This window comes from Bubalus kerabau, chromosome 3, assembly GCF_029407905.1.
Source record: "Bubalus kerabau isolate K-KA32 ecotype Philippines breed swamp buffalo chromosome 3, PCC_UOA_SB_1v2, whole genome shotgun sequence".
Classification (NCBI taxonomy): Eukaryota; Metazoa; Chordata; class Mammalia; order Artiodactyla; family Bovidae; genus Bubalus; species Bubalus kerabau.
This window is the reverse complement of record NC_073626.1, coordinates 173,467,115-173,591,298: the sequence shown is the minus strand read 5'-3', so window position 1 is coordinate 173,591,298 and position 124,184 is coordinate 173,467,115. Positions and strand designations below refer to the sequence as shown.

The 124,184-nt window shown below is 47.7% G+C and overlaps 3 protein-coding genes and 3 long non-coding RNA genes across 10 annotated transcripts; 2 read left to right on the top strand and 4 right to left on the bottom strand.

Moving 5' to 3' along the window:
- The first annotated feature begins 3,460 nt into the window (after positions 1–3,460).
- On the top strand, positions 3,461–62,836 carry PDE6D (phosphodiesterase 6D). The gene is made up of 5 exons (XM_055573736.1): positions 3,461–3,714; positions 58,260–58,348; positions 58,892–59,017; positions 59,960–60,065; positions 62,241–62,836. Exons 1-5 carry the CDS (start codon positions 3,665–3,667, stop codon positions 62,320–62,322), a joined length of 453 nt encoding a protein of 150 aa, XP_055429711.1. The 5' UTR covers positions 3,461–3,664; the 3' UTR covers positions 62,323–62,836.
- Positions 62,837–65,968: 3,132 nt separating this feature from the next.
- LOC129646873 (uncharacterized) lies at positions 65,969–66,752 on the bottom strand. The gene is made up of 3 exons (XR_008712206.1): positions 66,663–66,752; positions 66,480–66,564; positions 65,969–66,104 (listed from the first exon to the last, which is right to left on the bottom strand). It is a non-coding gene; the product is annotated as an uncharacterized LOC129646873 (long non-coding RNA).
- Positions 66,753–76,913: 10,161 nt separating this feature from the next.
- On the bottom strand, positions 76,914–82,029 carry PTMA (prothymosin alpha). Of its 5 annotated transcripts, none has more exons than XM_055573730.1 (5): positions 81,741–82,026; positions 78,840–78,911; positions 78,487–78,583; positions 78,012–78,190; positions 76,914–77,647 (listed from the first exon to the last, which is right to left on the bottom strand). In XM_055573730.1, the coding sequence occupies exons 1-4, from the start codon at positions 81,783–81,785 to the stop codon at positions 78,042–78,044; spliced, it is 363 nt and encodes a 120-aa protein (XP_055429705.1). In that variant the 5' UTR covers positions 81,786–82,026; the 3' UTR covers positions 76,914–77,647; positions 78,012–78,041. The 5 variants fall into 5 exon arrangements, with proteins under 5 accessions (XP_055429705.1, XP_055429706.1, XP_055429707.1 ...); XM_055573731.1 differs by having other exon boundaries at positions 78,487–78,580; positions 81,741–82,024; XM_055573732.1 differs by lacking the exon at positions 78,012–78,190 and adding an exon at positions 77,890–77,963 and having other exon boundaries at positions 81,741–82,020.
- Positions 82,030–86,578: 4,549 nt separating this feature from the next.
- LOC129646867 (uncharacterized) lies at positions 86,579–89,047 on the bottom strand. Its single transcript, XM_055573728.1, has 3 exons — positions 88,871–89,047; positions 88,310–88,478; positions 86,579–87,747 (listed from the first exon to the last, which is right to left on the bottom strand). Exons 1-3 carry the CDS (start codon positions 88,926–88,928, stop codon positions 87,321–87,323), a joined length of 654 nt encoding a protein of 217 aa, XP_055429703.1. The 5' UTR covers positions 88,929–89,047; the 3' UTR covers positions 86,579–87,320.
- A 5,694-nt stretch (positions 89,048–94,741) lies between these two features.
- Positions 94,742–97,860, bottom strand: LOC129646870 (uncharacterized). Its single transcript, XR_008712205.1, has 3 exons — positions 96,658–97,860; positions 96,426–96,582; positions 94,742–95,251 (listed from the first exon to the last, which is right to left on the bottom strand). It is a non-coding gene; the product is annotated as an uncharacterized LOC129646870 (long non-coding RNA).
- Positions 97,861–106,948: 9,088 nt separating this feature from the next.
- LOC129647884 (uncharacterized) lies at positions 106,949–108,538 on the top strand. Its single transcript, XR_008712560.1, has 3 exons — positions 106,949–107,256; positions 107,598–107,750; positions 108,382–108,538. It is a non-coding gene; the product is annotated as an uncharacterized LOC129647884 (long non-coding RNA).
- Positions 108,539–124,184: the final 15,646 nt, after the last annotated feature.

Here is a 124,184-nt window from a genome sequence, read left to right as displayed (position 1 = left end):
TGTCTCACTGCCCTCCCCCCATCAGAGCTCAAACTCCATGCCGTCCCAGCACAACAGGACTCAGATCTTGCCTCTGACATCAGGGTCTAGGCTCAGACTTGCTCTCTCTTCCTTTGTGCAGTGCTCTTCCCTCATATTTGTCTGCTAAAATTCCACCAACTATGTAGGCAAAGAGTTAAACAATTAAAAAAGTACTAATCGTGAAAAGGAAACACTGAACTATGACCCTTCATTAAAATTAAGAATTGCCCTTTCTCAAAAGACACCAGTACAAGACTAAAGGGACAAGACACAGACTTGGAAAAGATATATGTAAAGTGTGTATCAGACAAGGAACTCTGTATCTAGACCATATAAAGAACTACAAATCAACAAGAAGATAATCAGCCCAATTAAAAAAGTGGGCAAAAGACTTGAACAAACACTTCACAAAAGAGGATAGCAAACAGTCAACAAGCATATGACAAGGATTCAACACCAAAGACAGTGTAAACAAAAATATAATGGGATACCACTTTTAGTCAAAATGGCTAGGATTTTTAAAAACTGACACCACTCTCTATTGCCAAGAATAAGAGTCAGCCAGAACTCTCTTATGTTGCTGTTTAAGGTGAAAATTGGTAAAAATATTTTGGAAAACTGGCAATATCTACTATTGCTGATCACACACCCTCCAGACAAGCCAGAAACTTCTCTCCTAGAAATAAGTGCACGAGTCCACAAAAAGAACCGTTTAAGAATGTTCACTGCAGCTTTGTTAATAAAAGCCAAAAATTGGTAAATGAAAACCTAAATGTCCATGAACAGTAGAGAAGATAAACAGTGCTACATACCTACAATGGAATACTACTTAGCAACTAAAAAGTAAAAATAAAAAACTTAGCTACTGCTACATATAGCATAGATGAATCTCACAAAAATACTGAACAAAAAAAGCCAGACTTATACTGTACATAGTGTATGATTACATAGGAATTCAAGGGACTTCCCTGGTAGTCCAGTGGTTAAGAATCCACCCCCCAATGCAGAAGACATAAGTTCAGTCCTTGGTCTGGGAACTAAGATCCCACAAGCCGTGGAGAAATAGGGCCCGTGCACCACAACTACTGAGCCTGCCAGCCCTAGAACCCATGCTCTGCAACAAGAGAAACCACCACGATAAGAAGCCAGGGCTCTGCAACCAGCCAGTAGCCCCCACTCGCCTAAACTAGAGAAAGCCAGCGTGCAGCAACACAGAGCCAGATCAGCCAAAAATAAGGAAATAATAAATAAATGAAATTCAAGGACAGGCAAAACTGATCTATGGTAATAGAAGTCAGAAGAGTGATTATCAGGACGGAAGGATGACTGGGAAGGGGCAAAGGGGTGCTGCAAACATTCTCTATCTGGATTTAGGGGTTCATGACACAAGTGTATACATAGGCAAAAATTGTGCCCTTGCTGTATGTGTTATATTTCATTAACAAAAACAATTTACAGATAAAGATTTTAACGTAGAAAAAAATCCTACCCCTGCCACCTCCTCCATCAAGTTTTGCCAACTGAATGTATCTTTCCATGGGGGCCTCTGTAGCATTCTAATGTCCTTTCTTTTGTACCATGCCTACCATTTCATCTTCAATTTCAGTGGAATCTCTTTATTTCCCTAACTACATGGTTATCTTCCTGGTGGTAGTGACCATGTCTTTCACCTTCTACCAACAAAGTCTGGCAAATAACAGAAACTGAAAAAGGTGTTTGTTGAATCACATGGAAGGAAAAATCGGGTGGGTGCCCAGAGGGGCAAAAGCAGTAAAGGAAGAGGAAAGAAGGCCTAGAAAAAGAGTAGAAGATCACTAAAGAAACTTTAGCTTAAATTACAGTATTTATCTAGTTTCTGAAATCATATTAAAGCTTTACTGTCTGAGCTACCAGGGAAGCCCTTGAACACAGAACAAATCAAAACACCAAGTCTTACCTAGACTGAGAATAAACAAACACTGCACTCCTTCACTTGCAGGAAAGTCACCAAATAAATGTTCACCTAATACCCACTGAGGAAAAACGCACAACCTAAAACTTGCAAGTTATGTTTTATACAGGGACCTTACTGAGGACTATAGCCCAGGAGACAGCCTCATATAGCCCTGAGGAACTGCTCCAAAAATGTAAGGGAGGAGCCAGGATATATAGCAGTTTTTGCTTAAAGAGAGCTTGTAGTTGAACATCAAAAGATTACTGCCATTTAACAAGAAACAGACAACTCAAATGGATGATTTCTGTGGTTTTCTATGCATGGGAAGATGCAACTGTCTGGGCTCATTGACATCATTCCTTAGATATGCATCTTAATTATCTAGGGCAAGTTCCTATTTTTCTCCATCCTGAATCCTCCTCTGGGCCCATCTTCAGCGGTGGCTTCAGTGGCTGATGGCTTGACAGTGGGCAACATTTGTTGTTGTTTACTGAAATGTCAGGCAACTTTTTTTGTCCACAGTATCCTCTGGGTGTTTCAACCTTGATAGGAAAACTTCACCAAGGAGAGGAAGATCGCATAGCCATGTTGCTAAAAATAATCACTACTCTAGTGTAGTGCAAAAAGCCCAGACTGCAGGAGTCTTAGAGCTGAATTATAACTCTGCCCCAACTTTCTGTGACCCCGACAATCTCTCTGCCTCTCTGGGCCTCAGTTTCTTCATACGTAAAATAATAGAGGTTGGATTAGCAAATCCTCTGAATTCTGACTGTATTGACCGTCTGAGTACACAACCTTTACATCTCTTGGTCCACCGCAGGAGCACACCAGAAATCCCTGCGAAATACCTAACCGGCTCCCCAGGCCAACAAACAAGTACGACTTGAAGGAGTCATTCTGTTACATTCTCTTTCATGATTTAATCAGTGTTTGTGTTTGTTGTTTCAGCCTTACCATGATGTGCAGGAGATTTCTGGGTTCCGTGTAAATAGAAGTTACCTGTCTGTGGGCTGTCATCTTTTGAGGCTGAAGAGGATCTTCCCGCCTGGTTTCAACCCCTGGGATTCAGAAACCACCAAGCCTACAAGCAGATTTATGGATTTGCGCACACTTTGCGGCACACTGGAATCGAAGTTAGAGGAACTGAGTGCGGAGAATGTTGGGATTTGTAGTCCCTGGGCTTTCTGTTGCGTGCTGGGATCTGTGGTCTCCCCGGGCGCCCCCTGGAATGCTGGGAAGTGTAGTCTCCACCACATCGCACAGGGCAACCTGCTGTCATCTCAAAGCCCTGCTGTACTCAGCCGCAGGAGAGCCTCTGCAAATCTGAAGCAAACTCTCCTCTGGGACAAACTCTAGGCAACCACGCCGAATGAAAATTTTGTCCTACGGGACTTCCCCGTGAGGGCCCTTCCCATTGACGCTCTTCGTCCCTCTGCGAAGCCGCTGGGTGTTTCTATTGGCCGATCAAGGTGCCAATCGCCGAGGCGGGCTTTCTATTGGCTTCAGGGCGGGCGCTCAGAGGCTAGAGGGAAGGAGAAGGGATAAGGAGCGGGAGCTGAGGGGAGGGAGAGGCCGGTTTGGGTCTTGCCGCTGCCGCTGTTCGCCCGAGGTCTTCAGGCCGGGCTGCGGCTCCGTCCTCAGTTCCTGGGCACCGTCTGCGAGGCTCCGCCAGGCCAGTGTGAGAGAGCCGCAGGCGGCGGCCGCCGCATCATGTCAGCCAAGGACGAGCGTGCCATGGAGATCCTGAGGGGCTTCAAACTGTATCCGCCCGGGAGCGAGGCGGGGCCGGGAGGACTCGGGAGGCGGCCGCTCGCTGAGGAGACGGACCGGGGGCGGGGGCCGCGCCAGGTGGGCACCCGGGGAGAGGGTGGCGGGAAAGGAGGACAGGAACGGCGTCCGGGGGCCCCCGGCGGGACCCGGCGCGGGAGGCGGGGAAAGGGGCGTCCGGAGGAAAGGAGGGGACGTTGATGGGAGCCCTGTGGGTAGAGGCAGAGGAGCCGCCGAATGGGGCTGGGAGAGACTCCGGGCGTCGGAAACCGGAGTCGGGGAGGCGCGCTTGAGTCCGAGAAGGGAGGCAGGGAAGGGGCTGCGGCCCGTAGGGAAGGGTCGACGGGGCTCGGTGGGCTGGCCTCGAAGCCCAGCAGCCTCTGGCGGGAAGCCCACCGGGCAGCAGGGGTAAAGTGACTTGGAGCCAGTGACCTTGTGTGGGACAAATACAGATGCTGGTTTTGAACTCTCAATGCGAGTGGGGTTCTCTCATCCCACTCCACACCCCCCAACCCCACCCCACCCTCCACTCCCCTTCTTGTTTCCACAACTTCTCTTTCTCACTTGTGGCTCCTTCCAGGGCTGGAGCGGAGGAAGGTTAGGAGTGAGAAGTCCGAGATGGACCTCACCTTAACTCTTGTCTTGACCCTTGGAGGCGTTGGACGGTCGCTGCTTCTCCCTCAGCTCCTCAGTTGTCTTTCCAGCGAAATGAGGACCCTAGATGTGTGCGTGAGATGCCTTGAGGCGTTTTGGTTTTGCACTGGGACTCCTGGCGAAGGTGTGTCTGCTCGCACGAGTTTGTGTGGTTAAGGCGTAGACACGCTGGAACTGTCCAGCAATTATTTGATTACGTTGGGGACACGGTAGGGTTTAGTAGGGTGTAGAAATCATTGTCTCGGGCCTGTTGTGATGCTGCGGGTACTACCTTCTCTCCTTACCCTAGTGAAACTGTGTTTGAATGCAGTGTTCATCTGTGACCATTTGATGCAGATGGAAAAAGTGCAATCTTGTCCGTTCCAATCTCACATTTTCCTGCTGACCTTAATCTCTTCTTACATCCTATGTTTACAATATGGAACATTCTTCAGTTCGTCTCTTAATGAACTTTAAGAACAGTTCGTCTCTTAAGTCATCCCTGTAGGGCTCCTCCCCCGGAGATTTACTCAAGCACTGTTCTCTGAGCTGACTGTGTATTTCCACAGTGTCCATTTCACCCCTGCAAATTTTCATTGCCTTGTCATAATCAGAAACCAAGTTGGGAGTTTTAGAACCCAACAGCAAAAAAGTTTAACAGGAAGTTTTGAAGGTACAAATTAAGTTTTTCAAAGGGGAACTGACCTGCTATGCTTTTTTTTTTTAAGGGAAGACAGTATCACCTAAGCTTACTGCCATTTATGATAAACTTTCAGTACTTTTATGCAGTGAAGTTTCCTAACAGCCTCTTTTATATATTAATAGCTTCATGTACCTTCCCCTGTTTCTCTTCCTAATAGTGCCTATAGATAGGAATGGCTGAAGTGTTACAAAAGCTATGACATGGATTTTATTTTTCCCTTAAGTAATTTATATTGTTACTTTACATTTATGCTGTAAATGGTAAACTGAAGACTATGAAGAATTGAGAGATTTCAGAAGCCATGTTTTTATCTGATTGGAGTTAACATGTTGCTGAAAATAAGAAAGGGTCTTTTTAATGGCTTTGAACAAGCCAAAAAGGGAAAGTTTGAGCTTCTCACCTTCAGTCTTGGTTCTTGAATGTTGTTCAAGAGAAACTTTGGCTCTTGAGAAAGAGGCAAAGGACAAATATGGAAAAGAATATAAAGTAGAACGAAACAGGCTTTCAGGGAAAATTTGACCAGGGCTGATTAAATCACATGGGGAGCAGCCACTGAGAAAATTTAGCATGGAGACAACAGAATATCATCCTCTGGTAGCTTTTATTCATATCCGAGAATTAAGAGAGAAAAGGAAAGAGTTCTAGGATTTGTTACTACCTTCAGGGAAAAATAAAATTAATGTTTTAATAAGAAACTACCTTATCCACCTTTTATTGGATAAATTGTTCTGAGTATCTTTTTTTGTAAGAAGAGTCATTTCTACAAAAAGAAATCACCATTTTATTCTCCTGCCAACAATGTTGATAGTACTCATTTTCCACATTGACTGTGTTGGTCTTTTTCTTTTTGTCAGTTTGAACAGTAGATGACATCTTGTGTTAACTTTTGTTTCCCTGATACTGCTATCGCTGGAGAGGTAACAGCATAGTGGTTAAGAGATATACTGGCTTGAGAGCTTTACTGTCTGCAATGGAATTCCAGCTCAGGTTGTGTGTCCCTGAGGAGCTTCTTTTAACTGCTGCTACAATTTCCTCAGCAGTTAAAAAAGGATAAAAATAGTATCTTATCTCCTAGAGTTATTGTGAGCATTAAATGAGTTGATATCTAAAGCATTTAGCCAAGCACTTGATGCCTGTAAGCACATTGTATTAGCTATTATCGTTGTCATTGTTATTATTAGAAGAAGTCACAAAATCTTCTGTTTGGCCATTTCTTTTTCTTCTATGGATTGTTTGTTGATTTTGTTTTTGCCCATTTTACTATTGAATTGCGTATTTTTCTTATTGCTTTGTAGATGTTCTTTATTGTAATATCAATCCTTTGTGTACATTACATATTGCCAATGTTTTCTCTCGACATTTTACTTTTTTTTTGTTGAACAGAAGTTTAATACTATAACTTTAAATTCATCAATATTTTTCATGTGACTTTTGAATTTTGTGTCTTGTTTAAGAAGACCTTCCTTATCTTACTGTTAATAAATATCCTCCTATGTTTTTTCTCTTTTCAATGTTTAGCTCTTTAATCCACCTGAAATGTATTTATACATATGGTATGGAGTAGAAATCTAACCTCCTCTGCTATTTGGATAGACTGTTGTCCACTACCATTTACTAAGTAGTTAGGCCATCCTTTCCCCACTGTTTTGAAAGCTATCTTTGTCGTGTACTGCTGCTGCTGTCGTGTTCTAAGTCTCCATAAGACCTGGGTGTATTTTTTGAATATTTCTGTTTCACTGATCCATTTAGCTCTTCCGATTCCTTTCCTGTATGCATTGGTTTAATATAGTTTTATAGCGTGATTTAGTATAGTTTACAATAGGATTGATATGTCACAGAGGTATGTGTTTGTTTTAAGTCATATAAGTTCCTTATAAATATTCATGTACTGTTTATACAAACAGAACTTTGCCCATGTGCTCATAATAGGTATTCAATAAGTATGAATAACATACTTCATAAATCAGGCATAGTCTTTGTGTCTGAGAGAATCCAATATGAACTTTATATTTGTCATAAGTTTTTTCAAAAATGAAATATTAAAAAAATTTTTTTGGCTGCTCAGGCTTGCGGAATCTCAGTTCCCGAGCCAGGGATCAAACCCATATACCCTGCAGTAGAAGCTCAGAGCCCTTAACCAGTGGACCACCAGGGAATTCCAAGATTTCTTTTTCACATCACTTCCACACCACCTGCTTTTAGCTCATACACATTAGAAACTAAAGTTGTGAATGAAATATGACTTGGGGAACAAATGTGATTCTCCTGCAAGGTTTTGAATGTGAGTATTTAAGTAGCTAATATGGAGATTTTGTTTGTGAATTTTATTTTATTCATTCAATAAATGTCTGTTGGGCAATTTCTGAACAGGGCACTGTGCACTTAAAGGACATAAAAATGAATGAGTCACAGACCCTTCAGAAGTCTAACCATTTTTGTGTCTGTTTAGAAGGGATATCTTAAAAAGCAATGCATTTTTTAAAATAGTATTTAATTTTTCTTTTACAGACTCCAGCTACCTAGATATGACCTTTGTTAATATTTTAATATAGTCTTCTAGTGTAGCTAATGTTTATTGTATTTCCTCTTATTAAATGGAATCATAAGTATTATTTTGAAACTTTTTAAACTGAATAAATTTATCGTGTTCATAATTTTTGAAGATAGGTATTAATACTTTGAATTGCAGCCAGTGACATAGATTTGTCACAGAAAGCCTTATACTAGTTTTGTAGTGTAGGCTGTAATGCACTGTTCTGCCTATCAGATTATTTTTTCCTCAACATAAATCTATACTTTTATTAAGTTAATATCAAGAAACTGACACACTGCCAGAAGAAAGAATTATGCTTTTATGATCTCATTATTTTTAATCTGTCTGGAATTTGTTTTGGTATAAGGTATGAAGCAGTGATTTAATTTTTTATAAAGATTGCTGCTGCTGCTAAGTCGCTTCATTCATGTCCGACTCTGTGCGACCCCATAGACGGCAGCCCACCAGGCTCCCCCGTCCCTGGGATTCTCCAGGCAAGAACACTGGAGTGGGTTGCCATTTCCTTCCCCAATGCATGAAAGTGAAAAGTGAAAGTGAAGTCTCTCAGTCGTGTCCAACTCCTAGCGACCCCATGGACTGTAGCCCACCAGGCTCCTCCATCCATGGGATTTTCCAGGCAAGAGTACTGGAATGGGGTGCCATTGCCTTCTCCGTATAAAAATTGCTAATTGTCTTTATTTCTTCATTTCCTTATACTCCAAATATTAATATAATATCCAGAATATAAGTGACTGCCTACAAATCAATAAGATAAATACTTAATTCAAAGTGGGCAAAAACAACAAGAGACTTGCCTGGTGTTCCAGTGGCTGAGACTTCTGTTTCCAGTATAGGGAGTGTTCCTCGATCTCTGGTTGAGGAACTAAGATCCCACATGCCTCGTGGTGTGACCAAAAAAAAAAAAAAATTTTCCCAATTAGTTTACAAAAACTTAAAAGATTGATAATAGTCAGTGTTGGCAACTACTGGGGGAAAAGGGGTGCTTTGTTTGCTCTGTGTGCGTGTGTGTCTGTGTAAGACCTTATGGAAAGTGATTGGTATCTATCAAAAGTGTATATGTAGCTGCAGCAAAGCACAGAGCAGTCTTTGGAGCATGGACTATAGATTTTATTGGATGGATTCAGATTTTATTGCCTCTACCAGTGTGACCGTAGGCAGAGTCCTCAACTCTGAACTTCAGTATCCATTTCATTTCTTTAGAGGGTTGTTAAGAGGATTAGATGAGACTGCATATAAAGTGATTAGTACAGTGCCTGGCTCATAGTAAGTAATAAATGTTAAGTGCTATATTATTTGCTTTATTAATACTTATTATTATTAACAGTAATAGTAATGTTAATATTACTGTAAGTGAAAAAAGTGAAAGTGTTAGTCGCTCAATCATGTTCAACTCTTTGTGACCCCAGGAACCGTAGATCCTCTGTCCGTGGAATTCTCCAGGCAAGAATACTGGAGTGGATAGGCATTCCCTTCTCCAGGGGATCTTTCCAACCCAGGAATCAAACCCAGGTCTCCTCCATTGCAGGCGGATTCTTTGCCGTCTGAGCCACCAGGGAAAGCCACTTATTTTTCTGAGGTATAACCAATGACTTCATGCTATCATTCTTTCTCACTGAACAGCTATAATATCTGTTTTGCTTCTTTGAAGAAATGGTTCAGTTAAGTAGCATCGATGTATACCTAGTATTTATCTTGTTTTCTAGCAACTAATCACATTCCAATTTATGGCAGTAAGCAAAAAAAAGAACTAGTTTGACTCAGAGGTTTCTGAAAGCAACTTTCACTTATGTTGTTGCATTTCCTTTCTATACTTTGCTCCTGGGTCCCCCACCTTCTCTTTCTCAGAGCACTTTGATCTTTGACTTTACTTCCAGTCAAAAATAATTGGTTTTGCATCATCTATTCACTTAGATTTCCTTGTTAAGAGTAGTAGACTGTTGAACTTTTCTTGAATGTCCATATTGCCTAAGAGATACCTTGACCAAGTGTTAAAAGTGAGTCCGGAGTTTATAATTCCTAAAATATACCAAGGGAACATTTCATGCAAAGGTGGGCTCGATAAAGGACAGAAATGGTATGGACCTAACAGAAGCAGAAGATATTAAGAAGAGGTGGCAAGAATACACAGAAGAACTGTACAAAAAAGATCTTCACGACCCAGATAATCACGATGGTGTGGTCACTCATCTAGAGCCAGATATCCTGGAATGTGAAGTCAAGTGGGCCTTAGAAAGCATCACTACGAACAAAGCTAGTGGAGGTGATGGAATTCCAGTGGCGCTATTTCAAATCCTGAAAGATGATGCTGTGAAAGTGCTGCACTCAATATGCCAACATTTGGAAAACTCAGCAGTGGCCACAGGACTGGAAAAGGTCAGTTTTTATTCCAATCCAAAGAAAGGCAATGCCAAAGAATGCCCAAACTACTGCACAATTGCACTCATCTCACATGCTAGTAAAGTAATGCTCAAAATTCTCCAAGCCAGGCTTCAGCAATATGTGAACCGTGAACTTCCTGATGTTCAAGCTGGTTTTAGAAAAGGCAGAGGAACCAGAGATCAAATTGCCAACATCCGCTGGATCATGGAAAAAGCAAGAGAGTTCCAGAAAAACATCTATTTCTGCTTTATTGACTATGCCAAAGCCTTTGACTGTGTGGATCACAATAAACTGTGGAAAATTCTGAAAGAGATGGGAATACCAGACCTCCTGACCTGCCTCTTGAGAAATCTGTATGCAGGCCAGGAAGCAACAGTTAGAACTGGACATGGAACAACAGACTGGTTCCAAATAGGAAAAGGAGTTCGTCAAGGCTGTATATTGTCACCCTGCTTATTTAACTTATACGCAGAGTACATCATGAGAAATGCTGGGCTGGAAGAAACAGAAGCTGGAATCAAGATTGCCAGGAGAAATATCAATAACCTCAGATATGCAGGTGACACCACCCTTATGGCAGAAAGTGAAGAGGAACTCAAAAGCCTCTTGATGAAAGTGAAAGTGGAGAGTGAAAAAGTTGGCTTAAAGCTCAACATTCAGAAAACGAAGATCACGGCATCCAGTCCCATCACTTCATGGGAAATAGATGGGGAAACAGTGGAAACAGTGGCAGACTTTATTTTTTTGGGCTCCAAAATCACTGCAGATGGTGACTGCAGCCATGAAATTAAAAGACGCTTACTCCTTGGAAGGAAAGTTATGACCAACCTAGATAGCATATTCAAAAGCAGAGACATTACTTTGCCAAGAAAGGTTCATCTAGTCAAGGTTATGGTTTTTCCTGTGGTCATGTATGGATGTGAGAGTTGTACTGTGAAGAAGGCTGAGCCCCGAAGAGTTGATGCTTTGGAACTGTGGTGTTGGAGAAGACTCTTGAGAGTCCCCTGGACTACAAGGAGATCCAACCAGTCCATTCTGAAGGAGATCAGCCCTGGGATTTCTTTGGAAGGAATGATGGTAAAGCTGAAACTCCAGTACTTTGGCCACCTCATGCGAAGAGTTGACTCATTGGAAAATACTCTGATGCTGGGAGGGATTGGGGGCAGGAGGAGGAGGGGACGACAGAGGATGAGATGGCTGGATGGCATCACTGACGCAATGGACATGAGTCTGAGTGAACTCCGGGAGTTGGTGATGGACAGGGAAGCCTGGCGTGCTGCGATTCATGGGGTCGCAAAGAGTCCGACACGACTGAGCGACTGAACTGAACTGAACTGAAAATATAGTTTTAATCTTATAAACCCCAAATTTGGGGAAAGTAAAACACAGCACCCATACAGCCTGTGAACACACAGACTTTTTAAAAATATTGATTGATTTTATGTATCTGGCTGCTCAAAGTCACAGTTGCAGCTTGCAGAATCTTTTTTATTTGGCATGTGGAATCTATTTTCCTGACCAGGGATCGAACCTGGGCCCTGTCTTGGGAGCACAGAGTCTTAGCCACTGGACCACCAGGGAAGTCCCTAAACAGATTGTTTTGATCATAGATCATAGACTTCATGGAGATTGTGATTGGTAGTTTGTTCTCCAGAACCTTCTTGCATGGGCTTGGAGAAATTATTGCTATCCTGAATTGATTAAATGACGATAACATCCTATTGTTTTTGTTATTTAGGATTTTTAAACAGGAATTGCTGCTTTTGCATTTGGGGGAGGAATTTAGAACTTAAATTCTTCAGACCTTCTAAATTTCTTTCCAGGATTATATTTATAGTGAAATATAGTATTGACTCAGAGAAGGCAATGGCACCCCACTCCAGTACTCTTGCCTGGAAAATCCCATGGATGGAGGAGCCTGGAAGGCTGCAGTCCATGGGGTCGCTGAGGGTCGGACACGACTGAGCAACTTCACTTTCACTTTTCACTTTCATGCATTGGAGAAGGAAATGGCAACCCACTCCAGTGTTATTGCCTGGAGAATCCCAGAGAAGGGGGAGCCTGGTGGGCTGCCTTCTATGGGGTGGCACAGAGTCGGACACGACTGAAGTGATTTAGCAGCAGCAGCATAGTATTGACTTCTGGAAAAATGGAACAGAATATGGTAAAACTATCATGGAAAATTCCAGTTGTATCATCATTGTATTTGATAGAAGACTAGCAGTGGTGCTGAGGTTTGCCAGCTCTAGGTTCTTATTAGGCTTGACCTCACTTTTGCCTCACAGGCATCACTTGTCAGGACTCTACGTCCACAAATCACCATGTTAGAGGAGGACTTGACTTCTAAAAGTATGGACCTGTCCCTATTCCTGAGCTTTGGCATCAGAGGGAGATGCTATAAAAGGCAAGGCCATCTTGTCTAATAAAATCTGACTGTTCCAACCATTGCTTGTATGCATAAAACTCAAATTATCAAGATTTTAGGAGCAACATTCTTCTTTTGCTTTTCACCTGCTGATAATTTTGAAGTTGAGAGGAAAAGCAAATATATTTTCTTAAGTCCAATATCCATAAAGATCTCAATGGATTGAACTAAAGAAGCACACTGTTTATAGAGGAATTTGCTTATACTGCAGTGAGGATGTGGGGACACAGCGAAGTGGAGCTGGTCCAGAGGAGAGGCACTTGAAAAATGTCAGCACAATAATTGGAGAACTGAGGAGGATTAACCTGAAGATTAATTGGGCAAAGGATATGAGTGTTGTAAAGTTTTAAAAAACTGTTCTAAAGAGTTAAAATTGAATGTATTCTTTGTGGCTCTCAGAGGACACAAGGTTAGCAGTTATAAGGGACAGAGGTTAGCCCAGTTGTTTTTTGTCTTGGAGGGTTTTGCGGGGTGGGCCTCTGTGCAGCAGGCAGGATCTAGTTCCTTGACCAGGGATCAAACCTGTACCCCCTGCAGTAGAACCAAAGTCTTAACCACAGGACCACCAGGGAAGTTCCAGCTCAGTTTTAATAATTAGAGTTACCTGAAGAGAAAAATTTTTTCCAGAAAATATTTTAAGCAGCAGATGGATGCCTATCCATCAAGAGTATTGCAGAAGGGAATTATATATGCATCAGACAAGATATTAGATGGTTTCCAAAAGGTCTCAAATCCTTTCAACACTGCAGTTCTTTGATTTGGTGACAAACTTTCTTAGTTAACAAGGACTCTTCAGCAGCTTATTTCTATTGAGATATGTACTATACCTAAAATAAGCAAAACACTTTTTTGTGATTTGACATAATGAAAGCATGATGTCGTTTCCTTTTTGTTTTTCAGACAACTCTTTAGGAACTCAGAATTGTTAATGTGTTTTGTTTAGTGTATTGTGGATCCACTGATTCAAAGTTATGGAGAGCAATTTTTGCCTCTGAATTTGGACTAAACATAAGTAGCTCTAATATAAAAAACACTTTATATATAGCCACAAGAAGAAACAGGATAGTCTAATAATATCTCACATTCTTGTAGTCTTTTTCAGTTTTTCAAAGCCCTTTGATGTATTATTACATTATTATTATATACAACTCTATACAATATTAACCTCACTTTATTGACAAGAAAAGTAGGGATTGACAAGGTTGTCACTAAGATAAAAGCAGAATCTTAACTTAAACCTTGGCTTGTCTTTCTACAAACTACTATTTTCTATAGCATATCATGATGCCTCTCTGGAGAATTTATTTTTGTTGCTATATTATCAGATGGCATCACTGACTCGATGGACGTGAGTCGGAGTGAACTCCGGGAGTTGGTGAGGGACAGGGAGCCTGGCGTGCTGCGATTCATGGGGTTGCAAAGAGTCGGACACGACTGAGCGACTGATCTGATCTGATCGGTTTTGAGTTTGAAATTTTTCCTCAAAAAAAAAAAAAAGAAAATTTTCCTCAGTGGTCAAGTCACAGATTTATTTTTCAGTTGGAAATTATTCTCTTCTGTTGTGATCCTACCCCCTATATTCTTTGTTTTTCCTCAATTCTCAGATACAGAGGGCAGGATTTAGCTTGGGAAAAGGGAGAATTTCCTAACAGTTAGAGTTAGCTGGGGGGAAGAAAAGATGTTTTCCAGAAAATGACATTTCCCCCACAGACTGGGGGCCTTAAACAACAGAAGTTTATTTCTCACAGTTCTAGAGGCTTGGAAGTCCAAGATCAAGATACTGACTGATTTGTTCCCTGGCTTCCAGCTGGCCACCTTCTCCCTGAGTCCTCACGTGGTGGAGAGAGAGGAGATGGGCAAATCGTAGGAGAGTCATGACTCTACCATGTGTGGCACCGCTGCCTGGCTGACAGTTCTACTTGGAAAGGATGATTCGTAGACAGGTCACTGCCAAATAAACTTTTTTAAGTGACTAAATCTGAGACTCTAGCCTGATCACTTAACTTCACAGAATAGAAATTAAGAGATTTAAATTAAATGTCTTTTGCTTTTGAGCCACTTTCTGTGAGAAGGATAAAGGCAGAGGAACTCTGGCCTTAGGGCTGCTGCTTACTGGTGGTTCATTTAGACATTTGTTGGCAGGGTCTGTAAGTGCCAGGTAATTTACTAAACCCAAAAGATGTAGAATAATAAGCCAGTTTGTGTATTCAAAGAGCTTTTATGAGGGAGGGAGAGACCGAGACGGAGATGATAACAAGCAGAATACAATGCAATAAGTGCCTAGTAGTGTGAAGTACTGAGGAACCTCAGAATACTGTGGAACCTGAGGCTGGAGGCATTCTAGAAGACTTCAGAATTGTCATTTGAATCAGGTCTTGGATGATGAGTAGGTGTTGAGCAGTTTAATTTTAAAGATACAAGACAGTAACATAGAGGAAGGAAAGTGATGGCATGGAAAATGAGGAAAGAGAGGATTTCAGAGGGGAGTTGGGGTCAAAAATGAGAAAGAGGGCTTCCCTGGTGGCGCAGTGATCCCCGGTCTGAGAAGATTCCACATGCCACGGACCAACTGAACCAGTGCAACACAACTACTGAGTCCATGCTCTAGAGTCCATGCTCTAGAGCCCACAAGCCACAAGTACTGAAGCCCATGAGCTCTAGAGCCCACATGCCACAGCTACTGAGCCCAAGTGCTGCAGCTACTGAGCCCTCCTGCCTAGAGCCCAAACCCCCACAGTGCCCTGAACAGATTAAACAGGGTGGCATAACTACTTCTTTAAACCTCATTCTCTTGTGGAACCTGCAAAATTTGCAAGCTGCAGTAAAATCCTTTATTAAAATGCTGAATTAAAAAAGAAAGAGAAGCCACCACAATAAGCTTTCACACTGCTACGAAAAGTAGCTCCTGCTCGCTGCAACTATAGAAAGCCCACTCACAACAACAAAGACCCTGCACAGCCATAAATAAATAAATTTAAAAAGAATGAGAAAGGATGAGGATCAAAAACAAGTCCTTGAGATTGCTGGAAATTTCATTCACTCATTGAATATTTGAGACTCTACTGAAAGTTCCATGATCCTTTCTTGGTGATCTTTTTGAGAATAGTAGCTATTTGGGGAAACAAATTAACTACCAAGATTTAAAAAGTGGATAATAGGTGAGGAAATAAATTCAGCAAGAATAGATTACTTTTCCAAGAAATCTGGTGACCTGAGAAAGCAAAGATTAGGCAAGTAGCTTGAGTAGGCAGAGAGATTTTATTCAAGAGTGGAAGTCACTTATTAAAGCTTATCCAACTTTATGCAAGTTGCTTAACACTTATAAGACAAGGATAATGCTTGTTCCATCTGCCTCATAGAGATACTATGAAATTTGAGTGGAATAATATTTGTCACCTCACTTTAAAAACGGTAGCTCTATAGATGCATTGTGCTTACTATTACACTGTTAAATTATTTATCTTCACTTTGAATTTCAGGATTGCTTTCTATTTTTCAAATTTTAGGTTCCATGTTTCAGGGTGTTGATAAAACCAGAGCCTTAGTGATCCTTTTTTTTACTCCAGATTAGACATCTGAAGCCTTTTTCACAATTCTGGAGGATAATTATGGCTGCTGGAGTGATGAAATAAGCCCCCTCCTTGGCACATATGTCCCATTTGAAAGCCAAAATCAGCTTTGGTTTTCTTTTTTTTTTTTAAGGGTTATAACTTGAGGAAGTTGATTTTTCAATATGGTAGCATTTTTAAAGCTAGGTAAAATTTGGGATCTCTAAATGTGGATTTCAGTAGGGTTTAAGGTAATATTCCTGTTCCTCTGAATAATGTATAAGAAACAGCTGCTGATCCTTTTGGGAAAGTACCCTGTGTTGTCTCTTCCTCCATCAGGAGGTTTTGGGAAGCAAGTAAAAATGTGAAGTGAGTCTCTATGAATCTCTTTGGTTGTGTCTCTTCTAGCTTGTTTCTGAGTAGTTTCAGGCACATAACCACACATATATCAGTAGAAGAATACACCTACTAGAAAAAGAAAGGTTTGTTTCATTGTTGTCTTTGCTAGTGAGAAGGCTGTGTTATGTTTCAAATACATAATGAGATCTTTTTCTCATTATAAATTACTTGCCTCCACTCTTTTCCCAGGCCAGTTTGAATTTTGATTACGCACTTTCCAAGCATAGTACCTCTGCCAGGCCAGAGTATTATTTCACTGGGATATCACCACTGATCACAGTGTGCATATTATGTTTCAAGGATACTGATAGCAAGTTTCTCAGGGATCCATTTATATTTTCTCACCTTGTCCCCATGCATAAGAGAAATACAACACGGAAAAATCACTGGGAACTTATTGGGCAAAGAAAAATGTTGTTGTTCAGTCGCCAAGTCATGTCCAACTCTTTGCAACTCCATGGACTGCAGGAAACCAGGCTTCCCTGTCCCTCACCATCTCTTGGAGTTTAAATGTCCATCAATTAGAACTGGTTCTTTAAACATACTAAAAAATAGGATGCTCTCTATAACCAATGCTAGGGTAGAAGGAGCCTAGAAGTAGGGTTTTGGTATTTAAAATTAATGAAAGGCAGGGGGAGTTCTCTGGTGGTTCAGTGGCTAAGACTCCATGCTCCCAAAGCAGGGGGCCCGGTTTCCATTCCTGGTCAGGGAATTAGATCCCATATGCTACAACTAAAAGAGCCCACATGCCACAACTAAGACCCAGTGCAGCCAAATAAATAATTTTTTAAAGGATTGCTGAATGAATACCTTATTTAAAAAAAAAAAAAAGAATGATAATGGGAATAAGAGAAGGAAGTGAATTCATAAAGTGAACTAGGAAGAGAGGGTTCTAGAGGGGAGAGATCATAAAGGCAGAGTGTTAAAGTACAGAGAACGAGAACAAAAAGAAAAAGCTACAACCAAAAACGAGGAAAGCAGAGCAAAGAAAGGCACTCCTATGATGAAAATGCTCAGAATACCACTAAATAGAAACTCCCTTTGTTTACTGCTGGTCATTGCAGCTGCTTCCACCCCAGAGGAATGAGAAGGGGGAGGTTTTTCCTCATGCCTGTGACCTTGGTGTTGAAGCTTTGCCTCCTATTGCTCAGGTCAGCCATAGTAGACTTTAGCATATGTCATTTGTGCTTAGTCAGCCGTTTTGCCTGACAATTCTACTTACCTTGAAATTCCTCCAGACTATGGGTAATGAGCCGCATTCCCATGTATAATTTACTCTGTCAAGTGATGAATTCAACTTAACACAGAATGGGCTTTTCATCCTCATGTGTTTTCATGTACAGTTTGGCTTAGTGAAGAAACTGTTCTCCCTAAGGAGAATGGGGTTTTGGGGTCTGTCTGTTGCCTTTTGTTTTTTGCTGAGCTCCATCTCTAAGCTGGCCTTTCCATAGCCTATTGAACCCTGAATGAGCAGCTCTACTTGTTTGGCTTCTAGGCACTTTTCAGTGAGCCTTGCTTTCTGGTTGCTCAGCCTGAACAAGAATCTAATCAACCCCTCTAACTTGCTCTCTGATGCTGAGTGTGGTTCAACACGTATTTGAAAGGCAATTATGTGCTGAGCACAGAGAAGAGAAGGGTAAATAATACAGTGCCAATGGAATTTGACTCACAGACTTATATTCATGGTACATTCTGATAAGTAATGTGATCCAAGTTTAAACAAGTGTCCAAGTGCGCTGAAGAGGGATAAAAGCTTTCCCTCAGGGTGTGTCAGGGACCATGGTCAGAGAGGTTGACAGCAACACTTGAGTCCTTAGGAAGAGTACTGGATGGGGGATACATATTCTAGGTGGAGTGGAGCAGTAGTCTGCTAAACACTCAAGCAGAAGAAAATAATGTCTTTGGGAAGTATAGCAATTAGGGGTAGCTGGAGAGTAGGCTGTGCCTAGGAACTAAGGTAGGAGGTGACTGGAGAGTGGAAAGGATGGCTGAGACTAGACTCAGTGTCTCCCTCCCTCCAATAAGCCTTGACTGACCCTCTTAGCTTCACTCCAGGCTTTCAGCAGTTCATCATACCTGCTACCCTCCTGGCTGCCTGTTGGTTTCCTGTTCTGTGTTAAATTGTCCTTTCTACTTGACCTGCCTTCTTATCTCACCCTTCTCCATTGTTCTTTTAACCTATTATTAACTTATAACCTTTTAAAAAAGGGTCAGTATTCCCCAAACCTATTTACAAAGGTTGAACTTTATATAAAGTTCCTTAGAAATGTGTGTGTCTGAGGATGGAAAGATTTTTTTTTTTTAACACTCACATGGGATTAATTGTGCCCATGTCAAGCAAGAGCCAAGGTCTTATCTTTCTATCCTCTCGAATAGGGGTCCCCAACCTCTGGATCTAACGCCCGATGATCTGGGGTGGAGATGATGTAATAATAATAGAAATCAAATGCACAGTAAATGTAATGCGCTGAAATCATCCTGAAATCATCCCTTACCCCAGTCCAGGGAAAAATTATCTTCCACAAATCCAGTCCCTGGTGCCAGAAAGGTTAGGGACTGCAGCTTTAGATCAATGCTACTTAAACTATTACTGGTAACAAGCCAGATTTTTATTTCTAATCCTTTATAGACTAGTGTTTTCATAAAATAAATAAAAATGAGTTATTAGAAAGATGATATACAAAATGTCAAAAATTTTATTATTAGAATCAACATTCAAATTACCCTGCTAAATTCCTGTTAAACTTTTTAGACCCTTGTCGTAGACAGGTAACCAATGCATTCACAAACCAGCACCAGTCTGTGGACCACTTTTTGAGTAACTTGGCTGTAGAATCCCCAGTACAATTTGTGCCTGATACACAGTCGAACTTCAGTGCATGTTTAAAGAGTAAGTATGTGAATGAGATGGTTAGCATGATTATAGTAGTAGAAAAGGGAAAATGAACAATGGCAGCTCTCTTTGGAGAGTTGAAGGGAAATAATTCAGTGAGAAAGAGTACCGTAGCAGTGTTACCCTCCATGTAAAACAAGTTTTCTGTCATCACTTTCTGAACATTGTTCCTTTGGCTCTCTAGGCAAATACTAGTAAATCACCTGTGTGAATTTATGAGAAATACTAGTTTTGATCTTGACAAAAATATAAAAGTTACTGTGAATGTCTATAGAAAACTGTCAACCTGCTTATCTGAACTAATTTTCAGGAGCAAAGCTACAGTTGGCAAGGATTGATTCAGATAGTAACCCTGCTCTTTCAGTCACAGTATCCTCCATGTCATAATATGGACCATACTGCCAAATGCTTTCCCTGCCTGAGATTTTCTTGTTTCCTTTTGCATCTTTTCAAAGATTAGCTGAGTAAGGTAAGAAGTCTTTATATTAAAAACTTTATAATAAACAAGCTTTCTGTGTCAGGTAAGATAACTTCAGATCGCTTATTACACTACAGATTTTCAGTTCCTTAAAGCAAGTTGTAAGGTCTTGAATTCCTTTCAATAAGAAATTCATGCTATTGTTCAGAGGATAAAAAAGCAGGAGGTGTACTCTGATATTTGAACGCACGGCTGCATTTCAAGGAGATCATTAATCTAAGATATTTAATTAACTGAATGCAGCTTATAACAGGGGACTTCTGCTGTCATAAGTAGATTCTTGTTTCCATTGTGGATCAGTAAAACCAGCCCTCCGTATTCATGGTTCCACATCCAGGGATTCAACCAACTGCATTATCAGAAATATTTAGGGGACTTCCCTGGTGGCGCAGTGGTTAGGACTCCACCCTTCCAGTGAGGGGGCATGGGTATGATCCCTGGTTGGGGAACTAGAATCCTACATGCCCAGTGGTGTAGTTAAATTTTTAAAAATATATATATTCAAGAAAAAAAATTCCAGAAAGTTTCCAAAAAGCAAAACTTGAATTTGCCGTGCCAGCAACTATTTACATAGCATTTACATTGTATTATATATTATAAATATTCTAGAGATTATTTAAAGTATAGGGAGAATGTACCTAAGTTGTATGCAAATCCTATACCATTTTATAAAGAAAGGACTTGGGCATCCACAGATTATGATGTGAGGGGGTCCTACAACCAGTCCCCCACAGATACCTGAGGGTACAGCTGTACAGCATCAATAGCTCAATCCATAGTCCTTATTCTCTACTAACCATATCCCAAGAGAACATTGTTAGGTGGAGCAAAAGGACCATTTTTGTGAAATGTTTGAGGTCTGCCTACCTTTATCATCCTCTCATCAGTTTCCTCAGCTCTTCTAGCGCTAGAAGACTATCCTCATAAAGATACCCAGGATCTTGCAGCTGCCTGAAGTCACTTTTTTTCAAGAACACGTAGTACGGACAGGCCTCACCTGAATGCGAGCTGTGTTGACTACCTGAGTACCTTTCTCATGAGTTCCTAAGAAAGGTGTTTAACTTCTGAGATCAGTACTGTTTCCTGTGAGTGTCATTATCAAGTGAGATAAGACTGAAAAATAGAAAAGAGAGGGGCTCTTAGGACAGTGCTTAACTGGTATATTGAATGTAGGTACTCAGATAGTAGTTCTTTCCCCTGCCTCTTTCTTTGAAAGACCAGCTTTAAGCGATTAATGTAGCCAAACGTCAAATAAGGCTGGAAATACTATTTGCCTTTTCCCTGGTAAGTTTGCAGTTATCAAGTTGAATAAGACTGCTAGGAAACTGGCTTCTCAGGTGGCTTAGTGGTAAAGAATTCACCTGCTAAGACAGGAGACATGGGTTCCATCCCTGGGTGGGGAAGATCCTCTGGGGAAGGAAATGGCAACCCACTCCAGTATTCTTGCCTGGGAAATTTCCACGGACAGAGGAGCCAGGCAGGCTACAGCCCACAGGTCCCAAAGAGTTGAACGTGACTGAACACGAATGCATGCTAGGAAGCTAGCTCTGAGAAATGCAAAAAAGTTAGGACTTCTTTATCTGTCTGCTAATGAATCATTGATTAAGAATTATTGATCTTCATCACCACTGTTCGGCTAATACCTTCAGTGGGGTTTCCCTTAGCCTTTGGAGATTTTTACAGAAACTCAGTAGAAAGTCAAGAACCTCAATCTGAGACAGATTTCTTTTTTCCTAGTCCTAACTGGACTAGATTATCCAGCAACCCCCCTTACCATTTGAATGTGGAGGAGACCAACCCCTCAACTACTACTAGATCTCTTATCTGGACATTGTTGTGGCTTTCTTGATTTTATAGAGTTAGAGTGGTTCAGTAATTTCTGGAAAGCTTGCCTAAGCTAAAAGAAATTATGTCTATAGTCACATAGTATGTCCTCTTTGTAAATATGTGTTTTGCTCATCAAGAATATATAAAAGATCAAGAATCAGGGATCCCAAAGGTAAATGAGTTCTGACACATGGAATACACCAGCAGCGTAATCTGAGCTGACATGCCACAACACCATACGGCATCCTGTATTCTACAGTGTTTAAAGTATCTTTCCAGCCTCGTGTCCCAGGAGAACTGCTTATCCTGTACCACAAGCTTAGACATCATAACTTACCTTCTGTCCCCCAGCCTTGAGTATAGTTTCTCCCTGGTACAGACTTAGCACACAGGAGGGCTGTTTATGTCATATAAATGTTAAGAGAATAGGTATTGAAATCAGGCACTCAAAAACCAGCGTTATGACATACTGGCTTCATGACCTTTGAGCATGGTACTTGCCATCCCTAAACCAGATTTCTTATCCATACAAGGACTGTAATAATCATGCCTATTTCATAGGGTTGTGCAGATTAACTTAGATGTGGATAAAGCACTTAGCCAACATCTGGCACTCAACACATGTTAACCATCACCATTACATAGTAAGTAAGTGCTGAATATACAGATCAGTGGAACCGTTATGGTTGGGTATGATTCTGCCAAAGATTCTTACATCCAAGAGATGTGTAACATGAATCATATGACATCAGAATTCTTTTCATTACTTGGTAAAGTCTTCCCCTTTAGTTTCTTCCTCTTTAGTTTATTTGAACAGAACTTTACTCAGACATGGCCGAGCTGATAAGCAATATCTGATAAAGTGTACCAGCTGATTCAAATAATTTTCCAGATAATTTTATGCAAAAGTTTTCCTATTTTATAGTTTTTAGAAGTTATTTTGAAGGACAGTCTGGTGATTTATGAAAACTTATGTTTTCTATTTATGAATACTTACATTGTTTGTCATTCTACAAAATAGGCTAAACTTTTCTAATTTTCAGGAGGAAAAAAAACCTTTTTTGTTCCATCTCCATTGAAATTTAGAAATCTGAAGTAGAGTGTTGCTAAGAAGCTTCATGCATGCTGAGTCACTTCATTCGTGTCCAACTCTTTGCAACCCCATGGACTGTAGCCCACCAGGCTCCTCTGTCCATGGGATTCACCAGGCAAGAATACTGGGGTGGGTTGCCATTTCCTACTCCAGAGGATCTTCCCAACCTAAGGATCAAACCCCCTTCTCTTATATCTCCTGCATTGGCAGGCAGATTCTTTACCACTAGGGCCACCTGGGAAGCCCCAAGAAGCTTCATAAGACCCCATGTTCGAGCATCTCAGTGTTCTTTCTGCACACAGTGAGAAGCATTTGGGCAAATAGTCCACTGTTTGTTGTTGGTTCCTTAAGTGCTGCCAGGAGAGACTTATACTCCTGGGGTCTCTTCTTAGGTCCCAGAAGTGGGTTGATGGAGGATGGTTAGTAATCTGCACCAACTTCAGTTTATTAGCTGTACTGCTTCCCAAACATGTTTTTGGCAGTGAAATATTCTACAGATCTCCTTGTAGTGTTTCTCCATCCATTTCCAGCACAGCAGCCAAAGATTTTATTTTTCCCATAACAATTCTTTAGACAGTTGATTTTTTTTTTTCTTCCACTGCCCACCTTTCTTTGTCTTCATTATCTCTTGTCCTTCTTTGTGCACACGAACTATATAAGCTCTAGTGACTGTTTCCCCCTGAAAGATGTAGTTATTCCAAACTTTCACTTCCCTAAAATCTTATTTTTTAGAAACATCTTTTAACTCCCCGTATCAGTTCTTTGTCCATCGTGGTAGACTGCCCTCTCTGCCTGGTGGCATAGAGCATGAGCTTCAGTGGCTGTAAGTGTTTCTTTCCATTTAAGAATTTTCCTTCCCAGAACCCTGGGACCTCAGGGTTTGAGGTCAGCCACTCAGACCACAGCCTTTGAGCCAATGCTGAATCTCAAGTCCTACCCCAGACCTACTGAGCCAGAATTTAGATTTTGACAAGATTTCCACATGATCTATATATATGCACATGAAAGTTTAAGAAAGCACTGCTGTAAGTCATGTTTTGCTCAAAGCAGGAAAAGCTGTCAAGTGGTGGTTCTCAACCCTGGTGTTCAGTGGAATCACCTGGGGAACTCTGAAAAATACTAATGCCTAGGTCCCATCTCCTGAGATTCTGATTTAATTGGTCTGTGGGAGTGGTCCAGACATTGGGAATTTTCAGTATTCCCCTAGGCGATTCTAATATGCAACCAAGGTTGAAAACCACTCATGTGCATGAATCTTATAATTTACCCTGCTGCTACTGCTGCTAAGTCGCATCAGTCGTGTCCGACTCTGTGCGACCCCAGAGATGGCAGCCCACCAGGCTCTCCCGTCCCTGGGATTCTCCAGGCAAGAACACTGGAGTGGGTTGCCATTTCCTTCTCCAATGCATGAAAGTGAAAAGTGAAAGTGAAGTCGCTCAGTCGTGTCCGACTCTTAACGACCCCATGGACTGCAGCCTACCAGGCTCCTACATTCATAGGAGTTTCCAGGCGAGACTACTGGAGTGGAGTGCCATTGCCTTCTCCGAATTTACCCTAGTTTCCTAGAATATCATTATATGTTAATCTGTGCAAGACTAATGACTAAGAAAAAGATTAAGTTTTTCACAATTACATTTATTGGGAGGACATATATATATAGACAGAAAAAATTGGAAATACTGACACAAATATTAAATGGTAATCTTTGGTTTATAGGAATACAACTATTGTTTTTTGTCCTCTATTTTCCAAATTTTCTATAATAGCCATGAATCCTTTTGGTAAAAAATCCTCACATATATATATACTTTTTAATAAATGTGATCACATTATATGTGTTTTATAAACTTCTTCATTTTAAAATTTTATCTTTTTTCACACACCAATAAATAACAAACATTTCCTCATACCATTAAATATCATTTAAATAGGCATAATTGTTTAAAGTGAATCTTGACCCAGGATGACTGTATTTTTACTTAAAAGATATGTTTATATACTGACTAGAATCTTTGAGAGACTAACTCCTGGAGAAACCTATAGTGTTTGGAAGCTTTCCTTGTCCACAGAAGGAACTGTGTTTAAATGGAGACGTCAGAACTGCAGTGAGGTCAGGTCAGACCTTCCCAGAGGCTTTTGCAGCTGTCATCAGTTGAGTGCCAGCATTTTTTGAGCACTTAAACTTAACACAGAAAACTTGACTTTACCATCCCAGAAGATGCTGCCCCCTAGGGAATCCTTAATGCTATTTGGATTGCAGCCTACATGTCCTGTTGAAGGACATTATATTTCTGAATTTTCTCTGCAAATCCTTTTTGGTTTAGTTGGAATTGTGCTTCAATACAACAAATGCCTCTCACAGTTTGAGTCTCCTCTGCATTACTGTGTACATTATGGTATGTAAAGCTAGAATATCCTTTGAGCAAAACCTTGAAAACATCAACGGTGTATTATAGTGGGCCAGGCTGTGTTGTAATTAAAGAAATACAAGTACCTCCTTTTTCCCAAACTTGGGAATAAATACCAGTCCTCCCCCAACTTCAAAAGAAAAAATAAGTGATTTGCCTATTCTTCTTGACTGTTCTATTCTTGACCCAGTCCAGTTGCACTATATGGGAAAGGAATAATTTTGCTGATAGTGTCTTGACAGTTGGAAGAAAGGAGATACATTCTATAGTTGGGGAACCTTTTAAAAGATGTACAGTAGCTTACTTTGTGGGAGAAAAATTCTTATTTTTTTACTCCATTTAACCTTTTCTCTACCAGAATCTATATATAAAAGTTTCAAAAATGTACAGTCTTTAATTTCAGAGAAATAGGCTTAATGTTTTATTTGCATATTTGTGGTTCTAACTGAGCTTTTAAACTTAGCTTTTCTTCTGAAGAGAAAAATTTCACAACAGTTCACAAGCTAAAGACTTCAGGAGTTACACCTACTAAGATCATGGGGGAATTTATGTTCCTTTGAGTAGTATTTGATCTGAGTTTGTGCCTTAACCTGAGACAGTAGTGCTATCAACCTGGGCTATCTTGCCTAGTTATGCAAATCAGGAAGAGAGGAGACACCTGGGTATGGCACAGTATCGAAAGATGATACAGGTTAGTGAGTGGCTATTCAGCTTTAGAGGCATGTTTTAGTCACTGATACTTATCTTATCTCACAAGACCTGATCATAAGCAAGCCAAAGATGGTACTTTGTACAGGTCTTCATTATAGATAGTCATTCTCACATTGCATTGTAATTATTCTTTTACCTAATAGTTTACCCTACCTGGAGGAGCACTCCAGAGAACATGCACACAGTCATGTCTTTTAGTCACGGTGTGTGCTAGCCTAACACTCATAAATGTTCAGTAAAGTTAGACAAATGAAATGTCCAATTCAGCCATGTTGTAATACAGAACCCTTTGGCCATATTCAAATGTAGATTCAATTGATTTCTTTCTTTTTTCCCAACAATTATAGGTTGATCATTACTTAACACCAGTGTTTAACAACTGTACAGTAGGTGATCGTTCTGGAGTTCTGGACATTCTGGAAGGAAAATAAAGGGAAAATGATTTAGGAAAACTTCTATCTAAAATTATATCAAAATTTGGGGATTAGCTTTTCAGACCATATTTATGTTCAGACTGGTATTGTGTTTTGGAGGACATGCATGTACTATACTATCTGTCATTGCTGCTGCCGCTGCTAAATCGCTTCAGTCGTGTCCGACTCTGTGCAACCCCATAGACAGCAGCCCACCAGGCTCCCACGTCCCTGAGATTCTCCAGGCAAGAACAGTGCAGTGGGTTGCCATTTCCTCCTCCAATGCATGAAAGTGAAAAGTGAAAGTGAAGTTGCTCAGTCGTGTCCGACTCATAGCGACCCTATGGACTGCAGCCTTCCAGGCTCCTCCATCCATGGGATTTTCCAGGCAAGAGTACTGGAGTAGGGTGCCATTGCCTTCTCCGTATCTGTCATTATAGTGCCTTAATTCTTAAATAAGATATGAAAATACAAGGAAAGATTATTTCCTGATATTAGTATATTAAGTAAATTAAATGGTTGAGACACACATTTGACTTTTGGATGCATCGCAAAGTTATTGCCCAAAAGCATTACTTTGACTTCTTAACCATTAGTCAAAAGCATTATTTTGACTTCTTAAGCCATTAGTCAAACTCTGTAGTAGTCAGCTTGGAATTTGTACATTTCTGAGTAATTGTTTTTGAGGGGTTTTTTTGGCTGCACTACACAGCCTATGGGATCTTAGCTTCCCAACCAGGGATTGAACCTAGGGCCACAACAGTAAAAGTGCCGAGTCCTGACCACTGGACCACGAGGGAACTCCCCGTGTAATTGTTTTTTTGATTTTTAAAAAATGAAATATAGGATTTAAATTAGTATAGAATATATATTATACTGTATATTAAACTATGTTTCAATATGGACCAAACTGCTATTTAAAATTAGTTCCGAACACTTTTCGTAAGAGAAAATTCAACAAGAAAAAATTGTATTTACTAAAAGAATATTGTATACAAAAGAGCAGTTTCTTTATAAACTTAGAAAGTGGCCTGGGTTCTAATCTGTCTATACCTTTCACTAGGTATGAGGCTTTAAATGTCTGTTACTGTTTCTGAGGCTATTTCTTCATCTTTAAAATGGGGGTGATACTTGCTTTGAGAGGATCAGCTGAGATAAAATGTGTAAAAGTGATTTATAAATTTTAAGGTTCTATGCAAATGAATGATGGATTTCATTGATTGCCTTAGTAAATCTGATAGCCTAATTCTGTATCTTTTTTTTATTAGAACAATGATTTAGAAAATATTAGGGTGGAAGGTGTGTTTGGCATGAGAAATAACTACTACTAAGCTCTTCCTATATCTAAAGAGTCCATGTGCAGACCAGACCTTTTTTGTCATTTATTAATATCAAATAAAACTGCAACCAAAAAAAGGAAGGGGAACAGTTTGTGTTAGACTCTCCCTCTTGTGTTTTCTAAATTTTTTCTAGTTTTATTGAGATAGAATTGACATATGTTTTTTAAATTGAATATAGTTGATTTGCAAAGTTGTGTTAATTTCAGGTGTATAGCAAAGTTGTTCAGAGATCAGTTCAGTTCAGTCGCTCAGTCGTGTCCGACTCTTTGCGAGAGATATTCAGAGATAGATATTCTTTTTCAGATTCTTCTTCATTATAGGTTATTACCAGATATTGAATATAGTTCCCTGTACTATACAGTAGGTCTTTGTTTATCTTTTTTATATATGAAATAAAGTGTTAGTCGCTCAGTTGTGTCCGACTCTTTTCGACTCCATGGACTTTAGGCTGCCAGGCTCCTCTGTCCATATGATTTCCCAAGCAAGAATACTGGAGTGGGTTGCCGTACCTTCCTCCAGGGTATCTTCCCGCCAGGGATCAAACCGGAGTCTCCTGCATTGCAGGCAGATTCTTTACCATCTGAGCCACCAGGGAAGCCCAGGGATTAACATATACACACTACTATATAATGTGGCTCAGACAGCTGCAGTCCCTGGGGTCTCAAAAGAGTCAGACTCAACTGAGCCGCTAACACTTTCACTTTTCATATGTTATCCCAAACTTCCAGTTTATCCCTCCCCACCACAGTGTGTTTTTTAAAAATTTGTTTTTCAGAATAGATCCAGACCAAGGATGTTTTTACTTTCCAGTCCTACAGCTTTCCTTTTCACATACTTACCAAGTGTTTTTCTGATTCTTTTGTGGATTTTTGTTTTTGAAACATTTCCTGACCTTTTCATTAATGTTGAAGCCTTTTTCTTGATATCCCTGTAATTCTTTTTATTTATTTTTTTTAGTGTGGTGATTTTTTTAAATATAAATTTATTTACCTGTAATTCTTTTTAAAATACACATTTAACAGCTTCATTGAGATACAGTTCACCCTTTTATAATGTACAGTTCAGTGGGTTTTATTCTATTCACAATGTTATGCAGCCATCAACAGTCACTTTGGGAACATTTCATCACCTTTTTAAAAGAAACCCTGTTTCCTCTAGCAGTCATTCTTCATTTCCTCTACCCTCCCATCCCAGCTGTAGGAAACCACTAATCTACTTTCTGCCTCTATAGATTTCACTATTCTGGATATTTCATATAAATGGAATCAAGGAATTTGGGGGCTTTTGTGACTGATTTCTTTCACTTAATGTTTTCAAGGTTCATCCATGCTATAGCGTATATTAGTGTCTAATTCCGTTTCAATTCCAGATAATAGTTCATAGTGTGGATGTACCACATTTTATTTATCCATTCATCGGTTGATGAACATTTGGGTTGTCTTCACTTTTTTTTTTTTTTAGTTATTAAGACTAATATTGCTATCAACATTCATGTACAAGTTTTTGTGTGAACATGTGTTTTCATTTCTCTTGGACATATACCTAGGAGCAGAATAGCTGGGCTATAAGGTAACTCTGTTTAACCTTCTGAGGAACTGCCAGACTCTTTGAAAAGTTGCTCCATTTTACATTTCCACCAGCAGTGTATGAGGGTTCTAGTTTCTCTACATGGTTTTGAACACATGTCTTCTACTAATACTCATCCTAGAGGGTGTAAAGTAATATCTCAGCGTGGTTTTAATCTGCATTTCCCTGGTGACTAATGATGTTGAGTATCTCTTCGTATGCTTTTGACCATTTCTGTATCTTCTTTGGAGAAATATCTATTCAGATTCTTGACCATTTTTTAATTGGGTTATTTGTCTTATTGAGTTGTAAGAGTTCTTTATATATTCTGGATACAGTTTGCTCCTCAGATCCGTGATCTGCAAATATTTTCTCCCACTATGTGGGTTGTTTTTCCATTTTCTTAATGGTGTCCTTTGGAGCATAAGAGTTTTTAACTTTGATGAAATCCAGTTTATTTCTTTTTTTTCTTTTTTCATCGTGTTTTTCTAGTCTATCATATCTAAGAAGGGTTTTAACTAACCCAAGGTCACAAAGAGTTATTCCTGTATTGCTCCTAAGAGTTTTGTAATTTTAGCTCTTACATGTGGAGCTGTGATCCACTTTAAGTTAATTTTTATGTATGATGTGAATGTTGGGGGTCCAGCTTTATCTTTTTGCATGTAGACAGCTCATTGTCCCTGTACCATCTGTTGAAAAAACTATTCTTTCTCCCATTGAATTGTCTTGGCAGCCTTGTCAGACATCAAGTGACCATAAATGTGAGGGTTATTTATGGACTCTCAGTTCTTCCATTGATCTATATGTCTGTCCTTATGCCAGTACCACACTATCTGATTACTGTAGCTTTATAGCAAGTTTTGAAATCAGGAAGTATAATTTGGCCAACTTTGTTTCTCTCTCAAGGTTGTTTGAATTCTCTGAGTCTCTTGATTTCCATATGAATTTTAGGATCATTTTGTCAATTTCAGCCCAAAAAAAGCCAGCTGGGATTTTATTAAGTTGAATTTGTAAAGCAGTTTGGGAAATATCACCATCTTAATCCCTCCGGTCCTCATAATTCTCTTCTGACATGTAGGAGAGAAGCATTATAAAGAAAAAAGTTCTTTGCCCTCTTTCCACAAGTAAAGACCCTCTGAGCAGAATTTGATAGGTGGGTGAATGAAGGGAGAAACTTTAAAACTCCTGTTGGTCATCCACCAATCTCAATCTCCCAACTCAGGAAGTTACCCACACTGAGCCTTAGAGAATCCATGCCCAGGGTGTCTGTCCAGAGGCTGGCAGTGGGCAGCTCCCCTACTGATAGGAATGTATATCTATTCCTTCTGACCTCTAAAGTACCCTTGGTAGTTAAGAGACAGTAGAGCGGGGGAGACATGTTTATTTCTTAAGTAGATGAACTTGTTTTGTTTTATGGCTGTTGGTTTCTTTTTTTTGCTTGTTTTAAAGAAGTTCTTTCACCTTTATCAGGCAAAACAGTTTGAGAGTTAGCAAGATAAAATTTGCAGGTTTCACTCAGAGGCAGTGCTTTCTCATGGTCTGGAAACTGTAGGCTCCTGAAGAGGCCTAATGTGTGATGATTCTACTGGCAATCAGTTTGTAAACATAATTACCATGTCAGTTAATACAGTGGTTCATTTTTATGTTTGTTCAGTTCTTACCAAACAAATCTAGCTGTATGTACTGGCACTCTCATGTAATAGATCAGAATAAATAATACACAGTTGTGGGGTCTGTCCTTCTTTTGTCCTTTAGGGTTTTGTCTTTCTGACTCTTTAAGACTTACTTACACTCTTTTATGTTGCCTTTGGGAATGGTTGGCCTCTTCTGTACTCAGAAGGCTTGGTTCTTTGTATTAAGAGCCTCTCTTTCTCCTCAGAAAGACAGGGAAGACAGGGTGCTTCTCGTTGATGGAAACCTGGTTTTTGTTCTGATGACTTATGGCATGATTTCTCATGCCAGAAATGATCTTCCTCTCTTCTTATAACAAAACATGGGGCTTCTCGTGTGCTTTCTTTCTTAAAGGGTCAGAGCAGTCGCTGGAGGAAAGCGCAGGCTCTGGCTGTTTGGGGAGCGAAGCTGAAGCCAGATCTGGTGACGGTGCTCAGTTCTCCCTGGGAGGAATCTCCCGGTGAGGGAAGATCAGACCTGACTCATTAGGACTGTCCAGCGATCATTCATGGAAATCGTAGACAGTTTTCAGCCTTAAAAATAGATCAATCAAAAGAAAATCACCTGCTTCTTCCTTCCAGCTGTTTAATATTAGGTTCGGTTTTTAATATCTCCAAACTTTTTCCCATCCAGAAAGTGAAGTGATGGAAGTAACAGTACCTAACATGTCATTTTGTGTACATAAAGCATCTAACACAGGGCTTTATGTCCAGTGTTAATGAGTATAAAAATCTAAATGTAAGAGAGAAAATAGCAGTGCACATAAGCACCAAATCGTAAGAAAAACTTTATACTCAGAGAAAAGAAATGTATTTTGGACAGTAATAATGAGTACTATCTAGTGAGCTTCCGGGCATTGCTACTGATCTACTGTGCTCCAGGCACTGTGTTAGTTTTACATACATAGTTCTCATTGAATCTTCACAAAAATCGTACAAATATTTATTACATTTTGGAGTTGAGGCAAACTAAGCCTTAAGGAAACCGCTTCCCTGGTGGCTCTGACGGTAAAGAATCTGTCTGCAATAAGGGAGACCTGGGTTCAATCCCTGGGTCAGGAAGATCCCCTGGAGAAGGAAATGGCAGCCCACTCCAGTATTCTTGCCTGGAAAATCACATGGACAGAAAACACTGGTGGGCTACAGTCCATGGGGCCACAAAGAGTTGGACATGACTGAAGCAACTTAGCATGCAAACCTAAAGAAAGTGACCCCAAGGTCACAAAACTATTAAATAATAGTGCCATGATTATCACCGGGGCTGTGAGACTCCACTCGTGTGCTTTAAGCACATTGTATACTCGTGGGAGAAGAGGGGATGAAACTGAATGTGAAAGAATGCTAGACCATGGAGAAGTAAAAAGGAAAGGGTCTTTCGAGTGTGAAATCAGACTTAGGAAAAACATAAAAAAGGCTTTGGGGGGATGGTGGCACATACGAGGACAGGTCTATGATGGAACCAGTTTGGCTGGAGCAGGTGTTTTTGAAGGGAACCAGAGACTGCTCGTCGTGTGTCTATGCTTGACCCAGTGACAGCAGAAGGCACTGAGAGGTTTATGAACAGGGTGGAGACAAGATCCAAGTGATATTTTAGAAACAATAGTCTGGCAGTAGTGTGCAGATTGGATAGAGGGGAAAAAAGGTGAAACTGCATTTTAATGGAAGAAAATAACAGAACTTGGTGACTGACTGGAAAGGAAGGTCAAGAGAGGTCAGGAAGGTCAATGCCCCAAAAAACAAAGCCCTTTGGGCAAGTTTATTACCAAAATAATTTTGTCAAAAGTTGGAAACCTTAAGAACAGGCTATAAGCGACTCCATAAACTTCCTGTACCCTCCCAAAGCGTAGGCTCCTCCAGGCACCAGTCCATTCTGGTGGTCTCACCCTCTTGCCTTTTACTCCACCCAATTCTCCCCAACACCACCCCATCAGAAAACCCTTTTCTGCTCTAAACACGGTCTCCTCCCTCCAGGAGCACTTCCTGGAGCCCTCCCCTTCCCTGAAACCTGGTCCTCCCTGGAGGAGGCACCTCTCCCTCGGGGTCCCAGGGAGGCAGCTCTTTCTCTCTCTCCTCCTGTGAGGGCCAGGCTGGGCTGGGGGAGTGTGACAGGTGAAAACTTGCATTTCCTGCATGTTTTTGCCTACTGTTCTTTTGAGCCATTTTGTCTTTTTCTCATATAAGTGCTCCTTCTGTAGTAAAGACATTGTCCCTTTGCCTGTCATATTTTTCTAGTTTTTCATTTGACTTAACTTTGTTTATGATGATTTTGAGGTATAAAGTGTTCTATGGTTTGACTTTTGAGATACTTCTTAAATTAAGTAATAGAGATACATTCTTCTTGTAAAAACTTAAAACAGTTTGAAAAACCTAGTCTGTTTCAATCTCTGTCCCCAGAACACTCTGTCTAGTGCTCTCCCCCTCCTGCTGAAACCACTTGGGTTTTAAACTGTTTTTCTGGAATTTGTACACACTTTATTCTTTCATGTTTTTTTTTCTTTTGCATTTCTTTTTAGAGAGGCATTCTTTATCCTTAGGTTACATATTCATCTATATTTTCTTTATATGTAATTATTGAGGTCAATTGCAGTGTATTATTGTAAACAATATGAGATAATTAACCATTTTTCTTCAATAATTTGCAATTTAGCATATGGTATAGAATGAAGCAGGGCTTCCCTGGTGGCTCAGACAGTAAATTTGCCTGCAATACAGGAGACCCGGATTCAATCCTTGGGTTGAGAAGGTCTGCTGGAGAAGGAAATGGCAACCCACTCCAGTATTCTTGCCTGGGAAATCCCATGGACAGAGGAACCTGGTGGACTACAGTCCATGGGGTTGCAAAGAGTCAGACACAACTGAGCATGCTCATAGAGTCTTAAATGTCTTAGAAACTAATACTAGTGTAATATACATATGGGTGTCTATTTTTTTATTTTCAAATTCCATTTTGGAATAATTTTAGGCCACAAGAAGTTGTGAAAATAGAAAGTGAATCCTCATGTACCTTTCATCCAATGTCCCTCAATGATAACATCTTACATAGCTATACTACATTATCAAAACCGGGAAAGGGACATTGGTACAGTACCATTAACCACTGTTTTTCCTGGGTCACATACCTTCTAGGATTACCCTGAGAGTCCACTTGGTGAATAACCATGCAAAACAGTCATGGAAGTAGCTGCTTTTCAGCTATCTTATTTACAGTCAGACTCCACAGTGTGTATTAAAAGAAATAAGAAGTGGAGTAAAGAAACCGAGGATATCAAGGAAGCTAGCGGACATTCTGGTCAAAGCCAGCTCTACACAAGTTCCTTTTTTTCCTTCCTCTGACAGACTTTTCCATGTTCCCCAAGTAGCCAACCAAACATTTCATAGAATAGCAGATTTCTTGTCCTGTTTGGTAACAATACATCTTCCTCCAGCTTTACCCTGTTTCCAGGCGAGGAGCTAGGAGTCAGGTTTGTCAGGGCAGCAGAGGGAATCCATAACCTCTGCTGTTGTTACAAGTTAGAAGCAAACCCTGTTGCCCTCCCCTGTGGCTGAGATAAAGGAAAATAATGTGACAAGGGCGAATTGACAGCGGCCACCTCTGCCAGCAAACGCTAATACAGCCGAGAATTTCAGGTTACCTTGGTTGAGTAAACTTAGGGCTGCCCCGGACATTGTTTCTCATGTAGATAATTTGGTCTTGGCACTTGCTTGAGGTCATATTGAAAGAAAATGAAAGTATTAGTCACTTAGTCATGCAACCCCATGAACTGTAGCCCACCAGGCTCCTCTGTCCCTGGGATTCTCCAAGCCAGAATACTGGAGTGGGTTGCCATTCCCTTCTCCAGGAGATCTTCCCAACCCAGGGACAGAACCCAGGTCTCCCACACTGCAGGCAGAGTCTTTACCATCTGAGCCACCAGGGAAGCCAAGCATAAGCTTATTATAAGGTGCCATTGATGTGATAATGATGCACTTCAGGTTCTTAGGCTTAGGGGAAAAAAAGGAAAAAAAAAATGTCACTTTATGAAGACATCAAAGATATCTTTTTCTAAGAGAGAGGCCTTGTGTGGTAGGGAAAGATATATTACAGTGATGTGACAAATTAAGTTCTGGCTTTTTAGGGGGTTCAGATCTGAAATATGATTGTATCTAACTGGGGTATAATCTTCAGAAGCTGTTAACTAACATGACTGGCATTTTTTCCTATCACAGTAAAGACTTACCATAGATGTGCCCTGCCTGAAGAAATCACAGTAAACAGAAATTCGCTTTTAGAGATTTGCTAGTTAATCTCAAATTAGGGCTTTAAACATTAATTTACAGAAAATTTTCTCCATTTATGAGATAACTTATTTGGTACTTTTAAAACAATAAATTCCTGCAGAGCAATTTAAACCATGTAATTTACCAAAAAAACAAAACCAAAACCCAAACAAAAATCACACTTCATGTTTACACAACTGTTCTAAACTGCTAACATTAAATTCACCTGCATAAAAAAGCAGGGGCACTCTCCCCCTCTCACTCCCTCTCTCCCATTTTTCTCTCCTCCTTCTCCCCACTCCTTCCCTCCCTCCCCCTCTTCATATCTATCTATATCTCTGTCTCTCTTCTCTCCCTCTTTTCTCTCTCAATCTCTCTCTCCTGTTATATGAAGGAATATCACAGGATCTTAAATATGGTACCTCATTCTAGTTAAATGTGTGCATTCAAATGACCAACAGGCAGACATTTATTTTTACAAACTAGCAAATCTCTAAAAATAGTATGAAAATAGAAAGAATACTCTTCTATTTATAATAATAATAGTCCATTTAAAAATGATCCCTTTGTCTTCCATCAAATTTCAAGCTAATAAAGCTAGTGATTTTTGTTTTCTCTGGCATAGTTTAGGAATGTGCCCCTGTTTTAATTTTGGTAGCATCTGTAAGAGACTACATTTTCGAAAGTTTATAATTCTAAACTATAATTAAAATGGAAGAAAAGGATTATGTCTAGAAATTGATTACTTTTAAGAAGACTGGAAATGAGAACCAAGTCCGAAGTAAACAAGAACTGTACAATAACTTTAAGATACCTGTTAATAGTGAAGTGAAAGTCACTCAGATGGAATTCTCCAGGCCAGAATACTGGAGTGGGTAGCCTTTCCCTTCTCCAGGGTATGTTCCCAACCTAGGGATCGAACCCAGGTCTCCTGCATTGCAGGTGGATTCTTCACCAGCTGAGCCACCAGAGAAGAATATGTGTCATGAAAAAAAGTACAAAGTAGAATAAGAATAAAATACTAATTAAGAAATTAGTCCCTTTTTTGCCTTAATTCAGGCATTATCCTAAAAGAAAAATCCTTTCTAAGAAAACATACTCTATGAAAACTAATGTTGACTGTCCTTATACAGAGTACCCTAGACTTAATAATTTGGAAGCAAATTCTTGTTCATTCTACTTAGCCCTATTACCCCACCCCACCCCCCAATTTTTTTTTTTGCTAATTACTTTTGGCACACTGGAAAGTTACTGATTGATGTGATGCAAAAGCCACGATAGCCAAAGATTTCCCTATTTTTTGCTATCAACTCAATGAGTGGGAATACCTGTGCCCTCAGTAAGTCCATAAACCAAATTAGGGAAAACTTGTAACTAGTACACAAAACAGCTGCTAAAAGCCTGTTGAGTGTTCAGAATAAAAGGAATAATGAGGAGCAAGTACTAGAAAATCAGACAGAGGAAGACAAAAATAGGCATTCAGGAGAGCCATTTGGCAAGCAGAGGCTCATTTTTAAATCTTGATTCGTTCAGAGATGTTGGATTATAGTGTCTGTCTTAGCCAGGAGATACACACATGTAACACGATTATTCTGCCCCTCTTTTTAAAGAAGCCTGCACACCACTGCCATTATGAAGCCAGTGACTCCAGAACTGACCGGGGCAGAAGCTGCTGCAAAGGTTAATCTGATCAAATTCAATAGATCCTCCTGGAATCCTCTCCATCCGAAGAAGTTACCATATATTAGAGCAGTGAGGGAGCCGGGGCCAAGTCTTCACTACTGAGAAAAGCTTCCAGAGAAAGAAATTCAGGTGACCTAGGGTATGAAAAATTAGGCCTCTTCTTTGGTGAAGAATTAGGAAGTGATTCTTATTGAAGTTATTTGTGTTTTTTAAGTAATATACAGTTTTTTAAGTAATATACAGATTAAAATGTTTTCAAATAGTATAAAAGGTTATACAGTGAAAACTAAAACTTTTGCAGTTTAAAAGCTGAACTATGTTTTCTTTAAAAAAATCAGATGGAGGAATACATTATGTATTAAAAGAAATAGCCTCTAGAAGATCTAAATGGGAGGAATAAGACAATGACAGAAGAAATGAGGATTTCTGGCAGTTTGCAGTTTTGGTCAGAGAAGGAAGAGACTTCTGTAAAGGCTTCTGGATTTTTCATCATATCACACCTTTCCCAATCCTACATTATAAAAAAGATCCCCATATTTCCCTTTGTATTTTTCTCCTTCCTTCCTTTCTTTCTTTTTTAACTTTGATCTGTCTGAAGTACATTTTAATAGAAGGAGTGAAGTAGAGATTTAATTTTTCTATATGACCACCCTTTTGTCCTAACACTATTTATTCAATATTTTGCCACTGATTTTAAATGTTTCTATTAATATGTTCAGTTCAGTTCAGTCGCTCAGTCATGTCCGACTCTTTGTGACCCCATGGACTGCAGCACTCCAGGCTTCCCTGTCCATCACCAACTCTTGGAGTTTGCACAAACTCATGTCCATCAAGTCAGTGATGCCATCCAACCATCTCATCCTTTGTTGTCCCCTTCTCCTCCTGCCTTCAGTCTTTCCCAGCATCAGGGTCTTTTCAAATGAGTCAGCTCTTCGTATCAGGTGGCCAAAGTATTGGAGTTTCAGCTTCAACATCAGTCCTTCCAATGAATATTCTGAACTGATTTCCTTTAGGATGGCCTGGTTGGATCTCCTTGCAGTCCAAGGGACTCTCAAGAGTCTTCTCCAACACCACAGTTTAAAAGCATCAATTCTTTGGCGCTCAGCTGTCTTTATAGTCCAACTCTCACATCCATACATGACTAGTGGAAAAACCATAGCTTTGACTAAACGAACCTTTGTTGGCAAAGTAACGTCTCTGCTTTTTAATATGCTGTCTAGGTTTGTCATAGCTTTTCTTCCAAGGAGCAAGAATCTTTTAATATCATGGCTGCAGTCACCATCTGCAGTGATTTTGGAGCCCCCCAAAATAAAGTCTGTCACTGTTTCCATTGTTTCCCCATCTATTTGCCATGAAGTGATGGGACCAGATGCCATGATCTTCGTTTTCTGAATGTTGAGTTTTAAGCCAACTTTTTCACTCTCTTTCACTTTTATCAAGAGGTTCTTTAGTTCTTCTTCACTTTCTGCCCTAAGTGTGGTGTCATCTGCATATCTGGGGTTATTGATATTTCTCCTGGCAATCTTGATTCCAGCTTGTGCTTCATCCAGCCCAGCGTTTCTCATGATGTACTCAGCATACAAGTTAAATAAACAGGGTGACAATATATAGCCTTGACATACTCCTTTCCCAATTTGGAACCAGTCTGTTCCATGTCCAGTTCTAACTGTTGCTTCTTGACCTGCATACAGATTTCTCAGGAGGCAGGTCAAGTGGTCTGGTATTCCCATCTCTTTAAAAATTCTCTTTAAGAATTTTAATATGTACTGAATTCCATGTGATTTTTTTCTCTTCCATTGATCTGTCTAGTCATATTCAACACTATTTTAGTTGTTATAACTTTATAAGTTTTAATATCTGTAAGGATATATTTCTTATTACTTTTTTCTTGTTATTCTTCTGGATTTTCCTGATGATTCTCGTACTTTCCATATGAATTTTAAGATCAGTTTTCAGGTTTTTAAAAAATCCTATAGTTTACATTTATTTGAATTGCATTAAATTTATGGATGAATCTATGGGATTAATTTTTTCCATCCAAAATTAGGGTATGCTTTTCCATTTATTTAATATTTCTTTTGTGTCCCTCAGTAGCATTTAGAGTTTTTTTCTGATAGAGCTTGAGCCAAGCAGCCTTATTTTTATTGTTTGTTATTTACAGTAACTTTTCTTTTGATTCTTTTCAGTTTTCCATATAAATAACCATATCACTGGCACATAATGATTATTTTATTTTCTCTTTTCCAATTTTTATATTTCCTATTTCTTTCTCTTATAATTGTGTTGTCTAGTACCTCCAGAATACAGTAAATAATAGTGGTGCTAGAAGATGTCTCTGCCCTACTTATGACTTTAAAGGGAATGTTTCTAGTGTTTACCCAGTAAGTGTGAATCATGGCTTGTTTTACATAAACATCTTTATTTCTCCTTACTCAACTTTTTTTTGGGGAATGAGGTAAAGTAGAAAAGGGTAGCTTTATTGCTTTGCCAAGCAAGGGGAGCCACAGTGGGCTGATAGCCTCAAAATAAATGTCCCTTACTTAACGTTTCTTTCTTTTTTTTTTTTAAAGGGGAAATAATCTTTAATTTGTAAATCTCTTACGTGAGTCGAGAATAAAAAAGAACCAACGGTTTCTAAAAGTGAAATAGATAATATTGGAATATTTAAAGTTTACTGAGTGGAACTTTTTTTTTTTAATTGGAGTATAGTTGATTTGCTTACTGAGTGGAACTTCTTTTTTTTTTTTTTTTTAAGTGGAGTATAGTTGATTTGCAATGTTGTATTCGTTTCTGCTGTACAGCAAAGTGAATCAGTTACACATAGTCATATATCCACTCCTTTTTATTTTTTTATTTTAGTTGTGTTTTTTTTTTTTTGCCACATCTCACAGCTTTTGGGATCTCGGTTCCCCAATCAGGAATTGAACCTGGGCCACAGCTGTGCAAGCCTGGAATCCTAACCACTAGGCAATGAGGGAACTCCCTCTCCACTCTTTTTTAGATTCTCTTCTCATGTAGGCCATTACAGAGTACTGAGTATAGAGTTCCCTGTGCTATACAATAGGTCCTTACTAGTTGTGTATTTTATATATAGCAGTGTGTGTGTGTCAATCTGGGTCTCCCGATTTATCCCTCCACCCCACCTCTTTTCCCCCTTGTTAACCATAAGTTTGTTTTCTGCCCTTGTGACTCTCTGTTTTGTAAATAAGTACATTTATACTCCACATTTCTTGACTCATTCTCTCCCCTAAATACAAAATATTTCTTTTCATCCATTGTTAAAAACTTGTATTTGTTCTTCCATTGCCTAATAGTCATCCTTAATTGCATCATCCAAAGACAGTAAAACTCAGGATGTGGATGAATAAGCTAAAAATAAGGGAGACCTGAATTAATGGTTGAAAGAATTAAAAGCTCTGTTCTACCTGTGAATCAGTTTCTTGAGCAATCAGCTTCACCTAGAGTAGAAGCCAGTGACTGAAACTGGAATTGCCATTGGCTTGAGCAGTTTGGTGTGTCTAGAAGTGCTGAAGACTTAAGAGTTTTTCTGGGTCTTTTTAAAAATAAGTTTTTTGGAACTCCCATTAAGAAAAAAAACATGGTAGTTTTAAAAATTGTAATAGAAGAGTGGATTTTAATCTTTGAAGGAAAGGAAAAGAAATTTACTCCCTATCATGGAGAGGCAGTGAGAATAGTGGAAGAATTTTAAGCTTCAGAGTCTGACCATCATTCCAAATCCTGGGCTGCTGCCTCTTGGCTGTGCAACTTTGGTTAGGATACTGAGCAGCTCTGCTTTATGGCCTTTTTCTTAGTCTCATCACATGATGAGAAACTGCCATTCTTTGGTACAAGTTTTGCTCTATAGCATTTATGGCATTATATGAAAATGGCATAAATGAGTGTTTAAGCCACAAAGAGTGTTTCCTTCTCTCAGTAATGGAAATAAAGACTTGATATATTTTAGGGAGTCACACTTGATATATTTTAGGGAGATTTTCTTGGGATGATTGGGGGCCTTTGCTCTGCATTTGGTACATCTGGGACAATTATAGCCAGCCTCTGCCAATGATAATTACTGTGTCTTTGTTACTCTGCTTCTCTGTCATGATTGCCTCCACAAGGGTCCTCTGAGCTAAAGACTGGTTTCTTCCCATCTCCTTTTGTCAGCTTGTCTGGTGTGGCCTTGTGGTGATCATAATGCTTGATTGTTCCCAAAAAGCAGCTCAACTCTCTTTATCTTTCTGGCTCCTCTCATGAGAGACTTCAGACAAGTACCCAAGCTGACCAGAGAGCACAGAGGTGCATGTGCATGCAGGCTAGATTGCTTCATTTGTGTCTGACTCTTTGCAACCCTATGGACCATAGCCTGGCAGGCTTCTTTGTCCATAGGGTTCTCTAGGTAAGAATACTGAAGTGGGTTGCCATGCCCTCCTCCAGAGGATCTTCCAGACCCAGGGATCGAACCTGCATCTCTTATGTCCCTTGTATTGGCAAGCAGGTTCTTTACCACTAGTGCCATCTGGGAAGCCCCTGGAGGTGTATGGGCCATAGTATATTCACTGTGCCTAGATAAGAATGGGGTACAGGAAGGGATCAGAAGGGATATGAAGCAGAAAGGAGACTGAGCAGAAAGAGAGATGCTGCGGCACAATGTAAAGAACTTTAAATACCAAGCTAAAAAATTAGGACCAGTGAAAATCTTTTGAAAATTTTTTGAAGAAGAAGTAATGATATGATCCACCTTGTACTTTAGAAGTATAACTCTAGTCATAGATTGTAAAGGCTACACAAATGGTACTTCAACTTTATTGCACATAAGAATTGCTTTTTAAAATGAGCATCGCTAGGCCTCACCTGAAGAGATTCTGATTAAGACTGAGATGAGGCCTTGGCAACAGTTTTTTAACAAGATCATCAAACCACACGTTAAGAACACAATGGACGGCAGATTGAAGGAGAGAAATTAGTTGGCAGACTATTGTATCAATAATATACAGGAGAAAAAATACCTCAAGAGAACTAGCTTTAACAAGTACAGTAGAAGAAAAAAGTCATTTTCTAGTGACTTTTCTCAAAAAAATCACCTAATTTTTAATTTTAGTTAATACATATCAGTGTAAAGTGAAAAATGAAAGTGTTAGTTGCTCAGGTGTGTTCGACTCTTTGAGATCCGATAGACTGTAGCCTACCAGGCTCCTCTGTCCATGAAATTTTCCAGGCAAGAACACTGCAGTGGGTTGCCATTCCCTTCTCCAGGGGATCTTCCCGACCCAGGAATCAAACCCAGGTCTCCTGCATTGCAGGCAGATTTTTTACTGTCTGAGCCACTAGGGAAGCCCTCTCAGTGTAAAATGTGAGTCAAACAGAAAACCAGAAGGAGTTATTAATAGAAGTTAGGTTTCATTTCAAATGGAAAAACTAAGAGAGCCATCCCTGCCTTTATTTTATTTTTTTTCAGGTTAAAGTATTAAAACCCCTAAATACAATTTCTACTTTCTATCTACCTAATATTTAGGATTTATGTATTTACAAGTGTAAAGTAGGTTTGCTGCTGCTGCTAAAAGTCACTTTAGTCGTGTCAGACTCTGTGCGACCCTATGGACAGCAGCTAACCAGGCTTCTCTGTCCCTGGGATTCTCCAGGCAAGAATACTGGAGTGGGTTGCCATTTCCTTCTCCAACGCATGCATGCATGCTAAGTCGCATCAGTCGTGTCCAACTCTATGCAACCCTATGGACAGTAGTAGCCCACCAGGCTCCTCTGGCCACGGGATTCTCTAGACAAGAATACTGGAGTGGGTTGCCATTTCCTTTTTCAATAAAGTAGGTTTAGGTCTCACCTATACTCTTAAACGAGGAGATACCCCTCGTCTAAGGTAAGGAGCAGCGGCTGTGCGTTGCTGGAGCAGCCGTGAAGAGATACCCCACGTCCAAGGTAAAAGAAACCCAAGAAAGACGGTAGGTGTTGCAAGAGGGCATCAGAGGGCAGACACACTGAAACCATACTCACAGAAAACTAGTCAATCTAATCACACCAGGACCACAGCCTTGTCTAACTCAATGAAACTAAGCCATGCCCGTGGGGCAACCCAAGACGGGCAGGTCATGGTGGAGAAGTCTGACAGATTGTGGTCCACTGGAGAAGGGAATGGCAAACCACTTCAGTATTCTTGCCTTAAGAACCCCATGAACAGTATAAAAAGGCAAAATGATAGTATACTGAAAGAGGAACTCCCCAGGTCAGTAGGTGCCCAATATGCTACTGGAGATCAGTGAAGAAATAACTCCAGAAAGAATGAAGGGATGGAGCCAAAGCAAAAACAATACCCAGCTGTGGATGTGACTGGTGATAGAAGCAAGGTCCGATGCTGTAAAGAGCAATATTGCATAGGAACCTGGAATGTCAGGTCCATGAATCAAGGCAAATTGGAAGTGGTCAAACAAGAGATGGCAAGAGTGAATGTCGACGTTCTAGGAATCAGCGAACTAAAATGGACTGGAATGGGTGAATTTAACTCAGATGACCATTATATCTACTACTGTGGGCAGGAATCCCTCAGAAGAAATGGAGTAGCCATCATGGTCAACAAAGAGTTTAAAATGCAGTACTTGGATGCAATCTAAAAAACAACAGAATGATCTCTGTTCATTTCCAAGGCAAACCATTCAGTATCACAGTAATCCAAGTCTATGCCCCAACCAGTAATGCTGAAGAAGCTGAAGTTGAACGGTTCTATGAAGACCTACAAGACCTTTAAGAACTAACACCCAAAAAAGATGTCCTTTTCATTATAGGGGACTGGAACACAAAAGTAGGAAGTCAAGAAACACCTGGAGTAACAGGCAAATTTGTACTTGGAGTACAGAATGAAGCAGGGCAAGTAGAGTTTTGCCAAGAAAATGCACTGGTCATAGCAAACACCCTCTTCCAACAACACAAGAGAAGACTCTACACATGGGCATCACCAGATGGTCAACACCGAAATCAGATTGATTATATTCTTTGCAGCCAAAGATGGAGAAGCTCTGTACAGTCAACAAAAACAAGACCAGGAGCTGACTGTGGCTCAATTCATGAACTCCTTATTGCCAAATTCAGACTGAAATTGAAGAAAGTAGGGAAAACCACTAGACCATTCAGGTATGACCTAAATCAAATCCCTTAATGATTATACAGTGGAAGTGAGAAATAGATTTAAGGAACTAGATCTGATAGAGTGCCTGATGAACTATGGACGGAGGTTCATGACATTGTACAGGAGACAGGGATCAAGACCATCCCCATAGAAAAGAAATGCAAAAAAGCAAAATGGCTGTCTGGGGAGGCCTTACAAATAGCTGTGAAAAGAAGAGAAGCGAAAAGCAAAGAAGAAAAGGAAAGATATAAGCATCTGAATGCAGAGTTCCAAAGAATAGCAAGAAGAGATAAGAAAGCCTTCTTCAGCGATCAATGCAAAGAAATAGAGGAAAACAACAGAATGGGAAAGACTAGAGATCTCTTCAAGAAAATTAGAGATACCAAGGGAACGTTTCATGCAAAAATGGGCTTGATAAAGGACAGAAATGGTATGGACCTAACAGAAGCAGAAGATGTTAAGAAGAGGTGGCAAGAATACACAGAAGAACTGTACAAAAAAGATCTTCATGACCCAGATAATCATGATGGTGTGATCACTGATCTAGAGCCAGACATCCTGGAATGTGAAGTCAAGTAGGCCTTAGAAAGCATCACTATGAACAAAGCTAGTGGAGGTGATGGAATTCCAGTGGAGCTATTTCAAATCCTGAAAGATGATGCTGTGAAGTGCTGCACTCAATGTGCCAGCACATTTGGAAAACTCAGCAGTGGCCACAGGACTGGAAAAGGTCAGTTTTCATTCCAATCCCAAAGAAAGGCAATGCCAAAGAATGCTCAAACTACCGCACAATTGCACTCATCTCACACGCTAGTAAAGTAATGCTCAAAATTCTCCAAGCCAGGCTTCAGCAATATGTGAACCGTGAACCTCCAGTTGTTCAAGCTGGTTTTAGAAAAGGCAGAGGAACCAGAGACCAAATTGCCAACATCTGCTGGATCATGGAAAAAGCAAGAGAGTTCCAGAAAAACATCTATTTCTGCTAATAAATAGTCAATAAGACTATACCAGAGCCTTTGACTGTGTGGATCACAATAAACTGTGGAAAATTCTGAAAGAGATGGGAATACCAGACCTCCTGACCTGCCTCTTGAGAAATTTGTATGCAGGTTAGGAAGCAACAGTTGGAACTGGACATGGAACAACAGACTGGTTCCAAATAGGAAAAGGAGTACGTCAAGGCTGTATATTGTCACCCTGCTTATTTAACTTATATGCAGAGTACATCATGAGAAACGCTGGGCTGGAAGAAGCACAAGCTGGAATCAAGATTGCCAGGAGAAATATCAATAACCTCAGATATGCAGATGACACCACCCTTATGGCAGAAAGTGAAGAGGAACTAAAAAGCCTCTTGATGAAGGTGAAAGAGGAGAGTGAAAAAGTTGGCTTAAAACTCAACATTCAGAAAATGAAGATCATGGCATCCGGTCCCATCACTTCATGGGAAATAGATGGGGAAACAGTGGAAACAGTGGCAGACTTTATTTTTTTGGGCTCCAAAATCACTGCAGATGGTGACTGCAGCCATGAAATTAAAAGACGCTTATTCCTTGGAAGGAAAGTTATGACCAACCTAGATAGCATATTCAAAAGCAGAGATATTACTTTGCCAAGAAAGGTCCATCTAGTCAAGGCTATGGTTTTTCCAGTAGTCAAGTATGGATGTGAGAGTTGGACTGTGAAGAAAGCAGAGCACCAAAGAATAGATGCTTTTGAACTGTGGTGTTGGAGGAGACTCTTGAGAGTCCCTTGGACTGCAAGGCGATCCAACCAGTCCATTCTGAAGGAGATCAGCCCTGGGATTTCTTTGGAAGGAATGATGGTAAAGCTGAAACTCCAGTACTTTGGCCACCTCATGCGAAGAGTTGACTCATTGGAAAATACTCTGATGCTGGGAGGGATTGGGGGCAGGAGGAGGAGGGGACGACAGAGGATGAGGTGGCTGGATGGCATCACTGACTCGATGGACGTGAGTCTGAGTGAACTCCTGGAGTTGGTGATGGACAGGGAGGCCTGGCGTGCTGCGATTCATGGGGTCGCAAAGAGTCGGACATGACTGAGCGACTGAACTGAACTGAACTGATACTCTTAAACAGGCTTCCCAGGTAGCACAGTGGTAAAGAATCCGCCTGCCAATGCTGGAGACCCAAGAGATGGTCCCTGGGATCGATCCCTGGGTCAGGAGGATACCCTGGAGTAGGAAATGGCAACCTGCTCCAGTATTCTTGCCTGGAAAATTCCATGGACAGAGGAGTCTGGTGGGCTATAGTCCTTGGGGTCACAAAGAGACACAACTGAGCAACTTAGCACACATATGTATATTTAAACAGATGAAGGTGGGAAAAGAAATGCTGATTAATATATGAGCAACAAAAAAGACAGCAAGAGATTTTCTAGGAATTATAAGGTTTTGAGTAGATAAACCAAAATCAAACATTAATTCATATAACTAACTTGTAATTTTTCCCTTGTTGAAGATTATACAGCATTTTAAGATAATGTGCTTTTATTAGAGAATGTGAAATAGCTCAGAAGCAGTTTCTTCCTTTTTTTTTCTTTTTCCAATCCTGAATAATTATGATTTAATAATGTTATACTTTTGTATCAAGTTTGTGTGTGTGCTCAGTCTTGTCTGACTCTTTGTGACCCCCATGGACTGTGGCCCCCCAGGCTCCTCTGTCCATGCAGTTTTCCAGGCAAGAATACTGGAGCAGGTTATCATTTCCTACTCCAGGGGTTCTTCCCGACCCAGAGACTGAACCCACATCTCTTGTGTCTCCTGCATTGGCACGTGGATTCTTTATCATGGTGCCTTCTGGGAAGCCCTGTATCAAGTTTATCAGTTTATAAACCATTTTTATAGGTATTTCATATAATCCTGCAGTAACCTTAAGGCTTAAAGTATTATCAGTAGCTGACAAACTAAAACTTGGGCATTATAAATGACTTAATCTAAGATCACACAAATATTATATGGTAGAAATTGGACTCTCATCCAGGTGTTCTGCTCCAAACCAATTTTGTTTTCCTCTGTCTCAGCTTTTCCTTGTTACTGTATACTAATACACCCTGTGGTGTCTGTCTTCCCCTCTACAATCCAAATGAATCCCTGAGACTTAACAGGTGAACATCTTAAATATTTTTTAAAAATATTTACTTACTTTTATTATTTATTTGGCTCAACCAAGTCTTAGTTGAGGCATGCAAACTCTTAGTTGCAGCATGTGGGATCTAGTCCTTGACCAGGGACGGAACACAGGCCCTCTTCATTGAGACAGCTGAGTCTTAGCCACTGGACCACCAAGGAAATCCCATCTTAAATATTTTTAAACAAATTGCTTAGTGTTGAAATATTTTCATGTAGATAGATAATTTAGGTATCAGAGCACAGTTATTTGATAATAAAACCAACTGAACTGATATAAATAAATAATTTTATTTTAAAATAAATAGGGAAAAAGACAAATCTCCATTGTAGAGTTCCAGATAATTCATCTAGTTATTCTTCCCACTGGGACATGGAGTATAACTCCCCACCCCTTAATTCATGCTGCATACAGTGACTTCCTTCTAAGAGTACAATATGGAAAGAAGGAAATGATTGTGTACAATGGAGAAGGCTGACAAATACTACCTCAGCCAGGCAATTGAGGTCAGCATCAACAGTGATAAGTCATGTTGACATTATGTACCCTTGACATGATATGATGGAAATGGCCCTTTACTTCAGTGGTCTTCCTCCTCAAAACCCACAACTCCAGTCTAATCATAAGAAAAAACATCACACAAACCCCAGTTGATGGACATCCAGGAAATACCTGACCAGTTCTCAACACTGTCAAGGTCACCAAAGACAAGGAAGGTCTGAGAAATTCTCAAAGCCGAGAAGAGCTTCAGGGGACTTCCCTGGTGGTCCAGTGGTTAAGACTCGGTGTTCCCAATGCAGGGGACACCAGTTCAATCCCTGGATGGGGAACTAAGATCCTGCATGCTACATAGTGGCACAACCAAAATAAATAAATAAAAATTATTGTTTAAAAAAAAAGAACTTAAGGAGACACGACAACTAAATGTAATGTGTATTCCTGAATGGGATCCTGGGACAGAAAAAGGACATTGCATAAAAACTAAGGAAATCTGAAGAAACTATGAAGTGAAGTGAAAGTCGCTCAGTCGTGTCTGACTCTGCGACCCCATGGACTATACGGTCTGTGGAATTCTCCAGGCCAGAATACTGGAGTGGGTAGCCTTTCCCTTCTCCAGTGAATCTTCCCAACCCAGGGATTGAACCCAGGACTTTAATTAATGTTAATGTATCAGTGTTGGTTCATAAGTTGCAGCAAACATAAGATGTTTATATAAAGGGAAACTGGTGTTGGGTATATGAGAACTCTACTATCTTACAGCTTTTCTGTAAATCTAAAACTAAAATTTAAAGTTTATTTTTTTAAAAAAAAAGGCTAGAATAGAATAACACTTGATAAGCCAATTCCCTTCTTGGTGAATTGCTGTGAATTGAAATCTTATGTATCTTCCATCCTTAGATTGATAATCAGGGTTGCAGTTAATATCATTAGAGAATTATCTCAGTATCATTGCAGATTATCCAGCTTGAGTATGAATTATCTTTAAGGAAGTGAGTAAATTTTTTGGTTTTAAGTAAAGAAAACCCACAAAATTATCAGAATAATGCCTAAATATATGATGACCCTGAGTATAAGGCAATTTCTTATCTTTCCAATGAAAAAATATTTTAAAAAGGGATGTGGATGAAATATTTTTGCATACATATTTAAGATCATAATTTTAATAAAATAATATGAATTTAGAACTATTATTTCCCTCCACCTGTCACTTTTTTTTTTTAGTTCTACCAGTTTATTGCTGCCAACACATCTCCCTCCACCCTGATGCACGCATGGTCAATCATGTAACCCCATGGACTGCAGCCCACCAGGCTCCTCTGTCCATGGACTTTTCCAGGCAAGAATACTGGAGTGGGTCACCTGTCACTTTTTATGAAACAACATTGCCTAGATTTTTTTCACATGTGACTTTGATGTCAGTCTTCGGCACACAGTAGGTTGTCAGTAAGCGTTTATTGAATGAATGATAGTTTGAAATCAGATATATGGGGAGCCCTGCATCAGTCTGGGAGGATCCATTGAAGGTTTTTGACCAAGAGAGCAACACACAAAGGTGGAGGGGTATTTAGCCTTTTTTTTCAGGGGAGATGAAGGTACCACAAATCCTCTGCTTCTGGGAAGCCAGCTGTGGCCAGGTGTTGACCTTGGGGCAAGAAGAAACCCTGACCCAGGAGTCAGGCAGATCTGATTTTAGAAACTGCTGGAAACTGAGTGGTCCCAGGTGTCTTTGAGGAGGTGGCTCTGAAGCCAGGACCTGAGGGTGTGAAGAGTCAGGACAAAAGCAGGGAGAAGAGACTGTGTCAGAGACATAGAAGGAGCCCACTGTGAGCAGAACGTAGCAACTGGGGGACCCTGGAAACTACACAAAGGACTTTTTTTTTTTGCTAAGTGCAAAGGAAAAAAATGGGGATTGACATCTGATTTACAGTTCTAAAAAATCACTTCCATCTGTGAGAATGAGTTTGGGGAGGAGGCAAGAATGGAAACAGAACTTCCCTGGTGGTCCAGTGGTTAAGAATCTGCCTGCCAGTGCAGGGGACACGGGTTCAATCCCTGATCTGGGAAGATTCCACATGTTCTGGGGCAACTAAGCCCATGTGCCACAGCTGCTGAAGCCCTTGCACTTAGAGCCTGTGCTGTGCAACAAGAGAAACCACTACAATGAAAAGCCTGAGCACCACAATGAAGAGTAGTTCCCATTCACCACAAGTAAAGAAAGCCCGCACAAAGCAATGAAGACTCTGTATGGCAAAAAATAAATAAATTTATAAAAAGGAGACTGGAAGCAAGGAGGCCAAGTTGGAAATGATAAGCAATAATAGTGATAATAATAATAGCTAACACATGGCTAACTAAATGCCCAGGCACTCTTTAAGCACTTGTATGAACCAACTCACTTAAGTGTACCTCCCAGTAAGCAACTCTTTCATTCTTGAAAATACCACAGTTTTTTGTTTTTTTTTTAATATAGTTGCTGGACAATATTAGATAAGTTGCAGATGTATAATATATTGTAATTCACAATTTTTAAAGGTTATACTCCATTTATGAAAGTGTTAGTTGCTGACTCGTGTCCAGCTCTTTGCAACCAACCCCATGGATGGTAGCCCACCAGGCTCCTCTGTCCATGGGATTCTCCAGGCAAGAATACTGGAGTGGTAGCCATTCCCATCTCCAGGGGACCTTCTTGACCCAGGTCTCCTGCATTGCAGGCAGATTCTTTACCATCTGAGCCACCAGGGAAGCTATACTCCATTTATAGTTACTATAATATATGGCTGTATTCCCCATGTTGTTCAATATATCCTTGTAGCTTATTTTATAGCAAATAGTTTGTACTTCCTCTTCATGTACTCCTTCCTATATTGCCCCTCAACATACCCTCTCGCCACTGGTAACCACAGTTTGGATAATAAATTCCAGAAAACTATGAATCAGCCAATTAACACTGTCAGAGGGGCTTAATGGTTAGATTGCTGTTTCCTTCTCCACCCATCAGTTTCAAACCATTCTGTGGAAGTCATTAACCAAAACGCTCTATGGTGCAATATTAAAGTAGAAAAAACTAGAATCTGACCTCTCAACTTGACAAACCTCTTCCTCTCTGTTCCCTTCTGTCCTCACCCTGTCTCTTCATTCTGAGTTTATATGGGTTTTTTTTTTCCTTCTTTAGCTCTCTCCCTCGAGTCCCTTTTCCTGTTCTTGTGTGTTCTGTGTTTCTTTCCTCTTTCCCTCTTTGCCTTCCTCATTCCCTGTCTATTACCTTGCCTTGCCTTAATGTCCCTCATTTTTCCCTCCCTTAACTGGCCAGTGAGATACTAGCATGTCCAGTGAGTCTGTTCTGTTCAGCATATTAATGTTGTTAATACAGTGTATATTATATATACAGTATAATAATGAATGTTCATCTTATTCAGTAATTAATCAAAAATTAATGTTTACTCTTTCCATTTAAAATGAATTAAGACCCACAAGACTCAATGTACTCTTCCAAAATGCTTCTATAGATGATTGTTATGAAGTATTTTAAGTCTTTGTATCCCAGTTCCTGAACTGACATCTCTAGGAGAAATTTACCTAGTACCCTGTTCATCTCCAGTATTCTTGCCTGGAGAATCCCATGGACAGAGGAGCCTGGCAGGCTACAGTCCACGGGATCGCAGGAGTTGGACACGACTTAGCAACTAAACCACCACCACAACCACTCATCTAACTGGTTTCTTCCAACCCCCACACGCTCCCTTCCCACTCCACTACCACTTCTGCACCTCCACTGCCTTCTGTACCTCAGGACTGTCCCCAGCTCCTACTTTGGACTGCATCTAATTCATACCAGACCACGTCTGTTCTTTAAAACATCAGAGGACTTATGCAACTGTCCACGTTGAACCAAACGTCTCATTCTTCCATAGTTTCTCTTAGTTTATTTCCTCTGTTAACTTTCGTAAAGCCTGATACATTACAAACTATTGCTTTTGTTCTGAAGCTTCTTTTTAAGATGCTTTTATTTTACATGTGAGAGTGCATCTCCTTTTGGGTGCCTGGTTCCAAATATAGAGGTACCAGGGACAACCCCTCTTCCCCAGCAGAGGCTTCCCTTAGTAAAGGAGCGTTCCTCTGTGCTCATCTCATATATAAATCACCAGGGAGCTTTTAAATGAGAAAAGACCTGGCTGACCCAGAAGGTGGTATTTATAAATAGTCCTCCAGCCCCCGCTCCTTAAAGCTTGTCCACCTAATCCTCTTCTCTCAAGATAGGAAGTGACTTGAACTTTGAGCCTTAAAACTCACGTTCTTTTTTCTTTTAAAAATCTGGTTGGCAAAAAGCTGTTAAAAAATGTTTTCAGCAGATGATGATCAGTCATAAGAGTTTGTCTTTCATTTCCAACATTTTTAGGCAAATATGCTGCTGCTTTTGTGGACCAGCTTTTCTCATTGTTATTATTTTAAGACACTTTCCTCAATCATTTTTATTTCTTTTTACTGATAGGGTATCATGGATTTGTATTTTTATGATTTAGAAAGCTGTTCCCAAATGACTCCACAGGAGATGTGGGTTCGATCCCTGGGTCAGGACAGTCTCCTGGAGGAGGAAATGGCAACCCACTCCAGTATTCTTGCCTGGGGAATCCCATGGACAGAGGAGCCTGGTGGACTACAGTCAGTGGGGTCGCAAAGAGTCAGACATGACTTAGTGTCTGACTAACAACAACAAAAAAAATGACTGCATCTCTATCCTGAGCTAAGAGCCTTTCTTTTCACCCCTAAAATCACAGAACTTGGAGGGTCTCTAAGTAACCTTCACCCCAGTATCTTTGAATGGAGCTCTGTTTGTATTTCTCTGATTTTGTGTTGTATGTGTGGGTGTGTGTGTATGTATGTGCTCAATTGCTTAGTCTTGTTCGACTCTTTGCAACCCCTTGGACTGTGGCCCACCAGGCTCCTCTGTCCATGGGATTCCCCAGGCAAGAATACTGGAGCGGGTTGCCATTTCCTCCTCCAGAGGATCTTCTCAACCCTGGGATCAAACCCATGTCTCCTGCATTGGCAGATGAATTCTTTACCTCTCTGCTACCTGGGAAGCTTTTTGTATTATTTATTGGGGCTAAAATGTCACAGGTTTAGGATTATGAAATGAACATATGATATAGACACTAGTAAATAATATTCCAGATTAGAGTACATACAGGAAATGCCTAATTGTTGAAGTGGCCGAAGATACTTTTTTTTTTTACTATATTTTCCCCAATATTAATTAAATCCTTAATCTGATTATTTATAAAGAGATGTTTATATTAAGGAATTAAGCTATATGTTTTTAGCAGCCTCTCTGCCTTATAAAATGGAGGAAACAAATTCACTATCTACTAACTATCAGACAGAATAACTTAAGGCTATTTTCTTTTTATCCCCTGACAGATTGAAGAGTATGTCCTGGTCCCAGGCTTTTGTTTGCTGACCTGGGTCAGAGACAGTAATGCTTTTTCTAGAAGCTACTAGGTCTGATCCATCTGTTGCTTTATGAGAACTCCTTCCCCAAGGCTTTTCTTATAGTAGTTTTGCTAGAATGTCCTACTTGCATTGTGAGCCTGGAAATTTAGAAGTAATTTTAGTTCTCTTATTTAAGAAAGGCTGGTGTCCATTGTGGCTATATTAGTACATAAGAGACTATCTTCAGGAAAAGAATGAAAAGCATGTACACTGCAGGTTGAATGAGTACTGTGTCTTCTGAAAACCTTGGGCTTAAATGTCTAAGGCAGTTCTGTTTAGATCTGAGTTCAGCATGAACTTGCTAGAGCAGTGGTGCCTGTTTTATTTCTCCAGTTGGGGAAGCTTTCTCTTAATATACGGAGACTCTAGAATGGGTAAGTATATGTATGTTGTTGTTCAGTCGCAGATTTGTGTCCAACTCTTTGCGACCCCCGTGAACACCAGGCTTCCCTGTCCATCACTGTCTCATGGAGTTTGCTCAAACTCATGTCCATTGAGTCGGTGATGCCATCCAACCATCTCATCCTCTGTCACCCCCTTCTCCTCCTGCCCTTATTCTTTACCAGCATCAGGGTCTTTTCCAATGAGTTGGCTCTTCGTTTCAGCATCAGTCCTTCCAGTGAGTACTCAGGACTGATTTCCTTTAGGATGGACAGGTTGGATCTCCTTGCTGTCCAAGGGACTCGCAAGAGTCTTCTCCAGCACCATAATTTGAAAGCATCATTTCTTTGATACTCAGCCTTCTTTATGGTCCAACTCTTACATGTGTACATGAATACTGGAAAAACCATAGCTTTGACTCTATGGACCTTTGTTGGCAAAGTGATGTCTCTGCTTTTTAATACGCTATCTACGTTTGTCATAGCTTTCCTTCCAAGGAGCAAACATCTTCTAATTCCGTGGCTGCAGTCACCATCCACAGTGATTTTGGAGCCCAAGAAAAGAAAATCTGTCACTGTTTACACTTTTTAAGATATGGCCTAAGCAAGTGTGGATACTTTTAACTTGCTTTTAGATTCAGTTGCTAAAATTAAAAAGTGGAATGTAGAAATATGAAAGAGGTGAGAAAACCACGTAGGTGCAACAGAGCAACTATATCAAGAGATATAATGAGGTTGCAGGAGAATTTGTTAGAATTTTGCACACTGAGAAGAGAGCAGCACAACCAACACAACTTCAAAGCAGTGGTGGGTGCATGTCCGAGGACAGTGCCCAAGCAGGTCAAGGGCATGGGAGGTTTAGGTACCAATCACATTTGGGGCACACTACTGGATAACCCTTGGTTTTCTTTTGTGACCTTTTTTATATAGCAGCAAAACTTAGAGTCTTTCCAGAGGGTTAAATGTAGAACTATTCCATACATAATGATGCTCATCAACTGTGTTGTTCAGAGTTCTGCACTGCAAGCTACCCAACCCATGGAAAAGACTCTCAGAGGCTTTCTGCTGCTTCAGAACTGACTGGCAGTCAGAGGGACAAGGGACACACTGCAGGAAGCGTCAGGTTGGCACAACCTGCTGCCCTACCCTGAGGAACTGGCTTTTCCTCAAATCTTTGTGTGACGACAGCTTCAGGGCCCCGGGTGTCCCAGCCTAGGTCATATGCTTGCCCCCAGCTGCACCGTGACTAGGAGAGAAGAAGCTGAATCTTCTAGTTGCTATAGTGCAGAGCACTCACTGCCTCCCACAGGGGAAAGGAGGCTGCAGGGTGCTGGTTGGGAAGAAGGTTTGGTTGCTAGACAGCCGGGGGTGGGGGGGGAAGACATATAAACTATCAACTGTATTTGTCTGGAGCTCAGTCTCTTTACAGATATTAACCGTCTTTTTCAGGCTCAGCCATGCATGAAGAATATTAATTTTCTTTTCCTTTAATGCTTTGTTCATTGTTTTTAAAAACAAAAACAAAAAAAACTTGGGACTATCTTTTTTAAACTTAGTCTTTATTTTTATCAGAGTTGTATGTATACTTCACATAGAGTCATAGTTCTCCCTGGTTTCTAAAGACGAAGAGCATTTCATTGCTCACACTGTGATTTTCTACTCCCTGCTGCTGCTGCTAAGTCACTTCAGTCGTGTCCGACTCTGTGCGACCCTATAGACGGGAACCCACCAGGCTTCCCTGTCCCTGGGATTGATTCTCCAGGCAAGAACACTGGAGTGGGATGGCATTTCCTTCTCCAGAAAACTATTTTCACTTCTTTCTAACTGATTTATTTGGTGTTTATCTTGATATTTCCAAATAGTGCACTGTGGTTATATCTTAATGTTTCCCTTTTAAACATTATTTATTGACTTTCCATGATGAAAATGAGTTTTGTTCTGTCTCAATACTTTACGCTTAGTCACACACACATTCTCTTCTCCTTTTCCCATCCTCCCAGGATAATTGTGTTGAACCTATGATCTGTGTTTTTATCACTTTGTCAGCACTGTGATGAAGCTGTGTAGTATGCTGTGACTACTCCTTTCTCCAGTACCACATTTAATTTTTCCCTGATGCTAATAATTGGTTTTTTTTTAATTTGCTTAAATTTTCTATACTTCTCACTAATTTGACCCCAAACCTCCCCTAATTGAATCAACCCTCTTTTCATATAAACACATCAGATATATGAATTTCATCTTTTTGTTTTTGTTGTTTTTAATTTCATCTTCTTAAACGTCTCCATGAGTGTTATGGCTTGCTGTTGTCTGGACCCTGGACCAGTCGCCCTCCAGGCCTGTTAAGGAGCTCTTGTCTTGGGGTCTCCTTCACCATCACTCTGAGGACCCCTTTGCTGTTTCTTGTTTTAGATCTCTTGCTTCCTGGATTCCATGTTATTCTCTTCCTTGGTCTTTCCTGTCATTTTGAAGGAGTGTGTTACTATTAGTTTCTTGAGAAAGTAAAGGTTTATTAGTTTTAGGAATCATTTCTTTAAGAATTTTAAAGGCACTGCTCCATTTTTTTCTGTCCTCCAGAGTCCCTGTTGAAAAGTCTTATGCATTCTGATTTTGACCTTTTGGGTAACAACTCATTTTCCTTCTGGAAGCTTGTCTTTTAACCTTATGTTCTGCAAGTTCACAGTGATGCAATTCAGGCCCTTGCTGGACCTTTTCAATCTGGGACATTTTCTTGAATTCATTTTTTTGATGACTTCCTCTCCTTGTTTTTTTCTCTTCTTTCTCAAAGTTATATTAGCTAGATGTTGGGCCTCTTGTACCGGCGTCCAGTTTTTGTATCTTTACTCTCAGTGTCTATCCTTTTGTCTTTTTTTCTTTCTAAAAGTATCTCTCAACTTTGTCTTTCATCCCAGGGGACTGGGGCAGTCCCAGGGGCAGGGTCCCAGTTCTCACAGCTTATTGTCTCTGACCTGACAATAGGAGGGAACAGCAGAGGTCATTTTGGTCTTGGAAGCTAACTTCTTTGGAATGCAGCCTTCAGTTAAGCTCTTCATGTGTTCAGCTCAATGGCTAACTTCCATCTCTGTCTATGTAGTACTCCTTCATGTTGACTCAAGGAGGTGCCACCTGAGACAGTCATCTATAAATGCTGGAGATGTGGGGTCACTGTTTCTGTGTCTCTGTCTTGGGAATGGGCTGTTTACTGTTAAAGTGATGTCTGTGAAGCCATTGCCTTGAGGCCCAGAATAACCAGGCATGTTAAAGTAGACCAGGGATGAGATGCTTGAAGTTCAGGTTAGGGATGTTTCAGACTGAGGCACCTGTGAACATTCAGTCATTTTATGTGTTCCAAATGTATTTTTATAATCATACGTGTCACATGTATGTACATATATGCATGTATCTCTCAGGAAGTAGGGAACTGGAAATGAGGGTATTATATAACCTCAAAATGGTGGTAAAGAACCTACCTGCCAATGCAGGAGATGCGGGAGATGCGCTTTTGATCCCTGGGTTGGGAGGAAGGCACGGGGAACCCACTCCAGTATTCTTGCCTGGAGAATTCCATGGACAAAGGAGGCTGTCAGGCTAAGATCCATAGGGTGGCAAAGAGTTGAACGTGACTGAAGTGACTTAGCATGCACGCAGGCTAAAAATTAGGTAAGAGACATTCGTCTACTTGCAATGAATTGTAATAGAAATGTGATCTTCCCACGTCATTGGGAAACTTGTTTTCTGCTCAGGCCCTCAGAGAATCGTAGATCGTTGGGGTGAGGACTAAGTGAGTCCCCACTGGGTTTTTCTACATAGCAAAGATGGACGGAGGAGCCTGGTGGGCTGCAGCCCATGGGGTCTCTAAGAGTCGGACATGACTGAGCAACTTCACTTTCACTTTTCACTTTCATGCATTGGAGGAAGAAATGGCAACCCACTCCAGTGTTCTTGCCTGGAGAATCCCAGGGACAGAGGAGCCTGGTAGGAGGCCATCTATGGGGTCGCACAGAGTTGGACACGACTGAAGTGACTTAGCAGCAGCAGCAGCAGGCTAGGGAAACAGCCTAACCCAGACAGCCCATTGGCTTCCTTTGCAGCAGCTACTTAACTCGGACAGAGCCGAGGGGACCCCCTTTTGCCTGTGGCTATGATGTCCTTCACGGGCTGGGCTCCAGCAAGGAGGACAGACAAATTCCAATCTCAGACCCTGGCTTTCCTGAGATTGAGGCCCGGGGCTTACTATTTGGAATATAAAGTGAAAGGTTTTTTGTTCCATTTTTTAAAAATATAAACTTGATAATTTTATTGCCAATTTAAAAATAAATGACTTTATATTGATTGTGAAGGGGTAAGAAGGCTACTTGAGGAAACTCTTTGGCAGTAGTTAGGAGTCTATGCTTTCACTGCTGGGCCCAAGTTCAATCCCTAGTCAGGGAACTAAAATCCCAGAAGCTAAGTGGCATAGCCAAAAAAAAGCATTGCTTGAAAGGTCTGGATTTGTGAGTAACGCTTGTGGACAGTGATTTTCACTGTAGGGCTATCTCCGTGAGTCATGTCCTGGGATTTTTCTCATACCTGTTTCTTCAAGTCTTTTTATCTCAGCTGGTCAGTTTCTGTTGGAAAATTTAAAATTTTGCACTGTTCATTTTCTACCTCTTTCTTGCAATTGCTAGACGTGTACCATCTGTGAGCTCTCATGTTGCAAATAAAAATATCTCCCCTGGGTCTCTGCATCTTCCTTTAGATGTCTTCTGCACTCTCTTCCACATTTATATTTGCTTTCTTGGCACTTAGCAGTCAGGCCAGCTTGCTGAGAAGTAAACAGGAGTCAATAGGAGCACATTTGAGACACCTGGAGGACAAAGTAGGTGGCTTTAGGGTCTTCTTTTTCCTTAATATACTTGATCAGAAATTGGATGAACCTTCGGGATGCTGAGACAGGGAAGATACTTTGGCAAGGAACAGAAGACCTGTCAGTCCCTGGCGTGGAGCACGAAGGTACTTTCCACCCTTTTCTGCACAGGGCTGACGACGCAGAGCAGGCCCGGGGAGTCAGGGAGCTGAGTTGACACAGCACCACCAGTGGACAGGCCTCTACAGGCACAGCACGTCCATCCACGTGATGCTGAGATTTCTAGTGCCTTCCTTATGTTTCTTTCTCCTACTTCCCAAAACCAACTCTGTGCTGAAATTTTAGCATTAAAACATACCCAAAGATATAAAGATCTTGACTTTTTATCTCCCTGAAATAAAAGAAAAACCAAGGGGTTAAAACCGACAGGACAGACTAGAAAGAAGGCTGCCATTCAGCCTCCTTCCTGATAAGAGGGGCTGGGTAAGGCCTTTCGGTGCACTAAATCTGGTGTTCCTTGAAGATCTTTCAGTCAGATGCATTGGACCAGTTTGGGACCTCTGCCTTTAATCCAAAAGTATAACTCTGTTACCGAGGCATTCTCTGAGATTTAGCATAGATAAGATAAGCTCTAAATCATCTCTAAGAAGCTCCCAGAAATGGTTTCAGTATTTCTTTTTCTTTACCAGCCCGTGTTCCCAAGAAAATCCTCAAATGCAAGGCAGTGTCTCGAGAACTGAACTTCTCTTCAGCAGAGCAAATGGAAAAATTCCGCCTGGAACAAAAAGTCTACTTCAAAGGGCAATGTCTGGAAGGTATTCTGCTGCCTACATGCCTCGTATCTGGGCTTAGGGTGACAGGGGTGGAAGTCAAGACTCAGGGAACTAAAGCCCTGCTTTGATAACATCCATTTTGCAACTCAGCTTGGATAGGGTTCCTACACCCTGGGAGATTGGGAGCTTGGGCAAAAAGCAGAAACAAAGCTGGCAACTGTGAGGGGCTCTGAGCCCAGTGAGAGGATTACTGACCCTAGAGGGCCTAGGGGTGGTGCTGGCTTTTCACTGATGTGGTCACGAGGAAGCTGCTGGTTAGGCCCTGGTACAGTGCTCTCCATACTATCACATACAGATTCCACTGGCAAGGGCACCCTGCAGTGAGTTTTCTTCACCATTGAGTGTAAGAGTGCACTCTGTGTCTTAGATCTGAAGTGACAAGTGAAAAGGCCTGTTCTGTGCCTCTGTGTATAATTTACATCTAGCCTACTTAGAAGAAAATGCTGCTGGTCCTAGTCCTTTAGATCTCAGAGCATAGGAGCAGACCTCTGGTGTGGTTCAGGGGGCTTCCATGTCCTTTCTTGTGGCCTCTGGCCTGGGAGGTTTCTGATGGCTTCATTGGTGGTTCCTGGGGTAGGAAATGGCACCCCACTTCAGTACTCTTGCCTGGAAAATCCCATGGATGGAGGAGCCTGGTAGGCTGCAGTCCATGGGGTCGCTAAGAGTCGGGCACGACTGAGCGACTTCACTTTCACTTTCATGCATTGGAGAAGGAAATAGCAACCTGCTCCAGTGTTCTTGCCTGGAGAATCCCAGGGACGGTGGAGCCTGATGGGCTGCCATCTATGGGGTCACAAAGAGTCAGATACGACTGAAGCAACTTAGCAGCAGGGGTAGGAAAAGGCCTGCTCAAAAGGATGGGGACACAGAGCCCCGAGACTCTGCCCAGGGCTCCAGCTCACCCACTTTTCCTTCTTCCTTCAGAATGGTTCTTCGAGTTTGGCTTTGTGATCCCTAACTCAACAAACACCTGGCAGTCCCTGATAGAGGCCGCGCCCGAGTCCCAGATGATGCCAGCCAGCGTGCTAACGTGAGTGAACGGGCCGCAGGGACGGTGGAGGTATCTTGAAGCAGCAAGTCCAGGCATATGGGACACATGGTTCCATTCAGCAGGCAGGCAACCTAGGTTGAGAACAGGGGTAAGAGTATCCAGGGTATCCAAGGTTACAGCTTACTGACTTCAGTCACGTGAAAAGACAGTATGATAGAGTGGAAAGAATTAAAAACTTCAGACTAGACCTTTAGACTAAATTCCTGATTAACCCTGACTAGTGAGGGCAATGGCACCCCACTCCAGTACTCTTGCCTGGAGAATCCCATGGACGGAGGGACCTGGTAGGCTGCAGTCCATGGGGTTGCTGAGGGTCGGACGCAACTGAGCGACTTCACTTTCACTTTTTACTTTCATGCATTGGAGAAGGAAATGGCAGCCCACTCCAGTGTTCTTACCTGGAGAATCCCAGGCACGGCGGGGCCTGGTACGCTGCCGTCTATGGGGTCGCACAGAGTCGGACACGACTGAAGCGACTTAGCAGGAGAAGCAGCAGCAGTAGTGTAACCTTGGCTATATACTTTCTTTCTCTGGGCCTTACTCTTCTCTCTAAACGAAGAATTAATAATCCTGTCTCACAGAGATAGAGTGAGGATAAAATGAGATCGTATGGAAGAAAACTAGCACATAACATAAATTAAATCTATGCTAATTAGCTCCCTTTCCTGACTATCAAACTCCTGATACTGTGTACTTCGTTTGACCCTCAGCAGAATCTGACAAAGTCCTAATTCTGTTTTAGAGGATAATGTTTGATTGTAGTTTTTCAGAGACTCACTTACCATTTTTATAAATTTGCTTCCTGCTCAAAGAATAGTTTGTCCTTTGTGCCCCACATCAGTCAGTCACTGCCCACCTACCATTTTCTCTTGGGAAAAGATTTTAGTCTTTTAAAGGTTTTAGAAGTATTGCCTGGTAGCAGATCATGTACACAGACAGATAATTGTGTGATATTGGATCACCTCTTTAAACAGGTCCTTTATGAAAACCACATTGAATTTGTAAATAGAGGTTTTTTTATTTTATATCTTGGATAGATTTTTATGTACATAATAGTATAAACTATAAAATACTATAACTATATAATAGTATAAACTAAAATAATATACATTTATATTTAATCAGTCAGATTTTGAGTTCCTTATTTACCCATTTTTTTATAATTAATTACCAGCAAAAATGCATCTGGTAGATATTAACTACCCTGGGAAAGTACAGTGTCATAAGTAGATGGGCATTTTTTAGATTTTGTTAACCCTTACTTGACTTCTTGGCCAGGCCTGATTTCTTTCAGGTGCTAACACCAGGAAGTCTATGATAATATATTCAGGTTATTTAAGTTGTCTTACTTTTTAGAACCCCAGAATAGCACCACTCTTGCTTTTAACTCAGTTCAAGAGGAGTTTGATTTGGAAACACTGACATACCCACCAAGAAGAATGAAATTGCACACTGCGTACAATACAGGTGTATCATTTGGGGTTATTGAGCCGTAAGCCACAGAAACTGACTCTGGCTTATAGGACAGAGTTGAAAGAGTAGGGCTGAGACCTGAGCAGCCAGAGGATGCAGGTGGCAGGAATCATGGATTCCTCAAGGAGCAGCCATGGGAAGGATTTTGCTCAGGGGAGAGATTCTGATTGGCTCAAATTATATCCTGTGCCTGCCTTTTTGTCAGTTAAGGGAGGGGCCACTTGGCTGACCATGGACTGGAGATAGGGTTCCCCCAGGAGAAGAACAGAGTGTTGTTACCCAAAGTGAGGAGAAAGATGCAGGACAGGCCAACCCACAGCTTCCACCAGAGTGAGTTTTATAAGAAAAGATACCACCCCTGCGGTCTCAGGTTTTCACATGAATCAGAAAGTCGTATTTATAGGCACCTCTGCATGCAGAGCACTCAGAGGGCCTTGGGTGTACTGTGGGTTAAGACATGCTCCCTCTTATAATTTCTAAACTTGAAGAAGATGAACCTCATCACATAAGTTAAAAGGTCATGTGAGATGTCTAATCCCATGTGATCTTAATATCCCCAAGCCAAGGTTATATAGGTGAGTGCATGTCCACGGGCCCAGTAGACCTAGATTGAAACTACTTTGTGGAAATGAAATCTGTTGCTAACACGCTCACTCTTCTGCCCTCTCTTCTGACTTACAGTGGAAATGTTATCATAGAGACAAAGTTTTTTGATGATGATCTTCTCGTAAGCACATCCAGAGTGAGGCTTTTCTACGTTTGAGAGAAGAATGTGTGTGCATTTCAAGAATTCATTTTTTTAGGGGGATGGAGGAAACTGTTTACTTTTTTCCTCTACACCTTTGATTTTTGGCACTTTCACCCCTGATTCCTTCTACGGCAAAACCCACCTGCGGCCACCAGGGGACCAGCTCTGTGTAGGTAACCAGATGGCTTTTTTCTCTCAAGCCACCATCTTCCGTTGACCAGAGTATAAATTCCCAGTCCCAGACCAGGGCAGAGGGCATGCCTCGACTCCTTCCTGGAGTAGCCCCAGGGACAGACACACACCACGACCTGTTCCCATCACCCTTCCTGCCTCCTCCTTGGGCCCTGCAGGCAACACATCTTCTTTTGGCCCCTGGTTTTGGAAAACTTCATGTTCCTGACCTGCATTTAGTTTTTTCCTACCGTTTCTATTTCATACATTCTCATACATTTAACTTGTAAAATAGACGATATTATTATTATTACATAATTAATTAAAACATGTTAATTAAAATATTCCTACGTCTTTAGCATGACACTTCTTTCATTTCTCCTTTTTTTGGAATGTGAACCCGGCTCCATGATGGGAAGAAAGACATTTATCAGACTGTAGGATCACAGCTCTGTTTTGCTCCAGAGAGAACTGATAGATCTTGCAGTTCCTGAGTGCTTCAATCACTGCTTTCCAAGAACATACAACACACTTGAGCAAGACCCATGACCTTGACATTTGTCTTTTAGATGTGGTATTTTAGTGGCTCTCTTCAACATACATGTGCCCTCCATTTGTCTATTGTTTTTAACTTTTCCCCTTCTTTTATAATGTGCATTTGTTCAAGAGGTTTCCAGAGAGGTTGGAGGTTCTAAGTTGGTCGAGTAAGGACTCTTACCTTCCTAAACAAGACACTAGAAGTTACAAAATGAAGAAAAGGTCTCCCTAAACTCACCTGGAGAACAGTGATGGGGAAGTACCTGGATGAGGAGGGATGCCGGGAGACGTTGAAAACCGCGGTCAGAGGGAGCCCGTGTAGGGGAGCAGAAGTTATATTTGCAGTGCTTTTAAGTATGACAATAGAAAGAAAACTAAAATGGGTTCTTCTGGAGACTTCCTTGGTGAAGTCTAAGCATCTGCCTTGCAATGGACTCAGGTTTGATCCCTGATTGGGAGCTAAGATCCCACATGCTGAGCAGGGTGGCCAAAAGAGTTTAAAAAAAAAAAAACAAAAAACACAGAGAACAAACAAGAAAGGGTTCTTTTTTAGGAACTTACCTGTGAACTATCAGTAGCCTTCACTGTCCTTTATAAAATACCAGCAATGAAAAGTCTTCTGGTTCTGGGACTACCCTGGAGGCCCAGGGGTTAAGACCTCATCTTCCAATGTACATGCCTTCTCACATGCCTCACTACCAAGAAAACAAACTTAAAAGAGAAAGCAATATTGTAACAAATTCAATAAAGGACTTCAAAAAATGGTCCACATCCAAAAAAAAAATTTTTTTAAGCAAATTTTTCTGGTTCCTAAAGTAGTAAGGTCTGAGGCCAGAGGAGGGAAAATACACTGAGTTGGGCCCTCTTGGTGGAGCCCCTGCTCCTAGATCCCTGCTCTCCTTCCATCTGTTACCGCAAAGGGCCTGTTTGCATCTGTGGGTGGGAGAAGCAGAACATTTTTAGTACTGTATCTCCATCTTTCAGTGATGACTCCATTCTTAGATCTGTTATCTTCAAAACCTAATTTTTAAATACCAAAGGTTGAATTAAAAAAAAAAAAGATAAAAGTGAGTCAAGGTTTTCTTTTTCTTTCCAAAAATGCCTTGTCTTTTCTCAGTATCAGCCTGTCTCTTTCCTTTTTCCTGGACTGTGTCTTCTCCCCAGAATCCCCCCGGGGAAGGCTCTTGGGCCTGGACACATCCTGATGGAGAAAAGACTTCCCAAGGGGCTTCTCTACCTGCTTAGACTTCCTTCACTGCCCTGCCCCACTCACCCACCCAGCTAGCACTGCTTTGCTAGCTGCTCTGAGAAAAACAAAAAGAACTATTGCCCAGTCCTTCTTAGAAGCTTGCCATCTCTCCAAGGTACATGTGCTCAGGAAATATTGAACATTTGCAAAGAACTGATGCTTTTTTACTGTGGTGCTCGAGAAGACTCTTGAGAGTTCCTTGGAGAGCAAGGAGATCAAATGAGTCAATCCTGAAGGAAATCAAGCCTGAATACTCAATGGAAGGACTGATGCTGAAGCTGAAGCTCCAATACTTTGGCCACCTGATGAGAAGAGCGAACTTACTGGAAAAAACACTGATGCTGGGAAATATTGAAGGCAAGAGGAGAAGGGGACAACAGAGGATGAGATGGTTGGATGGCATTACCGACTCAATGGACATGGGTTTGAGCAAACTCCAGGAGATAGTAGAAGACAGGGAAGCCTGCCCTGCTGCAGTCCATGGGGTCGCAAAGAGTTAGACATGACTGAGTGACTGAACAACAGCAGCAAATCATGAAACAAACAAGGAAGAAAAGCGTGTGCTTTGGGAACAATGCCGATCAAGGAGTTCCAAGCACGGGTGGGACTTGAACTGATGGGGAGGATGGCTGAATGCTATGGTGGGAGGAGAAGGGAGGTGGTACAGGCCAGGCAGAAAGAGAGGACACGGGACCTGCAGGGACCAGGATCCTTGGTGGGTTCAGGTCAGCCCCTGTAGGGTGAGTGCTGGTCCAAATGCCTGAAAATCTGTGTGGGGTTGGGGGTGGATATATTAAAGATCACAAAATGTTATTGGAAGGAGATGCATTCAGATCAGACCTGGCACAGTGTACAGCCACTGTTTCTCTAACATTTATGGACATCTGCCCATCCCCAGAAATGATGACTTAGCAGGTATCAGGCCCAGATACCTGCCTATGGAAGCACCCCGGCTGATTCTGCTACAGGTGGTCTGTGGAACAATCTTTGAAATACAGCACTGTCCCTGTATTTCAACAGGGATACAAATACAACACAGTATTTCCCTGATAGTGCTGGCTGGGTGGGTGAGTGGAGCAGGGCAGTGAAGGAAGTCTAAGCAGGTGGAGAAGCCTCCCCTGGGAAGTCCTTTCTCCATCAGGATGTGTCCAGGCCTGAGAGCTTTCCCTGGGTGGATGCTGGGGAGAAGACAGTCCAGGAAAAAGGAAGGAAACAGGTTGATGCTGAGAAAAGGCATTTTTGGAAAGCAAAATAAAAGCTTGACCCACTTTTACATTTTTTTTAAATCCAAAATACTGGCATTCAGTGAGTATTAGAGACATAATATGTCCACTGGTGACCATAAGATAAACTGAGATCTCCAAGCAGCATGCTTAAGGAACAAAGGCAGTCCCAGTTCTGACTTGTGCAAGTGGCCTGTTCTGACCTGTGCAAGTTCTGACCTGTCCAGTTGCTTGGGGCCATCCAGAGGAACTTTGTCATCTTTAGAGGAGGACAGAAGAGCCCCAGGCAGCATGGCCTTTGAGAAAGACTTGGGAGAACGTAAGAGACTCTTTTAAAACACAGACTTCTATTTAGAGAGTTTTGGTTAAGGTTTCCTGTGTGATGTGAGTCAGCTGTCTCGTCCACCTTCCCATCTGTGTTACTGGCCAGAGTGCTGGGTGGTTTCTGTGATGGGGCATGTGGTGAAGCCCTGAGTCTGGCCCCAGGCGGGCGTGGGAGTTGGAGGATGCGCAGTCTGGCAGAGGGGATCTGGCCCATTCAGGCCACACTGTGTACCAGTTAGAGAGCACAGGTCTGCATTTCCGAGTGTCGTCTCCAGTTGAGCAGTTATAAATGCCTGCCATGAGAAAAGGACAAGGTGGGCATTCAAAGTAAGAGATGACATGCAGTGCAGAAAAAATCAGGAAAGCCCTCTCTTCTCTGGATCCTTCAACTCTCAGCCAACAAAACATGTTCAAGTTACCCTAAAAAAAAGATGAATTAAAAAAAAAGGCTTTCCTTCAATCCTGCATAGAGTTCAGCTCCTGTTTCATCCTTTTCTTTCTCCACAGAGTCAAGTTCCCCAGAATTATCTCCTCGCACTCTTTGCACTCTGCCTCTCATTTACTGCTTGACCCTCTGCTGTCTCACCTGGCCTGTGGCCGCCTCTCCTCTGAGGCATCAGAGAACTCCACTGAGCCCTTGCCCCTGTCCAGCCCTTCTTGCTTTTTACCTGCTGGGGTCCTGGGAGCCCCTTTCCTGAGCGTTTGCTTCTTGTTACTTTGCAGGCTCTTCATTTTCTTCCAGCTGCCCTGTCCCTAAAATGTTGGTAAATTTGGGATTTTTTTTTTTGTTAGTATATATTGAAAACATGTTGTCACATTCTTTAAGCATTATACATTCACTCCACACATACTTATTGAGCACTTTTTATGTGCCAGACACTGTTTTAAGTGATGGAGACACTTGCTGGACAAGATGAGCAAAGTCCCTACCATGAGAGCCTAATGAGAAGAGACAGAAAGCAGATAATTTCAGATGGTAATCAATTTGCTCTGAAGAAAACAGAGCAGTGCAGTGGCAGCATGTCTGAAATGAGGAGGTGAAAAAACGGAAAGAAGTCAGCATTCAGCCCTTGACCCTGAAACAAGGATTGACAAGCTCCCGCAGCAAGCCAGCAGTCTGGAAAGCCAGGTTTGACTCAAACAAAGATTTTTTACACTCTTTTAACCTGTCATCAACAAAGTAAGAACCAAATGTGCCAGGCTTGATACTACAAAGACCTCTGGGTGTGATGGGGAAAGCACTGCCCTGTGGGAGGAGTGACTGCCTGCCCCTTCCACCTGGTGAAGGATGGAGAAGAGGGTGAGGAGGAAGCAGGGCACAGACACCCATGCTGACATCCTTGCGCTCCACCCCTCAGGCCTGGAGGGGATGGCCGTATAGAAACATCTGCCTGGGACTTTCCTGGTGGCTCAGCCGTTGAATCTGCCTGCCAATGCAACTCCTGCAGGTTCGACCCCTGATCCGGGAAGATCCCACACGTCACAGAGTAACTAAGCCTGTGCACCAGGGCTACTAAATCTGTGCTCCTGAGCCCAAGTGCTGCAACTAGTTGAAGCCGGCGCGCTCAAGAGAGGCCGTGCTCGGCAACAAGAGGAGTCACTCAGTGAGAAGCCCATGCACACCGCAACTAGAGAGGAGCCCTGGCTCGCGGAGACTTGAGAAACACCTGCGCAGCAACAAAAGACCCAGCACAGCCAAATAAATAAATATTTTTTTTAAATCTGCCCAGGTGTGGGGGATGATGGGGCCTTCTGGAAGTTAGTAGGGAGGGTGGGCTGCCCGCCATCCAGTAGATGGGAGCCTGTTGACTCAGCTTCCATAAGCATCTCCCCCATCGTGTCCTCCATCCCCACCACCCCTGCTAAAGTTCCTATAACCATCTGGGGCCTGTCCAGCCAGCGGCATGCCTGCCCCCAACCCCCATTTATCCTTCACACCACAACCAGAGAGCACCCCAGGGCGTGCATATGCTCACCAATCCCTGTGTACTGGCGAGTTTATTTTTAGAATTTCTGGCTAGTGACCTGGTACTCGTTTTGCCGCCTTCCATAAACGCACCGTTAAAATGGCCCTCAAAGTGAAAACATAAAGCCGCTTAGCAGCTCCTTCAGGTGCTTTTATTTGGTATGAAACTGAGCAGCTTTGACTATGGCTTTGAAGAACCTGAGAAATGCAATCCAGTGGAGTCAGAAGCAGAAATTTAGTAAATATCAGGTAGGCCAAAAAGTCTGTTTGGGCTTTTCCATGGCAGCATACCAAAAACCCAAACGAACTTTCTGGCCAACCCAATACATTTGTTTCCCAATCTGTACACTGAGGCACCCCAGGGCACTGCAGTGAATCCACAGGGGTGGCACAGGATCTTTTAGTTTTTAAAAGCAATGTAATGGTCCAGGACATGTGTTACACACTGCTGAAAATCATTGTAAAGAGGAAATGAGGGGTGTGGTCCAATCTAACTCCAGGTTGGAAAAGCTGTGCCGGGTCCCACAGGCACACACACTCCATTTGTAAGTCCTTGTGATTATAAATGAAATAAAAATATTTTTGCTCTCTATGTGGCTTTTCTTTTTCCAAAATAATATGGCTAGTAAGTAGGACATTAATACTGAATAAGTTGTTTGGACCTAACTACTTAATAAAGAGAATTGTTAGTTATTTGTTTCAGTCTAGTTGCACTGTGAAGAACATTTCTGAGACACAAAGATTTCTGTGAACAGAGAGCATTTGCAGCTCTTTGATAAAACTTTTAGTTTAAAATTATGTCTTTCAGAGGATTAGAAACATACTTAAACACACAAATATCACCATCACTGGCAGCAGTACCAACAAATGCGTATTGAGCACCCAGCTCCGAGCTCTGAAACAGCTGTGTGTTTCCATGCAATGCTTTTAAAGTCTTGCAGTTATTTGGAGGAAATGTATTCAAAGTTAAAAAAAATAGCATTTACTCAATTTTTTTAGAATGATTTCTTAGGTGACTTGATTTATTCAAATCAACCCCCAACAGCTCTTCTCAATTATAAGGGAATAAGGAAAACTGTCACCTTGAATGTTTCAGGTATATTATAATTATTGCTTTTGTGTTGGGGTAAAATGTGTATTTTGAGCTATCAATATGCCATCTGCATGGTACACAGGACACCCCTGTATAATCAAGGTGTACGTGATTGGTCTACCTGTTTAGAGAGAAAGAATTTCATTCCACTGCTTTGTGCTATTATTACAGATGTTGATCATAGTCATTTCTTTTCTTTCCTGGTACCTTGTCCGTCATACATATTGGTTACTTGGGACCATAACCCTTGGCTACAACTGGAATCCACCTCATCTCTTCCAGCAGATTGTCTACGAAGTGTTACTCTCTTTTAATTGACTTGTATTCAGCAACCATCTATAATGTATTTGGTAGAATTAGACTAAGGTTTTTCTTGGAGGGTTTATGCGTGCGTGCATGCATGCTCAGTCCCTCAGTCACATCAGACTCTTGGCAACCCTATAGACTGTAGATCACTAGGCTCCTCTGTCCAAGGAACTTTCCAGGCAAAAATACTGGACTGGGTTGCCACTTCCTACTCCAGGGGATCTTCCTGACCAAGGTATCAAACGTGCATCTCTTGTGTCTCCTGCAATGGCAGGCCAATTCTTTACCACTGCACCACCTGGGAAGCTCTTGGAGGGTTCACATTTACTTAAAAGTAGATGTTTCATGATACTGAAATGGTTTTATGACCAATAGTGATCCTCAGTGTTTCCAGGCTCTCAAATAGTATCATTATGACCCAGAATTCTGGTAGCTCCATTGTGGATTTGGTGGTGTTCTGGAGGACACACAATTATTTGCAGAGGAAAACCTTGCCTCTGCTCACAAACACCTCCTTGACCTACCTGGGAGGCCAGTAGCCACTGGGAGTACCCATCTGAAAAATGTCATTGCATAACAAGAGACTACCATTTAAAAGTCAAGTCTGTTATTTTGGCAGGATTCCCACCCCCTCCCCAAGCAGAACAGGAAAATAATAGGCAGCCCACCCACCTAATAATGGGACCCCTAGAGTGCCAAGGTCAGTAAAATGTTTTTTCTTTAAAATGGATTCAGGGACCTCCCTGGTGGTCCAGTGGTTAAGACAGCACTTCCAATGCAAGGGGCACAGGTTTGATCCCTAGTTGAGGAACTAAGATCCCACATGCCAAAAATGAATAAATAAATATAAAATTTTAAATGGGTCAGACCACACTGGTCTTCAAGGAAAGGAAGGAGCTTCTCCTGGGGAGATACACTCACTAGTAGGTTGATGAGTAGAGTGGCTCACCAGGGACAATGTTGACAAAGGGTAGAAGCCACTGTCACTCCCCCCTGGGACTGGGAACACCCTCCCCCCGCACACACCCACCATTCTTCAGCCTCTTTGAGGATGGGTGACTGCCCAGCAGGCCAAGCCCCAGGGTCCAGTAGAAACCACGAAAGTCAGATCTGGGACATTGTGGGGAGACTGGCGAGAAGGATGAGAAGGGGTAGAGATTTTTCTAGGATGCAAAATGGCATTGCAGGTGAATTTCTATCACAAAAAAGTATGTACCTATTTTGTGAATCTTGATATTTAGGGTCAAATGCTTTCTAGAGCATTTCTAGAAGGGTCTGTACCAGTTCCCCTTTTGTTATCCCCCTAACCTACTGATAGGTCACCTCCCAGGCTGTGTTAGCAAGGGCCACTGCTGTGGGCACAGGGCCCCAGGCCGCCTGTGGAACCAGTTCCTAAGGGAATCCTTTCCCATCATCTGCTTAGTTCAGCAAATATTCCCTGAGCCCTAGAGATGGTCCTTGTGCAAGGGCAGCTTTTTCAGGACATGAATGTCCTTCAACATGTTAAAAGACTTACTATGAAAAAAATACAGGTCAAATAAACTTGGGAAGAGCTGCATGTTAAACCTTATTTCTGGAGACTCCTTGGTATATTAAAGACCCCACGAGTTCTGTGGAAAGAAGACACCTGGACACTGGTTAGACTAGAAGTTCTCCACACGGGATCTCACCTCTCAGGCCCAACTTGAGGCAGAGAGACAGTTGGGAGGCACCAGGCTGCATAAAGACAGAGAGTCTCACCTTTCACCTCCGGCCTTCGAGAGCAATCAAGTTAGTTCAGTGAGACTTAGACTGTAAAGCACAGGTGGGAATGATGGAAGTTCAGTGAGTCGCTGGGAAATCAGAGGACCAGAGAGTCCTGGGACTAGAGATGAGGGAAAGGGGGTCTCCAGGCGGGTGATACATGAGGGGCAGCTCAGATGACCTGGGCCCTCTCTCCCCAGTGCCCACCCCCATTTGAGAATGAATCCAGCAGTATTCTGCCATCCTGCTGAGAGCCTGGCCATGAGCATCACAGCCTCTTCTGAGGCTGATTCACCTCCCTCTGTTTCCTCTCAACCTGGAAACCTCACCAGAGAAGCAATCCCCCACACCTCCATGCTCCTCCTCCTTCAGGCTGTCTTTGTTCATGGAAGCCTGGTTGGCCTTGGAGACCAGAGCCTGGAGCCCTGTATACACCTGTTGACTGGTATGACTCAGAGACCACAGAAAACCCAACGTGAACCAGCCTAAACTGGAAGAAATTTACTGACATGTATAATTAACGAGTCAAAAGATTGTTCTAGCTTCAGGCATGGCTAGACTCAGGCTCGAGCAATGTCATCAGAAAACTCAGGGTTCCTCTGCCTTTTGGCTCAACTCTGCTGCTATCCATGTGGGCTGCAGCCTCAGCTTCTTACTCAGCGGCCCAAGTTCAATGCCCAAGGCTCAGAATCAAATTTGTTCTCTTCCCAGCAACTCAGGCAAAAATCTCAGGTCTCACTCTGATTGGATCAACTTGAGCCAATCTGTTTAGCCAGTGGGGGCTTCCAGGCACTGACTGACCAGGACCAAACCACATCCTTCTTGTGAGGCTTGATTAAGATTGGAAGAGGGGAAATTATCCAGGAGGCAGACTGGACAGTTTCAGGAGATTATTGCCAAGAGAACAGTAAAGATTGCTGGTCGCAAAAACAACAGATGTCCCCAGTACCTTCTGGAATCCTCACTAGCATCTGCTTCCTTCAAGGGATTTGCTTGCTGCCAAGAGCCTCACAGCTGGGCCCCAGCATGGGTGCATGTGAAATGAGCTTGTCTCAAACGACCACCTGGCACTTCATGTTGCTATGGGCAGCAGCCTTGATGGAAAGCTCCCGAGGGCACATACACCCTTCTAACTGGGTTCTTGGCTCTGCCCAGAACTTCGTGGAATCCCACAACAGTCACTGGCTGCGAGGCCGTCTCCATAAATAATGCACATATCATTCACCCAGTATATAAGGTCAATGTCCCAGGCGGTTTTAGAATGTTTCACCACTATTTCCTTGTTTGAGCCTTCATCACCTCTCTGAGCTCAGACCAAACCCTGTGGGCATAGACTGAGGTCTCCATAGGCTGAGTATAGCTCCTTGCCTACAAAGTGTTGAAGTTGGGAGGGACAAGCAGCCACACAGCAGAACTGGACCAGCTCAAGTAAAGCTGTTACTGGGGTTTTCATCCTCACAAAACAACTTCCACTAGGAGGGACCAGAGTAGCCAGGGACCTGAGGCAAGCAGGGCTGGCCTGCATCCAAGACACGGGAGGAAACAGGGGAGACTGGGCATCAGGGTCCTGGAAGGACTGGGACCTGGGAGGCCTTTGGGCCCTTGGGCCAGCAACGGAGCTGTGGAGAGGTGACCCCAGATCCGGGCCCTTGGGCCTGTGGCAGCCTGGAAGGGAGGCAGAGTTCCAGGGAGTACAGCTGGGAACTCCCTCCCCCCACCCCCAAATCCAATCAGTTGAGGCCCTAGAGCCTCATCAGAGCAGCAGCCACTGTGTGGAGTCCTACAATAGGGCCCAGAGATGGCCAAAAGCTGTGCCTGCCCTAGGAGGACACTCTGTACACCATGCCTTTCAACAGAACTGAACAAGAGAGAGGGCTTCCCTGGTATTCAGCCGGTAAATAATCTGCCTGCAGTGCAGGAGACCCCGGGTTCGATTCCTGGGTCGGGAAGATTCCCTGGAGAAGGGAAGGGCAATAGACAGAGGAGCCTTGGTGAGCTACAGTTTACAGGGTCGCAAAGAGTCGGACATGACTGAGCGACTAACACTTTGAAACAAGAGGGAGTTTGAAACAGGAAGGTCCAGAATCCAGGGGACTCCCATGACTCCAGAGGAGCCAACCCTGGCCTCAGCTCTGGCTCTGGGAGGCCTGCGGTCTCCATTCCAGGAAAACAAGGATCAGAACCCTGAGATAGGCCATCAGCTGTCCAGAGGGAAGGCTTGGGAAATGACCACCGACTTTCATGTCTGACTGGAGTTCCAGCAACAGTGAGGGAGGAAGATCTTGTTTTTGGCCAAGGCTGCGTTCGCTAGGGGCTAGGGCCAGAATGGCTCTTTCCTGGAAGGTGCTGAACGCAGGAGAGCCACATGCAGTTTCTCTATGTCCACCAGGGGGCGCCCATTCCCCACAAATCTTCCAACTTGGGGTCCCTTAGAATCCTGTCCTTTCCCTTGGAGAGAACTTGAATAGGATCCAGGTGACCCTGTATCCCGAGGACACGTCCCAGGCACTGATAAATTGTGTACTAAACTCAGGACTACAGAGAAGTGGGTTCTGCCGAAGGTAGCAAGGTCTGTTTCAGACCAAACCTTTGGAGGGGTGAGCAGTACGGATGGGAAAATGAGTGTGGAGAGCTCACAGTGCAGACTTAAGACCCTAGGAAAGGCAGCTCTGGGCCATGGCACACGCCTCTTGCTAGTGTTGCCTTCAGGCAGAGTAGGAGATGGAGGCCCAGCAGGGCTCAGTTATTTGCCCCACACTAACCACCCTTATAGCAGAAAGTGAAGAACTAAAGGGCCTCTTGATGAAAGTGAAAAAGGAGAGTGAAAAAGTTGGCTTAAAGCTCAACATTCAGAAAACTAATATGATGGCCTCTGGTCCCATCACTTCATGGCAAATAGATGGGGAAACAGTGGAAACAGTGGCAGACTTTATTTTTTGGGGGCTCCAAAATCACTGCAGATGGTGATTGCAGCCATGAAATTAAAAGACGCTTTACTCCTTGGAAGGAAAGTTATGACCAACCTAGATAGCGTTTTCAAAAGCAGAGACATTACTTTGCCAACAAAGGTCCGTCTAGTCAAGGCTATGGTTTTTCCTGTGGTCATGCATGGATGTGAGAGTTGGACTGTGAAGAAAGCTGAGTGCCAAAGAATAGATGCTTTTGAACTGTGGTGCTGGAGAAGACTCTTGAGAGTCCTCACACCAAACACGAGGCTCTGCTGTGGACCCCTCACACCCCACACACGGCGCTCTGCTGTGGACACCCCCAAACCACACACACACACGAGGCTCCGCTGTGGACCCCTCACACCACACACACCAGGCTCCTCTCTGGACCCCTCACACCACACACGAGGCTCCGCTGTGGAGCCCTCACAACACACACGAAGCTCCTCTCTGGACCCCTCACACCACACACACGAGGCTCCGCTGTGGACCCCTCACACCACACACGAGGCTCCGCTGTGGAGCCCTCACAACACACACGAGGCTCCTCTCTGGACCCCTCACACCACACACACCAGTCTCCTCTCTGGACCCCTCACACCACACACGAGGCTCCTCTGTGGACCCCTCACACCACACACACGAGGCTCCGCTGTGGACCCCTCACACCACACATGAGGCTCTGCTATGGACCCCTCACACCACACACACCAGTCTCCTCTCTGAACCCCTCACACCACACATGAGGCTCCTCTGTGGACCCCTCACACCACACACGAGGCTCCGCTGTGGACCCTTCACAACACACATGAGGCTCCTCTCTGGACCCCTCACACCACACACGAGGCTCCGCTGTGGACCCTTCACAACACACATGAGGCTCCTCTCTGGACCCCTCACACCACACACGAGGCTCCGCTGTGGAGCCCCCCACACCACACACACACAAGGCTCCGCTGTGGACCCCTCACACCACACACGAGGCTCCGCTGTGGACCCCTCACACCACACATGAGGCTCTGCTATGGACCCCTCACACCACACACACCAGTCTCCTCTCTGAACCCCTCACACCACACATGAGGCTCCTCTGTGGACCCCTCACACCACACACGAGGCTCCGCTGTGGACCCCTCACAACACACACGAGGCTCCTCTCTGGACCCCTCACACCACACACGAGGCTCCGCTGTGGACCCTTCACAACACACATGAGGCTCCTCTCTGGACCCCTCACACCACACACGAGGCTCCGCTGTGGAGCCCCCCACACCACACACACACGAGGCTCCGCTGTGGACCCCTCACACCACACACGAGGCTCCGCTGTGGACCCCTCACACCACACATGAGGCTCTGCTATGGACCCCTCACACCACACACACCAGTCTCCTCTCTGAACCCCTCACACCACACATGAGGCTCCTCTGTGGACCCCTCACAACACACACGAGGCTCCGCTGTGGACCCCTCACAACACACACGAGGCTCCTCTCTGGACCCCTCACACCACACACGAGGCTCCGCTGTGGACCCTTCACACCACACACGAGGCTCCGCTGTGGACCCTTCACACCACACACGAGGCTTCTCTCTGGACCCCTCACACCACACACACGAGTCTCCTCTGTGGACCCCTCACACCACACAGGAGGCTCCGCTGTGGACCCCTCACACCACACACACGAGGCTCAGCTGTGGACACCCCACACCACACACGAGGCTCCTCTGTGGACTCCTCACACCACACACAAGGCTCCGCTGTGGACACCCCACACCACACACACAAGGCTCAGCTGTGGACACCCCACACCACACACACGAGGCTCCTCTCTGGACCCCTCACACCACACACAGGAGTATCCTCTGTAGACCCCTCACACCACACACGAGGCTCCGCCTTGGACTCGTCACAGCACACAGGAGGCTCCGCTGTGGACCCCTCACACCACACACACAGCTCCTGTGTGGACCCCCACAAAGACACACATGAATCACCTCTCTGGACCCCCCCACTACCACACACAAGGCTCCTCTGTAGACCCCTCCCACCACACATATGAGGCTCATCTGTAGACCCTAGAAGGTTCTTAAGAGGGCTCCTCACCTGTCTGAAAATTCCAAGTAGCTCACCTATCACCCCTTACTGTGCTGAAGGGGCAGGGTGTCTCTCCCCCAACCAAGGTATTTGTTTATTTTGGAGATCAGAATTTTGAGTTAAGTGCAAGTTTGGTAAGGAATCTGCCTGCAATGCAGGCAACCCAGGTTCAATCCCTGGGTCCAGAAGGTCCCCTAGACAAGAAAATGGCAACCTACTCCAGTATTCTTACCTGGGAAATCCCATGGACAGAGGAGCCTGGCAGGCTACAATCTACAGGGTCCCAATGGTCAGACATGACTTAGCTCTTAGTGACTAAACCTAGGCTGCATTAGTATCCTGGAATGTATGTCCTAAGGGACCAGAAGGTGCCACATGCCACCACCAGGGGGAGCCATTCAGTGGCCAGGATAATCCAGTGAGGCCTTTGAGGTGAAGGGCACAGCTAGCAGCTGTCCCATAGGGAGGTAGCATCTCTGGGATCTTTGGCCCTGAGTGCATACTTGGGCCTTGACCACCCCCTACCCCACCTCCTGGATCCAGAGGGCAGCCCTGCATGTAGCCTGTTTCCCCAGCGTATAGAGGTGTCGGCACCTTTCCAATGAAACTGGGTTAAACAACTTCAGTAAAGATGCTCTCACTACAATCCTAGGAAGGGATGAAGCTGGTTAAGTGGCTCCCCCTTCAACCCATAGCTCTATAGTGCTCCATCACGTCCCCATTAGCCAGTTGCAGCTCAGTCCTTGACTACAGGAATGGCCACCCACCAGACCCTGGTGCCAAGGGGCACACCCCCCCAACTGAGGTCTCCAACCCACTGTCCCCAGGAAGGACAGCAGGGTCAGAGTTCAAGATCCTCCCCTCTTCTTGCCCCTGCACCTCTGGAGAAAGCCTAAAGAAACCAAAACAGAAAAACCAGGCCTGAGACAGCTTTGTTAGAACAACTCAGCAAAATAAAATTCCGGTTTATTGTTGGACAACATTGTTTCACACATACATCAAACAGGCCAAAAAAATAAACAGCAACTTCATAGACAAAAAAAGGAAAAAAAGAAACCTTTTATCTTTGGCCTTTTTAACCATCTCATACAAACCAACTACTTATAGTACAGCTAAGTACATACACAAAAAAAGTTACTGGAATGCTCGGAATAAGATTGTTTTTTTTTGTTGTTGTTTTTGCTTTTTTTACAAGGTTTTTTTTCTCCTTTGAGATTATAATGAACATGGTCACACCACAAGTAAAGTCAGAGTAGGACAGAGAACGCTCCGAAGGCTGGTTTGGTCATCCGAGATCATTAAAAATGGCTGACCCCTAACAATATGTACAAAAATATAAAATGTAAATAAAAAATACAAACAAATTTTCCTTTTTAAAGTACTTTAAGAAAAAAAGCAGGGCCTTAGAAGTTTTGGTTCTTTTTTCCTCCCCTGTTGCAAATTCACGTTGTGGTTTTGGTTGGGTGGTGGAGAGCGCTGTCGTCTGTGGGTGGCGCTGCCCGCCAGGGGCGGGCGGGCGGGACTCTCTACTCGAAGGTGACCACGTTTATAGATTCTGAGACGGGAAGTGGAGGGTGAATAGGTCACGGCGGCCTTTTTTTTTTTTTTTAGTTTAACTTTTCCTTTTTTGCTGTCTAGTCATCCTCATCAGTCTTCTGCTTCTTGGTATCCACATCGTCATCCTGGGAAGGGAAGGATTGTCAAGGCCTCTTCCAATCCCCTGGGCCCGCCCACCCACTGGCTGAGCTCCTGCTGGCAGAACTAAAACCAGGCATGCGCTGTTCCAGAGGGCCCCTGTTCCCACTCCAGCTCAAGAGAAGGACCATATACTGCATCTTATAACCACTTAAGTTCCACCAGCCCCTCCAGTGTTAGTGTCTCAGATCCTAGCCCTCTCGCCCAACTCAAGCCAGACCAGACCCACCTCATCATCTTCAGCTGCCCGTTTGCCTGTAGCTGCCTCAGCCTCCTCATCTTCATCTCCGTCCTCTTCCTCACCTGGTGAGAACAAAGCCCAGGTAAACCACTCTGCCTTCCTCAACTAACCAGGCACAGTGGGTCCTGGGACTCTTCCGCTCAGTGGCAGCCAGCAACAGGGGGGGTGGTGGACACGATGACAGGAAAACTGCAGCTCCTTGGGCAATCTCCAGTAACCGAGTAACCAGGGTTGAGTGCCGCTGAGCCATCTCTGCTGCCTGTCAAACTGGGCAGTCGCTGCACCCACACTGCCCATCATAGGCAGCTTGTCATCAGAGGTAAGACAACCCAAGTGAAACCAGAGAAGCCCCACCAACCAACTGATCGGGGCATGGAGGGCACTCTCCAGTGGGCGTGAGCGTGGTGCTGGGGACACAGCCCCACAGTCACTGGCCAAAGTGAGAAAGATATCCGCTCTGTGGCTACAAGCCCAGTTGGAGGTGGTCCCTTGGACCCCCACCCCCACCCCCACCCCACCCCCGCCAGGGAGACCCCAGTCCCTCCCCATCTGCTAGGAAAGACCAGAAAGAACAAAGCTACTCACCGTCACCTTCCTCCTCCTCCTCCTCTTCCTCCCCACCTTCCTCCTCTTCTTCGTCTACCTCGTTGTCTGCCTCCTGCTCCCCATTTTCCTCATTCTCCTCGACAGAAAGCAGAGCAGCTTGTTGATGAGGACAGAACATCACTCTGCCCCCAACGTCCCTTCTTCCAGACCCTGCCCTGGTCTTCTACAGACCAGACCCCCGGAGAGATGTCCCCTGAAGTTCTAGCCAGAGATCCCAGTACAGAACTGGCCAAGGCCTCGGCCCCCCGCCCCACCCTTGATTAAGCCCAAAGTCTTAAGTAAGAAGTCCAGGCCAGGAGCTGCTGGGGGTCATGACCACAGCAGACACTCACAGCATTCCCATTTGCAGGTGCCTCTCTCCCATTCTCCGCCTCCTCCACAACTTCCTTCTTCTCCTTTAAGTCCTTCAAAAAGGAAAAGGGAACCAGTAAGTCTTCTGAGTAGCCTAGGGCTGGCAAAGGGGCCCAGACCTACAGGTAGGAGGGATTCAGTGCCAATCCTGATGTCCCAAATAACAAGCTCAAAGTTACAGGTGGGAGAGAGCAAAGAATACTGAGTGTCTGTGGCCGGGATCTCATCCTACTTCTCTACCCTTAAAAACACACACATTTTTTAAAATGGATCCAGAACAGCGGTTCCCACCGCACCTTTACTCATGCTTCTTAGGAAAGAAGCCATGTAGCACCACAGACCGAAACCTGTCTGGCCGGGCAGACGAGCCCGGGAACACTTCACTCACACTCTCTCATCACAGACTTGTTTCCAACTAGAGAGCTCCGCCTCTCACAAATCCTTCTTGGAAGACAGCAGGTATGTGCCATAAATAAATAAGGCAATGGGGGAGGGCCCTGACACTGCGGGAGGATTCCCGTGGGTGGACTAGCCTGGGAAGGGAATGGGAGGGAACTAACTGGCAAAACTGGGGAAGCCGCTTCTCCAGCCAGAGGGCCCGCAGCCGAGCTCAAGCTCGGAGCCCACGATCTGGCAAGCGCAAGGCTTTCTTTGAAGGTACCAGAATCCCACCGATCCCTCCGTAAGCCACAGCCATCCCAGAAGGAGGCAGACCACAGCCCTGGACATGGGCGCGGGCTCAGGCGACAACACTCCTGGGCCTGAGTGAGGCCTTGCTGCACTCAGGCGCGCAGTCCCTGAAATTTGGCAGTTGGGAGCGCCAAAATGTCCCTCCGTGGCTCTCTCGCCCGTCCGAGGGCCAGTTCGGTGTCCGTCAGGCCGCGCCTCGCCCGAGCCCCAAGGGGCAGCGCCGCCGCGGGCACCCCGCAGCCCCGTAATTTTTTCCACCCAGTGCGGCACACTCTGCCGCCAACACAAACAGGCTTCGAGCAGCCCGGGAACCGGAGGCTGCTCGGGCGCCTTCCGGTGAAGGGCCCCGGGGCACCTGCCGGCCCCATCCTCCTGGTCCTGCTCCCTGTCCGACACAGCGCGGACCCTGGCACCGCCCGCTCCCGCCCCCTGGCGGCCGGAGCCCCGGGGAGTTGTGGGGGCGGGGAGGTCGTGGCGCGCAGGCGCGAACCCCCGCCCGGCGGGCTTTGCGCGCGGGCCTCTGCACGCACCGCGCGCGCGGAGCACGTGGCCCCGGGGCCTCCGAGTGCGCCCCTGACCCTGGAGACCTGGCGCCCGCTGGCTGCACTGGCACCGCCGGGCGCGCGCCAGTTGGTCTCCAGTCTTTCCGGGCCTCTGGGCGCCCCCGCCGCCTCTCCTCGCAGACCTAGATGCGCGCGCCTACGTCTCTGTATTTGGCGGGCAAAGTCCCGCGGGAGGCCGCCCCGAAGTCCGCGGGGCTTTAGCAGTCCCGCAGCCGGAGGCCGTCGGAGACGCATTCAACAGGGGCATTTAGGGCTCCTAGCGGGAAATCACCTTGGGGGAAAAGCGAACGCCCGCGCTGGGAAGGGCTGACCCTCTCCTTCAAACTAGTTCCCTGGCTGGGCCCAGAGAGAACCGGAGGGAGCCCCGGCGGATATCCGTGTCCCAAGCCCCGCTCCTCTCGTGGAGTCGCCCCTGGGAAAGAACCAGGGGTGACGGCAGGGGCACAGGAGTTAAGGAGACGCCAAGGTGACTCGCGCCTGTCTCCGTAGGGGCACGAATAAGGACCAAAGGATTTAAAAAAAGCGGTTCCTCCTCAAAGTGCTGTGCTCCCGCCGAGGGCGGAGACACTCCCCAGGGCAGGGAGCGGGACCGACGCGGCGCGCAGGAGCGGAGCTGCGCCAAAGGCGCAGGATCTCAAAACCGAGGGCAGTGAAGCCGCATCACCGGGCCTCAACAGCCCCCGGCGCGCGGCTCGGCCCGCAAGAAGGTAGTCGTGGCCGCAGCTTTTGTTCGCCCGCGTAGTGCCCGAAGCAGCCGCACACTCGGTGCCCCCGGGCAGCCGCGGGGGGCGCCCATCATCGCCCCGGCGCGCCGATCCTTCACTTTCCGTTTCCTCCCCTCCAGCGCGTGGGCTCGCCTCCTCCTCAGCGATGCCTGGTACCGCTGGTGAATTACTGAGGCTGGGCGGCTGCTCCCGGCACACTCCTCTACACCCCGGGAAACCCACCTCCCCTCCCCGAGGGCAGCCAGGGCGGAGGAGACCTTCACACCTCCGCGGGAAGACAACCGACACCGCGGACCCGCCGCCCCGCTCCGCCTTATCGGAGCCTAGTCCAGATAGACCTCTTCGGATCCAGTACAAGGCGCGAAAAGTCGGCCGCCCGGCGCCTAACAAAGAGTAGTGCCGCGGATGGGCGCTCGCTACGGAGCCGCCACTTCCCGCAGCCGGCCCGCGCCCGCACACGCGGGCCCCCCCAACCCCGGCACTTCCGATTCCAAAAGCGCTCCAGTTTCAAAGTTATCTCAGCGCGCCCCGTGGGCCGACGACCCCCCAGCCAGGTCCCTATCCTCCGGCCGCCACTCCGAAGAGTCACAAACAAGTTTCGGGAGCCCGTGCGGCAGCCTCCCCTCGAGCCTGTCGGCCTCCGCACTCGCATCTCCGGGTCCCTGAGGGCCCTCAGGTCACTCCCGGATGGGCATCACGTTTGCCCACGGCGCTTCCCGCCCCCTCCCCCGCACGCGCACAAAGAGTGGGCTACCTAGTACCCTAGGCCGGGAGCGGGCGGGCTCCGCAGCGAATGGGAGTAACAGCGGGCTCGGGGCAGAGCCGGGTGCGGCGCGCCAAACACCGCTCCGGCAGTGGCGGCGCGCGGACCCCAAAAGGGCGGGCGGGCGGCGTCTAACCTCACCTTGGTGGTGATCTCGGAGCTGGTGTCCACGGCCGCGTCTGACATGATGGGGCACTCCGGTGATCCGATGCAACGGACTGAGAAGAAAAGCGGGAGTTCGAGGACTCTGGCGGTAAAGCTGCCGGAGTCCGCGGCGGCGGAGATGGCGCGCGGCGGAGGTGGCTGCGGCGATCAGGGAAGCCGGAGACGGGAACAATGCAAAGATGGCTTTTCAGAGCAGCCAGTGGGGAACTCACGCGGCGCCAGAACCTTTAATATAGATTAGTGGGCGGCGCTCGGCCTCTTTTGCCCGAACGCCATTGGCTGCGGGCAGGGAGCGGGCGCTCGCTCATTGGCTAGATTCCGAACAATGGGCAAGCATGCTTAAAGCGGCAGTGCCTTGGTGCGTCTGTGCTGCGCAGTCGCCGGCCGCCCTGTCATTCGGGGTCTGAGTTTGCCGGGTCTCGGCGGCATCGACGCTGCTGGGGGAGGGGCGCGCGCTCGCATTTAGGGCGCGCGCTCCCGCCGCTGTTTTGCTCGGTGCTGCTGACGCAGAAAGCCAAAGCGCGGCAAAGCTGCCCGCCCAGCCCCCATCTTCCCCCTACTCCGTCCTCACCCCTCCCCGCGCTTGCTCGGAAGGACGGGGGAAGGGAACAGAAGGAGGCGGCTGGCCCACACGACGGCTGCCAGCCAGGGGGAGGGACACGCCGGGTGCAGGGCTGTGCTCGCCCCGGGCGGTACCCTGCGTAGTGCCCGGGGATGCTCACCCCTCCACCCACGCGCCTTGGCACATTCCACCACGAATTTTCCCAGCGCAAGTCGGTGGAAAGCCCCACGACGAGCGATGAGGGCGTGAGGCCGAGGCCCGCGTACCTGGGCCACCCCCTACGTCCTCTATCCGCGTCCAGTTCTGGGTGCCCCGAGTCTTTGGGGAAGTGACCCCTTCGCCCACTACCCAGCCTAGGCACCCGCCGCCAAAGCCAGCCGACGAGTGGGCTTCGTGCCAAGCATTCACATTGAGGGTATTCGTGCATCGAGGGGACTCGAGGGCCGGCATGGGCTCCGTCGTCGAGCTGAACAGCCCACGGGCGTCGCAACACACAGCGGGTGCCCGCACTTCGGGGTTCTGGTTTGCGCCTGCCCCGAGCGGTCACTGCCGTCGCGACAGCTACTGGGATGCTTCCAGGACCCGGCCTTCGAGTCTGTCGCTCTCCCGCCCCACTTAAAGCTCTGTGAAGGGCACTTGAACATTTCCTTGCTAGGTTATTCGAGGGGAAGTAATGGTCCCTCAGATCGGGTGGGCTAGTCCTTGGGGGCTCCTTGAAGTTTTGGACGCCATTTAGGGAACACGCGGAGTCCGAAGAAGGGAACCATCCGGACGCCACACTCAAGATGGCGCTGGGCTCGGCGAGCGTGGCGTGACGTGGCGACCCAACCCACTCGGACGATCCAAAAACCGTAGGCCACTCTCTTCTTATCGCCATTGCACTTTGCTGTCGAACTGTGACACCGGTTTTGTGGCAGGAAAGATCGAACTGAGTGTAAAGACGTTCGAGAGAAAAACTACCTGTGCCACACACAAGATGGCGACAGATAGTGTTCATCCTCGTGTTGCCAAAAGGGGGCGCCCGACACGGAAGGCGGGACTCGGAAGAAACCAGCGCACACTGGCTGAGAGTGGCGGGCGAACACAAAGTTGACGCTTTGCGTCCTGCCATTGGCAGGTTCCTCTGTCTGTCTCTTGGGGGCCGCCGATTTGGGAATGGAGAAAACCCGGAGTCTGGGATCGCGGAGGAGGGACGATTGTCAAGTCCAGTAGGGCTTGAAGTCGGGGGGTGAGAAGAGAGACTGAGTGGGTCGCCCTTCTCTTTTATTTAAATCAAGGACCCGTGGTCCTGTTCCCACCGCGAGACCCCCGTTAACTAAGCTCAGCGCGCACTCGCCTGGCTGCCCCCGCCTCGGGCCACAGACTCCGCTGCCCAGCCGGGAGCAGGCGCGGAGTGCGGGGGCGCCACTCGGGTCGGGGTCCCCTCCCATTGCCCCTGCCGCTCGCTTGTCAGGCTCGCATCCCCGTTTACATCTGCCTTTCTGGCCGCTGGCCTGTGGGGGCTTTCCCGAGCGAGTTTGTCCTTTGGAGAAAAGAGAAGACCGGACTCCCTGTCTTCTGGCAGAAGGGAACGTGGGGCAGGTGCTGGACAGGACAGGGCACCGCGCCACCTCCCGCTGCCTGGCGGTCGCCATCCTGTCCTGGGTACGCAACCGCGGAGGTGGGGCGCCTGCCGGGTCCCCGCCCTGCCCCAGGGCGCCCCGATGGCTGGAGGTGCGATTCTCCCCCAGGGCGGGCGCCTGCCAAACCAAAGGACTGGCAAGCGGTGTCCCCCGGGGCCACGCGTCCCAACCTTTTTGTTCACTCCGCTCCCGCCAGCCGTCAGTTGCCTTTGCTGAGACGGAGACCGGGGCCGCCCTTCGCCCCAGAGTAGGAAGGGTCTCCTTGGCAGCTGCGGCCGCGACCCTTCCTTTGTATCACGTTATCCCGAGAGGTGGAGGGATTGTGCGGCTCCTACTTGGGGTACAAGAGAGCCTCCTGCGGCGCGACCCTTAAACTCTCGTTACCCTGGAAGGGATTGTTTTGTCCACGAAACGCGGATGCATTGAGAGTTTGCTCTGTGCCGCATTTGAGCGACTGAGTCTTCTTCCCTATCTGGATAGTGGCCTTGGGCAGTCGTCTCTTGTGTCCACGGCTGAAAACTGGTCACGATTGTTCTGGATTCTGACCTTAGTGAACGGGGGAGGGGAGTCAAGGGGAGAGGGCAGATCCTGAGAGGAACTGAGTGAATGTGAATTTCCCTCGAAGAACTGCTTTGCCTGACGCTGTCCCTGTGCAGCTGGCTTGGCTAGGTGGGTAAGTTAGGCTCATGCCCACCTGGTTCTGGAACCAGCGTTCCCTTCACTGAGCACACGCTGGGTGCCTGCTGTGTAGGTGGCAGTGAGCCTCTGGCTCATGCTTCAAGCATTTTTAGGTATTCTCTGCACTTTCCAAAGTAGGTAGGACAATTATAGGGTTGGATTTTATGAAACTGATTTTTTTTGAATGTCAAAATCAACTGAAAATCGGCAGATTTATAGGTTCAATCTCTAATATGCTATCACTCTCCTTTTTAACAGGTCAGGAAAGCGGACCAAGGGATTATAGCAAGGAACTTGGGATAACCAAGTGAATCAGTGACCAAGTTGAGGCTAAAACCTTACAGTGGAGGAATCTTTGTTGTTAAATGAGCCCTGAATCAGCTATGGCCTTGAACCTCCATCCTGCCATAGGCATGTGGTATTTGAAGGCATGTGGTATTTGACACCTCGTAAGTGAAGGCGTTATTTAGGCTAATGGAGAGCCTCATTCCAGGACTTCCCTGATGGTCCAGTGATTAGGAATCCTCCTGCCATGGATTCAATCTCTGGTCTGGGAAGCTCTCACGTGGAGAAACTAAGCCCAGGTGCCACAACTACTGGGCCAGTGCTCTGGAGCCCACCAGCCGCAACAGCTGAAGCGCATGTGCCTAGCACCCATGCTGTGGAGCCCCCACTTGCTGCCGCCAGAGAAAGCCTGAGCGCAGCAGTGAGGACTCGGCACAGCCAAAAAAAGAAAAAGCCCCGCATCTCCAGTGACAGGCAACCCCTCACCTCCTTTGCTCTTTCTGAACAGGTTGTTATACCCTTCCCCTGTCACTTTGACTCACTGGTGCCTCTCTGCCCTTTGCTGCTTCTGTGACCTTTCAACACCCCACCCCCACCCCCAGGACAAACTGGTAATGCCTTGGGAGCCCACATGTCCTGTCCCTGGTCGTTTACAGCCTGAGGCACACTGGCTTAGGTTAGAGCTACTTTAAGCCAGGGGACCCAATTGGCCTCCAGGCTAGTTTTGGATTTAGGGAATTTGCATGAGGGACACCTCTGTATGGCCTGCACACTCTCAGCTGGACGACAGGCCTTTCTCTGCTGGCCTGGGGCACACATTTTTTTCAGTTGCCTCACCCTGTAGGCACTTAAGTTTGCAATTCTTGCTCCAAAGCCATTTCCAACATATTCCTAATTGGTCATCTAACAATTTTGATACCCAAGAGACCAGAAAGAATATAGATGCTATTAAAGCTGCCTGGGTTCAAATCCCAGCTCTGCCATATGCTCTCTGTGTGAATTTGGGAGAGTTATCTTCCCACCTTTGAAAAATGGAGATGACAAGAATAGTATCTACCTTCCACGGGTTCTGGTGGGAACTGAACGAGTTCATATGCAGAAAGTGCTTAAAAATAGGGTCTGGCACAACCAGGAAAGCTGTCAGTGTTCTCAGGATTCCACTTTCCAGCTGCCATCTGTACCTAAGTGGGTTGGCTTCACAGTTTTCGCAGGACTCTGGACAAAGGAACAATGTCTTCAGCAAATTCTTCCTGTACTTGGTGGGAAGGGAGGGCACCAGCCGAGTTGAGTTTCTGGAAGCCTGTGACTCGGTGCCTGACATCCCCGGCAGCCCCTCTGGCCTCAGAGGAAGGACAGAGTCTGAGAGCAACAAACCTCCAAAAGAACCGCCTTTAGAAACCCAGGAGTTTCAGGCTGTGGTTTCCTTGCCCAGGCATCAGGACCTGGGGAGCTGCCAGGGCCCTTTCAACTCTCCCGCCCTGCCGAGCCCGGATGGGATTGTGTAAGAGCCGCCCTCCACACGCCTGCTCTCTCGTGCAGCATGCCTGGGCCTGCCCATCCTCCCGGGGAGCCGGGCCAGAAGGCCCTGGTACCCACACAGGTCTGGCCACCCAAAGGCTCCTCTCCTGGTTGGGAGAGAGGGGGACATCTCTTGAAGTTCAAGGCCTAATCCCAAACTGATGCCAGACTGGAGTTCTGGGGAGGCTTGGGGCGAGGGGTGTGTGCTGTGTACAAGACCCTGGCCACCCCCTGAGCACACATGCCCTGGTGTCTCCAGGGATCTTCTGCCGGCCTATAGCATTTCCCGGGCCTTCTTCCCTGCATCCTCGTGTTTGTGTGTGTGTCTGTGTGAGCGCGCCTCCCTGCATAGCCCAAGCAGGTGTTTTGCTTAAGCTCTGGGTACCGTTTGTGAGTGCATGGGCCTAGCATCCCGGTGGCAGGTGAAGGTGCTGGCTGGGGGAGAACATGTGTGGGCACACAGCCTGTTGCCCTGGCTGCAAAAGCAGGGCATCTGGAGAAAGGTTAATCAGGTATGTGACCGCGAAAAGGCATTTAAGGGGGCATCTCCGCACCTGGCCCCACGTGGAAACCCAGCAAGACAGGAACCAAAAGCGGGCCCCAGCTGAGGACCTCGGTGGTCTGGGCCAGGCCAGAAATCCCAACCTGGTTAAACTTGAAGCTAGGAGAGGCCGGCTCTTTGACATCTTGAAGGTTCCTCTTCCCTCTTCTCTGTTAAACTCAAATGGGTCTTTTCTACCTTTCCGTCACCCCTGGCAGAGGAGCCACCCCCAGTCTCGATTAGAGGGGAGAAGATATTAGGGATGGAGGACACACCACCAGCTCCCCTTCTCACAGCCAAGGGGAGTGCAGGCAAGGTGATTGATTGGATGGTTCCAGGGCTCAGAACACTCAGTGGTGCAACCAGGAAACGCCTGGACACGCTGGATGGCTGGTTACCCTGGTCTGGTCCTTACTCGTGTGCTGGTAACTATGGCATTCCTGTAGAAATCTGAGACACACTGTCGGGAAGAAGGGACCTGCAGCGCTCAGTCCAAGAACAGCTTCCAGCTCTAATGCTGCCTCTCTGCGATGGAGAAGCCAGGGTGGCTCCCAGAGCATTTGGTTTGCACGTGACAGAGCAGAAGGATGAAGAAGCTTAGCAGAGATCACAGAGCCAGCGGGTGACACTGGGATCGGGCCTCCCGCACCCTCCTGGGAGGGCTCGCAGCTGTGCCGTGCAGCGCATAGGAATCCGTTGGCTTCCAGATCCAGGTGGGAGCGAGGGGAGGAGATTTCAGCCTCCTTTAAAGCAATGTTCTCTCCTCCAAGAGGTTTTCTGAGGATTTCACAGGGGAAAAAAAGTGAGGCTCGGACAATTCTATAGGAAAGTCTCAAAACAGGATGAAAGGTTACTCCAGAGAGCAAACCTCCCCAGGGAAGGGAAAGAGGAGCACCCTTTCTAAGGAAGTGCAAGCTCCATGGGCGTTTAGAGCCTGAGAGGAAAGTCAGAGCTCACCCACCTGAACCAAGAGCCCTAGGCCTCCTCAGCTGCAGTGCGGTCTTAACTTACAGTGTTGTGGCCAAGCCTAGAATTGTGGCTGTGTACTGGCTCTTGGCAGCCTTCTCCAGGACAGGCCAGTCTCTCTTGCCACGTAGGTGCTTCAAGAGTGTTACTTTGAAAGCATGGGCTAGACACCTCCCTATCCACCTGGATGCTGGCAAGGCCTCGGTTTTCCCAATCGCTAAGTGGAGGGAAGAATATAGCCCAGGTTCCAGGGAGGGAACAGCACGGCTGTCAGTACCCCCTCCATCCTGAGTCATTCACGGGGCCACATCAAAGTCCTTGGCCAAGACACAGTGTTGAGACCCACCCCCAACCTCCGCCCCCTGCAAAGTACCTATCACCGAGGGAGTAACCAGTCTCCTCTTGGGCCATATGTGATAGGTTGGAGGTTTCCTCAATGAAGACTTTTAGGATAATAAAATGTATTCCAGAATGTTCTTCAAAGTCACCACTATAATTAAACAAGGGGCAGCCATGATGGAAGTAAAATGTGTTCTGAATACCTGTAGAAACAGATAAAAGGGAAATCAGAAATTAATGATTAATGTTAATAAGTGAGCCTGCATGAAATGAGTGTCGAGCGTTAGTCGCTCAGTCGTGTCTGACTCTTTGCAACCCTATGAACTGTAGCCTGCCAGGCTCCTCTGTCCATGGGATTCTCCAGGCGAGAACACTGGAGTGGGTTGCCGTGCCCTCCTCAGGGGATCTTCCTGAGCCAGGGGTTGAACCCATGTCTCTTGCATTGGCAGGTAGGTTCTTTACCACTAGTGCCACCTGGGAAGTCCCACTTGAAATGGCTCTCAAAGCAGGCAAGGACCAGCGTTAAGAAACATCCATAGCTGAGAACCCCAGCTCCTGGTTACTGGAAGCTTTCAGTTTCATGCAAGCCTGGCACCTGGCAGTGGTCGTGGTCCTCCATGACTCCTCGCTTCAGTCCCACCTCTCTTCCTCATGGAGCCACCGGCAGGAGTTGGGGCATGCCAGGGACTGGAGGATGCCTAGGATGAGGAGTGCCTAGGCTTGAGTGATGCTGGTTCTAAGCAAATTTCTTGATCCTCCCCACCTGGTTCCCATCATCTGGGCTGAAATGAGAGGGGATCTCTGGGCATACGTGCAGGCTGGGGCTGGCAGGGACAGGTCTGGTTGTATCCCCCCATTCGGCGTGGTCCTGTGTTCTGCACATCTGGCTATACTTCATCAAGAAGTGACCATTCTATTTCTCTGAATCAAGCATGATTGGGCCCGACGTTCCACTGAGCCAGCCCTGATCCCGGGTGTGAACACCAACTCCATGCCAGAGAAGAGAAAACCTGAACGTGCTTCCGACAGTTACGGCAGCACCTCTGCAGATGGAGAGAATGGGAAAGAGCCTCTTTTTACAGGTGGGGTTGCTGGGATCCAGAGCAGGAAAATGATTTGTCAGCAGAGTAGCCCCTAGCCAGGAAGAGAGCCCCTTGGCCCCAGCTGCCAGGGCTCTATGCCACCCACCCTCCCTCTCAATGAGCAGTGGGGGCCCTGGCAGAGGCTGGCTCTGAAAACTCAAAAGCCCAGGGCAGTGGTGCTTCCTGGAGCAAATCAGGCTTGGCAAGAGGCTAAGGTCAGGGAAAGAAGTAAGGGAGAGAGCACAGGCGAGGGAGCCTGGGCAGCTCCACCAGGGAAACCAGCCAGGTAGGTGCATGAACACGAGGGTGAGGCAGGAGGGTCAGAGGGGAGAGGGTGCCTCTGAAAGCTGCCTTGCCCCAAACAAGCAGAGACGTTCCAAACGTGCCCTTCCACAAGTGGGGCCTGGCTACCGGGCTAGAACCCTGAACACTCGCCCCAGCAGGGGCACAGCAAGGGACAGAGCTACACGGTGTAAGCAGTAGAGTGGGCGGTGAGACAGGCAGCTCCTGTTTACTGAACAAAGTCTGGGTCAGTCATGACTCTGGACTCCAGACCCACGTTAACCCATTCAGTGCTAGGTGGTGAGCTACCCACACTCATGGGAGTCAACCTTGCGCCATTCACTGGAAGGACTGATGCTGAAGCCAAAGCCTGATACTTTGGCCACCTGATGCAAAGAGCTGACTCACTGGAAAAGACCCTGATGCTGGGAAAGACTGAAGGCTGGAGGAAAAGGGGACAACAGAGGACGAGATGGCTGGTATCACCGACTCAATGGAAATGAGTTTGAGCAAACTCTGGGAGATCGTGATGGACAGGGAAGCCTGGCGTGCTGCAGTCTGTGGGGCTACAAAGAGTCGGACACAACTGAGCGACTGAACAACAATACGAGAGAAGAAACAGGCACAGAGTGGGTGGATGTTGCCCAGGGTACCTGGCAGAGCTGGGTTTTAAAACCAGGTGTAGCTCCTGCTTTCAAAGGGAAAAGCTGCTGGTCACAAGCAATCCTGCCCCCACCAGCCTGTGCCCACCCCTGCCCCCTCCAAAGGCACGGACAGGGTCTTGGACTTTCCTCTGTCGATTGGTAAGGAGTTTATTTTCACCAGCTGAGGAGCCCGTCCTCCAGTAGATAGATGCCTTTCAGGTTGCAGAAGGAGCAGAGAATCCTCCCCAGATGGGTGATTTCTGGTTGCGAGGCAGGATTCATTCTGGCAGGATATGATGACCCGGGAGAACAGCATTTTGCAACTGTTTGTGGCCAAGGACTCACCTAAGTTAGCCTACTGAAAACTAAATACTCCCGGGCTGTTTCATTGAGCTTTTTCGTGACATCAGTAGACAGTTGGCAACACCTTGAACATTTCTCCAGGCTACCATTGACTGTGGCCTTGCTCCGGGCTGTGGAAGCCCAACATTGCCTAATGTTCCTTTATAGTGACCCACAGGACAAATTCCTTTCAGGCCCCCACACCAGCAGGGCAGTGTAGCATGGTGGTTAGAAGCACAAACTCCAGGTCCCCCTGCTGTCCTCCTGTTGGGGGTGGGTGGGGGTAGGAGCCCATCAGAGCAGGGTTCTTTGCCTGCCTCTGTGGCTTAGCATGTGAGTCCTTGGGCAAGGTGAAACCTCCATAAGTTTCAGTTTTCTCACCTGTAAAATGGGAATAAATAACACCATCCTGAGACATCTCCTGGGGAATTCCCTGGTAGTCCGGTAGTTAGGACTCCACGTTTTCACTGCCCGGGTTCGATCCCTGGTCAGGGAACTGAGGTACTGCCTACCACATGGGGCAGTCAAAAAAAAAAGACTTCTTCCAAATAACTTGCTTTAGTTTTTCTTTATAGACCCTCTGTGTCTTGTAACTAAGCACATTTCCCTTCCTGTCTGGGCTGCCAGAGGCCCAGCACCCACCTTGAGGGCACTCTCCAGTTCCAGATCACGCTGAGGTGGATGGGATCAACCCTATCCCCTCTTACTTCCTACCTTGTTTTCCCTTAACCCAACCTCTTTAGTCATTTTTTTTTCCTGTTGGCCTTTTGGTATTTCTATGAACTTCAGAACACGGGTCCCCGACCTCCGGGCCTTGTACCGGTTTACCTCCTGTCAGACCAGCAGCAGCATTAGATTGGAAATAAAAGTGCCCAATAAATGTAATGCACCGGAATCATCTCAAAACCATCCCAGTCCATAGAAAAATTGTCTTGCATGAAATCGGTTGTTGTTCAGTCGCTCTTTTGCAACTCCATGGACTGTATCCCGCCAAGCTCCTCTGTCCATGGGATTTCCCAGGCAAGAATACTGGAGCGGGTTGCCATTTCCTTCTCCAGAGGATCTTCGCAGACCAGGGATCGAACCGGTAGTCTCCTGCATTGGCAGGCAGATTCTTTACCACTGAGCCAGCAGGGAAGGCCCACAAAATTGGTCCCTGGTGCTAAAAAGATTGGGGACCACTGCTTTAGAACTAAGGCCTAAATTAATTATCGTGATAAAAAGACTGCAGCCCTTTATACCAAAGTACTTCCTCGCAGGTTATATGCTGTTTAAGCCTCATGCCAATCCAGATAGGTGCCCCATTTTACAGGAGAGGAAATGGAGGCCCCCGGAGGGAACTGGCAGGGTGGACACCGGTCATTCCACACCACCTGAGCCGTCCACTGCCAGTCTCCCCAGGCTCCTGCCCTGGCTCCGTAAGTGGCCACCCCCTACCTACTTTCCCAGCCCTTTCCAGAATCCCCCACCTGCCCCCACACAGCTGAGTGATTCTGCCCCTCCCTCACATTTCCCTCCCATCCCACTCCATTTCCCTGTTATCATTCTCTTGACTTTGTGGGGACTTTCCAAGAAATGGTAAAATCCACTGCATTATTTAAGGATGATTGAAAAATCTGCCTCTGCTCTCTATGGCCCCTCTATGGTGCTCCCACCAGATAGTTGAGCTTTGGCTCTGTCCTCAACAGGGAACGGATGGCCTGAGTGCTGGCAGACTGCTCAGGACAAGAAGGTGTGATCCAACCCTCCCAGGAACAAGCCCCCGGAGGGCAGAACACGGGGGCCACCGACTGCCTCTCCACCTCTTTCTTGGGACTGTCAACCTGGGTTTCTCCCCGGCTGAACCCCGGTGGTCCCTCAGGGGACCCCGCAGCACACTGGAAAGAGCCACTACCCAGCCTGGCGCCCCTTCATTCCCTGAACTGGCTTCCTGGGGAAGGCCACAGGCTCCCAAGGGGCTCACAAGTTCCCAGTGCAATGTGGAGGGGACCCTCTTCAAATTCCAAGCTGCCATCTGAGGCTCAGAGCCTTTGAGTCCAGCTGAGTTTTGAAGCCCCAGATGTGCCCGCGCAGGCCTAGAGCTGAGCTGGGGTCAGATGGAGAGAACTGAAGTGCTTGTGGAATACGGGGAGGGAGACTGGAGCTCTTGCAGTACACTGGGCAGCAGTCATTTTGTTCACATCTGAATAGGAAAGCAGCCTACAACTTAGAGCTTGTTGTGTGTGTGCTCAGTCATGTCCAACGCTTTGTGACCCTGTGGACTGTAGCCCGCCAGGCTCCTCTCCTCAAAATTCCTTGCCAGGAATTTTCCAGGCAAGAATCCTGGACAGGATTGCCATTTTCTTCTCCAGGGGATCTTCCTGACCTAGGGATCAAACTCGCATCTCTGGAGTCTCCTGCATTGGCAGGTGCATTCCTTCCCAGCCGAGCCACCAGGGAAGCCCCTTTATCATTACTTGGTGGTAATTTCTCTTCTCCGCACACAGAGCTTGCGATGGTTGCCTTTCAAGGCACTGGGGCGGTGTGGTTGGTGGTATTAGCCCCAAGGTCACCCAGCTCCACCCTGAAGGCTCTGATCCCTGCCCACGGATCCACCTCCCAGGGGACCTCAGTCCTTATCTGTCCACAGTGGCTGTGCCCGTGTGTACGTCATCCAGGAGCCACAGGGGCCAGCAGGAAAGGCCAGGAAGTGTTGCAGCCTGAAACCCCAGAAATATGGTCAGGGAGCCCCAACCCTGGTGGCTTCCTTGTGGGCTCTCCATTGATGGGGCGGCCTTGCCAATCAGGACAGAAGCACACAGTGAAAGTGACAGCTGGGGGCAGGCCTGGTGCTGGCCTGGACACCGTTGGCAGACAGGCACACGGCCGGCGCGCAGCAGCCACACCCCTGGCCTTGGCCCAACTTCCTTCTCTGGACCAGGCCCCATTGCAGTCCTCCCACCTACTGATTATGGGTGTGCACGTGCATTGGAAGTGCAATTGTGAACACATAGCCATGTCTGGTGACAGGTTTCGTTACTGTGAGCCAGACATGTGTGTTCACGCATGCGCGAATATGAGCGTGTGCTTGCCGTGTTTGCAGTCATGTTGGCACCCCTCCCATCTAGGGGTTGGTGCACAGAGCCCCTCTCTGCAGGTACACAGGTGTTTGCTTTAGTTTCCTTTGTATTTCTCTATATTTTCAAGCATTCCCAAGTGTTAGCATCCACACACAGGCTCCCTCCCTGATCACCGCCCACTGAGGGAGGCAGGCACAGTGTGGAAAGTATACAATGAGTGTAACAAGGGCCACAACAGGGAGAACCCAGGGAGAGAGCAGACAAGTTCTGCTGAGCAGTCAGGGAGGGCTTCCCAGAGGAGGCATCTTCCAAACTGGACTCAAAGATGAGGAGGCTACTCTGGGTGGATTGGGGCCTCCCCTGCTGATCGCTCCTCCCTGCCGCATCCCCTTCACACGGGCTCTGCTTTGCTGTCGCCACCTTCCATTCTCACCTCTCTTTGCTCATGGGCGCAGTCCACGTACTTTCCTCGGGCCTGTTTTCTGACCAAAACAACAGCACACAAGCAAATCAAACAAACAGCTAATAAAACAGTCTATCTGAGTGAGACTGGAAGCAATGGAAGCACTGCTTCCCGTTCTAATGGAAGCATTTCATTTGGCCCAGTCTTTTTCTAGAAGTTTCTGAGTCACCTAAACCTAAGAACAGAAAGGGTTTGTGACACTAAGCTGGTTCCACATCTCACTCTGGGAAGTACAACCCCTAAATAAGCCCCCTTTGGGGGTCACCTGGTCTCAGCCTAAACACCTACCTGCACCCACAGGTGAGCATACAATCCTGCCTGGACACCCTCACACCTGGTGAAATGCCCCCTCCCCACCAGCCGTCAGATCTCAGACAGCCTCCATGTCTTCTGCCAGGCTCCCTGTGCCTCCCCCCCCTGCCCAGAACTGGGGATACAGTGACCTGAAGACACAGTGGCCTGGGGACCGCCAGCCCCACAGCCTGGGGAGGGGTGAGCTCTGCCTCCTTGCTCACTGTGAGGTCTTAGAGAAGTTCATTAACTTCTCTGAGCCTGTTTCTTTTTGTAAAGGTGGGAGGGGGGGTGCAGGAAGAGTTACAGTTTGTAAACTGCTCTGCAGATGCTATTTATTATGATTAAACCATTTGAGAGCAATTATAGAGCAACCATCAAGGATTATAGAACAATACAGGGGAAATTGTCCACATATGTGCTAGGGAGCCCCCCTAGGAAGAACACTTGGAGTGAGTCCGCGGTGGCTGTCTTTGGGTGGTATCTCCATGCCCTGTGTTCCCTGCACAAGATAAAATGCGTCTAATCCTCAGAGCCAGCCTGGGGGACGGCAAGCCCCGCACGACCACAGGGAACGGCTGGCTCAAAGGAGTGATCATCCAGCTCGCGGACAACCGGCCGGCCCCGGAATTCAGGTCTCTGGCCATGAAATGTGGATGCTCTCCAATTGGCAGCTGCAGGAGGAAGGTTTTCAAGCTGGAGAGATTTGACAAGATGTGAGTCATAAGTGTTGATGAAGAGAAGTTGCTTCTGTGTGGGGAGGGCATCCACTCATTCATTCAGCAGCACCGGCCTCTCAACACCTGGCTCCTGCTGAGTAAATGAAAGTGCGGAGGGTGGTCATCAAGGGGATGCATGTGGGCTCCTGAGGGCTTCTGTGGCAGAGACCAAGGTTGTGCTTTCCCCACCCACCTTAGTTCTAAGAAGGGCCGGGGGTGCCTGGCCTGAGGGCCCCTGGCAGGAACTGGTCCCAGGCAGCTAGCTACCAGGAACCTCCTATGCATAGACTGAGCTTCTGTTTTTCATCAAGACCAGTTAAGTGGATACCAGGGCTTCGGTTGAAGAGGGTCAGGAAGGCACAGAGGGAGGAGGGAAAAGGATGAGGGGGCCTCCCTCCGGTCACTCAAGGTACCCAGGGGACAAAGGGAGCAGGAGACAGAGCCTGGTGGGGCAGGCCAGGTTGGCGGAAGCTGGGTGCAGGTCCAAGGCCACTAGGCCTGTGTGTGGGAGGGGCTGGTGGATGGAGGCAAGTGCCACGGAGCCAGCGGGGAGCAGCCCAATGAACAGGATGACAGGGGCAGAAGGACAGGCAGCCTTGGCTGCTCTGGGTACCAGCCCTGCGCCCCGGCCCCCAGTCAGGCCGCTGGGCTGGGGGCAGGGATGCTGCTGGCCTCTATGTTGAATGAATCACTGGCCGGTGCCAGGAGCCTGCAGACCTCAGTGCTCACTCCCTGAGGACCAGCTAATTCACTTGGAGTGAGGCCGGCCGTTAATGACCAGAGTAGCCTCCTGGGCCCTGCCGAGCCCCATGCATGGCTGACCACTGAGCAAGGGGCCAGGCTGAGGGCGAGGGCAGGAGTGCCCACCTCTGCCACAGGCTTGGCCAGGGCTCCCCATCTGCCTGCATGAGGGCAGCAATGCCCCTGAGGGCGGGTGGACCCTCTCCCTTGGCGAGCCTGAGTCTGGGGGTGGAGAGGAGGTGCAGATACCCCCTCCCAAGCCACAGAGAGACTAATTATGGTGGACAACTGGGAAGGGGGTGGGGAGGAGTAGAAGGCGGGAGCCAGCCGAGCCCTCCCTCCTGAACAAGGAGGAAGAACCTCAGTTGAGAGCCCAGCCCTGCATCCCGGAGAAACCAACCACTTGAAAAACATGGCCTGGTGTCTTGCCAGGCTCTCCCTGACACACGCAGTTTGCTGATGGCACAGGTGCAGCATCCCCAGGCTGCCCCATCCTGGGCAGGTCCCAGGGTTTAGTGAGCACGTACTGTGGGGCTCTCTGCTGGGGTCCAAACCTTGTCCAGGGGCTCAGTCAGGAAAGGGGTCAGCACCCAGGAATCACCACAGGGTGAGGAGCCAGCTTCCACTCACTGTGCGCCAGGCCCCACACCAGGTCTCCACCAAGTTGTGTATTCTCACATCCACCTGCAAGGTAGAGAATTTCAGGGAAGCCCATTTTAAAGATGGGAAAACTGAGGCTCAGAAGGGTCACGCACTCACCCAAGGCCCAGAACTTAGCAGCAGAGGCAGGTCTTAAATGACTCCGTTGTATATAATCTCTGCCTAGCACAGCTCCAGGATTCCAGGTTTCAGGGTGAGAGGAGAGGGAGGCCCCCAGGCTTCTGTTCTTTAGGAATCAAAGTCCTCACTGGAGGCTCCTTGGGGCCAGAAGAGCTGGACACTGGCAGAAGGGAAGGATGGAAGGCTTGCCTCTGGGATTCTTGCTCTTGTTTCAATGTTCCTGGGTGGCCCTCTCCCAGGGGAGAACACTTAACAAACTTTCAGGGCGACAAGGGGATAGGGGGCAGGGCTGCAGGCCTGTGAGTTGGTGGGCTTGCGGGGGCCCTGGGGGCCCGCATGGTTCTGCCTGACCGGCAGTGGGCGATGATGAGCTGGCTCTCCCTCCCTGTGGTCGTGGCGGTCCGTGTGCGGGACTCGGTCATCTCCGGGACCAAGACGAAAGCGCAGGATCGGCGCCTGGAGGACTCTGTGGCTGGGTGCTTCCCCGGCGCGGTGGCCTCTTTCCGGGTGGGGGAACAAAGGGGACCTAGCTTGGGAGGGCGGAGGGTGGGTGGCACCCGCGCGCGCTCCCTCCCGCCAGGGCTGGGCCCAGACGGAAGGGGCCTCGGGCGCCCCCTGCCGGCCTGGGGGCTCCGGGAGGAAGGCAGTGGCAGCTGGGGAGCCTAGATTAGCAGTTCCTCCTCCCCGCGCTGAGGCCTGGCAGGGTTGTGCACTGGTGGGTCCTTGTGTGTGCAAGTACGTTCTGTGTGTGCAAGTGTACCTATGTGTCTGTGAGGGTATGCGTTATGTGAGTAGGTCTTGGGTGTACGTGTCCGCAGATGTGTCTATGTGTGTTTGTATGTGTGCATGCATGTGTAGGTGTGTGCATATCTGGCTGCGTAGGAATGTGTCAGTGTGTGTGCACACATGTGCTCGTACTCATTTGTGTGTGCAGGTGTGTTTGAGTGCCTGTCTGTGTGGGTGCCTCTCGGCACACATCTGTCTCCCTGGGCTCAGGGACAGGTGAATGGGGCCTGGCTTGCTCTGAAGCAGTTGCCTGTTCTGAAAGCACCCTGGCCAGGTGGTCCCTGGAGTGGGCAGCTCACGTGGGCATCAGCGAAAGGCTTCCGGGGGGGCAGAGTTGGCCACTGGCCTCTCTAATGTTTATTTGCTGCCTATGAGGGGAAAGAGAGGAAGAGCCCTTTTGTCCCTAAGCAGTTCTGCCTGTGAGTAATTAGAATCTATCATGATAATTAAGATGATAAGGACACCGGAGGTGCCTGCAAAATGCAGGGAGAGCCTGGGAGGGCCTCAACTGGCCTGGAGAAATCCTAGAAGGTTCTGTGGGGGAGGCAAGCTGAGCTGAGGCTTGAGGGGTAGGGGAAAGCCTGAAAACAGGCAGGCAAGGTGGATGGGGACCCCAGTGGGCTCCGAGCACAGAGGGCAGAGAATCAGAGAGGGAGTGGGGGCATGCCAGGCGAGTGGAAGCTCTGGTTGGTGAGGGGGAGCAAAGCCTGAGAGGTGGGCCAGGCACAGGTGCCCTGATTCTGCCTGGTGCTGGAGGGTCACTGACGGAGTCTAGGCAGGGCTGAAACCACCCACTATGAGGCCAGAGGGGGGCCCTCTGCCTTCTGCCAACACTTGGGAGGGAAGGTCCAAGGTGTTTCCTTCTGGGCTGTGCGGGCCCTGAGTCAGGCGCCCCGCCTACCTGCCACGTGGAAGTCTCTCAAGGCAAGGATGCCTGGGGTTCCCTCACTGACCCCAGATGCTCAGACGTGGGCCCTGGAGCCCGAGGATCATCCTTCCCCTGCCAGCCCAGTGATGCCCACGTTGCCCCAGCTGCAGCAGCCTCTGGGTGCCTCTTTTGCCATCAATGCCTCCTCTGTGGCCTGGGCCTGGGAGGGTGGGCCGGGTAAGGCTTTGGGCCCCAGCCAGCCTGGTCCCCTCTCAGGGTGGCACCGGGCTGGCCTTCTCAGCACTGGGCTTGGGGTCTTAAGCGGGCCTTCTCCATCCTGAGGGTGCAACGCCTGAACACGCATTCATTCAGGCTTGGCAAAATGGGCGCCTGAGCACACACTGGGAATGGGAGAGCTTCCTCTCTGCACTCAGACAGGCTTCAGGGTCCAGCCCCACTCACCACCTGGGCCGTTGTGGGGTGCTGGCTTCCTGACCCCGCCCCACTTTTTCCCTGTGGCACCCAGGCTTCTGCGCGCCACCACGCCAGCAACCCTGTTCTTGCCCAGGCCGAACTTGGGCTCAGGGACACATCGTGCACTTCTGAGCCCCACCCCCCAGCCCATCAACCTTCTCCCTGTGCGCCCACTGCCCCCCACCCCCAGGAGGGGAAGTGAACCATGGTGTGCGCCTCTGACCTCGAAGAGGCCACCTGTGACTCAGGAGCCCGAGCCCCATTCAAGCCACTCCTCCTCCCACTAGTGACAACAGTTCACCTTCAGGAGCACTGCCGCACGCCTTCCATCATCCAGCCCTCCTGATCAACCTGCCAGGGAGGCCTCATAGCACCCCCAAATTACAGCTGCAGGAGCTGAGCCCCAGAGAGGCTCATGATGGGGACTGGGAGCCAGGCCTTCGTGACCCCAGGACCCCCGGTGTTATCCCTACACCAGGACCACGACTCCTCTGTGCCCAGACCCACCTGGCCACCGCCTCTCACCGGACTGTGGCCAAGGTCTCCCCATGGCCCTGTCTGTCTCATTGCTTCTTCCTCAGCATCCTCGGTCATTCCCACGGACCTCAGGAAAAACACCCCTTATTCGCCTTGGAATTCAAGCCTCCTGCTCACTGTCTCCTGTGCCCCTCCCAGTCCCACTGCCCAGCCTTTGTCCAGCTCTCCCAACTCCCTGGACTGTCCTCCTTCCCTCCCACGGCATTCAGTCCCCCTCCAGCCTTGAGAGAAGAAAAGTCAATGGCTGAGAAGGAGCCCAGAGGGTCAGGCCTCTCTCCAGATGTGTCCGTCCCAGGGCTCAGGTTCGACAAAGAGGAGGTTCCCCCCCACCCCTGCCCCCGAGGCTGCCCCTGCAGAGCATGGCCCTCCACTCCTTAGAGTCTGGCCTGCAGAAGCCCAAAGCCCCAGGAGGTGCACTGTGCTGGATCCTGCCTCTCGGTCTTGGAGCTAACCCTCTTCTGGAGCAGGTGTTAACAGGGCGCTCAGGCATGGGGTGGGGGCGGAGGAGGGTAGGGCATGGGAGCTGCCCTCCCCACCTGGTGCTGCCTCTCCCAGCCCCTGGGAACCTGTTGCTAGGCTGGTGCGCGCTTCTTCACAGGCTGAGCCTGTCAGCTGCACCCACAGCCCCCATGGCAGGAGCCAGCTGTGGGAGAGGGGAGCTCTTTGCCCCGGGGAGATGCCGAAGGGCCCGCCAGACCCTGGGGGCTGGGGAGATGGGCACAGATGGAGCAGGGCCGGTCCATGACCCTCCCAGCAGGCGTGACTGGAGTGGGGGTCCCACTCCTGACACCCAGGGTCCCAGCTGGTCTTCCTCAGGCCTTGTTTATCTGCCCCCTGTCTGATGGGCAACCCAGGGGCCCTCTGGCATGACTGGGGGCCAGGGGCCGGGGTGGGGGGAGCTGACAGACTTCCGCCTTCCCCCTTAGCCCTGGTCTGTCGCTCTGCCCCTGTGGGAGGCCCCGGGGTCAGTGGACTCGTCCCGGCCTCCTATCTGGGAGCCTTGTCTCTTCTCCAAGCTCTGGGCCCTCCGAGCTCCACTCAGGGCCTCCGTTCTGGCCGGGAGCTCAGAGGCAGGGAGTCTGGGCTGGCTCTGAGTCCTCGGACACCCTTGGGCCCCCCTGGGTCCCAGCCCTTCCTGTGGGCTTCCCCACGACTGCTCTCAGGACAAGTGCAGCCCGAGCGGGTGGATTTGAGCCTTGGGCTGAGGGGCCAGATCCCCCTCTCTAGGCTCTTCCTGCTCTCCCCGGCCGGCCCGCAGTCCTAGGGGCAGATGTACAGCTGGGTGCAAGCAGGGAGGGCCCAGGGTTGGGGGCAGTGGAGGGAGGGGCACAGAGATCCTGGGCAGACTCTTCAGCTGGCAGAGGCTCCTGCCAAGACAGTTCCCGCCCCACCCCCGCCCCTCCACTCATTATCAACTTGGGGTTTGTGTGCAAACAGCAGCTGGTCTCTTTTGTCAGCTTCCCCTCCTCTCCTCCCCCCGCGCCCCTTTCCCTCCTCGCCCAGGCCTCCCAACTGGCTCTTTCAGCCCAGGCTCTGCCCCGCCCCCAGGTGACTTAGAAGCTCAAGCTCTGGGGAGCACCTGGGGTCGGGGTGGGGGTGGGCAGCCCCTGCCCATTCTTGGCCCTGAGTCCTATGTTCTCCTCTGGCCCTTCAAAGAGATGGTATTAAACCCATCTGGGACATGAGAGCCAGAGAGGGTGAGTCACAAAGCCAAAGTCACAGAGCAGGCAAGTGCAGAGCCATAACCCAGACCCAGGTGTGCCTGTGTGCAGAACCTGTTTGCTGAGCTAGTTCTACTTCACAGTTTTCACTGTTCCTCTGACCGCCCCGCGCCTGGCATCACTCCTCTGCAGGAGCCCTGGGAAGGTGGACCCACTCTCAACCACCTTGCTGTGTCAAGGGCTATCAACTGAAGTACTCGTGTGCCTGTGGCTGAGACGGAAAGGCAGGCAGGGCCAGATGACAGGGCCCTACCAGTTACACCTAGGAGTTGGACCTGAATGCTGAGACCAGGGGGAGGAGGAATCTTGTAAGCAGTGGGCCCTGCAGAACTAGGGAGACAGAGAGCAAGAGGCCAATTAGAAGAGATAGTAAAAAGGACAAGAGTATGGGCCAAGGAAGACACTGGCCCTGGGAAAATGGGGACAGCCAGATCTGGGAGCCAAAGATATGGTCAGAGTGGATGGTGAGCAAGCAGGTGGGGGTGGGGATGACACCTGGGTCACATCTGGGCAGTGATGAAGATGTGAGTCCTTTACAGGCATAGGAGCAGGTGTGGCTGGATGAAGACCTTTAGTTTACCACACCTGGGTTTGAGATGCTGAGTGATGTCCAGGTGGAGGTCTCCAGAGGACCCAGAAGACAGATCCAGGCTGGGCAGATGGAGGTCTGGGAGTGGATGAGCTCATGGAGGAAATAAGGGAAGAAGGGGACTGAGGATGGAGTCCTGAGCAGAAGGCCGGGAGGTCTTGGGAGGGGACTAAGAGGAGGGGAGGAAGAGCAAGAGGAACGTCCACTGGATTTGGGAACTTGGAAGAGGCAGGGACTCTGGGAGGGCAAGGCCATGGCATGGCAGGGCAGTCTGTGTGGGTGATCAGGCACTCACTCTGTTCTTTGCAGATTTTAGCTTTTTTAATCCCTTCAGCAGGCCTGGGATAACAAGCCTCCGTTTCAAGTGGAACCAAGAATAGGTCTGAAGGTCTATGTGACCCCCCAAGTATTTGGGATGAGGACTCGGTGCTGCCAAGTCTAAGTCCCTTGGCAGTTGATGTAGATCCCAGACTAGAGGGGACCATGTGACGGGTGAGTGATGAGGGCATAGGAGGGGGAATCTGCTGCCCTCACAGGCCGTCACAGAGGATGTGACCCCAAGGCAGGTCCGGAGGGAAGACTCCTTGCTCATCAGGTGCAGGTATCCCAGGTGGCTGGTGGTAAAGAATCCCCCTGCCAGCACAGGAGACACGGGTTTGATCCCTGGTCCAACAAGAACCCCTGGAGAAGGGAATGCAACCCACTCCAGTATTCTTCGCCTGGGAAATCCCATGGACAGAGGGGCTTGGCCGGCTACAGACCATGGGGGTCACAAAGAGTCCCACACAACTTAGCAACTAAACAACAACAATCTGAAAGGCACAGACAAGGAAGCAGCCTGAGCAAAGGCAAGGAAGCGTGAGAGAGCGAGGAAAACCGCGGCCCAGGAAGGAAAGGTGGGGCCTCAGCTGGACCACTGCCCAGTCCTGATGCTCACTCGGAGCCCCCCGCCCATGGTCCAAGTCCAGTCTCTCGGAAGAGCTTTTCTGGGGCTTTGGCCAGGCCATCTAGGGACATGCGAGTGGGCAAGGCCTGTGCCGGTGGCCGGACCCGGAATGCCCCTGGGGCAGGCAGGGCGGACCCGGCACACACGCGCGTGCACACACCGGGTACACGGGCACGTGCATGCCGCTGGGTCCGCTCGGGCCGGAAGTCGCAAGGCCAGAGGCCGGGGTCCGGGAGCCCGGCCACCGGGGCCGCCGGGGCGAGCTGGAACAAAGGACGCGGCGGGGCGGGGGCGGCCGGGCCGGGCCGCGATTGGCTGCCGGCCGCTGAGGGGAGGCCGGGTCGGGCGGTGATTGGCCGCGGCCTCAGAAGGCCCCTTGCGGCCGAAACCCGAGCCCCAAACTGTGGCCCGGGACCGCCCGCACCTCGCCATCTGCACCGGGGTCGGGACGCAGGCGGGGGTCGGGTTCCTGCCCAACACCCCCAGGCTGATCATCCGCAGAGTCTCGCAATCTATGCGCCCAACCTCACCCCCCACCCCACCCAGCTCCCAACTGGGCGCGGGGTCCCCCGGGACCCAGGCAGGGTAGGGCGGTCTGGGCCACCGCCCCGCAGGGACGCCCAGAGGGCCGGGTCTGCAGCACAGAGGCCGGGGTGCCCAAGTGGAAAGGGGCTAGAGCCCAGGAAGCTGTCCCTTCCGAGAGGCTGGCCGGCGCCTGTATTTGCACTGGGAAAAGGGTCAGAGGACACTCCCGAGAGGACGGGCTAGGGAAAAAACGAGTTGAGGAGGCCGCGAACTGCAGGATGGCTCAGAGTTGGGTTGTTTGGATGACCTGAGACCCGAGTACCCAAGCCCAGCGGCTCGGGGAGTCGCTGGGGCTGACGGCGGTGCCAGAAAGCCAGACAGGGTCCTGGCAGGGCTCGCAGCACAGGAGGGGGTTAATTGAGCTCACTGCCAGCCAGTCCACCGCTAGGTGCTTAAGGATTTAGGATGAAGGGCCTTCTCTACTCCAGCCCTCTTTCCCAGCTGCCTGGGAGGTGAGAGAGAAGGGGTGGAGCGAGGCACCCGGGCCACCAATCACAGCCTCCGCTCCTCTTTGAATCTGGCCTGGCGGGCTCAGGCTGCCCGGCGCCAGGTGTGCTGGCGCCCTCTTTGTCCCTACTTGCCGGCCCAGGCTTGTCCCACTCCACCCCCCACCCTTTGGGAGATTCTGTGCGCCACCCAGCTGCTTCCCCTGTCTGGGACTGAAACGACCCTGCTTCTGCCGAGGACCCTGGCGACTCCAAACCAGGCCCCCCTCTCCCATTCCTTCTCAGCTCTGCACACAGTCCTTGGTGGCTCAGACAGTAAAGAATCCTCCTGCAAAGCAGGAAACCTGGGTCAGGAAGATCCCCCGGAGAAGGAAAGGGCTACCCACTCCAGTACTCTTGCCTAGAGAATTTCATAGACAGAGGAGCATGGCGGCCTATAGTCCGTGGGGTCGCAAAGAATCGGGCACAACTGAGCGACTAACACACACTCCCAGCCCTTTTCAGCTCCACACATGGTCACAGCTGCCTCCACCTCCCTAAGATGGCCACTAAGGGTCCAATAGTTCTGGGAGTGGAGGGGGTAAAAGCCCATAATTTGCAACAAAAGTCCTGGTAGAGGGACCCAGGGCAGACCCCTTACCTCCAAGGTGGCTCCCTCAGTTGTGAAACCTATATAATAAGGGCCTAACTCCAGGTTGCTCTGAGGATTATATGAGAGCTTGTAGAGGAGGGGACTTTGTGAGGCTGAAGCCTCAACATTGAGGAGGGGAGGGGGACGTTTTCTCACTGTCCCAATGCTGCAGACGGTCGGTGGGATGCCTGCGTCCTGCCCTGTGGGTAAGGGCCAGGGTGCTAGGTAGGATGGGAGAGACGGGTGCAGTGCCAGCCCATGGAGCCCAGAGCCCCATAGTCCCTTGCTGTCATACCATCCCCAGCTCTCTAGGAAACATGGGGCACAGGGATCTGGGGCTGCTTCTCTTTTGTCTTCAGCCCCAAGTGTAAGGAGCCCTCTCCTAGGGGACGGTCAGAAGGCAGGTGGGAGCCCCACACTCCCCTACCCTCTCCCAACTCTGCTTCCCCAGCCACTGCTTTCTGCCCCCTCCTTCCTCCAACTCTGGCTTGAAATCCAGCACAAAGACCTCCAGGCTGCTTCCCTCACATCTCTCAAATCTGTCTTCTCTCCACCCTCTACTGCCCTCCTGGTCCTAGCTGGGACCTTGGTCTTACCTGACCAGTCCCCCTCCCACCAGGCTCGCCCACCCTACAGCCAGCATGAGACTCAGATTTTTAGGCCTCATCTTGTCCCTACTAAAATTCTCTCTCCCCAGGAAGCCCTGACTGGATCTACCAGGGAGTTCTAGTAACTGAGTAAATGCACACTCTGGGACCAGCCTGCTTAGGATTGCCTCCTTGTGAGCTGGGCCTTGTTTTCCCCATCTGTAAAATGGACATGATAATAACAACTGGGCAGTGTTCCAAGTGTTTTGCACATAATCATATTGATCCCTTTACTCCTTACAACAAATTTTATTCAGTAAGTGCTAGCTTTACTGCACCCACAATAAAAGTAGAATAATGGAGTACCTATTTCATACAGTTATGGATTAAATGAGTTGATGCATATAAAAATTTCGAAGAGTTTGAAACACTGCTGGTGCTCAGTACAATCAATCAATCAATCAATCTGTTATTTTTGACCCAGCCTCTCTTGCCAACACCTTCCCCATCTAACCTCCAGTCCTGCCTCTTCACTTACCCTATCCATCCATTCCCCACCCACCCACGCCTCAGCCTTTCTTCTCTGGGTCCTATCATCTGATACAGAATGAGTGTTTAAGACTAAGAATGAATGAAAAACGTTTTGGAAGGAGGCTAGACTGAAAAGGATAAGTCAGTGCTCGTGCGCCCCCTGGTGGTCATTCTGGGCACTCACGCCTTGGCCCATCCTTTAAAACAAATAGAAAGGCAGAAAGCAGTCTCAAAACCCGGGATGATGGGAGGCCAGGACTGAGGACAGACTGCGACCTAGGGGGTTGATCCCAGGGCTTAGGCACAAATTTATACGTGGTCCCAGAGATTCACAGCCCCTAGCCAGCTTGACCTTTTTTCCTCTTTGTCTGAGAGCTGTGTATGTGTGTGTGTGTGTGTGTCTGTACACTTGTCAGTGTGAGCTACACTATGTGCCCAAGAGGCCAAGAGTTCAGCTGTGTCTGCCGAGAACCGATGGTGGCAGAGGTTCTGTCTTCAGAAGACATATGTGTGAGCGGGGCGTATGTGACCAAGCCTGTATTCATGTGTGTGTCCCCTGCTTGCGTGTGGCTGTCACCAAAGCCTGTCGGGGTTTAGAACTCTAGGCCTCAGTTGGCACTGAGCCGAGGGCAGACTGCAGCCAGTCACTGGAACTTTCTGGACATCAGTGTCCTGCACGGTGTCCAGGGGTGTATGTTCTAGAAAGACTAATACCCAAGCTCCGAGCTGTCCTGCACACAAGCAGCTTCTGGGTCACCCTGGGCCTCTGTGTACACCTGGGCAGGAAGCTGGCTTAACCCTCCCTTTCCCTCATATTTGGGTATTCACCGTGCTTGTATAACTGGCCTGTCACAGTGCCACTTACTTCTGCTGAGCGCCTGCTGGGTGTGCTCCTGGTGTGGGAAGGAGCTGTACACCCTCACTCATGAGCACACTCATACCTCTCCTCGTTACCTTGCCAGGTCGTCTTCCTGTGCAAAGGCCAGCTTGCATAAGAGCAAGGAATTTGGAGTCAGGCATGTTTGAGTTCAAATTCAGGCTTCCCCTAGCTGGGTGATTTTAAACAAGGGATTTAAACTCACTGAGCCTCAGTTTCCTCATCTGCTACATTTGGATAATAATAACAACCATTTCCTATGTTGTTGTGAGAAGTAAAGAAACACTGCTGGTGCTCGTACAATCAGTGAAGGATAGAAGCCCTGGAACATGGTGAAAGGCAGACCAAAGGCGCGTGATAAATGGCGATGATTACCGGTTCCAGTGCACTTTTGGCTTCTAGCTGGGATTCCCGTCCCCGTGTCCTGTGACCCATGACAAAGCAGGGTGTAAGTCCAGGCCCTGCAGACAGTCCTTCACCTGTGTTTGGAATGGCTGTCAGCAATTGCCCACAGCCCAGCTAAGGGTAGTTTACACCTGGACCACACACAGTGCTTGTTTCCTACAGCGGTGAGCACACATCCAGGTGACCTGATTTTCCAAACCTCAGACTGGAACACCTGGTCTGACCGGGCAGATGTATTTATCAGGCTAAAGGGACAAGATATCTGAAGGGAGTCCTTGCACACTCTCCAGCTTCAGGCCTTGGCACGTTTGGCCACCTGGGGGAGCCCTGTGTCCCCTCTGGTCAGAAGGAGTTGGAGGGGGTTATTTGTGAAGAGAGAAGGGGTGCCAGCTGCTTTGGGGGCCGAGGAAAGCCCAGGAACGGAGTAGGGAGCTAGGTGCCCTAGGAAGCATCTCTTCCAGGAGCCAGGCCAGGGGGTTAACCTATCTGCTGCCAGCCTCCACCCCTTAGGCTCCAGGGACCTCCGGGTTCATGGTGGGTGAGGCTGGGGGGATTTGACCTCCTTGGGAGCAGTGGCAGCCGAGGGGAGAACAAGGTATCCTGGATCATTGCCGCTCCTAAAATGGCTCAGGAATGAGTGACACAGAGAGTGTGAGAGTGCGGGTGTGACTTCTCAGATGGCTGGGAGCCCCAGGTCAGCCAGACTGCCTGACCTGACCACCCTGGGGAGGCCTCAGTGAACCTTCGCCTGGTTATCTGGCCCGTGGCTGTCCCCGAGCGTATCCGCACCGGGCTCCAGGCGCCAGCAGGCAGAGCTCAGAGTTCTCTCTGAGCCGCAGCCGCCCTGTGCTGGCCCCTGACGGAGGGAACGTCAGTGCTTCCAGACCCTCGCGGGACCTGGCGGGTCACCTCTGTGTTGTCCTCCCCACTTGACAGCTGAGGAGACCAGGACACGGAGGAAGAAGGAACTGCCCAAGGCCGCCCAGCTGGTAGGCCAGGAAGCCTCTGGTACCCCGGGTGTCTGATGTCAGTGCCCAGGTCCCCGCCCCCCAAACCTTCTGCTGCTCTTGGGGGAGAACTCTGACCCAGGTACAACCTTCTGCCACTCTTGGGGGAGAACTCTTGACCCAGGCAGACAGAGGGACCTGCCAGGGCAGACAGGAAGGACGGGGGGAGAGGAGGGAAGAGAAGCCCAGCAAGGGGGACACAGTGCTGCAGAGACCTGCCTCTGAGTTGGCCCGGGGTGGCCATGGGCTAAGGAATGAGGAAGGCAGGAGGAAGTGGAGGTGGGTGTGGACATCTCTTTCTGGAGGGTGGCTGTGGGGGAAGGCAGCCAAGGGACAGGTGGGCTCAGGGCACTCCCATGAACGGGGGAGGGACTTGGTGGCTTCGGTATTGGGGGAGGGGCCGTCACTGAGGATCCATGTGGAGTCAGGTGCCCAGCGGGGTGGGGCAGGGAAGGGGCCCAGCACAGTAGCAGGGTCACTTCTGCTTCCTCACTGGGGACAGGGGCTCCAGCTGCTGGCAGGTGACAGAAGCAGGAAGGGGGGTGCCCTCTGGGGAGGGGCTCTCTTTTCTCTGGGACCTGGAGGGTGGGGGCGAGGGAGGGAGCCTGGCTTCCCAGCTGGGGACAGTCAGAGGCCAGAGCCCCAAGGGGACAGGGCCCGAGACCAGCCCTCCAGTCTGTAACTGTCCCCTGTGCCTTCCTTTTCCCCCTGAGGCCCTCGCTCAGCTCTTCAGGGGGACTCCAACTCCTCCCAAGAACTGAGGCTCATCGATTTGGATGGAAAAGAGTTTCAATAAAATGGGGACCTCCAGGGCCCGAAAGTGAAAGTGAAGTCCCTCAGCCGGGTCCGTGGACTGTAGCCTACCAGTCTCCTCCGTCCCTGGGATTCTTCAGGCAAGAATACTGGAGTGGGTTGCCATTTCCTTCTCCAGTCCAGGGCCCGAAAGGGCTTTGAAAAGGCCAGGTGGTCTAGGTTCAGGTTGTCTGCGGTGCCCTCCATTAGGCAGGGGAAGGAAGGAGGTGGGGGAGGACCCTCCTTTTCTGGCCTCGTTCCTGCCCCTCCTCACAAATTCCCAGGGGCTTGCGCTGTGCAGAGGTCTTGAAACCCATCTCTTCCTCAATGCACTCAGCACCCATCTGTGACCCCTGGGAGCCCGTTCCCAGAGGAGGGCGGGCGGCCTGGGGGACCCTGCGTGCTGGTGCTTGGAAGGCCCTCCTTGTAGCCGGTTCTGCTCCCTGAGCCCGCAGCCTGGGGAGCAGATGGCCCCAGCTCTCCCTCCCAGATGGCTCTTTCCTAAATCCCAGGGGGCTCTTTGGCTCCTCCTTGTGTTCTACCCAGTCTTCCCCTCCCACTTTGGGAAGCAACGAGCTGAAAAGAGACAACATCTGGGTCTCCCCAGGGCCCCAGTGGCCCAGCTGCCTGACTGGCCGGAGGCCTTAGTAACCACCCTGCTTCCCAATGCCCGTGTCACAGAACCACCCCCCTCCCCCGGTCTCAAGTGAATGCCTAGCATCCTTGGAGGCAGGGGTCCTGAGCTTGGTGCTAGAGACCCCTGCCCAAAGCCACAACTGTCCCTGTTATAGCAGGTGACCAGCCAGCTCCTCAAAGACCTTTGCCATATGAGTCCCCAGACTCAGAGGGCCAACTCAGCCCCAGGCTGAAAGACATTCTTCTCTGAACCTGGGGGAGGGGGACAGATGCCACCCACAGTGTGTGGGATGACACCGGACACAAATGACTGCAGAAGGGGCAGAATGCTGTGTGTCTCATTGGACTGGGCTCCGAGGGTCCTGGGCTTAGGTAGTGGAGAGATGATCAATGCCACCGTGACCCCAGGAGCCCAGCCCACTTCTCTCGGCAAGGACACCCAGGGGCCAGGTCACGGGCACTCTCTGAGGCATCTGGGTTTCCCTGGGTCTTGTCAGAAGGGAAGGAACAAACACTGATTTACATACTGGGCTCTCATTTGCATTTCACCCAGGCTCTGGCCTTGACCTTCTCCACCCGGCTCCTTCACAACTGGGCAAGGCTCACAGGGCCCACTCTCTGAGAATCACAATTACATACTGGCCAGCAGAGCTGGGATCCAGGGACTGAGGGCCAGTGAGCAGAGTGACCTTCCTGAGGTCATCTAGCCAGTTAGGGTCAGGGCTGGACCTTGACCCTCGCCCAGAAAACCCATCCAGGACTCTCCCCCAGCACCTGCCGCCTCGCGGCCTGCGTTAGATGGACCACAACAGGTTCCAGGGGCTCTATCAGGCTCTCTCAGGCCTGAGGCAGGACCGGAGCTCTGGGCAGAGCCCACCTGCAAATCCACACCACTCCTAGCAGCCAGGGAGGGAAACACCTGCCTGCAGCGGAGTCAGCAGTGCAGACAGGCTGACAGACAGGCTGACAGAGTATCAGTGTCAATGCCTCCAGTGTATCGTAGCTGCGTGGAGGGTGGGGGGGGTAAGGAGGGTCTGGGTGAGCCCTGGCTCTCCCGGGCATGTCTGGGCGCCCCCAGCTGAGCCCTGTGGTGTAGGGACTGAGCAGGTGTCCTCCTGGAGGTGAGCCAGCTGCCCTAGTGCCCACTCTCTGCCCTCCGCTGGGACAGAAGTTGGATTCTGCTGGAGGAGAGGGGCCTCTCCCGAGCCTTCCTTCCTTTCTCAGACTCTTCCTTTCTGTTGCCCTGCACTGACCTTGTGGTTTTCTAGGGCTTCCTCTCTGTCACAAGGATCCTGCAGTGGGTGTCAGCAGGAGCAGTGATCCCGCCCGGCCCGCCCCCTCTGCCCTTGTGCCCCTCCCCCACTGACCAGGCCGGCCAAGCCCGGCCCACTGCCCCATGAGCTCCACCACCTGCACCCTCAGGCACTTGCTGACCTGGGGTGCACCCTCTGTAGCTGACAGCCATTCTAGAGGGTGGACACTCAGGTGGCATAAAGCCCCTTCTGAGGAGAAAAACCTCTTTGCATAGAGCCCCCCTCATCCTTCCTTCCAGGACCTTGTAGACCTTTACCCACCTTCCACCTAGAAGTTCAGGCCAGGCCTGGTCCCAAGCTGACTCCCAGTCCACCTGCAGCCCCCTCGGGGCCAGAGCCTCCTCTCATCACCCTTCATCAGATCCACAAACTGGGGGCAGGGCGCGGGATTCTGACCTGGCCCCAAACTGCAGAGGGGGCAGGGAGGAGCAGGTGTCCAAGATGGGGACAATGACTGAGGATTGCTCTCCACCTCCTAGCTATCAAGGAGTCAGACAACAAACACATATGAACCCCGAGCAGTGTGTTCACAGCTACCCTGCACCTGCTCAGCTTTGTGGGAGAACAGAGCTGAGCCACAGCGTCTGGAAGCCCCAGGGCCCCAAGGGGCTCCCACCAACTGTGGTCAGGGACCTGCTGAATACCTGAACAAGGGTCTTAGCTTGGGGTCTTGGGGAGAGCCCCAAAGTGTGCTGAGCCAAAGTCACACCTTGACATCTTCTTTGCCCAAGCCAGAGTCTTGGCCCCATGAACAGATCTTTGGGCTCAGTTGCTCAGTTGTGTCCGATTCTTTGCGACCCTCTGGACTGTAGGCCACCAGGTTCCTCTGTCCATGGGATACTTCAGGCAAGAATACTGGAGTGGGTTGCCATGCTCTCCTCCAGAGGATATTCCTGACCCAGGGATTGAACCCGCGTCTCGAGTCTCCTGCATTGCAGGTGAATTTACCACTGAGCCACCGGGGAAGCCCGTGAACAGGTCCTACCCAGGAGCATTTGGGCTGCCAGTCCCCAGTCCAGCCTCCTGAGATGCCAACTGTAACCACAGGCCCTTCCCAGGGCACAACAGCATTGCCACATGCAAAATGGAGCCCTCTCTTTGTTAAAATTGTAAAAGTTAAAGTTACAGCGGTGCCATACAAGGGACCAGTCTCGGGCTCAGACAGATGCAACCACAGCAGGATGTTAAAAATAAGGCCTGGCAGGGTCAGGCCTCGTGGATGATAGCACAGAGCACACGGTGAGAGAGACCAGCCCCACTCCACCTCTGTGCGGCTCACCGCAGGGTCCTCTGCTGAGAACAAACGCTGCCACCCAGATGCAGCAGTGGGGTGGGAAGGATGAAGAATGTTCTGGAAACCAAGGTTCATATGGGATGGGGAGGGGGGGAAAGCTGGTGTGGTTTAGCGCAGAGTGGAGGGCTCCAAGTGGCTCTTGGGCAAACATTCAGTATGGTTTCATCACTCATTCTGACCACACGTCCACTGAACACCCCTGTGCTCCAGCGCTGTGGGCAGCAGCAAGACTCACAGGGACCCCGCCGCCACAGGCCACACAGACAGACAACAACCATGACGATGGGCGTTAAAGAAGGCAGATCTCAACTCCGTATAAGACAGAACACACTGAAAAAGTGAGTTCCCTGCCGCTGAAAGCAATCCAGGAATTCAGAGGCGGTTTCTGCTCCAGGTATTATAGTTGGAGTGAATGAGGAGACTACTAAGGTCCCTTCTAATCTGAGACTTGGCCTTTTCAACCACAGACGAATAACTGAGTGTCTCATGCTTTTGAGGATCCATTTCCCCGTCTCCCTTCTTCAGATTCCTTGGGGATCTCTCCTCAGCGTGAAAGGAGGAGAATCTCAAAAGTGGACCATCTACCACTGAGGCACTGTTTCAGTCCACTGGGAAAGGAGGGCCATTGCCATTTTACTGACAGGATTAGGGTTGTTTTTGTTGTGTTTTTTTTTTTTAATTTTCTGGCCTTGCTTTGTGGCATGCAAGATCTCAGTTCCCTGACCAGCGATGGAACCAGTGCCCCTGCAGTGGAAGCGTGGAGTGTTAACTGTTGGACTACCGGGGAAGTGCCAGCATTCTTTACTTTACAGCTGCTGAAACCTCCTGTCCCACAGAAGAGTGTTCCTCTAACTGGGTGGCTGGAACCCTGCCTGGTCCCACTGCACCAGGATGGGGATGAAGATGATGTTGTTCCCTGTGCTGGGGAGTTAACAGCCATGGCTGGGGCAGGCCGCTTGGCTATGAGTGCCCCGAGACTCAGGAACAGACCTAAGGGAGCCAGGGATCAGGGGCTGCAGGAGGAGGGACGGGAGTCACGCCGGGAAGGAGGAAGCAGGGAGCAGATGGAGGGACTTTCTTTTCCCTCAGCCCTCTGAGGGAGGAGGGCGCTGAACCGAAGTCCTCCCTGACTGGATGGGGATTATCTCAGCCGCTAGCCTCCAAATCCGGTCCCTGAAATTAGACCCACTAGAGAGTCACTGAGGTGAGCGTCCCACTAAAAGCCCCATTTAAAAATTATCCCACGGGGAAACTGCCCTGTCAGATGTCAAAGTCTGCTCAGTATTGGAGAAGTGAGGTAATGACCCAAGAATCCAGGGTAGTTCAGGGGAGTCAGAGCAAGCACCCCAGAACCGGGCCTGGGGAGGGTTGGTGTCGGAGCCAGGGATGCACTAATCAGGCTCTGGGAAGCTGGGGCGCCTGTCCAGGTCACTGTCCCTGCGTCCCCCAGGGCGGGGACCCCAGAGTCCTGGCCTTGCAGTGGAAAGGCTGTGCTTTCTCCATGTTTTCGATGTCAAAGCCCTCCTGGAGCCCTAAGCCCGCCTGGAACGGATGGATGGAACGGATGGAGCCGCATTTCCTGGGATGTAGCTCCTTCACGTCCCACCCCCGGGCTGTCCCTCCCATGAGTCACCCCATTAGCCCCTCCGGGCCAAATATAGCTCCCAAGGCAGAGGAGGGTGCTGCGCTGTGCGCTTTGGGCAGACGGGCCAGGGAGGGGCCCAGGCACCCCACCCTCCTGCACCCAGGCCCCAGGTCTCGGCCTGAACCTCAGCCCTCGAGGACACCTTCCCACCAACGCCGGGCAAGTCGGGGGGTTGGGAAAGACAGGGTCCCGCAGAGACGCAGGGACCGCTTCCTCCTAGGAGAATGTGGGACGCGCTCCAGGGGACAAAGGATAGGGCAGGGGGGCTTTCCTTTGTGTAGCCCAGGGGATGAGGCCGAGATCCCAACGGGCCGCTATCACCCGAGGCGGGTCTAGCTCCCCCCTCCCACCACCACCCCGGGCGCCGCCCCGGCCCTCGGAGCCACCACATAAGGAAATGTTTGTGCCTGGGCGGCGCGGCCTCTGGGCAGCAGCTCGGCTAAGCTCCCTCCTCCCTCCCCGCCCCGGCCGCCTCCGGCCCGGCCCGGCTGGGGCGGCCTGACCCCGAGGGACCGCCCAGAGCAGGGCAGGGGGGACCCGCCCAGCCCCGGGCTAGTCTCGGCGGAGGGCGGGGAAGTGGGCGGGCACGGGCAGTGATCGGTGGTCTCTGGGCCGGGCTGCCCCACGGGGGCACCCGGCCGGCGAGGGGGAGAGGGCCTCCGGAAGCCTCTTCCTCTGCCCCCGACCCCCAGCTCACTGCTGGAGCTCCGAGGCTGCCCTGGGTGAGGGGCAGGGAGGACCTGGCTTCGCCATCTCAGAGGCGCCACACCCTGGAGTGTCCAACAAGAACCTCCGGGGGGCAGCGCAGACGAAGGGTCTCCCTGGAAAACACTCCACACACACCCCCGCCCCCCGCAAGTTGTCCCTCCCCAAGAGCCCAGAGAGCTATGGCTTTTCTTTCCATGAGTTGTGACTGAAGCACCCTGACTCCCAGCCACAGAATAAAGAGGAAACATTTTATAACCTGTCTGCTGGCTGGCAAGGTCAGGCTCACACGGGCTGCGTCCCCTTCTGGAGTTTTCCATTAAATTATTTACACAGAAGCAGCCCACAAACCTCTGCAGGAAGTCGGAAGCATTTATTCTTCTGCACAGTCTCATTTTTCCGAGGGATCCCTCCTTTCTTACATGTGACCCTCTGGAGATAAGAAGCTGCCCAAGGGTGGAGCCTTATAGGTCCTTGTGGTTTATTCTTAGGAGCTAGAGAATGGAGCCGCATTTCCTGGGATGCGCCCCCGCCCCCCCAGGTGTTTCCTGGGCCAGACTTCCATGCCCACCACAGAATTCAGAGGGGGCAGCTCTGGTCCCTGCTCGGTAACAGAGGTCTCAGGGAGCCCACCTCTGGAGCTCATATTCCAGGAAAGGGCCATTGAGGGAGGGTGACATCACCCAGACCCTTGGGCCTTTGGGAAATGTGTGGAATGTAGAGCAGTGATCTGGTACAACTGGCCCCTTCAGCAGGAGAGGCGGGGGAACCACCTCGCCTACTTCCAGGTTAGACAGAGTTTATTTAGATCAGCTCTCAGAGGATCCAACCTGCAGCCCTGCTGGTGAGTTAAAACGGTGGAAAAACCTGCCCCAAGCCTGAGGGACATAGGATCCCCAGGCCCCACCTCCCAGGGAGGCAGGGCTGCCCAGAAGCTGGCTGGTAAGAGGGCTCAGCAGAATCACCCCCACTCCTGAGGCCAGCCGGGGTGTCCTCCATGTCCACAGCCCACTGTCTGAGGAGGATCCCTCCTGGTTCTTTCTATAAAAGTGGCCAGTGCTTCTGAGCATGTGTCAGTTCCTGCCATCCCCAGGTGGATGGACTGTGGACCATGCCCAGGGCAGGGACAGCTGTGAAAAGGATGAGGGAAAGGGAGGCTGTGCTTAACAAGATCACTGGGGGAGTGGAGGGCACTGCCTGTCCAATCCCCACCCCCAAAGCCCCCTACGGTATTAATTCAGTATGCACAGGGGCACATCAGTGCCCTGTAACAACACACTGCATGGACTTCCAGCATGAACACATCAAGTATGAAGAAGCTGTGTTTGCTCTTGGACCCTGGGATCCTGCAGTTTGGGTATCTAAGCTCCTGGATGTAGAACTGTTTGGGTGCTGTAACCCTAGCCCTAACGCCGGAGAAGGCAATGGCAGCCCACTCCAGTACTCTTGCCTGGAAAATCCCATGGGCGGAAGAGCCTGGTAGGGTGCAGTCCATGGGGTCACTAAGAGTCGGACACGACTGATCGACTTCACTTTCACTTTTCACTTTCATGCATTGGAGAAGGAAATGGCAACCCACTCCAGTGTTCTTGCCTGGAGAATCCCAGGGACGAGGGAGCCTGGTGGGCTGCCGTCTATGTGGTCACACAGAGTCGGACACGACTGAAGCGACTTAGCAGCAGCAGCAGCCGCCCTAACACAGGCCCAATATACAGCATGTGCTCAGAAAGCATGTTTTGGGTAACAGAAAAAAAAAAAAAGAAAGAAAATCCTTCGTTTCAGAGCACAAACATCTGGGTCTCACTAAAAAGGCTATCCTATGAGGTGGCCCTTTCTCCGTCATGAGATTCAAGGGGGTGGGGCTCCACATTGCAGAAGGCTTCACAATGGGAATGTCAGTGGTATGTTAGAGGAGAGATGGACTTTTATGCTCTTAAAATATACCTAGGAATACTGAGCACAACAGAACATCCCATAACTTATCAAAGATAGCCAAATGAAGTGGTTCTCTGATGGAAGCGAAAGGAGGTCCAGGCAAGAGGACTTCGGAGTCAGTCCAGTTCAAAGGCTAACATCCCATGTTCATCAACAGTTACTCTGTGCCTGGAGGGTTCTCTTGCAAGCCAGATCTCCCTCCATCCCCAATGACACGGACCCTTGCCCAAAGCCCAGCTGTAAAGGGCAGTGCTGGGTCCTGGTCTATGCCTCTCTCCTGGAGAGAAGACTGCTTGCAACACAGAAGAGCCAGGAGCAGGGGGTAGGTGTAAACCAGAGCCACCGTGGTCCTCCCACACTGCTTTCCCTCCCCCACCCTCCCAGGGGAGGCCACTTCCCTGCTGAGCTGGGCCCCACAAACAGCCCTCCTTTTCCTACACACCCTTCTATCACCTGCCCCTTTTCAATCCCCTGTGTTCTCAAGTGCGAATTTGATAGTATTTCCTGTTGATACGCCTCCCAGAACAAAGTTTTCAGGCCTGAGCCAAACTTGGGGATTGACCCCTGATACTTTCTTCAGCTAAGGCCTGACCAGCTACACTGGCCTTGGTTCTTGGCTTCCTCCCTGAAGCTTTTTTTTTTTTTTTTTCTGGGCCAGGGGCCTCCAAAGCTGCATCAGGATGCCTTTAACTGCCCGCTTCTCTGTCAGTTTCCCACACTAGCCCTGTCTTTGTCACCAGGTGCCCACAGTGCAAAGTCAGGTCCACGGCAGGAGGCCAATAAAGGAGACCTTAACAACAGAGAAAAGGTTAAGAATAGCAAACGGGGTGGGGGGAGGGGGACTTGCCTGGCCGTGCTCAGGGAACTAAGACTCCACATGCCCCATGCATGCATGTAAATCACTTCACTCAGTGTACGACTCTGTGCAACCCTATGGACTGTAGCCCACCAGGTTCCTCTGTCCATGGGATGCTCCAAGCAAGAATACTGGAGTGGGTTGCCATTTCCTTCACCAGGGGATCATCCCAACCCAAGGATCCAACCGGTGTCTTTTGTCTCCTGCACTGACAGGCGGGTTCTTTAGCACTAGCGCCACCTGGGAAGCTGCAAGTCCCATGGTGTGACCAAATTAAAAAAAAAAAAAGGCAAACGGTAGCAGATGGGTGATTATGATTTGCACATAAACTCTACAAGATGGAAGAAGAATCCCAAACAGGCCAAATCCAAGATCGTTTCCGCGGTGTTGGAATTGCACTCCTGGGTCTGCGAACATCCTGGGTCACGAAAACAGGGTGGTGCATACACCAGATTCAGGAGGGCACGCGCCTATACACATACCAGGTTAGTGCAAACACGAGTCCGTGTACACCCAGGCCTGTATAAGCATCCAGACAGTGGAAGCGCCAAGTGTGCATACTCAGGTCGAGCACACTAAAACGCGTGGAAACCCATGGATTCGTGCACGCCCAAGGCCGCAAACACGAATGTGGGAATCCTATGGCCACGAAGCTCCCAAGGTTGAGCATACTTCGGAAGAGTGCACACTCCCGGTGGTGCACACACGACGCCGTGCGTGGCACTGAGGCCAGCTCGCAGGCCCATCCATAGGAAGTGGAAGCGACCACTTCCCTCCCTGCTCGGGCACAGCTGCAGTCTCTGAGCGCCATCTTCGCCCAGCGGGCAGCGGAAGGACCTGCAGGCCGCGCAGCCCTTGCGCCCGGGCCTTTGTTGTCCTGGTTTCCGGGCATCCATCACGCGGTGGCCGCGAGCGCCGGAGCACGAAATGGCGGCCGGGGGAGGGGGTGAGGGGAGGGCGGGGCGTCCGGGAGCAGCAGCCATTCCCGACTCCCGGCTGGGCGCGCCGCCCGCCCTCTGGCGCAGGCGCACGGCGCGGCGCGCGTTCCCGCGTTCCCTCCGACGCGCGCCAGGACACAAAGGGCTGGAGGGAAAGCACGGAGAGCGGCAGCGCCTCCGGAGCGGCCGGCGGGCCAGAGCGGCCTGGAGCGGACTCCCGGGCCGGAGCCGGAGTCGCCGGAACCGCGCGCTGGGGCGCCGGGTGGGGCGTGGTGCGGCCCTCCTGCCCCTCCCTTCGCCCTCCCTCAACGGCCGTAACGGCCTCGCGGGCCGCGGTGGGCGCGCAGGGCGCAGGCGCCGCGCTGGCGGTCGCCGTGCGGCCGGCCGGGCGCCTCCATTTTCCTTCGCGCGCCCTAATGGCGGCAGCTGGGCTCCTTTTCCTTGGAGCAGAGCGAGGGCTCACCTCCGAGGACGCCCGAGGCCTTCTCCACGAATTCTTTCTTCCGTCCGCGCGCCTTAGCGCGGAAGAAAGGCGAAGTAGCTCTTTAGAAAGTTTTTCGGACGTGATTCCCATAGTTTTTCGGACGTGATTCCCATAGTTTTTCGGACGTGATTCCCATAGTTTTTCATAAAAGGAAAGCAGACCCCTCCGCCAAGTACTATATAGTTCGCATTTTGCTGCTTGAAATTAGGAATGTGGTTCTCAGGGAAGGGTGAAGACATGGACGAACAACAAGTAAAAAAAATTTTCAATTAAAGAGAGGTTTTTAAAAGCAATAAGTAAAAAAATTTTTTCATCATATAAATAATGCATATTCTTGGTAGAGTATTTAGAAAGAAATAAGTGGCGTGTCACTACTTATAATGCTGGGTCCTGTTTTAAGTGCTTTAATTTTCATCACCAGATACGGATGGAAAAACCGAAGCACAGAGGGGTTAAGTACACAAATGTACTTCAAGTTCAGGAAAGCAGGAAAAGTAGTAAACCCAACCTTCCAGGACAACTGCTCTTGAATAAACTGGCGTGCTTCCCGCCAATGTTTTTCTGTGCCTTAAGAAGTTTGGTTCATGTTATACACACAGCCTGTGGCATTTTTTGATTAAGTGGGAGAGCTGTGGGTGGGCAAATGGAAAAGGAGCTAGGAGGGGCTTGGGAAGTTCCTGTTCCTCCGGTTGCTCGCTGTCTGTGGGGCCTCTTGGTCTTGTGCAGTTAGGAGACAGCGCTGGGTAATGTCTGAGGAGCACCCCAGCTCTAGAATGTTGGCATCCCATGGTCCAGGAGAATTCTTGCCACTCGTGATCATTTCTGGGGGTTGGGAGGAAAAGCCTCCTTAGCCCTCCCTCCTTTCTCTTATTGCTGTAGCACATTTTCAGGTCATAAATGCCTTACTTGAGTTTCCCAAGCTCCTTTGATTCTATGAGGAATGAAGTTTTGCAGATCAGAGTAGGGGCAGTTCAAGAGGAGGGAAGGAATGATTTCTCATTTACAGGCTTCCCACGTGGCTCAGTGGTCAAGAACCCACCTGCCAATGCAAGGGAGGCAAGTTTGATCCCTGAGTTGGGAAGATGCCCTGGAGAAGGAAATGGCATCCCACTCCAGTATTCTTGCCTGGGAAATCCCATGGGCAGAAGAACCTGGCGGGCTACAGTCCATGGGGTCGCAAAGAGTCAGACATGACTGAATAACTGAGCACAGCTGGGATTTAGGGTTTTAAGTCTTGCCCAAGTTCATAAACTAATCCACAGTGGAGCAGAGATGCTTCATCCAGCTGGAGGCATCTGCTTTGCAACCTCAGTCACCAAGTCTGCGGCTTCCATCCGATCTATAATTATGTCCATGCTTATTTGTGTAAACTTTAACAAGGTGGGAATGCCAACACCCAGCATTACCGATAAATGATAGCTAAGTCTCTTGCTTAGTGAAAGATTGTCTATTTTTAACAGTTGAACGGAACGAAGCTAGCTTTTCTCACTTAAGAAAGTAGCAGGATCAACTCGCTGGTTGCCTTTGAGAAAACATTACTGTAGCTCCCTGCAGATCACAGCTGTGTACCTAGTTCCTCCCCGAACAGCATCTAAGATTGCTCAAACTTTTAGTCAAGGAAAGAGAAGCTTTAAAATTCATTTGAGAAACAAGTCAAGTGCTTGATGCATCAGGCATGTGCGTTATCTGGAGTAAAATACAGAAGTTCTCTATGAAGTGGAACCATGTAAGGTCCGACTCTCAGCTTTGAAAGGGCCTGGAGAAGGGGGCTCAAGATTAATTGCAACCCTCAGAGAAGGACCTCTGTCTACCTAAAGCAACAGGGCTCCCTCAAAGCCACAGTGCTCTCTCTTTGCGACTGGGTCCTGAGGTCTCTCTGTTCAGCACATTTCTTTCTTTCTTTCTTTTTTTTTTTTTTTGTTCAGCACATTTCTAAGTGCATTCTCTGTTTGTGAGCTGGTGGCAGGGGGTAGAACAGTGAACAAGATAACTCATCCCCGCCCTCATGGAGCCTAAAGTTTAACAAGAAAGCCATACCCTGAGCAAATTACCAGGGTGGCAAGTGTAGGATGGTGAGGTGGTACATGAGGTGGCAGGGGCTGTGACTTAGGCAGAGGCCCAGGGAGGCTCCCTGAAGGCAGTGATCCTTCAGCTGAGCCCAGCATTCTCTGAGACTCTTGAAGAGGAAAAGGACACATTAAATTTGAAATACTGAAGTCCAGAAAGTCTGGGCATGGGAGGTAGGGGGAGGGAGTGACAGGAACTGAGACAGAGAAAGGAGGAGCCGAACAATGAAGGATTCTGCATGAGCAGGAGAAGAAAAAGAATCTTTTTCCTCTACCCATTCTAAGTCCTCTGACCAGAGCCCTGTACACTAACAAAATATCACCAAGAGAAAAATAAACAGAAGTTTATTAAAATGTAATGACATGTACACAAGGGAGCACCCAGTGAGGAGTAACTTGATGGGGCGGTAGAACTGGAGCTTATTGTATAGCATCTTGACACAAGAACAATGAACTTTTAGAGACGTGGCAAGAGAAAGGAAAGGACTTTGAGTTTCTAGGGGAACAAATTGTACAAAGGTAAATATATAGAGTACTAGTGGTAGATACAGAGAAGGCAGTGGCACCCCACTCCAGTACTCTTGCCTGAAAAATCCCATGGATGGAGGAGCCTGGTAGGCTGCAGTCCATGGGGTCGCTAAGAGGCAGGCACGACTGAGGGACTTCACTTTCACTTTTCACTTTCAAGCATTGGAGAAGGAAATGACAACCCACTCCAGTGTTCTTGCCTGGAGAATCCCAGGGACAGAGGAGCCTGGTGGGCTGCCGTCTATGGGGTCGCACAGAGTCAGACATGACTGAAGTGACTTAGCAGCAGCAGCAGTGGTAGATAAGGGCTAGTTTTAACAAGGTTTGTCATTTAAGTTCCTCTCTTGGCATCTCAAAACTGGTGTCCAGGGTTGCCTCCAGTGATTAACTTCTTCCTGGTAGAGAGGAGAGGGGCCACCTCTGCAAATTTATGTCCAAAGAAGAAGAGGGCTTCCTAGGTTGGTCAGTGGTAAAGAATCCTCCTGTCAATGCAGGAGACACAGGAGACGCGGATTCGATCCCTGGGTCGGGAAGATCCCCTGGAGGAGAAAATCACAACCCACTCTAGTATTCTTGCCTGGAAAATCCCATGGACAGAGAAGCCTGGCGGACTACAGTCCAGGGGGTTGGAGAGTCAGACATGACACAGCATGCACACACTTGTTTAGCTAAAAATAATCCTTACACCAAAGTGGTATATTTGGGGGTGACATATTCTGCCACCCTTTACCAGGTTTGGTTTACTAAATGTTCAGTATTCTCCTTATTTGTCCAGAGATATAATCTACATACCATAAAATCTACCCCGTTAAAAGTATATATAACTCAGTTGTTTCTAATATATTCACATAGTTGGGCAGCCATCACCCCAAAAAGAAACCTGGTACTCCTCAGTAGTCACCCTTCATCTACCCCTCCCTTCAACCCCACCACGGATCTACTTACTGTTCTGTGGGTTTGCCTATGCTAGATACTTCATATAAATGGAAGAGTAGGATATGTGTTCGTTGTGTCTGGCTTCTTTCACTTAGCATAATGTTTTTAAGTTCATCAAGGTGGTAGAGGGTAACAGTACTCCATTCCTTTTTATGGCGGAATAGTACTCCACTGTGTGAATATGCCTCAGAAAACTCTAGAGGGTTAGGCTTTCATACCATGTAGGGACAAGTGCCCTGGGGCCTGGCCCCAGTATGAGAAACACTGTGCTTAGAACAGCAATGGATTGCCTGGGCTCACCTCCGATTGGCTGTGTCACCTTGGCAAGTCACTTCCTTTGAGTTTCATTTTTCTTTTCATAAATGGGGATAATAGTAGTAACTCTTGTAGGATTGGTGAATAATTGAGTTAATGCATTTAAAGGGCTAAGAAAAGTGCCTGGTTCGAAGGTCCAATGGTTCTTATGGGAAAAACATCTGACAAATGCAGAGCTCCCTACTGAACTACTTAGTGAGCACATTGTCCTTTATTCTAGAATCTTCCAAATGGCTACAGGACTACTTTATAAAACTGGAAATTACAACTAGGTCTGATATGAGGGGATGAACTGAAAATAGTAGTTTCTCTGCTTTCCTTAGGCATCTTGAATTTTATAGTTCTTCAGACTTTCAAATTTTTTGTGAGTGATAATGAACCAAGAGACTTTTTCTATGTATGTACTTTTAAGGTCATCTGCCTTGAGAACAAACTGCTTTAAATTGTAAAAAACGTATATTAAATTTTCAACATATAAAAAATTAGAAGAGTATGATTCCTTGTATACCATCAACAACACGTTTCCATTTTTGAGTACTTGACTAATGGCTTTTGTTCCCCAGATGGACGGAGGAGGCACACCCTATAAGTAGGAGCCATCTTGCAAGGACCTGGGGAAACTGGTTTTATGGGCAGGTTGAGAAATGTATGCTTTGCCTTGGCAGCTGAGGCACTTCATGGAAGGTAGGGGTCGGGTGGGAGGGTTGCGGTCCCCCTACAGTCCAGACCCCTCCATGGGACCAGGCCTAGCACGAGAAGACTCCCTCTAGGGAGCTGGCATTAGCAGCATGATGACATTGTCTCCAAATTCTGCCAATCCATCAGGAATAAGGGATGCAGTGGTTCTGTTCATACTGATTCCACTAGGAACTGGCCAGCAGCCACATTTTATTTTTTTTTATTATTTATTTCTTGTTTTTATTGTTTAGGTTGCACTGGATCTTCGTGGCTGCACACAGGCTTCCTCTAGTTGCAGTGAGCAGGGGCTTCCTGTTGCAATGATTTTTCTTGTTGCAGAGCACAGGCTCTAGTGTGTGACGGCTTCAGTAGTTGCAGCACACAGGCTCAGTAGTTACAGAGCACAGGCTTAGTTGCTTAACAACATGTGGAATCTTCCAGGACCAGGGATTGAACATGTGTCTCCTGCATTGGCAGGCGGATTCTTATCCACTGTACCATCGGGGAAGTCCCAGCAGCCACATTTTAATAGACATTGACAAACTGTGGAAATGCAAAGGAGCAAGATTAGGAACCAGGGACCCTCTAGGTCAAGTACTCCAGATCCTCCCTTCTCAAGTGAGGCCGTGTGTCTGAGAGCTGGTTGTTGTTGTTCAGGCGCTCAGTCATGTCTGACTCTTTGCAACCCCTTGGACTGCAGCACGCCAGGCTTCCCTGTCCTTCACCATCTCCTGGAGTTTGCTCAAGCTCATGTCCATTGAGTCAGTGATGCCATCCAACCATCTTGTCCTCTGTTGTCCCCTTCTCCTCCTGCCTTCAGTCTTTCCCAGCATCCAGGTCTTTAACAATGAGTTGTCTCTTCCCATCAGGTGGCCAAAGTATTGGAGCTTCAGCTTCAGCATCAGTCCTTCCAATGAATATTCAGGGAGTTGGTTAGGAATGCAGAGTCTGGGGCCCCACCCCAGACCTACAAAAGCCTCCAGCAGTTCCTTGCACATTTTACCATGGAGAAGTACAGCTCTAAAGAACTCAAAGCGTGATGTGTTGGAGGGAAGATTTGGGGTGCTGGAACCCCGGCAATGCTGGGTTGGCAAGCAGCTGGTCCAGTCTTTAGCTGAAGATGCATAAATTCCTTCAACAAAGTCCTGGAGAAGAGGACCTTCTCCCAGATAAGTCTCAAAACACATCCATTCATAGGCAACTCGCTAGCTGGGCAACAGCTATCCATCTCTGATAAATTACTGTTGGGAGGGCAGGCTATGGGTTCACATTACATCTGGGCTGGCACTGGGAACCTTCTTAACTAAAGAAGATCCAGCTGAGAATATTCCTTTCTGTTGTCCCTGTTGGAAATTCCAAGCCCTCCAGCTAGTTTGAGGAAAACTTCCTGTATTA

Excerpts from the sequence above, each read along its gene's own strand:
- PDE6D (XM_055573736.1), top strand. The coding sequence starts at position 3,665 with ATGTCAGCCAAGGACGAGCGTGCCATGGAGATCCTGAGGGGCTTCAAA. Across the intron at positions 58,349-58,891 it reads CCCTGGCGTGGAGCACGAAG|CCCGTGTTCCCAAGAAAATC; the intron begins GTACTTTCCACC and ends TTTCTTTACCAG. Across the intron at positions 60,066-62,240 it reads ATGCCAGCCAGCGTGCTAAC|TGGAAATGTTATCATAGAGA; the intron begins GTGAGTGAACGG and ends TCTGACTTACAG.
- PTMA (XM_055573730.1), bottom strand. The coding sequence starts at position 81,785 with ATGTCAGACGCGGCCGTGGACACCAGCTCCGAGATCACCACCAAG. Across the intron at positions 78,912-81,740 it reads GCTCCGAGATCACCACCAAG|GACTTAAAGGAGAAGAAGGA; the intron begins GTGAGGTTAGAC and ends TCCTTTTTGAAG. Across the intron at positions 78,191-78,486 it reads GGAGGAGGAGGAAGGTGACG|TGTGGGTGCAGCGACTGCCC; the intron begins GTGAGTAGCTTT and ends TATGATGGGCAG.
- LOC129646867 (XM_055573728.1), bottom strand. The coding sequence starts at position 88,928 with ATGAGGAAGAGAGGTGGGACTGAAGCGAGGAGTCATGGAGGACCACGA. Across the intron at positions 88,479-88,870 it reads AGGACCACGACCACTGCCAG|GTATTCAGAACACATTTTAC; the intron begins GTGCCAGGCTTG and ends CTGTTTCTACAG. Across the intron at positions 87,748-88,309 it reads GGTTACTCCCTCGGTGATAG|AAAACCTCTTGGAGGAGAGA; the intron begins GTACTTTGCAGG and ends TGAAATCCTCAG.